The following is a 144,179-nucleotide window of genomic DNA, read 5'->3' on the forward strand; positions in this document are numbered from 1 at the left end:
AATTTGCGCATGCATTCACAGGCATGTGCACAGCCATGAGACATATGCCAAAGTATGCACATAAATGTGCACTGTAAGCCTGCTGTGAACAATTAATAACAACCAGCGCCCCATTTAAAGTACATTATCTCTTTTTATACATACAGCATACCAAGCCAGCTTTTAGTGCAGAGGGAAAGAAAAGGTAAACGGTTATATTTGCAGTGGTGACTGAGGCCTTTGCATGTATTAACCACTTAAGCTCCGGAAGATTTTACCCCCTTCCTGACCAGGGCCTATTTTGCGATTCGGCACTGCGTGACTTTAACGGACAATTGCGCGGTCGTGCGACGATTGCGGTTGTGCGTGCAATTTTTTTTTTTTTGCGGGACTGCGACATTGTGGCGGACAGATCGGACCCTTGACTGACATTTTTTACACTTTTGGGGGTACCAGTGACATTACTACAGTAATCAGTGCTATACATATGCACTGTTACTGTAAAAATGACACTGGCAGGGAAGGGGTTAACTTTATTAGAGATGCAGTGGCTATGTGTCCCTTGGGGCGTGCTTCTTACTGTTGTGGGATGTGGCTTTTCATGTAACAGCAGAGATATACGATCCTACATAGCAGGACCATATGATCTCTGCTGTTACACAAGGGAGAATGACAGGCGGCTTTGTTTACATTAGCCGCCTGCCTTTCTCCCTCTGTAACAGACGATCGCGAGTGAGCGGCGGACATCGGGTCCGCCGCTCACATGCGCGCGGGGGGGGAGTCTGTGAGCGAGCGGGAGCGCCCCCGCTCACTAGAGCCTCACAGGCTAGTGACGTACCCCTACGTCACTTCGCCTGTGAGGGGCTGACTGCCGCCATATATAGTCGTGCGGCAATCGGCAAGTGGTTAAAAGAGCCAAGTACAGTTTTCCTTTAGTGTCGGTTCACACTAGGGCAACACGACTTCGGGCGAGTTATGCCATCGCCCGTGCACCGCGACTTCGGCGCGGCTTGCAACGACTTTACATAATGGAAGTCAATGCAAGTCGCTCCGATGTCGCCCCGAAGTAGTGCAGGAACCTTTTTCTAAGTCAGAGCGACTTGAGTCGCTCCTATTAGAACGGTTCCAATTGCACAGCACGGTCCGCTACTTGTCAGGCGACTTGGTCGGAACAGTGTGAACCGGCACTTAAAGTGTTCTCCAGAGAATTATTTAAAGAATTAACAATATTTAAATTTCCCATCCCTGTTCAACATCAGCCCTTGAAACTTATTATTCATACCCCTCCTACCTGTGAAAGATTGCAAGTAAAGCCTCGTACACACGCAACGATTATCGGCCGACCGATCGGCCGTCTTTTGTCCAGTGTTGTTGTGTTGGTTGAAATGTGCTCTAGACTGCAGACAAATTTTCTCGGCCAACAACAACCAACTTCAGAAGTGATGTCATGTGATGGTTTACTTTCCGCGTGTTTTTTCTTCTCTGAGCATGCCCAGTCTTGCTCATCTGATTTTTGTCTGCCGAAATCTGTACTGGCTGATGGAAAATCGGCCATTCTGTTGACGGCCAACAAAAATTTTATAGCCTGCACACCAGATTTTGTTAGGCCGAAAAGTCGCAGTCGGTTGTCGGAAGCATCATACTAACAAGCCGAAAATCGGCTGATCGGACGTTGGCCGAAAATTCACGGCCAACAATCGTTGCGTGTGCACGAGGCATAATACCTAATTATCCCCAAAACACATTCTGGAGAGTCTGTAGTGTTATAGTTTTCTAGGAGTACTGAAGTGGGTCTTTAACGAGTAGTTCCAGGTCTGTTGACAAGTGTTTGCTCTTTAAAGTGAAACCTCACTCTCCCAATGAACATTGATTATTTTTTTTATCCTTATACTGCTAGCATTAAAAAATAGGAAAGTATATAATATTTACTTGTTTTTAAACTTTTTTTTCAGTTGCTTCCTGATTTCTTGCCTAGGCAAATGAAGTCCTACATCTCAGTGACTGGAGCTAAGGGCAGATGGATTTCAGGAAGTAAATGCTACATGAATCATTTGCCTTAACTCAGGATGGCCATGACCAGAAATGCTAAGAGGGTGCTTTTTGAAAGTGATTTCCTAGCAATAATAAACATGGAGACATGGATAGATGGGGGAATTTGCTTTGAATATTAAAAATGAATTTGTGATTTTGGTTTGTGGTGCTTAAATGCAGTGAAGATCTGCTTTAACGATACTAGAAATTCTGGTATCCAATCAGGAATTTTTTAGACGAGTTGCTAGGTGCAGCACAGTTACATGGAACTTTTTGGAGTTCTGGGTCTCCCAAATGAGGACATGACTTGCCATTATTCTGTGTAAAATCCTGAATCCATCAGACTGGTACTCCGTTTCTGATGGCAAGTACCTAATAAAGTGTTCAATTGATCTTTGAAGTATGTTGCTGGCTGTTATTCAGATGTGTCTAGAGCACAATAAATACTGCTGTATGCCGCTTTGTGATGGCTCCTGTGTGGATAGAGGTTGAGTAAAACATGATTTTGTTTGATTGTGAGTTTGCAGGACATTATATTGATTCAGGTTATGAAACGAGCTGTAACTTTTCATTGCGGCACATTTATTCAGCTGGACCCAGACTAGCGGGCATGTTTCCATAGCAGAGGGGAACTCTGACTAACCCATCAACAATTGAGATCAAATTTTAAATCTTTAGCACTCCCACGTGTCTCCCTAGAGCCACATGCAGTAAATCATGTATGAAGAAACCATATCCAATTCCAAAAACTCTTCAACTATATCTGAGATCTAGCTAACTTAAAAAATGAATTTTTTGCCCCCTCTTAGGATATGTTATCCCCGATGCTTAAATTAATGGTCATATGTTTACTTTTTCTAGCTCAAAAACGAATAGTTCTGAAATGGATGTCTTCTATTCCACCAACATTTCTTCAAAGGCAAAATATGGTCCAAAAATTCTTAAAAGAGAAAAATTAGCAAACCACCATAGGTGTACAAAAAATCTATAAATTCTAGTCACTCTGGCTTGCTGTTTATCTATTGCTCTTTTAACTAATTTTATAATATTATATTTGTGTTAATATTAATATTGATGTGCTTGTATAGTTCTTTATTCTTTTTTACTGCTCTATTTTTTTTTTGTGTGTGTAAACTGGCATTTGGAAGTGAACTGAACTATACTTGCTAATTATCATCTTACGTGCATTGGTGAGATACTATTGTTTGTTTGTTTTTTCTTTATTGTTGTTTTGTATATTAAACCCAAAAGACTCACTTTAAGGCCCCATGCACACGGGGCGTTACGTACGTCAAAGTTAGTTCTGACACCGGAAAAAGCAGCTGTAAAAACGTGCTTTCAGTAGCTTTTTCCATTGGCGTTATTGCACGTTTTGCCACGTTGCTTTTAGCAGCGTTTTTTTTTCTTCCATTCAAAATCAATGGTTCCCTATTGAAGCCTATTGATTTGAATGGAGGTCGCACCGCAACACCGCAAGTCGGATCCGACTTGCGGGGTGACTTGCGCTGTGAGAATCTTGAAGGGGAACTCCACGCCAAAATGGGAAAAAAACGGCGTGGGGGTCCCCCCCCCCCCCAAGGTTCCAAACCAGGCCCTTCGGGTCTGGTATGGAATTTGAGGGTAGCCCCATGCCGAAAAAACGGCGTGGGGTCCCCCCCAAAATCCATACCAGACCCTTGTCCGAGCATGCAGCCCGGTAGGCCAGGAAAGGGGAGGGGACGAGCGAGCGGCCCCACCCCCCCTGGACCACACCAGGCCACATGCCCTCAACATGGGGGGGGGTGTTGGTGCTTTGGGGCAGGGGGAGCTCTGCACCCCCCACCTCAAAGCACCTTGCCCCCATGTTGATGAGGACAAGGGCCTCATCCCCACAACCCTGGCCAGTGGTTGTGGGGGTCTGCGGGCAGGGGGCTCATCGGAATCTGGAAGCCCCCTTTAACAAGGGGCCTCCCAGATCCCGGACCCCCTCCCTATGTGAATGGGTATGGGGTACACTGTATCCCTACTCATTCACCACATAAAAGGCAGTGTATGGAAATAACGACAGGAGACGTTTTGGAAAGTTTATTAAAAATCTTCATCCGACTCTTCTTGTCTTCTCCTCTCCAGGGTCTTCTGCTCTTTTGCTGTCCGCCCTTCTTGTCTTCTCCTCTCCGGGGTCTTCTGCTCTTTTGCTGTCCCCTCTTCTTGTGTTCTTCTCTCCGGGGTCTTCTGCTCTTTTGCTGTCCCCTCTTCTTGTGTTCTTCTCTCCGGGGTCTTCTGCTCTTTTGCTGTCCCCTCTTCTGCCGTCCTCTCTTCTTTTCTTCTCTCCGGTCTTCTGCTCTTTTGCTGTCGGCTCTTCTTCCTCCGGTCCTCCGACGACGACGTCTCCGGTGATTATGCCTATCTCCGGTCTCTGCAGCTTATTATATAGCCATTAGGGGCGTAGCCCCGATGACGTCATCGGGAGGCCCCGCCCCCTCATGTCACAGATGATGTCATCTGTGACATGAGGGGGAGGGGCCTCCCGATGACTTCATCGGGGCCACGCCCCTAATGGCTATATAATAAGCTGCAGAGACCGGAGATGGGCATAATCACCGGAGACGTCGTCGGAGGAGGACCGGAGGAAGAAGAGCCGACAGCCGACAGCAAAAGAGCAGAAGACCGGAGAGGAGAAGAAAAGAAGAGAGGACAGCAGAAGAGGGGACAGCAAAAGAGCAGAAGACCCCGGAGAGAAGAACACAAGAAGAGGGGACAGCAAAAGAGGAGAAGACCCCGGAGAGGAGAAGACAAGAAGAGTCGGATGAAGATTTTTAATAAACTTTCCAAAACGTCTCCTGTCGTTATTTCCATACACTGCCTTTTATGTGGTGAATGAGTAGGGGTACAGTGTACCCCATACCCATTCACATAGGGAGGGGGTCCGGGATCTGGGGGGCCCCTTGTTAAAGGGGGCTTCCAGATTCGGATGAGCCCCCTGCCCGCAGACCCCCACAACCACCGGCCAGGGTTGTGGGGATGAGGCCCTTGTCCTCATCAACATGGGGGCAAGGTGCTTTGAGGTGGGGGGTGCAGAGTTCCCCCTGCCCCAAAGCACCAACACCCCCCCATGTTGAGGGCATGTGGCCTGGTGTGGTCCAGGGGGGGTGGGGCCGCTCGCTCGTCCCCTCCCCTTTCCTGGCCTGCCGGGCTGCATGCTCGGATAAGGGTCTGGTATGGATTTTGGGGGGGACCCCACGCCGTTTTTTCGGCATGGGGCTACCCTCAAATTCCATACCAGACCCGAAGGGCCTGGTTTGGAACCTTGGGGGGGACCCCCACGCCGTTTTTTTCCCATTTTTGGCGTGGAGTTCCCCCTCAAGATTCCCACAGCGCGAGTCGGATCCGACTTGCGGTGTTGCAGTGCGACCTCCATTCAAATCAATAGGCTCCCATAGGGAACCATTGATTTTGAATGGAAGAAAAAAAAAACGTATAACGTGGCTTAACGCACGTTAAGCAACGTTATAGCAACGTTATTCAGCTTTTAGCAGCGTCAGGCGTTTTTAACGCTCTAACGCTGGTCCTCAGAACGCACAGGTCGTGGGTTCTTGTTGCAGCTTAAAAACGCCTAGGCCACTTACAGCTCAAAAACGTCTTGAGTGTGCATAAGGCCATAGAATAACATGGAGGGGCGCAAAAAGGCTGCAAAAAGAAAACGCCTGACGCTGCTTACAGCGGCGTTAAAAACGCCCCGTGTGCATGGGGCCAAAAACTGACTGATTTAAAAAACAGTTCAAATGTAAATAAAGGCCTGGGACATATGAATGTACCGAATATTATTAGAACAGGCATTAACCACGTACCCTTTCCATATTTAAATATTGTTCATTATGGTCAAAATATAATATAACCAATTTTGGACTTTGGTTGGATCACACGACCAAAAAAAAACTTCATCTAAATACTTTGGGTGTGTGTAGTACAAACTGCTCCTGCACTTTCTCTACAGCTCTTGCGCCCCTTTTTTTAGGATTTGTTTTTGCTTCTGTGTAAATTGACACTTGCAGTGACTGCAGTGCCAACGAAAGTTACAATGTGGCAATGTTATTTTTGCTACATTGTAACTACTCCTAGTTTAAGAATAGCCAATCAAAAGGATGGCCTTTAGTCCTGATTCACATTTGTGCGATGTGGGAACGCTGCGAATATACAGCGTGTTCCCGCATCACATCCACACCCCTGGCAGCTCACACTGCCATATGCGATACGCTGGGGGTGTCAATTAAAAGTTAACGACACCCCCAGATCAGATCGCATATCGCAGTGCGATCTGAAAGTTCGCACAGAATCGGATCGCACTAGTGTGAACCACCATGCGATCCGATTCTGCTGCGGACAAAAAAAAGGGTCCTGTGCGTGATTGGGTGCGATTGCGGTGCGAATTCAGCCATACAAACTGTATGGCTGAATTTACACCACACAGAAATCGCATGTAATTTTAGGAGCAGCGCGCTCCGAATTACATGCAATCTCTGTGATCGCACAAATGTGAACCGGCACTGAAAGGAGTTGCAAAGTCAGAAGGTTTTTTATTTGAATGCATTCAATGCATTAAGATAAAAAAGCTTCTGGGTGTAGCAGCCTCCCCAGCACCCCCTAATATTTACCTCTGCCCCATCTCTGTCCAGCCATGTCCACGAGTCCCTTGGGCATTGTGGGACTCTCTCTCCTGATTGGCTGAGACACAGTCACGGTGACTTTGGCTTCTGTAGCTGTCAATCAAAGTCAGTTAGCCAATCAGGAGAGAGAGGGGCAGGGCCGAAGGACAGCTCTGTGTTGCTCGGCTCGGGTGCCCCCATAGCAAGCTAGTTGCTGTGGGGGCACTTGACAGGAGAAAGGGGCCAGGAGCAGCAAAGGGGGACCGAGAAGAGGAGGATCCAGGCTGCCCTCTGCAAAACCAACTGCACAGAGGAGGTAAGTGTAAGATGCTTTTATAACAACTTTACAATCACTTTAGTACAATCACTTTAATCTGCATGTGATGAACGTTGGCAAGCTAAAAATTAACCGGTTGCCGACCGCCGCACGACTATATACTGCGGCGGTCAGCCCCGGCCAGGCAGAGTGACGTATCGGTACGTCACTCGCCTGTCACTGACTTGCGAGCCTATAGCGAGCGGGCGCGCGCCCGCCGAGGCGCGCGCCCGCCGCGGCTCGTTCACAGGCAAGTCAGTGCGTGTGACCGGCGGACTCGATGTCCGCCGGCCACACTACGATCGCTCCTGTGAAGGGAGAAAGACAGAGCAGCTTGTGTAAACAAGCTGCCTGTCAGTTCTCCCTGTGTAAAAGTGAAGATCTGTCCGTTCTACTATGTAGAACGGTTGATCTTTGCTTTTACACCAATAGCAATGTCCCTACACAGTAGAAAGCACGCCCCTAGGACACACTTAACCCCTCCCTTCCCAATAAAGTTAACCCCTTCCCTGCCAGTGTCATTTTTGCAGTAACAGTGCATATGTATAGCACTGATTACTGCAGTAATGTCACTGGTAACCCCAAAAGTGTCAAAAATGTCAGTCAAGGGTCCGATCTGTCCGCCGCAATGTCGCAGTACCGAAAAAAAAATCGCAGATCGCCGCCATTACGCGTTAAAAAAAAAAACACCAAAAATGACAAAAATCTTTCTCTTTGTTAGTAAACGCGATAACTTTTGCGCAAACCAATCAAAATACGCTTTTTGCGATTTTTTTTTTACCAAACATAGGTAGCATAAAACAAATTGGCCGAAAAATGTTAAAAAATTTTGATTTTTACTTTTTTTTTTGGGGAATTTCATATAAAAAAATGTGAAAAATATTGTTATTTTTGCAAAATTTACGCTCTTTTTTTGTTTATAGCGCGTGATCAAAAAATCGCACAGGTGATCAAATACCACCAAAAGAAAGCTCTGTTTGTGGGAAAAAAAGGACGTCAAATTCGTTTAGGTACAGCGTCGCACGACCGCGCAATTGTCCGTTAAAGTCACGCAGTAAAAAATCGCAAAAAAAACCCTGGTCCTTTAGCAGCCAAATCCTCCGGGGCTTAAGTGGTTAAATAAACAATCAATGTACCCATTTACCTCCTTTATAGCTCTTTGTTAACCCTGATCAACCATTAAAAACTCCCTTTCCTCTTTCTTCCCTTAAAGTGTATAATTAAAGGCAAAACTTTTTTTTTTTTTGGCTAGAGGGGAGAGGGATTAGGAGGCTTGTCAGTTTGTATTGCGGTCTGTGCCCCCATTAAGGAGATTCACCCTCTCTGGTTATCCTGTTTACCGTTCTCATTGAAAGTAAAAGTAAAAGAAAATCCCAAATTTTGGTTTGTCCCCAAAAAAGTAATAGAGGAGAAATCTTCCAATGAGGTATTTCCTTAATTTTCAGGGATTTCCTCTCCTTTCCTGTTTGGCTATGGGACAGGAAGTGGAGGGAAATCTCTGCAATTGGACACAGGTCGTGAACAAAAATCTGACAGGGGTTATAACCCCCCTCCCTATTGTTCTACTTTAACTATTCATTTTCTGCTGATTTTTTGTTTCCTTGTTAACCATTTATATTTGAAGGTTTTCAAAAAGAGCAAACTTGGAAACAAATGCCCTTATGTTTTTTTAAATGACTTTGCCATGCTTTATAATTTACATTTTTTTTATAATGGACATAATTTTAGTGTTGTCATAAATTGGACAAATATATTAAAATTCCCACTATTATCTACAGAAACACTTAAAAATAACACTAGCCAAACAAAAAAAAAAAAAAAAAGTTTTTTTCTTTTTTGTTTTGTTGCATCTATTGTCTAAATGACATTTAGGACTCATGTCAAGGACTTTTTGTCCTATGTTTGCGCTGCATGTTGAACACATGTCAGCAATTCCCATTGACTTTATTGGAGCAGTACACATGACAGTTCAGAAGCTGTGTTAAACTGTTGGGCATGTGTTCTGCTGAGCTACTTTTGAACTACAGGCAAAGCAGGTTAGCTTTGTTTTCCATCGTTTGACAAAAACATTGACGTGACCCTTTAGTTTGCTAAAGCATTGGTATCATGAACAACTGACTTTTTAAAATAAAACACTTGTGTTTACCTTTTTTACATTGCAGTGCAGCTGTCTCCTGCAGACTCTTCCTGTCTACATGCAAACACCCTGAGATGGCTGCATGGCGTTTCTCAAGCTAGGATTCCTGACTGTGACATCAGTGGTCCAGCCTGCATAATGTATGTTGACGTAGCCACTTGCAGTCTTGTTTGGAATCCCCTATGACAGGGTGACAACGCAGGAGCACAACTGGGAGACAGATTGTTGTCACCCAGTAACCTAAAGTACCTGAAAAAGGACCCAAATAGCAGGGTCACCAGATATTTTTTAAAAGCGGAGCTCTAATCCAGTTCAGTCTAGTTAGGTTTAAACTGTCCTGGATCATGGTAAATGAATGCCTTTTGGTGGTCTTAAATGATAAAATTGCCTTTTTTGATAAAATCTGGGACCCATGGATTAAATATCTCTCGGATGCCGAATAGGACATTTACATTACCAGGGGCAGACTGGCAACTTTCAGCCCAGGGGGCAAGTACAAACCAGAGGCCCATGGTGCAGCGACTCGGTCACTCTCCCAATCCTCCTCCTGACCCCTAGTCCAAGCTGAAGCCCTGCTCCAGATGCTCTCTACTTACTGGCTGAATCTGGGTTTCCAACATGGCCAGCAGGGGGAGGTTGGGGGGAGCTGGGACAGCTTGGTTGGGGCTAGCTGGGGCAGAAGAGTCTCCAGTGGGGCATTGAACCGGCCTCTGCTCAGACATAGTTTACACCATCCATGCTGGGGGGAGGCCTGCGCTTTGTCCTTGTCTTCAACCCACACTCAGTAGGTCAGCGGCAGGGACTTTTTACTTCTCTTCACCAGGGATCCTTTAGGCATGTCTGTGGCAGAAGCGGTGCAGCCTTTTTTCAGGGCATCAGAGCGGCTCAGGGGGCAATTGCCCCCTGGCCCAGTCCTCCCCTTTACATTACAGATGTCTCGACAGGCTAGAGTACACACCTGTCTGTTTTGTTTACCTACTTTTCCCCCTTTTCTTTTTTTTTCCTTTCTAATTTCCTTCCCTTCTTCCATGCTTTCTAAGGCCATTTGGCCATGTGAAGTATTATAAAGTACACTATGTGCCCATTTCTGTACACTGGGGTTATGTTGTGGGATGAGGATGACAGGGACGCTGTTCGTCCCCATTTGTAGGGCCCTAGTAGAGGGGCTGAATATTTGTCATTACACCACAGCTTTATCCAAATCTCTTCCCCCTGCGATAAGCTGTTGAGGGATTAAATATGATTGGGCAGGTAAGGGTATATTTTTGTTGTGTACCAGGCCAAACCTTAATGAGTTCTGTGCATAGCATAATTCATATTGACTATATGATGTTGTTGTGTGTTTGTTTTTTTTTTTTTTGTTTTTTTTTGTATTGTGATGCACAACTAATGTACCTTCTTTGTAGTCTATGTATCTGTTGAGATTTACTTTTTCTACCAAAAATTCTACCAAAAATTCTCAATAAAAACCACATTTGGCATTTTTCTTTGGGGGGGGGGGGGCTGGTACCTGGTTTTGACAGGTACCAGCTCCCACTTCCAGCTCAGACCACCACAGCAAACTGAGCCCGATTTGGCCCCTCCTCCTTCCCTCGCAGTCTTCTGAGACACATCATAGGTCCCAGAAAACTACGGGACCATTCACAAGGCGCAGCATGCGCAGTAGGAAACAGGTAAACTTCCTTTTTCCATTACTAGAGATACTGAAGTCTGCACCTGAATCTGATTAAAGACATCGGGTGCTCCTTTTTAAATCGATACACTGCAGTAACATGCTTTGGGGTGCCATTCATTTTCAATAGTGCACTTTCACAACAAACCTGCCTTACCATGAGTTCTGGCACATTGCGTCTGGAAGAAAGGTGCAGGTAGGTTTTTTCATGTGCTCTGGTGAAATTAAATAAAGGGTCTGCCTAAGGCAATGCAGGTAAACAAGCAACATAACACGTTAATGCAGCACACCGGTGTACATGTGTGAAGCCTGTCCTATTCTTTAGATAAGACTATGGGGATAGGGCAAGACCATTAAAGTCTATTTTCTTCCCCCCAACAGGTAGACAAGGACTGTTAATTCCAGTTTTAGGCAGTTGTGGAGGAATCGAGAAAAAGGGGATCACTGGTAAGAGTAGAATTACATTTTTGTTTATTCCTTAAAGCTGAACTCCAGGCATGAAAAACATTTTCCCTTGCAAAGGGATTCCCCCGCCCCCCTTTCCCAACTTCAAGGGCTAACTGCTCTTTTTGCCTAGGGGATGATGATTAAGCTGATATACTTACCAAATTCTTCACTTCCCTGGAAGCCATCACTCTCCTCAGCTGTCCGATGCCCCAGTGGGCGGCCCTCATCATCCTCTGTACAGTGTATACAGTGCAGGACTACTGGTCCTGCATTGTACGGGATGACATTGAATCACTGACTAGTCAGGCACTGAGGGGAAGAAGGTTCAGGAGACTGGTTGCACAGAGAGGCCTGCAGGAGAGAGGAATAAGGTAAGTGTATCACCTTAATAATCATCTTCTGGGAGAGGGGCCCACTGCAAAGTTTAAGAGCCCATTCACACTAGCGCGACTTGTGTAGCCCCAGGTCGCTTGACATAACAAAAGCAATGTTAATCAATCAGTGCCGTCTTAATTGGCACTACTGAAATCGCTCCGACTTCAGAAAAGGGTCCTGTACTACTTTGAGGAGACCTGTGATCCGACTTGTCCCATATACTTCAATGGGAGTCGCCTCCTTAATTGAAGCGACTTGTTATCAGACTTTCTAGGAAGAAGGAAGAGATTAGCCAGGCATTCCCCACATTGCAGCCATGCCTATATGGTATATATATAATATGTGATGGTATATATATTCCATTATCTCTGCTTGGTCTGTGTGAGTGGCACTGGTGGACACAGATAAGTGGCACTGGTGGGCACTGATTCGTGGCACTGATACGTGGCACTGGTGGGCACTGATACGTGGCACTGATACGTGGCACTGGTGGACACTGATACGTGGCACTGGTGGGCACTGATACGTGGCACTGATACGTGGCACTGGTGGGCACTGATACGTGGCACTGATACGTGGCACTGGTGGACACTGATTTGTGGCACTGATATGTGGCACTGGTGGACACTGATACGTGGCACTGGTGGACACTGATACGTGGCACTGATACGTGGCACTGGTAGACACTGATACGTGGCACTGATACGTGGCACTGGTGGACACTGATACGTGGCACTGATACGTGGCACTGGTGGACACTGATTCGTGGCACTGATATGTGGCACTGGTGGACACTGATACATGGCACTGATACGTGGCGCTGGTGGACACTGATACGTGGCACTGGTGGACACTGATTCGTTGCACTGATACGTGGCACTTATACGTGGCACTGGTGGACAGTGATACGTGGCACTGGTGGGCAGTGGCACTGGTGTACACATACGTGGCACTGGTGGGCAGTGGCACTGGTGGACACTGATACGTGGCCCTGGTGGGCAATGAGGAAATTAGTAAAAAAAAAACAGAAAAGGGGAATTGGGTCACAACACATCATATTCTGATTGGCCAAACACAAAGTCGTCTGTCATATAAGTCTCACAAAATAATTCACAAGTCGCGGTAAAATCGCTGTAAAAAGTCGCTCCGACATGGGGAGACTTATGGTCGCGGCAGTGTGAACCGGCTCTAAATGCTTTTCATCCCAGAGTTCAGCTTTAAATATACGTATTTGTAAGATTGTTCATACTAATGTATTGCATTTTGTCTTCTAGATGTAACATCACATGACTTCATCACTTTCAGTACTGTATCTGTAAATCAAGGGCAGTACCACAATGCAGAGGAGACAACGAGGAGCAAATGCGGGGCTTCTGTTGTTGCTTGCCCAATTATATCAGTTTGGGTTTAATAACATCTCTCCTGTGACTTTAGCCCTGCTGGGACTTAATGTTTATCTTTTTTTAAACCCCATGAAACCCCTGCTTTATGTTTGTATCAGCGTACATGAAGGCTACTATCACAGAGACTGGCAACGTTTGCTTTTCTCACCTTTCCACCATGCTGATGACTGGCATCTGTATTTTAATATGGTATCACTCTTATGGAAGGGAACAAAGCTGGAGCAGAGGCTGGGGAGTGTGTCATTTGCTGTAATAATTGCAGCCTTCTCACAACTGATTGGTGTGGTTTATGTTCTGGTTCAGTTACTCCTGGCTGAAAGTCTGGATGACCCATCCTATAAGATGCAGTGTGCTGTTGGATTCTCTGGTATGTTTTCTATCTATATAATTAAAACTAACGACTGTTTAAAAAAAAAAAATCTTCCTTGAGCATAGCATATGATTTTGTATATTTATATGCAACAGAAGACAGAGCTCTTTTTCAAATGATTTTGGGGTTGTCCTTATCACAGTAGATGGTAGCTTGTTTTTTTTTTGTTTTTTTTTCAGGTGCTCAATAGCTCAAGCTTCCATTAATACATATAAGTGAATTTGTCAAAGCAGTAACGTCACCCCTTTGTGTTTTGTTTTTCTTTGTACCCTCTGTGACAGAATAACTAAAAGGAAATGGGGGAAATGTTCAAATTTTAACCTTAAATTTCATGACCAACAATGTTACAACTTTTATCTAGAGAATAGTGATACAAATTACATGGAGTTACTATTAGGTAGTCTGCATGTACAACACATTCTTTCACTGCTTGTCATTGATAGACATTCAGTAATGCAAGCATGAACAAACGAATAAGAGACTGTGACACACACTGGTGACAATTGTTTCCTCCTTTAGCAGCTGTAATTTTTCTGATTTCCGCATGTACCTGTGTGCTGGAAGTAATTATCCCTTTTTTATGTTTTATATCTAGGGGTACTTTTTGCTTTAAAAGTTCTGAATAATCATTATCACCCTGGAGGCTCAACCAGTGTATTTGGATTGCAAGTTCCTAACAAGTATGCTTGCTGGGCTGAGTTAGTAGTAATTCATATACTTTCTCCAGGGTAAGTAACTTAATGTTATATCATCTTTGTGTGTGTTGCAATATAATTTTACTAAATGTATGTTTTGGATCTTACCTATAGAGTCACATTTTATTGATTACCCACTTCAGCTCCAGAAAATTTTACCCCCTTCACGACCAGGCCATTTTTTCTTATTTGACACTTCGCTATTTTAATGGGCAATTGCGTGGTCATGCAAAGCTGTATCCAAAAGAAATTTTATATAATTTTTTCACACAAATAGAGCTTCCTTTTGGGGGCATATGATCACCACTGGGTTTATTATTTTTTGCGATCTAAATGAAAAAAAATCTGAAAATTGAGAAAAAAAAAAACAAATTTTCACTGTCGTTCATTTGACAGATGCAGTTCCTTATCTTCATGACTCATAGGGTTATGCTCCTCCTTCTAGGAATAGGCACTAGGCAGGAAAAAAAAAAAACGTAACCACCCCTATGGGGGTTAACCCTGCAGGCATAACCCCTCAGACTCTATCATCAAACAGTTTGTTCTGCCTAGTGTTAGGAATAGGACCTAGCTCCCTGATGGGACTTCAATCTTAGCTGTAACAGGGAAAGTTTTGTGATTTTTTTTATTTTATAACTAGTTAGTTCCCAAGGACCAAGGACCAAGATCCAGAGGAACTACAAGCAACAGCTGGCTGCGGTTTTGCACTGGATAATCTAGATCCTTAAGGTCTCCCAGCCTGGCCAGCGAGCGTGAGCAGGTTATAGTCCAAAACTAGGCCTCACCATGACAAGTACCCCGATGGATGGGGACGAGCCTGCTAGTGGACAGTCTCACTGGGGCGATCGACCTGGAACGCCCTGAGTTGCAACTATAAAAACTATAAATAAACTACAAGTAAAATTGTCCACCCAAACACCCTTGGCAGTCCGGGCCCCTCCCTGGAATCGTCGGACCTTAGGGGCTCCCTCGGTTCCTTGGCACCCGGAGGACTAATCTGGTGTAACCCTTGGCATTCCCCTACCCCTAGCAGATTTTACCTTGGGCGGGGTGGTAATAATGCAGCCGTTATGGTGCTTATTTGAGGGGGGTGGATTTTCCTGGGTGGGTCCCTGGCTAGGGAATTTTAGCTGCCTATTGTTCTGGGACCCCATTGGGGGGTCCTGGAGACCGCATGGCACCCACGGCGCACCATGCGGTCTCCAGGACCCCCCCCTGTTACGGGGGGAGATCTATATGGGGGACAGGACCTCACCTCACCCTGGTCTACTGTAAGGGGTGGATCTATATGGGGGGACCTCACCTCACCCTGGCCTGCTGTAAGGGGGGAGATCTATATGGGGGACGGAACCTCACCTCACCCTGGCCTGCTGTAAGGGGGATCTTAATGGGGGACCTCACCCTGGCCTGCTGTAAGGGGGGGATCTATATGGGGCCTCACCTCACCCTGGCCTGCTGTAAGGGGGGATCTATATGGGGGTACTCACCCTGGCCTGCTGTAAGAAGGGATCTATATGGGGGACCAGGTCCCTTGCAGTCAGCAGGCCAGGCATTGGGCAAGGGCAGGTTCCCCATAAGATAGATCCCCTTTCCTTTACAGACTTCTCACTACTCAGTCAGTCACTAGTACAGTCAGACAGTACTACAGTAGTAGTCTCTTACCTACCTTTTGTAGTGACCAGCATGCCCCCCATCAATGTAGTGACCACTGACCAGCGTACCCCCCATCAATGTAGTGATCAGCGTACCCCCCCATGAATGTAGTGATCAGCGTACCCCCCCATCAATGTAGTGACCAGCATGCCCCCCATCAATGTAGTGACCAGCATGGCCCCATCAATGTAGTGACCAGCGTACCCCCCCCCCATCAATGTAGTGACCAGCATGCCCCCCATCATAGTAGTGACCAGCATGCCCCTCCATCAAGGTAGTGACCAGCGTACCCCCCCCCCCCCCCATCAATGTAGTGACCAGCATGCCGTGTCCCCTTCAATGCAGAGAGACTTACCTAAGGTAGAAGAACACAGCCTGACATCCATCCTACATGTTCAGTCTGCCCCGCAGCTAGTTCTCTTGACCGAGCGGTGAGCGCGGCACAGCGAACCAATCACGTCGTGAGTAGCGGCACATCGAACCAATCAGGTGAGCAGGCACACGTGATTGGTTAGCTGTGCAGCTACGGCGCCGCTGCTCACCGCTCAGTCAGGAGAACTAGCTGCAGGCAGACGGAACATGTTGGGCTCTTTTCTGTTACCTTCTACAACCACTGAGTATCGTATGTTCGGCGATGTGACTATCGCCCACGTTCTATCGTTCAGCCCTATCTATTTTAGCGGGGTGGCAACAGGGGTGGCAAGGACTTTGTCTGGGGTGGCAATTGCCACCCCAGATAGCCCTCTGGCTCCACCACTGCCCTGGAAGCGATTGTGGGACCCTCCGATTCACAGTTGCAGCCAGAAATTGCATTTTTTTTGCAAAGCCTGATGTCAAAAGTGCTTTTTGTCATTTCTGGTGCTGCCAGCCGCAAACGCCCTCCGCCCTCACCTCCATCGGCAGGGTCTTCGGATTCTGAGACAGATCTGGTCGCAGTGGGCGCAGACCACCTTGAGGGGTTGGTGTCTTCACATTCTGACGGTGAAGAGGTGAAGAGGACCTGTCTTCATCAGCCGCCGCGCAGGAATGCACATTTCTGGAAGCCCTGGTAGTTTCTGTGCGGGAAACCCTAAAATTGGCTGATGAACCTACAGCGTCAGATATGCAGGTGTCTTTTGGCTCCGGCAAATCCTGTAAATCGGGTAAGGTTTTCCCTTGTCCAGAATTGTTTCATACTATTGTGGTTGAACAATGAACAGTGGATGAACATTAAGCTTATGTTGGTGGTGCCTAAGCATTTTGCACGCCATTATCTTTTTGTGGAGGCGGTGTCCAATAGCTGGACTGTACCACCGAAATTGGATTCTCCGGAGGCCAGGTTTAATAAAGCGACTCTGGTACCGGTGGAAGAGTCTCCAACCTTTCCGGATCCCGTGGATAGATGGGTGGAATCCTTGTCCCGCCATTTAACATGTGACCTGCGACCACATGTAAAGGCTACCTTTGTGAATGTTTTAGTAGCGTAAACTGCTACTGAATGGGTTACTGAAAAGTAACTTGGAAACGGCACGGCTTTCCCCTGCGGTACTGGAACTAATAGACCAGTTGACCCAAGCCCTGGTGTTCAAATGTAATACGTCCCTGGACTCAGCTTTGTTGGTGGCCAGAACGTCAGCAGTGGGGATTGCTATTAGGCGCATGGTATGGCTGAAATGCTGGTCGGCTGACCAGGCTTCTAAAAAGGCCTTTAGGCTGTTTGGATCGTCCCTGGATGAGTTGATCAAAGGTATCACAGGGGGGGTAAGAGCACTAATCTTCCCCAATCCCCTAAGGGCAAGGCACAATGTACAAGGCGGGGGCCCTCCTTTTACTGCTCACAAACGTATTTTTCGTGCCTCCCAGGCGCAAGAAAAAAATAAACCGTTTAGGTCTTCTGGGGGTTCCAAGAAGCCATGGTCAGGAAAATCTGTCTGGCCAATCTGGACCTGCGGACAAGTCCTCGGCTGCATGAAGGGGCGCCCTCACCCAAGTCTGGGGTGGGGGGACGTCTTTCATTCTTTCAGGAACCCTGGACCTCCTTGATTCAGGACAAATGGGTTCACAAACTGATCCGATTAGGATACAAGATCGAATTCCGGTCTCCTCCTCGGAAAAGGAGTGGTTGTGCCTGTTCCGGCTCAGGAACGTTTTCAGGGGTTTTATTCAAACTTATTCACTGTGCCCAGAAAAGAAGGCAAGGTGCATTCCATCCTGGATCTCAAGGCCCTGAACCACTTTGTGCTGGTACAGAGGTTTCGGATGGAGTCCATCCGTACAGTAGTAGCGTCTCTGCATCAGGGAGATTTCTTAGCCTCCGTAGATATCAAGAACGCATATCTACACATCCCTATCTATGCTGGACAACACCGGTTTCTTCGCTTTGCGGTAGCAGAGGAGCATTATCAATTTGTAGCATTACCCTTTTTGGTCTCGCTTCCACTCCTAGAGTGTTTACCAAGGTACTAGCACCAGTATTAGCACTGCTGTGCCGGCGGGGGATTGTGGTATTGGGGTACCTGGATGATCTCCTGTTGAGAGCGGACTCTCATTCAATCTTGTTGGGGGATCTGACGATCATGGTCAGAACTCTGCAAGAGTTCGGTTGGATCATCAATTTCAAGAAATCCTCGCTGACTACGGTTCTGAGACTGGATTATCTGGGCTTGACTCTGGATTCAGCCTTAGCCAAGGTGTTTCTTCCCCCGGATAAGTTGCTTCAGTTGCTGTTGGACAACAACCTGTGGTCTGATGGTATCGACCTTCAAGGCGGTTCCATTTGCTCTGTTCCATACAAGGCCTTTGCAAAGGGAGATTCTTGTAAAATTGAACAAGGATCCAAAGTCCTTGGATTATGTGCTTCGGTTGAGCCACAAATCTATATCCCTCCGAGGCAGGACAACATTGAAAGGTTCCTGTGTATAACTTGCCACATAACACAGAATGATACATATCCAGGGCTTCGCATCATTCTGTAGGTTTACACAGTTTTAAAGTGTTACTAAACCCAGGATCCTGCATTCACTATATCTGGTCTCCCACAGTACACAGAACATAGAAATGCAATTATTTTAGTAAATTGAAACCGCTAAATACCTTTTATCTACTTATTTATTTATATATATATATATTTATTGTCTGGCCGAGAACTGTGTAAAGCTTGTAGGTGGAGTTTTCATTCTCCTTTGAATGTCCTATGAGGCTGCATGACCCCTGTCTTTCTGTCTGGACAGTGCTGATCACATGTACCCTCCCCCCCCCCCCCCAAAAAAAAACTTTCAATACACACCAAACTAAGCATGTGCAGAGTACCTCCAAGGCTCTGTTCTATCAGCAGATTGACACAGTGCAGATGATTAACCCCTTAGGTTCCACAATGAGTATAACCAGCATGCTTTACTGCATATACAGACTGATGTTAAAGTTTAGTAGTGAAGTGATGCGCTGTTCTGTTTAAACTAACATAATAAATACAGTATATAATTACAAAACACACAACATAGACTTTTACCTGAATTATTTTATTTCTAATTTTTACTCACACATTGATTTTGTAGGTTGTATTTTATATTGTTTTTAGCATTTTTTTAATTCTTTATTAATTGAATACTGAAATATGAATGTTGTATATTAATCCTATTCATAGGGACTTGTTTAATTTAGTATTAATCTGTATCACTGTTGTTGTATATGGGGTTTGAATATCCGATATTAACCTACTGTAAATGTCCCTTTAGCGATGTGATAATATTTTGCTAGTGAGTCCCTTGTAATGATTGTACATGTAAGGCTCGTTATGTGATCACAGAATGATGTTACCATAGTTACTATGCTAAACCGCTTGAGATCATTTATTTCCGGCACCTGTCACTGTGCTCCTACCCTGAGGAAGTCACGTGACCAGTGACGCATGCGTCGGGAGGAGCCTGTGATGTCAGATCCTGTGTCACCCCGACCCAGTTTGAGCTGGAGCCGCTCTTGTCTTTTTAAGTATACTGGATACTGCACAATGAAATATTTTCTTTGTTTAAACATATTTGTGGAGCAAAATCACTACTACTAGAGGAGGACTCGATGGAAGACAAAGGATTCACTTGGAGCGTTTGCTCACATTGAGAGTTTAAACTTTTTTCAGGTGAGCGTGCATTGCACCTAGAGGTGAATAGAAGGTGGTTGATCCCCATAGCATAATCACCTTAGATCACTGAAGATTTTCCCTTTATTTCTCTATTTCTCTATTTCTCTTTTGTTCATCAACGGACACAGCGCTCCATAAATCTTAACTACTGGGTCATATTGCCCCCTCCAGGAGTAGGACTAGGCAGAACAAAAAACACTTGGCTACGCCCAAGGGCCGTCCTCAGTTGGTATATAACCCCCCTCTCTGCTCTAGGTAATAAGCTTTAATCTGTCTAATCAGGACTAAAGACCTTGGCTCCTGGCTGGGATCTCTGGTCCTAGCAATTTTTTCTCCTTCCTTGCATCTTTTTTGTTTTTTCTCTTGGGAGATCTACAATCAACTGATGGGCTGAATAATCTAGATCCAGTGGTCCCCCCAGCCCAGCCATTGAGAGTGTGCAGACCGCAGCTACGCACTAGGTCAGCCATGACATAACCTCATGGACAGAGACTTGCCCACCAGTTAAACGTTTTGCAGTGTCGCATACAACCAGGCGCTGGTCCGAGTGACAGTTCTCGAGGAACCTCCATTTAAGAATATTCAGGAGATTCCCTTGCCTAGGTTATCCCAGAAGGTGGCATTCTTGGCTCTTACGTTGGCCCGTAGGGTATCAGAATCTGCAGCATTATCCTGTCACAGTCCCTATTTAGTGGTCCATAGGGATAAAGTGATTCTTCGTCCCTGTCCTTCATTCCTGCCCAAAGTTGTCTCTGACTTCCATTTGAATGAGGACATTTTGTTGCCTTCCTTGTGTCCCAAGCCGGCTTATCCCAAGGAATTTGCTTTGCATACCTTGGATGTAGTTTGTATTATTTGGGTGTATCTGGCAGCTACGGAGTCATTTCGGAGGTCACTCACTCTTTGTGGTTACGGATGGACCAAGGAAAAGGACTGGCTGCTTCTTAGGCTACCATCTCCAGATGGATCAGACAGATGGTAGCTCAGCCTATTCTATTCAAGGTCCGGTTCCTCCTTTGCCTGTCACTGCGCATTCTACTCAAGTACTACTTGGGCCTTCAGTCATCAAGCATCAATATCTCAAGTTTGCAAGACAGCCACTTGGTTGTCAGTGCATACCTTCACAAAATTCTAAAACGTAGATACTTTGGCATCTGCGGATGGTTCTTTTGGGCCACAAAGTTTTGCAGGCTGCTGTTTAAGGGGGGCTGTTCCCTTTTTGAGGAGTGTTTTTTCTTTACGTATTTATTTTTCAGATGGGGCTCCTGTGTCCTGGATAGGGCTCTTATGTTTAGCTTTGGGTTATTTTCCCCACCCCTCATTTTTCTATTGGCACTGCTTTTGGACGTCCCAGTAGTTATGATTTATTGAACGCTGTATCCGTCGATGAACAAAGAGAAAATGGGATTTTAGTACTTAAATCCATTTCTCTGAGTTGACGACACAGCACCCACCCCTCTAATGAGTTCTGATACTTCTAATACTGCCTGATACTAAACTGATTACCTAGAGCAGAGAGGGGGGTTATATACTAACTGAGGATGGCCCATGGGTGTAGCCAAGTGTTTTTTGTTCTGCCTACTCCTACTCCTGGAGGAGGCAATATAACCCAGTAGTTATGATTTATGGAGCGCTTTGTCCGTCGATGAACTCGGAGAAATTGATTTCAGAGAAATGGATTTTTACAGGAAGTACAAAAATCCAATTTTTTATGTACTGTGGAGCACTTGGACGGTGGACTTTTTTTTTTTTTTTTTTTTTTTTTACCAAGTTCACTTGGGAGAAGTTTTTCTTATTTTTCACTGTTCTCTAAGGTTTATACAACTTATACGACTTTTTATTGACATATTGGTAGGAACGTTTTTTTTTTTTTCTGGACATTTTTCACACTGATATTGTGTATACATGTTTTGTCACTGAATTTTATGTATGTTATTGCTCTGAGCAACTTTGATTCACACTAATTGTATATTTATTATGTTAGTTTAAACAGAACAGCTCACCACTTCAGTAGTAAGCTATTTACAATTATTTAAGTGATTGAGTATTTGATTTGGTGGTAGCAGCAGTTCAGCCCACGTTTATTTAATTTTATTAGGCCACCGTAGCAGCGCACCAGTGCCCCCTACATTCTATTCTACTGCAGACTGATGTTACTGTTGTGGGTTTAGTAACACTTTAACACTTAGGGTAGTCCTGCTTGGCAGGGAAGGGTACCAGATTCTCTGCTGCATTTTCACTTTCAGGTCTGCTTCCCACCCCAACTCTGTGACTGGTCAGTAGAAGGAGAAATGCACTGAAGAGCTCCTATCACTGTCACTCTGCTTTCTCCACCTATCAGCATGCTCTTTGAACTGTAGTTTAACTGGTTCCTTGTGCTATTCCTCCCTCCCTTCCTTTGAGCTCAGCTGTACAGTAGGCTGCAAGGGGCTGATACCAAGTCAAATTAGCTACTAACTTGTATTTAAATTAGGAATAGACCGATATGTTTTTTTTTTCAGCGCCGGTACCAATATTTCGGTCACAACGTATCGGTATCGGCCAATATTTTGTACATTTAAAGTTTTGAAAAATAAAGACAATTTTTGACACAAATCTGGTAATGAACATGTTAATTTTTGTTTAATGCTTAATGGCTGACTATCTGGCACCCTGTAGTGGGTGGCTGGCACCCTGTGGTGGGTGGCTGGCTGGCTGGCACTCTGTGGTTGGTGGCTGGCTGGCACTCTGTGGTTGGTGACTGGCTGGCACCCTGTGGTGGGTGGCTGGCTGGCACCCTGTGGTGGGTGGCTGGCTGGCACCCTGTGGTGGGTGGGTGGCTGGCACAGGGGCTGTGGGTGGCTGGTTGGTACAGGGCCTGTGGGTGGCTGGCTGGTACAGTGCCTGTGGCTGGCTGGTACAGGGCCTGTGGGTGGCTGGCTGGCTCACTGGTACAGTGCCTGTGGCTGGCTGGTACAGGGCCTGTGGATGTGGGTGGCTGGCTGGCACAGGGCTGCTATGGGTGGGTGTATGGCTGTGATACACTCCCGCGAGACTAGTCCCGACTCCAGACGAGGCTGTCTGAGGCGGCCTAAGAAGGCAGAATGACGTCACAAAAATATTGGCAATATCGGCCACTTAAGGGGCCAATGCCGATGATATCGGGGAAAGTGCATATCGGCCCTGCTGATAATCGTCTATCCCTAATTTAAATACATAAAGTAAATGATGTACTAATGATTAAAGATCTGCATGATTTTGTGCTATTTATATCAGCCTCGTTTTCAGCGTTAAAAGCAAAAAAAATTGGGGATGATCTAGTGTAGCTCTAAAATGTAGCTGTCCTGTACTCCTTGTACTTGATCTTATAACAAAAGCATATGAACCTGTAGGGTAAAGAGGGCGGTTCTTGCTTTTTCACAAATATCTCCTGTTGAAAAAAGCAAGGGAATTCTTTTTGCAGCTTGTGTTACGGTAGTAGCGTCTTCTGTAAGATTCTCTAGACCATGTTGTTTGTAATTGCACAGACTGTTAGGTGTGGGAAATGTGTTACTTTATCTTACCTAAGGCTATTCATTTGTGAGCGCCCCGCTGATGAAAGAAACTTGACATCTACACAAAACAAATTGGAGATAGTAAGATAAATGTTTTGAACGTGCATATTAAACCGAACTCCAGGCAAACTGCTAAATATACAGTTGAATTACATATATGTGAAGTGTTTTACCTGACATGACATTTGTAATTATATTCAGCCAATAAGCACAGCCAATAAGCACAGCCAGGAAGATCACAGCACTATATTCTGTTACAGCTTTGAAACTTCCTACGTCATTGAACAGTGTTTAAAGACAAATTATTCAATTGGCCTATAAGTGCACATCCCTTATTTATTTCAGACATACAACCAGTAGATATGGTGGGACTTTAAAAGAAAAAAACAAAATATTGATTAAAATGTACAAAGTTTTTTGCGAAATGCATTCTTTTAAAATAATAGACATTTTACAATTACTAAAATAGTCTCATAGGACATGCATGGACCTCATTGTTGAGAGTTGTCCCAAATGGGGTATATGTGCTTATAATCAAACATTATGTCTGGACAGTATAAATCACTTTCTATCACACCACAATTGGGACATCTCTGAACAGTAGGGTCCATGCATATTGTATAAGACTTTTTAGTAATTGCAAAATGTTAGAATGAATTTTATTATAAACTTTCAATATTTTGGTTTGTGCCTTTAAAGAGGAAGTAAACCCTCCTCTCCTCTACAACTTGTACCTATAGGTAAGCTTATATTAAGGCTTACCCATAGGTACTGTAAATATCTCCTAAACATGTACCGTTTAGGAGATATTTACTTTGCATGCAGCCAGTGACGTCACTGGCGCATGTGCTCGGAAGGAACGGCCGCTGGTGCTGTTCCTTCACAGCCCCCTGCCGTTACCGTCGGCTCCCGCGTGCATGCGCGGGAATGACATCATTGCGGATCCAGCCAATCAGATGGCCAGATGCCGCAAACCCGGAAGAAGGGCGACAGAACATGTCGCCCATGGACAGGTAAGCGGTCAGCACTGCGGGGGCTTCGTTCTTAGGTAAGTATTTCATAATGAGCTAGTGTGCGATGCATACTACCTCATTATGTGTTTTTTCTTTCAGGTGTTCGTTTAAAAAAAAAAAACAAATCTGAGGTTTACAACCTCTTTAAAGTCTCACCATATATAGTAGTTGGACAGTGTTTAAGCGGAACTCAACCACTTTCTAAAATGTGCCAGATAACCTATGGGTTAAATCCAATGAGGTTCATGCTGTCTTTTGAACTTATCATTTTAATATACAATTTACATTTTTACTGAGTGCAGACACTACAAATATCACTATACTTCCGGCGCTCCAACGCTGGACCTTCTGGCCTCCACTACAGCAGTTGCAGAGTTGCAAAACCTTCTGTCAATGGACAGCAGAGGGAAAAGGTAGGTAGAGAAGCTGCTGTGTGAGAAAGCAGAGTCTGTCCTGTCAGAACGCTGGGAGTATAGGCATAGCTGTACTCCCAGCGCTCAGTAAAACTGTCAGTTATGTATAAAAGAAATAAGGCCACGTGACGAGATGCATCTCGTTGAACTTATAAGAACTAGCAATCAAGGCTTATTTCAAAAGTGATATACCCATATATCGCCTACGCCTGTATGGTGTTGTGAGCATAGCCTAGCAAACCTACAACAAAAAAAAATCCCTGTATAAGGACAGGGAGGAAAGAGGCTATTTTGGTGACAAAGAATGGCAAATGGTATACAAAATAAAATACTATGTTACTTTATCTCAATGGATACATTTATCAATAACATATTCCCCGACTAAGGAAATACAAGAACTGCATCTACTGTGAACTTAGCCTTGGGTCACATCTGTGCATGTGTGGGTATGCATGTAGGGCAGTCCATTCATTTCAATGGGTTGCCCTACCTGCGATAAAAAGCGGGAAAGATGTCCCTGACCTTTTTGTAAAATTGCACCACACTGAACAGTGTGCCAGTGCTTGGCTGTGCTGTTATTATTGCCATTCCTGTGCATCTGCTAAACAGCAACACATTTCTGTATATGTCAGGAAAGTAGTAGCAGTAGTTTCCTGACATCCATAAATGTGAACCAAGCCCTATCTCCTACTAAACCAGCACATTTTAGGAAGTGGCTGAATTTCTGGAGTTCAGCTTTATGGATGCTCTATCACAGTCCAGTAAGCAGGCAGAAGATGCAGTAAACTTTAGAAATGAAATAGGGACATTGGAAGACTGCTAGATAAGAACAAATGCTGTTGATGTTTTGGTAAGAGCAGGTGAATCATGCAAGGAGGAAATAGAAGATCTGTATCTGTCAAGATTAGGTACTAGTACGCTAACTTGACTTTAGGCTCTCTCTTCCCACCCCTTGCTAGAATGTCTACCTTGTTTTTCTAATGCCGCAGAGCAACCTGGTGATTCATGTTACATGTGTGAATAAACTATAACCATCAATCTCACTTAATGTAAAAGGCTGAAGAACAAACATTGCCACAGGCGGCAGCATTGAAAATGTGCATTTTTTTCCACAGAAATGTCCTCATTTGTCTGCACAAAAGATGAGAGGAAAATATCTGTCGGCTTGCCATAACCTATATTGTTACATAAAATATGAACATACCTCTACCTGGGATATTAAATTTGATAGGTGTACACCGCCTACCATTCAAGAGCTAGCATATGCTCTCTTTTCTCCAAGCTATGCGTGTATTGCTTATTCCCTTTTATGATGAAATAGGGAGGTAAAAGGGAATGGGGATGATGCTATTTGTTCGTAACAGGACTTTACATAAGCGTTACAGATGTCCAGGCTAGGTAATCATGCAATAAAATTATGGTTCAGAGTCCATTTTAGGTGATTTGGTTTGAGCTCTGAGATACTGTATATATTTAGAAATGTTGGTTTTGCAGAGTGCTGGAAAGTTTTAGAAATATTCACAAAATAAAAGGCATTCTGAGAATAGACAACTGTAGAGGAGGGGCAGATAAACAATACGATCTTTTCCCAGTATGATAACCACAGTGCCAGAATTACATAGCTGCTAATAGTATCCGAACTAAGAATGTACAGTGATTTTGTACGTTTGCTCACTGACAAAGAAATAAGTCTATAACTTTAAAGGTAGATTTATTTTGACAGTGATGGACAGAAGAACTCAACAAAAATATCCAGAAAAATGAATTTTAAAAAAGTTATAAATTGATTTGCATTTTAATGAGTGAAATAAGTATTTGACCCCTTCTCAAAACATGACTTAGTACTTGGTGGAGAAACCCTTGTTGGCAATCGCAGAGGTCAGACGTTTCTTGTAGTTGGCCACCAGGTTTACACACACCTCAGGAGGGATTTTGTCCCACTCCAAGTCATTTGGGTTTCAAGGCTGACATTTGGTAACGCAAACCTTCAGATCCCTCCACATATTTCCTAGGGGTTTAAGGTCTGAAGACTGGCTAGGCCACTCCAGGTCCCTAATGTGCTGCTTCTTGAGCCACTCCTTTGTTGCCTTAGCTGTGTGTTTTGGGTCATTGTCATGCTGAAATACCCATCTACGACCCATTTTCAATGCCCTGGCTGAGGGAAGGAGGTTGTCACCCAAGATTTGGCCGTACATGGCCTCATCCATTGTCCCTTTTGATGCGGTGAAGTTGTCCTGTCCCCATGCCAGAAAAACTCCCCCAAAGCATAATGTTTCCACATCCATGTTTGATGGTGGGGATGGTGTTCTTTGGGTCACAGGCAGAATTCCTCCTCCTCCAAACACGGTGAGTTGATGCCAAAGAGCTTGATTTTGGTCTCATCTGCTCACAACACTTTCACCCAGTTCTCCTCTGAATCATTCAGATTTTCATTAGCAAACTTCAAACGGCCTGTACATGTGCTTTCTTGAGCAGGGGGACCTTGCGGGCACTGCAGGATTTCAGTCCTTCACGGTGTGTTACCAATTGTTTTCTTGGTGACTATGGTCCCAACTGCCTTAAGATCATTGACAAGATTCTCCAGTGTAGTTATGGGCTGATTCCTCGCCATTCTCATGATCATCTAAACGCCACGAGGTGAGATCTTGCATGGGGCCCCAGACCGAGGGAGATGACAGTTATTTTTGTGTTTCTTCCATTTGCAAATAATCACACCAACTGTTGTCATCTTCTCCCCAAGCTGCTTTGCGATGGTCTTGTAGCCCATTCTAGCCTTGTGTAGGTCTACAAACTTGTCCCCGACATTCTTGGATGGCTCTTTGGTCTTGGCCATGGTGGAGAGATTGGAATCTAAAAGCTGCTGTGGACAGGTGTCTTTCATACAGGTAACAAGCTGAGATTGGGAGCACTTAGGAGTCCTGCTTTAAAATACAAAAAGACAGTCAACAAAGAAGAGCAAAGCACTTAGAAGAGCTGGCATTGGTGTGCCACTTGTATTGTATTGGTGTGTTAACATTGATTGGTTAATCAACTGTATGGATAGCAGAAAATGATTTACATGTTATGTGCACTGCTTATACTGTCTAGGAAAGATTGAGCTTCGGTAACCAACCTGACAGCACGCGCTACCGAGAGCACCCGGGACACCTATCCCACAGCCACATCTGTTGCGGGGTGCCCGGGATCCCACACTTTGGAAACTCCCCCTCTGTGGCAGCCGCCACAGTGCACACATCAAGCTGATCTCACTGGAGCTGCCGCTGCCTCCTCGGCTACGATGTTATCATGCACACAGACAGGAGGAGGAGGAGCCAGGGGGGAAGACAGTTCCTGCTTCATGTGATTTTTAAAAAGTAGCATTTAATGTGATCCTGTCACAAGGCAGAATTGCATCGCATTTGGGGTGCCATTAGAGGATAATGGTACCCAAATACATGTCACACGTTGTGCAACCATTGCCACACAGTTTGAAGTCATGGACGGAGTCGCTTTGATTCTGCCCACGATTCCAAATTGTGAGATGTGAATAGAACCTAATACACCCCTGCAAGGCAAGTTGGTGGAGCCAAGCGCCAGGACTTGTTTCGGCATGGGACACCAGGATTTGTTCAAATTTTAGGAAGGTCCCGCCAAAACCAGTACAGTTAGGAGATATTAATTTGTACTGGGAGGGGATTTTGGGTGGGATAGAACTACAGAGAACTACAGAGAGGATTTGTGCGGGTGTGGTGGATTTGGGGGAAGAAGGATTTGTGCCAGAATTGACTGGTTTTGTGCTGGGAGCCAGTGTTTGGGAGGTTAAGAGAATTTGTGCTTAAGAGGATTTGGGGGGAATCTTTCCTTGATGGAGGGGAGGTTGTGCTGGAAAGGGGAGTTTGGGAGAGAGAATTAGTGCTGGGAGGGGGATTTGGGAGAGGGAAGATTTGTGCTGGAGGGATTCGGAAATGGAGTTGGGGAGGACTTGTACTGGAGTGGGGTGGGGGGGGGGGTTGTGCTGGGAGGGAGGATATGGGGGGGGGGAGATTTGTGCTTGGAGGGGAAGAGGGTTTGTGTTGGGTGGGGAAATTGAGGGGGTAGAGATAATTGCTGCAATGGGGGAAGAAGTGGGGATTGTCCTAGGAGAGGTGATTTGGGGAGTGTTGAGAAAGGGGAAAGACGTTTTGTGATGGGGGGGGGGGGAATTGGGGTTTTAGGGGAGGATTTGTTCTGGGTGGCAGACAGGATTTGTGCTGGGGGATTGAGCATGCAGATTAGGACTGTATTTGTTTTTTGGATGAGAGGTAGTGGGGATTTTTGCTGAAAGGATAAAATGAGGGAGAGAACTGCTTGCAGGGGGAATTTTGCACTCTCCTTACCCCCACACTGTGTGTTACTTACTCCTGTACATCTTTGGTTTGTACTCCTGACTCCTACTAATGCATTATACACTCCTGTCACCTGCATTCTGTGCATTATGTCTTCCTGGACATACCAGCGCAGCTGTAGACAGAGAGGGGGTGTGGGGAGTGAATAAACCAGCCCCCTTATTACACACGCAGAGTATATGGTGGTTGCATTGCAGATGGCGGGGGAGCCCAAAATGTACCTTTGCCTGTGTAGACAAAAATCCCTGCACCAGGTCTAAATGCAATGGTACTAAAATCAGAAAATCTGCTCCATTTACCATTTTTAAACATACAGTGGGGGAAATAAATATTTGATCCCCTGCAGATTTTGTAAGTTTTCCCACTTACAAAGAAGTGAAGGGTCTATAATTTTTTATCATAGGTGTATTTTAAATGATAGAGACAGAATAAATAAACAAAAATCGAGACAAAAACACAAAAAACGAATTCTATAAATTTAAGTTGCAGTTCAGTGACTGAAAAAGGTATTTAAACCCCAAGCAAAACATGACTTAGTACTTGGTGGAGAAACTCTTGTTGGCAAGCACAGAGGTAAGACCTTTCTTGTAGTTGGTGACCAGGTTTGTACACATCTCAGGAGGGATTTTGGTCCAATCTTCTATAAATCCTTAAGGTTTCTTGGCTGTCGCTTGGCAACTCAACTTTTCAGCTCCCTCCATAAATTTTCAATAGGATTAAGGTCTGGAGACAGGCTAGGCCACTCCATGACCTTATTTTGCTTCTTCTTGAGCCACTCCTTTTTTTGCGTTGGCAGTATGTTTTGGGGGATTGTCTTGCTGGAAGACCTATCCATGACCTATCTTTAGTGTTCTGGCTGAGGTAAGAAGGTTCTCATCCAATATTTTACAATACATGGCCCCATTCATTGGCCCCTCAATGTGGCAGTGAGTTTGTCTGTACCTTTAGCAGAGAAACCGCCCCAAAGCATAATGTTTCCAACTCCATGCTTGACTGAGTCGAGTTAATACCAAAGACCTCAATTTTGGTCTCCTCTGACCACAGCACTTTCTCCCAATCCTTCTCTGAATCATTTTGATGTTCATTGGCATGACTGTACATGTGCCTTCTTGAGGAGGGGGACTCGTTGTGTTTGAAAGAAGAAAAATGCTGACTATGACCCTAAGAACACCATCCCTACAGTCAAGCACGGAGGTGGAAATATTATGCTTTGGGACTGTTTCTCTGCTAAAGGTACAGACCGACTCAGCCACATCTTCAGCACACTGAAGATGGGTCATGGATGGGTCTTGCAGCATAACAATGACCCAAAACATACCGCCAAGGCAACAAAGGAGTGGCTCAAGAAGAACCACATTAAGGTAATGGAGTGGCCTAGCCTGTCTCCAGACCTTAATCCTATTGGAAAAAAAAAAATGATAGACCCGCCATTTCTTTGTAAGTGAGCAAACTTACAAAATCTGCAGGGGATCAAATACTTATTTTCCCCACTGTAGTTTTTCAAAATGTAGTATGAATATTTTCAGCAAGCCTTTTTTAATATTCTTCAGTAGGACTGTAATGTACTTTCATATGATTGTATTCTGTACAGCCTCATGTTCTGAGACATGCAAAAGATTGTGGTCAGAACACAAAAACACTTTGCCTGAATTTTCGTAAGCTTAGATTCTGGGTCATTTTATAAAGTAAGGTAACTGCATCCAAGCAACTACATCCAAGTATACAGGAAGAATATCAGGGCTAAGATTAGATCCTCTGCAGGTAGGTCTAGATAATGTGAAATTTTCTTGTTCACCTGCTCAGTGCATCATTTTTGACCAGCTTAAAGTAAATGCCTAAGGGCTCATGCACATTGCATCTGAAAGAAGCTGCGCCTACAGACTTTTGAGTTTTTTTGAGCGCTCATTTTTTTCTGTCTAGAAACTTCCCTCCATGTTAGCCAATGTGTCCATGAACTCTTGGGCTTTTTAAGGAGTTTACAGGTATAAGAGCTTACAGACAGAAACCCCCCCGTTAAACTCACATGTTTGAGAGGAGCTTTCGAGCAGAAAAGATGCCCAAGCACACAAAAATGTGTGAAAAAGCATGTACAAGTGCAAAAAATGCACCAAATAAATTGAAAAGAATTGGCTGAGGGGGAGACACGTATGCTCACAGAAGCTTTAAAAAGATCAAAAACGTGAAAAAAACAAAAAAAACGTGCCGAAGAGCACAAAAAAAGCACAAGCTTTTAGGTAGAGAAATTAAAGCTCAAAGGCCTGTAAAAGCTTTTTTTTTTTTTTTTTTTGAGCTGCAGTGTGCATGAACCCTAAAATCCATCCTTTCAATGAACAGGATTGCAGCCTGATAAATGCTCAGCTGTAAACTACTTGCAGGCTGTTTTTCCCATTTATTTATTGGTAGTAATTTTTTGGCCTTTAAGCAAATTTTTTAGAACATAGATACTGAAACTCCGCTTTCAGAACATTTATATATATTGTTTTTGTTACCACACACTAGAATTGTTCCCACATTAGCAATTATCTTTAGTATATTTATTTGAGGGTACTCTTCCCATGGAAGCAGATCACTTGCTGGGGCAACATACTAGTAAATGTAGAAATAATAATTCTCTGCTGACAAAATATACATGTACCATGCATAAAGATACATTACACAGGAAACTGGCACTGAAAAAATATGTAGACTGCCATTGCTGCCCTTACTTGAAAATGCTGGGTTCTAGGCTATTACGCTTATCCAATATTGTGAATACTTTCAATGGCCTATAATAAATATGAAAGAGTTCTGACTTTGTCTTTGCTGGTTGCATACTTGCTCTGGGTCACTAACTTAGAATGTATACAGTGGGGACTAGGCAGAGAGGTTAGCAGAAGGAGAAGGTTAACAGTGGCCACCTATCAGGGAAGTCAATGTACGGAGTGTCGCGTAAGACTTTTCTTAAAATTGGGCGCACTGGTTAACCAAAAGTTATTAATAGCAGCTGAGGCTAGACAGTGGTGTTGGCCATGGATGACGCAAAGAGAGCCTTTGATAGGCCTAGTACCTGTTGGCAGCAGTGAGAGAATCCAGCATGCCTACATGTACAGTACAGTGAAGGTAGGAGCCCTTACAAGAGCCAAGGTGATTAGTCTAAGGAGCCACCTTGTTTTCATCAGAGCCCCTGACTATGGGTTTGGGTTTTTGCAATTGATTCCCAGGGTGTGGCCCTCTGACTGGTGGAAACAGCTACTGTGAACTAAGTGCTGATATGCAATTAGGGGTCTCTTGCATCTCTGAGATGCTGTGATCACATGTCACTAGCTAGTACAACCAAAACTGGCAGGAGTGCGTGGAAATACAGAGGCACTGGGAGCAGGCAGGAGTTCAAGGAGTCACATGGGATCACTGCAACAGGCTGAAGTGCTTGGGGACCTAAAGCAAGAAGCAGACTAGGAATGCAGACAAATACTAAAGCAAGCTGCAGACCAGAAATGCACAGGTGCTGGTTATGGGTGGCAGACAGGAGCACACAAGGAATAATGGCAGTGCAGGAAGGCTTGAAGCTGGCTGAGGCACACAACTAATACGAGTTACGGGTACACTCAAGTGGTCAGAGGATATGACAGCTGCTGGGACCCAGATTGCAGGCAGGAACATACAGAGAGTAAATGGTGATATGCTGGGTGACACTGGGAACACTGAAGGCATGAAGACCACACTAAAGTCGCTGGAAACACAGGGGGTCTGGACCAATATGATACTAAATCAATTAGCGCAACCACAGTGATAAATTAGTGACCTGTGTTCAAAATATTCAGAATATTATAAGTAATGTCAGCTAACACCAATTAAGCAAATTCACAACACTCAATAATGACATAAATTAATAAAAAAGCAGTGTAGCTCCACCAAAATCTACCATGTACTAAAAAACGATACTACAAAATGGGGAAAAACTCAAATTATACAGTGTACAGCCAAAATTACGTTTACATTCCAAAATTGTGTAAAATCAAACTGATCAATAAATAGTGCCATCACCACTGTGCCACTGCTATCCAAATAAAAGTGCTCCATATCTACACCACCGTATAGGTTGTCTGCTCACTTCATGAACATGACACCTGCATTACCAGAAAGGTCAAAGCAAGCTGTGTTCCCCTCAGGGATAATGGTTCTGCACACACAAGAGCTAATGCTCTCCGTTTAAAAGTTTTAATATATAAAAGATAAGTATTACGCTTACAGAGTGAAGTACTGCCGCCAGTGCTAACTTAAATGCACATGTTCAACACATATCCCGGCATTCGGCTCTGTAGCAAGATGGCCGTGAATGATGTCATGCCCAAGGCTCTGCCCCCCTATACGCAATACGCGTTAGTCCAAAATGGGAACTTTTTCAGTAGGATCTGTCTGCTAGCATATTGCTTGAACACCAAGCAACTTGTGCGCTGAACCTTAGGGCTCTTTCACACGGGCGTTCCGTATGTCCGTTTTTCATCCCATCCGTTTGCGGATGAAAAACGGACATAATGTATCTCTATGTAAATACGGATGTCATCGGATGATCATCCTCTGACATCCGTTTTTTGTCAGTTCAGTTCAGTTTTTTTGAACGGAGGAGAACCCTATTTTTTCTTCCTTTCAAAAAACGTAACTGAAGCAAAAACGGATGTCAGTGGTGTCATCCGCAGACATCCGTATTTACATAGACATGCATTATGTCAGTTTTTCATCCGCAAACGGATGGGATGAAAAACGGACATACGGACCGGATGACACAAGTCGGGCAAAAAAAAAGGAACGCCCGTGTGAAAGAGCCCTTAAAGTGGTTGTAAACCCTCACATATACCCAATAAAATGACTAGCCTCAGGTGATACACAGAGATTAACCACTTGCCAAGTGCCAACAGTAATATTACTGTGGCAGTGCAGCTCCCCTACGTCCAGTCACATAGTACTACGTGACTGAAGTGCATGTGATTCCGGCGCCGCCGAAGCCACGTTTCCGCTGTGTTTAGACATGCCGGGCCACGGGGGGGGGGGGGGGGGGGGGGAGAGATGACGATTGCCGCCTTCCTCCCCCGATCATCCGGGAAATGGAGAGAAGACCCGCCTGCTTATGTAAACAAAGCAGGTGGACCTTCTCTCAGACAGGCAGGGACAGATCATCAGTTTCAGCCAAGCTGAAATTGCGATCTGTCTGTGCCTGTCACAGAACCCCCTCCCCACACAGTTAGTAAGCATATAGGCATACATTAACCCCTTTGATCACCCACAGGGTTAACCCCTTCCCTGCCAATGGCATTATTATAGTAACAGTTCATATTTTTAGCACTGATTACTGTACTAGTGTCATAAATGTCAGTTAGGGGTCTGATATGTCCGCCGCAATGTCGCAGTCCCACAAAAAATTGCAGATCGCCGCCATTACTAGTAAAAAAAAAAAAAAACAATAAAAATGACCTAAATCTTTCCGCTTATTGCTATTTTTTTTTTTTTTTTTACCAATATTATGTATGTAGCAGGTTTTCCAGGCATTGAGCCTGATATGGGTCTGCCATTGTTACCGGTTACCTCTCCAGCCCTTGTGAGCTGCGACCCTGGGTGTGAGAACTGAGACGTTAACAACATCGGCATCTTTGTTTTGTTGTTTTTATTGTATTTAAGGGGATGGGAGAAGGGAATGAGTGGGATACTCCTTTAGGCTCAACGAAGTACAACTTGGGACTTTCTCATAAAATGTCTGTTAACGCTGTCTTGACGCCAGCCGACGCTAGCCAAAGCTCGCTGACGCTTGGAACACACTAACTTGAAGGAAGTGCTGAATCCTCGACTTTGAGTCCAGAAGATCCAGGACTATAGAATAATGAGCTTCTAACGCTGCTGCACTGCAAAGTCACTGACTTCTTCCTCCAGCCTTGCACTGGCTTGAGGTAGATTGTTATGAATTCCTGTATGGCTGCAACTCTCAACCAATACACTGTCAATAAACTGCAGTTGCCCCCTTTAACTCTTCAGGTACCCCCTCTGTCACTTCAGGGTCCTCAACCCAGGTACCCCCTTTACAGGCAGCTAGCTGATATCTGGATCCTAGAACCTTCTCCGAAGTGATCCCCTATAACACTTCAGGCAGACCCCCAGGGGCAATCTTCTGTACTCACGACCTGTGTAGGCTTTCCTGGGACTGGACCCCTCTCGCTCTCCGCTGGTTCTCGGCACACCAGATCCCCCTCAGCTCAACTCAGCACTCTCTGGATTCTCAGGCGGCCCCCCGAGACATCCGCTTCCTCAGACAGGAGGAGAGACAGTCGTTCTCTCCCTCCTGGGACTCTGCTCCCGCCAAAGACACAGAGTCACGTACTTCCCTCAAACTTATACCCACTACCAGAATCCCTTGTGGCATAATCTGCCTTCTGGGGTAGTTACAAGCCTGAATGTGTCTGCTGATTGGGTTTCCTCCACTGCCCTATGAGAAGCCTCTCACAGGAATCAGTGGGGAGACTCCCCTCTCAGCAGACACACCTATAAGCCATGACACCCTGGCAAAAATAAATCATGGTCCTGCTGTTAGGCAGACAAGGCACACTATACATTTGCCTAGCACCTACCTGTAGGGTGCTACATGTAGCAGAAAACATATTGGCCTAAAATGTTACAAAATTTTGATATTTACATTTTTTTTTCTTTGGAAACTGTGTTCTAATAAATTCTGCAAATTATGTAATTCTTATTTAAAAGTCTTTATAGACAAAAGAAAAGTTGTCCTGATAAAAATATAGTGTTGTCACACGATTCACGAACCTGTTCTAAACTCCAGCCCCAGGTTTTTTTTCCCCCTGTGAGAGGTTGTTGGTGTGCAGCCGATCTTTGACCAGGGTTTGTCTTCAAAGCGGTTGTAAACCTCAGACATGTATTACCAAAGCATATTCCTCTGTTTATAGTGCGTACTTATCTCAATCCAGAGCACGAAGTATCATTTCTATCTTCTGCTTCGTTCATCTGCTATCAGCATGAGTCACTTCTGACAAGTTTTCCTAACACCAAAAGAAAAATGGTGATGGGGAGGGATCTCCAGCTGATTGACAGCCTCAGCTCTGTTCCTGTGTGCTTTGTGAAGAGGGGTGTGTCCCTTCCCTCCAATCAGCTCTCAGAGCTTTCCTCACTGTTGTAACTTCAGCTCTCCGCCCACTGCTTTTCAGAGCAGAGAGATCTTGTTTAAATTCTGCACTTTGAATGGCTGTAGGGGGAAATATGGCTGTAGAAAATCAGGTACAACTTGTGTAGGAGGATTTGTTTAACTGCTTCAGCCCCGGAAGGTTCTACCCCCTTACTGACCAGGCCCTATTTTGCAATTCAGCACTGCGTTAATTTAACAGACAATTGCACGGTCGTGCAACACAGTACCCAAACGAAATTTACGCCCTTTTTTCCCCACGAATAGAGCTTGCTTTTGGGGGTATTTGATCACCTGTGCAATTTAAATTTTTTGCGCTATAAACAAAAAAAGAATGACAATTGTGAAAAAAAAAATACAATATTTTTCACATTCTGCTATAGGACATTCCCCAAAAAAACTTTTAATTTTATTTCCAAGCACCCTTTCACACTGGTGCGCATAAAAATGTTGTTAACATGTTTTCAAAGTGTTTTTGGTGCATTTTCTGGATTCCTGTCTTTCAGCATAAACCTGTGAAACTTGCCTTGACAAATGACTAAAAACACACCAAGAATGCACTGCGTTTTTAAAAGTCCTGCATGCTGCATTTTTGGTGAATGTTTAACAGGTGCACCAAAAACACAAAATCTCCCAATTGAAATGAATAGAAAACATATAAAAAAAAAAAAAACATATCAAAAACCCACCACACCCACAGTGCATAGTGTGACGTGTTCCATAGGATTTTAATGCATTTTTGTTCCACTCTTTAAACACCAAAAGCCCATCAGCTGATCAATGTGAAGGGGCCCTTGGTGTTTTCTATATGCACATGAGGCTATGTCAATTTTTAGGCTTTATTGCAATCCCTGCAGCTCCACTGAAATAAAGTGGACCAGCTTTTTGTCAGCAATAGGGCAGCTGAAGCCCTGAAAGTGTTATTAAACACTGAATTCACTATATTGGTCTCCCATGCAATTCTTTTAGTAAATATAAACTGTTAAATACCTTTTTTTTTATCAGCAGTTAGAACAGTCTTGTGACTTCTGTCAGTGTCTGGTTAAAGCTTGTAGGAGGAGTTTTCATTCTCCCATAATTGTCCTATCAGGATGCAGGACCCCTGACCCTCTGTCTGGACAGTGCTGATTGGTCCTGTGCCGATCATATCCACTCAACCAAGAGAAGAAAAACTCTCTTGCAATACACACCAAACAGAGCATCTGCAGAGTGACTTCCAAGGCTCTTTAAATATCAGGATTTTTATTGGAGTGGAAGGGCCCTTTCACACAGGCGCTCCGTATGTCCGCAAATCATCCTATTGTTTGCGGATGATTTACGGACATAATGTATGTCAATGGCATTGCGGATGTCAGCAGATGACCATCCACTGACATCCGATTTTCTTCCTTTCAGTTCTGTTCCGTTTTTTGGAACGTAACAGAACACTATTTTTCCTCCGTTAAAAAAACGAAAAGGAAGCAAAATCGGATGTCAGCGGTGTCATCCGCTGACATTCGCAATGCCCATAGACTTACATTATGTCTGTACAGTGCCTTGCGAAAGTATTCGGCCCCCTTGAACTTTGCGACCTTTTGTCACATTTCAGGCTTTAAACATAAAGATATAAAACTGTAATTTTTTGTGAAGAATCAACAACAAGTGGGACACAATCATGAAGTGGAAAGAAATTTATTGGATATTTCAAACTTTTTTAACAAATAAAAAACTGAAAAATTGGGCGTGCAAAATTATTCAGCCCCCTTAAGTTAATACTTTGTAGCGCCACCTTTTTCTGCGATTACAGCTGTAAGTCGCTTGGGGTATGTCTCTATCAGTTTTGCACATCGAGAGACTGAAATTTTTGCCCATTCCTCCTTGCAAAACAGCTCGAGCTCAGTGAGGTTGAATGGAGAGCGTTTGTGAACAGCAGTTTTCAGTTCTTTACACAGATTCTCGACTGGATTCAGGTCTGGACTTTGACTTGGCCATTCTAACACCTGGATATGTTTATTTGTGGACCATTCCATTGTAGATTTTGCTTTATGTTTTGGATCATTGTTTTGTTGGAAGACAAATCTCCGTCCCAGTCTCAGCTCTTTTGCAGACTCCATCAGGTTTTCTTCCAGAATGGTCCTGTATTTGGCTCCATCCATCTTCCCATCAATTTTAACCATCTTCCCTGTCCCTGCTGAAGGAAAGCAGGCCCAAACCATGATGCTGCCACCACCATGTTTGACAGTGGGGATGGTGTTGTTCAGGGTGATTAGCTGTGTTGCTTTTACGCCAAACAACGTTTTGCATTGTTGCCAAAAAGTTCGATTTTTTTGTTTCATCTGACCAGAGCACCTTCTTCCACATGTTTGGTGTGTCTCCCAGGTGGCTTGTGGCAAACTTTAAACGACACTTTTTATGGATATCTTTAAGAAATGGCTTTCTTCCTGCCACTCTTCCAGATTTGTGAAGTATACGACTGTTTGTTGTCCTATGGACAGAGTCTCCCACCTCAGCTGTAGATCTCTGCAGTTCATCCAGAGTGATCATGGGCCTCTTGGCTGCATCTCTGATCAGTCTTCTCCTTGTATGAGCTGAAAGTTTAGAGGAACGGCCAGGTCTTCGTAGATTTGCAGTGGTCTGATACTCCTTCCATTTCAATATTATCGCTTGCACAGTGCTCCTTGGGATGTTTAAAGCTTGGGAAATCTTTTTGTATCCAAATCCGGCTTTAAACTTCTCCACAACAGTATCTCGAACCTGCCTGGTGTGTTCCTTGTTCTTCGTGATGCTCTCTGCGCTTTAAACGGACCTCTGAGACTATCACCGTGCAGGTGCATTTATACGGAGACTTGATTACACACAGGTGGATTCTATTTATCATCATTAGTCATTTAGGTCAACATTGGATCATTCAGAGATCCTCACTGAACTTCTGGAGAGAGTTTGCTGCACTGAAAGTAAAGGGGCTAAATAATTTTGCACGCCCAATTTTTCAGTTTTTTATTTTTTAAAAAAGTTTGAACTATCCAATAAATTTCCTTCCACTTCATGATTGTGTCCCGCTCGTTGTTGATTCTTCACAAAGTATTAGTTTTATATCTTTATGTTTGAAGCCTGAAATGTGGGAAAAGGTCTCAAAGTTCAAGGGGGCCGAATACTTTTGCAAGGCACTGTATATCATCCGCAAACAGATGGGATGATATGCGGACATACGGAGCGGATGACACAAGTGTCATCCGCTCCGTGAAAAAAAAAAAAAAAAAGGAGCGGAGCCAAAATACTGTACGGCCGTGTGAAAGAGCCCTAAGAAAGAGTTGATCAGAGGAGTATATAACAAGCATGCTTTATTGCATATACAGAGTTATTTTACTGTTGTGGGTTTAGTAACACTTTAAATGTGTTCTATTTTCTGGAGATGCATCTTAAGCTCTTGCTTTCAAGCGGTTTCTGAAGAAAGATGTTTCCACCAAGAAAAGCCAAGCTGCTTTGAGACCTTAGCCAAGTATCAGAGGTCTTAAGACTTGGCCAACATATACTGTAAGTACAAGAGGAGATTTTTCCATTTTCTTTTTAAAAGTAGAAAACCTTTTTTTATAGGGCAATTCAGAAATGAATAAGATTCTGTGAAGTAGAGTCAGACATGAAAAATAAATAGGTGTTACCTTACCTAAAGTACAACTGAAGGCAAAACATTTTTCTTAGTTTTAGAGTAGATAGGGATTAGACAACTTGCAAGGATTTTATCGCTGTCTGTACCCCTATTAGGGATATTCACCCCCTATATATGTCATGTTTACTGTGATCACTGAGAGTCAGTGGCGGTTCTACATTAAATTGCTCCCCGGGCGAGACTCCCTCCTGGCGCCCCCCCCCCCCCCCCCAAAAAAAAAAAATAACATGACAAAACTTCACATCTTGTACACACCGCACATTTTATTGTAGTAATACTATGTCATTCCATAGCAGTCCAATTTTTCACGTCACAGTGCCCCTTTAAAAATTACAGTATCCCTCATCACATCACAGCACCCCATTACATTGCAACCATTTTCACGTCATAGTGCCCCTTTACACATCGCAATACCCCTTATAACATCCCAACACCCCATTACATTGCAGCCATTTTCACATCAATGTATATACTAGTGCGGTGTTACTTAAACCTGCAGGAGGACCAGTTTTTTTATTTGTAAGTGACTTTACTACTGCTTTAGGCCTGATTTACATGTATGTGGGTTGGCGGCCCACATTTTAGAAGGGCACAGCATCCTATTCATTTGAATGGGCTGCTATGCCTGCGTTTCCCGTAGAAAAAAGGTGCATGCAGCATTTTAAAATTTCAGGGGCCTTGAAATCCATCCTGCTTTTGCACCATGCGACTTACTTGCAGTTCCTGCACTGGCAAGCTTTCTGCGTTTTTAGGTATGTGGGCCATGCATTTAAAAACACAGTGCGTTTGCATGACACAGTTAACGCAAATGCACTGTGTTTTTAAATGCATGGCCCACATACCTAAAAATACAGCAAACTTGCCAGTGAAGGAACTGCAGGTAAGTCGCATGGTGCATGATGCCACTGAAATTTTGAAATGCTGCATGCACCTTTTTTTCTGCGGGAAAGCAGCTCATTCAAATGAATAGGATGCTGTGCCTTTGAAAATGTGGGCCCCCAATCTGCATACATGTGAATCAGGCCTAAAGTAGGCCCATCAAGCAGTGTCTGGTCTGGTGGTGGCCCAGAGCCATGCAGCGTGCTATCTAATAAATAAATCCTTCTGGACACAGCCTGGTAGTGGCGGCTGGTGCTCAAAATTTTTGGGGTGGCGCAAACAGAAAAATGTAATAGGCATTGCTTTGCGGCAAAAAACTCTGTAAACAAATTGTGTGACTTTGAGGCCACAAAAGTGTGAAAGGGGCCTTCAGTAATTAAGGTATACAGTGACCAGCGTACCCCCTTTCAATGCACAGTGACCAGCGTACCCCCTTTCAAAGCACAGTGACCAGCGTGCCCCCTTCAATGCAGAGACCAGCGTGCCCTTTTCAATGCAGAGACCAGGGTACCCCTTTTCAATGCAGTGACCAGCGTACCCCCTTTCAATGCAAAGACCAGCGTGCCCCTTTTCAATGCAGAGACCAGCGTGCCCCTTTTTAATGCAGAGACCAGCGTGCCCCTTTTCAATGCAGAGACCAGCATGCCCCTTTTCAATGCAAAGACCAGCGTACCCCCTTTCAATGCAGAGACCAGTGTACCCCCTTTTCAATGCAGAGACCAGCGTACCCCCTTTCAATGCAGAGACCAGCGTGCCCCTTTTCAATGCAGAGACCAGCGTACCCCTTTTCAATGCAGTGACCAGTGTACCCCCTTTCAATGCAAAGACCAGCGTACCCCCTTTCAATGCAAAGACCAGCGTACCCCTTTTCAATGCAGAGACCAGGGTACCCCTTTTCAATGCAGAGACCAGCGTACCTCTTTCAATGCAAAGACCAGCGTACTCCTTTTCAATGCAGAGACCAGCGTACCCCCTTTTCAATGCAGAGACCAGCGTACCCCCTTTCAATGCAGAGACCAGCGTACCCCCTTTTCAATGCAGAGACCAGGGTACCCCTTTTCAATGCAGAGACCAGCGTACCTTTTTCAATGCAAAGACCAGCGTGCTCCTTTTCAATGCAGAGACCAGCGTACCCCCTTTTCAATGCAGTGACCAGCGTACCCCCTTTTCAAAGCAGAGACCAGCGTACCCCCTTTCAATGCAGAGACCAGCGTACCCCCTTTCAATGCAGAGACCAGCGTACCCCCTTTCAATGCAGAGACCAGCGTACCCCCTTTCAAAGCAGAGACCAGCATACCCCCTTTCAATGCAGAGACCAGCGTACCCCCTTTCAATGCAGAGACCAGCGTACCCCCTTTCAAAGCAGAGACCAGCGTGCCCCTTCCAGGCTGCTGTCATGTGCCCCCCCCCATTCCCAGGTGCGAACATAGAGGAGATCGAGAGCAACTTACCTGCAAGTGACTACAGTAGTGTACACTACCCTCCTTGGCTCCTCCTCCTCGCCTCCCCCGCTGCTAGTTCTGAGCGCGGCCGCCTGTGTGTAGTGTACTCTCCTCTTCGGCTCCTCCTCCTCGCCTTCCGCGCCGCCGCCGCTGCTGTGTGTGTAGTACTAGCAGTACACACATGTACAGTACTCCTTGGCTCCACCTCCTCGCCTTCCCCCGCTAGTTCTGAGCGCGCTGCCGCCGCTGCTGTGTCACTGTGTGTGTAGTGTGTACACTCTCCTCGGCTCCAGGCTCCTCCTCGCCCCCCCCCTGCTAGTTCTGAGCGAGGCTGCATTATGCACAATCCCCGCTCCAGGCAAACTCCAGCCGCCGGCTCCTTCAGCAGCAGGGGCGCCCCAGCCGCCCGCAGCAAAGATCATTTTATTTTTCTCCCCCACCACCAGGTTCGTGCCACTGCCGAGTGCCGCCCCCCCACGTGATGCCGCCCCGGGCGGCTGCCCTGTTCGCCCGTGCCCAAAACCGCCACTGCTGAGAGTGAAAGCACAAGATAATCCCAAATATGTCTTTTCACCAGAGCAGGAATAGTAGGGAAATCTGTGACCCTCGTGACAACCAGGGATTTCCCCACTATTTTGGGATTTCCTCTCACTTCTTGTTTTGGCTCTGGTACAGGAAGGAAAATCTCTCTAATGGGAGACTGATGGCAAAAAAACCTCCTTTACTCTATCTGAAATGAAAAAAAAAAAAATGTTTTGTCTTTAGTTTCGCTTTAATTTTAAGATTTTACTTTTACTGCTACAGGGCGTGTGTATATGTGTGTGTATATATATATATATATATATATATATATATATATATATATATATATATATATGATCTGGCACTTTCGTGTAGGGGGCACGAATGCGTGCCACTGGCGGCTCGCTATCGCTGTGATTACACACAGTGGAAGCCGATCAGTGGGTACAGGGCCGTCTTTAACACAGGGCAAAACGGGGCAGCTGCCCAGTGCCCATTCATTGTTGTAAGGCCCAAACAACTGTCCCTTGAACCCACGCTGGTAAGTCAAGTAGATTAGTTTTCTCCTTGTTTCCATCCAGCTCATCACAGGTTAAGTCACGTCCCTGCAGTGTCTCCTCTACTAGCCCCTCCCCCTTAGCTCAGTCTGAGTGGACTCTGAGTCTCTTCCCCAGCAATGTGCTGCTTTCCGACCCTCCCATCCCTCCTCTGCGGGCGGCTGCTGGATGACTTCGTTCTGCACAGTAAGTAGACTGTCTCCCCCAGAGAGAATGTGTCCTGCACTGAGCCAGGCTCCCTCTCCCACTACCTCTGATAACTTCCCAGGGACTCTCAGCTGCTGCAAAACTTATTGGAGGGGGGAGAGCAGGGCTGCTGGGTGTTGTAGTGCAGGCAGTAATTTGCTGCTGCTGTAGAACTTCTTTGAGGGGGATGGGCAGGGCTGCTGGGTGTTGTAGTGCAGGACAGTGATTGGCTGCTGCTGCAGAACTTCTTGGAGTTTTTGGCACCCTCAGCAATAACCCCCCTCTCTGCCTCTCCATCACCAACAACAACCCCTCTCCCTCCTTAACAATAACTCCCTCCCTGCTTTTCAACCCCCAACAATAACCCCGCCCTAACAATAACCCCCTCCCTGCCCCTCTCCACCCCCAACAATAACCCCTTGCCCTGCCTCTCCACCCCCAACAATAACCCCTCTCCCTGCCCCCCTCCCTGCTTCTCCACCCCCAACAATAACCCCTCTCCCTGCCTTCCCCCCCCCTAACGAAAACCCCCTCCCTGCCCCTCCACCCCCAACAATAACCCCTCTCCTTGCCTCTCCCCCTTTAACAATAACCCCCTCCCTGCCTCTCCACCCCAGCAATAACCCTTCTCCTTGCCCCCCCTAACATTAACCCCCTCCCTGCCTCTCAACCCTCAACAATAACCCCTTTCCCTGCCTCTCCACCCCCAACAATAGCCCCTCTCCGTGCTTCTCCCCCTTAACAATAACCCCCTCCCTACCTCTCCACCCCTAACAATAACCCCTCTTCCTGCCTCTCCCCGGCTAACAATAACCGCCTCCCCCCAACAATAACCCTCTCCCTGTCTCTCCACCCCCCAACAATAACTCCCCTTCCTGCTTCTCCACCCTCAGCAATAACCCCCCCCCCCAACTTCTCTACCCTCTACAATTACCTTCCATCCACCCTCAACAATAACCCCCCCTCCCTACTTCTCCACCCTCAACAATTACCTCCCATCCACCCTCAGCAATAACCCCCCTCCCTACTTCTCCACCCTCAACAATTACCTCCCATCCACCTCTCCGCCCTCAGCAATAACCCCCCCCTCCTCCCTACTTCTCCACCCTCAACAATTACCTCCCATCTACCTCTCCAACCTCAGCAATACCCCCCCCGCCCCCACACACACACACTTCTCTACCCTCTACAATTACCTTCCATCCACCTCTCCACCCTCAGCAATAACCCCCTCCCTACTTCTCCACCCTCAACAATTACCTTCCATCCACCTCTCCACCCTCCGCAATAACCCCCCTCCCTACTTCTCCACCCTCAACAATTACCTTCCATCCACCTCTCCACCCTCAGCAATAACCCCCCTCCCTACTTCTCCACCCTCAAAAATTACCTCCCATCTACCTCTCCACCCTCAGCAATAACCCCCCTCCCTACTTCTCCACCCTCAACAATTACCACCCATCCGCCTCTTTACCCTCAGCAATAACCCCCCTCCCTACTTCTCCACCCTCAACAATTACCTCCCATCCACCTCTTTACCCTCAGCAATAACCCCCCTCCCTACTTCTCCACCCTCAACAATTACCTCCCATCTACCTCTCCAACCTCAGCAATACCCTCCCCCCACTTCTCCACCCTCTACAATTACCTTCCATCCACCTCTCCCCCCTCAGCAATAACCCCCCTCCCTACTTCTCCACCCTCAACAATTACCTCCCATCCACCTCTCCACCCTCAGCAATAACCCCCTCCTTACTTCGCCACCCTCAACAATTACCTCCCATCTACCTCTCCAACCTCAGCAATAAACCCCCCCCCCACACTTATCCACCCTCTACAATTACCTTCCATCTACCTCTCCACCCTCCGCAATAACCCCCCTCCCTGCTTCTCCACACTTTTCTGCAGAAACAGCAGCGGGCTGATGGTTCATGAGTGGCAACGTAGTAAGGAAAGGGGGGGGGGCTGTGTAATGATGGGGGTAGTATGCGGGAGGGGTCCTGTGTAATAATGGGGGGGTAGTATGCGGGAGGGGGTCCTGTGTAGTGATGGGGGTAGTATAGGGGGCATGTGTAGTGATGAGGGTAGTAAAGGGGGAGGGGGTTCTGTGTAATTATGGGGGATAGTATGAGGAATGGGGGTCCCGTGTAATGATGGGGTTAGTATGGAGGAGGGAGTTCTGTGTAATGATGGGGGGACGAAATTGTAAGGGGGGGCCCAAGAAAATGTTTGCCCAGGGTCCAATTAATATTAAAGACGGCCCTGAGTGGGTACCACGGGCTTGAGATCTGCTGGAACCCGCCTATCATCAGGCAGGGACACAGAACTGCAATCTACCTACGGGGGGAAGGGATGGAATTTGTGTTCCTGCAAGCAGGGAACAAATTCCACCTCTTCCCCTAGAAAAAGCACCTAACACAGTATAGGAAAACACTGGTTAGGCACACGGTTAACTTTTTGATCGGGTGTCATTAGTATAGTGATCGTGCATACTTTTAGCACTGATCACTGTATTAGTGTCAGTGTCAGAATGCCCGCCGCAATATCACAGTCCCCCTAAAAAATGCTGATCACCGCCATTACTAGTATAAAAAAAAAAAAAAATAGTCATAGTCCTAAATGGTCATAAAAAAAATAGCCAAACGTCATACTTTGTAGACGCTATAACTTTTGTACAAACCAATCAATATACGCTTATTGGGTTTTCTTTTTACCAAAAATATGTAGCAGAATACATTTTGGTCTAAATTTAAAATTTTAAATAAAAAAAAAAAAATTAAAGTGTGTTTTATAGCATAAAGGTAAAAATAAATATATATATATATATATATATATATATATATATATTAGTGTGTGTGTGTGTGTGTGTGCGTTTTTTTTTTTTTTTTTTCAAATTGTCAGACTTTTTTTGTTTATAGCGCAAAAAATAAAAGACGCAGTGATGATTAAATGTTAAAGTAACGCAGTGCCGTACTGGTAAATCTTCCGGAGGTCAAGTAATTAAAACATAGAATGTGTCGGCAGATAAGAACCATTTGGCCCATCTAGTCTGCCCAATATATCTGAATCCTATGAATAGTCCTTGGCCCTATCTTATATGAAGGATAGCCTTATGCCTATCCCATGCATGCTTAAACTCCTTCACTGTATTTGCAGCTACCACTTCTGCAGGAAGGTTATTCCATGCATCCACTACTCTCTCAGTAAAGTAATACTTCCTCATATTACTTTTAAACCTTTGTCCCTCTAATTTAAAACTGTGTCCTCTTGTGGTAGTTTTTCTTCTTTTAAATATGCTCTCCTCCTTTACCGAGTTGATTCCCTTTATGTATTTAAAAGTTTCTATCATATCCCCTCTGTCTCTTCGTTCTTCCAAGCTATACATGTTAAGGTCCTTTAACCTTTCCTGGTAAGTTTTTTCCTGCAATCCATGTACTAGTTTAGTAGCTCTTCTCTGAACTCTCTCTAGAGTATCTATATCCTTCTGGAGATATGGCCTCCAGTACTGCGCACAATACTCCAAGTGAGGTCTCACCAGTGTTCTGTACAGCGGCATAAGCACTTCTCTCTTTCTACTGCTTATACCTCTCCCTATACATCCAAGCATTCTGCTGGCATTTCGTGCTGCTCTATTACATTGTCTTCCCACCTTTAAGTCTTCTGAAATAATTACTCCTAAATCCCTTTCCTCAGATACTGAGGTCAGGACTGTGTCAAATATTCTATATTCTGCCCTTGGGTTTTTACGTCCCAGGTGCATTATCTTGCACTTATCCACATTAAATTTCAGTTGCCAGAGTTCTGACCATTCTTCTAGTTTTCCTAAATCCTTTTCCATTTGGCGTTTCCCTCCAGGAACATCAACCCTGTTACATATCTTTGTGTCATCAGCAAAAAGACAAACCTTACCATCGAGGCCTTTTGCAATATCACTTATGAAGATATTAAACAAAATTGGTCCCAGTACAGATCCCTGAGGTACCCCACTGGTAACATGACCTTGTTCTGAATGTTCTCCATTGACTACAACCCTCTGTTGTCTGTCACTCAGCCACTGCCTAATCCACTCAACAATATGGGAGTCCATGCTCAATGACTGCAGTTTATTGATAAGTCTTCTATGTGGGACAGTGTCAAAAGCCTTACTAAAATCTAGATATGCAATGTCTACTGCACCTCCACCGTCTATTATTTTAGTCACCCAGTCAAAAAAATCTATAAGATTTGTTTGACATGATCTCCCTGAAGTAAACCCATGTTGTTTTTCATCTTGCAATCCATGGGATTTAAGATGTTCCACAATCCTATCCTTTAATAGGGTTTCCATTAATTTGCCTACTATTGATGTCAGACTCACTGGTCTATAGTTGCTCGATTCCTCCCTACTACCTTTCTTGTGAATGGGCACGACATTTGCCAATTTCCAATCTTCCGGGACGACTCCTGTTACTAATGATTGGTTAAATAAATCTGTTAATGGTTTTGCCAGCTCACCACTAAGCTCTTTTAATAATTTTGGGTGTATCTCATCAGGACCCTGTGACTTATTTGTCTTCACTTTAGACAGCAATCTTAGAACGTCTTCCTCTGTAAAGACACATGCATCAAACGATTCATTAGTCATCCTTTCAAGTGGAGGTCCTTCTCCTTTTTCTTCTGTAAAAACTGAACAGAAGTATTCATTAAGGCAGTCGGCTAGCCCTTTATTCTCTTCTACATACCTTCCGTCCTTTGTTTTTAATTTAGTTATTCCTTGTTTTAATTTCCTTTTTTCATTTATATATCTGAAGAATGAAAGATATATAACACTGAAAAGTATTTTTCGAACTGGTTGTATCAATGGTTTTTGAAGCCCCTAGTGCCTTTCTTTAAAATACTGTATGTAAAGGTGCCTGTTTTTAATTTCTTGCATCACATTCTTAAATTAAATCTGGACACGTGTTTAAAAAAAAAGCCAAAACAAAAATGTAATATATTTCAGCTTGTCCTTGGATGTGGCAGCTGCATTATTTTTCTTTTCTCAGGCTTTTTTTCATTTAATCTCACCTGGTAATTCTGTACATAACCCACTTCCCATCTCTTCATGGCACTCATGTTTTCACTGTATCTCTGGGGCAGCTATGGTTGTCACACATGCGTGTCTGCCTTTGTTCAATCCAAGTACAGTGTATTGATGGCACTAAAAGTTTACACAATAAAAATAAGGAGGCTTGTTCTTAGTTCACAGGAAGAGACGAGGACACTGCATTTCTTGCAAGATCAGCAGGTATTTTCTGTACTTGCTGAAAATGTTCTTAGCCTGAAAAAATGAAAACTAATGCTGCCACTCGATCGAAGGGCTAACAAGCAGCAATATGTTTCATCTTTTGTTTTGGAGTTAAGATATGCTTCAAAGCTGCCCGTAAAAAAAAAAAAAGTTTATTTGGCACAGTGGTGTAGTGGTTAGCACTTTCACCTAGCAGCAAGAGGGTCGCTGGTTCGAATCCCAACCACGACACTACCTGCCTGGAGTTTGCATGTTCTCCCTGTGCCTGTGTGGGTTTCCTCCGGGCACTCCGGTTTCCTCCCACACTCCAAAGACATGCTGTTAGGTTAATTGGATCCTGTATAAAATTGGCCCTACTGTGTATGTATGAATGTGAGTTAGGGACCTTAGATTGTACGCTCCTTGAGGGCAGGGACTGATGTGAATGTGTAATGTATATGTAAAGCGCTGCGTAAATTGACAGCGCTATATAAGTACCTGAAATAAATAAAAATATATTTTGATGTACGTGTGAGCTCGGCTACTGATTTCTCAACCAGTTTGTTGAGCTGGGTTGTATCTGCAGAGCCATCTACAGCTCAAATTTCGGCTGATTCACAGGAACCACGCTGTGTATGGCCAGCTTAAAGTAGAAGTCCACCTTAAAGCGGAGTTCCACCCTAAAATTTTACTTTGGTCCATCTTCTTGCCCCGGGTCACCTGTAAAACAAATGGATACTCGCAATTTTTTTTTTCACTTACCTTGTTTTAGAAGAACATATTCTCACCTTACTTCCTCTTCCTTCCTCTGTGGCCACGGCCCGTCGTCACTTCCTGGCTTGCAATGATTCCTGGGAGCTGAACATCATCGCTCCCAGGAATCAATGCGCCTGCACCGGCCCCGACGTCCGTTCCGGTGCAGGCGCCATCATACCTTGCTAAACAGCTTCTGGGCATGCCCAGAAGCTGTGCAGGATGACGCTTCAGTCCCGGAAGTGACGGCGGGGCCGGCGCAGTGCATCGTGGGACCGAAGAGGATGGAAGAGGACGCAGAAGAGGATCGCGCTGGCTTCAAGCTGCCCACACCTGAGATGGCAGCGCTGGAGAAGACCTTTTCAAGGTAAGTATTTCTTCTTGCAGGTAAGTGCAACCCGGGACAGTTCAGAGGCTATCCATTGTGGAATGCACTAGCCCTGACTGTCCCGGGGGTATTTTTACGTAATTCTTTTTTTTTTAGGTGAACTCCGCTTTAACACTAAAATCCCTGCATCTACCGACATCCACGATCTAACACTAACCTATCTAGCCCTGTATAGAAGAAATCAGTACACATACCTTTTTGAAGCCAATCCAACCTGATCCCAAGCTGAGCTGTCACCTGCGGCTTCACTTTGGAGGCGGGTGCAGAAGACACAGCCTACAACGGAAGCCCCATAGTAAGTCTATGGGTGACGTCACATCCCATTTATTTCACATGTATTGTCGGCTGTGTCCTCTGCAGGGCTTCTGCCGCTGGGCACCAGACTGGATCGGCTCCAAAAAGGTATGTTTACTGATTTCTTCTTTTCATGGTTAGATAGGATAGTGTTAGATTGTAGTTTTAGGGTGGACTTCCACTTTGAGGCCCCTTTCACACGATCGGACCAGTCTGTTTTTCAGGCGGACCTGATCGGGCCAGCCATTCTCCTCTATGGAGAGGCGGATGTCAGTGGAGATGTGTCTGCTGACACCTGTCTGTCATCGGATCCAACAAGATCTGCTGAAAACAGACGGATGGTGATACGTTTGCCATCCGTCCAACGGGTGGGATCGGATGAAAATGGACACGCTGTCCATTTTTATCCAATCTCCCCATAGAGGAGAGTGGGACTTTGACAGGTCTGTCTCTGCACAGTGAGCTGAGATGGACCGGTCATCCACCTGCTCAGGGGGGATCAACGGCGTGATCCCCGCTGAGCTAGCAGAGTCCGCCAAGCGGATCCGCCCCATGAGAAAGGGGCCTTAGGCAGGGCAAAGTGCATTATGGCATAACATTCCATTGTCTCACAACAATGGGATTCCATCTTTCATCAGTTTAGAGCAGGGGTCTCCAAACATTATAAACAAAGGGCCAGTTTACAGTCCTTCAGACTTTAGGATCGCTGGACTGTGGCCAGCGGGAATAGAAGCATTTTCTGGCATCATTGAGAATAAACCATGCCCCATCTTTTCTACTAGGGGGATGAATAGTGCCCCATTTTTGGTGTCAATGGGGGAAATAGTGCACCATTGTTGATGTCAGTGGCAAGAATTATGCCCCATTTTTGGTGTCAGAGGGCAGAATAGTGCCTCATATCAGCGGGGATGAATAGTGCCCAAAGAGCCCCAGATAAAGGCAACCAAAGGGCCGCATTTTGGTGGGTGACTTCTGGTTTAGAGCACTGAGAAAAATGAAAGGGGATTGTTGATGGCTTGCATTGGGTTACAGCACTCCTCACATTGTGCTTGGCCTATATGAATACAGTGGGGAAAATAATTTTTTGATCCCCTGCAGATTTTGTCAGTTTGCCCACTTACAAAGAAATGAAGGGTCTATCATTTTTACCATAGGTGTATTGTAAATGATAGAGACAGAATATAAACCAAAAATCCAGAAAAATAAAAATAAAACAATGCTATAAATTTCAGTTCAGTGAGTAAAATGTATTTGATCCCCAAAAAAAACATGACTTAGTACTTGGTGGAAAAACCCTTGTTGGCAAGCACAGAGGTAAGATGTTTCTTTTTTTTTTTTGCAAATAAGTTTTTTATTTGAGTTTAAACATAACAAAGAAATAAAGAACAGTTCTCAACAACAATTGCGGCATCATCACAAATATTCAATGCAATACATTACAGCTAGCTTGGCATTGTCATTGATGCCCAGAAATCCCAAAGGGTATTGAACGATGTCAACTGCATATGATTAATAGCAATGGCCTTCTCAAATTGGTAATTAGATTTGAGTAACAGCACTGCTTCTAGTAGATTTGGTGCTGCTAGACTTCGCCATTTACGCAGTATAACTGTCCTAGCAGCAAGGAGAACATGAGTAACCCAGGGTCTGAAATGAGGTGCAATATTGTGTATCCCTATGTGTAGTAGGGCTAGGGCTGGGGAAGGCAACAGTATGCAACCTGTGTGCGAGGATATATACGAGAAGACTTGGTTCCAGTAGCTCAACAAGGACGGACATGACCACAACACATGAACCAAGGTTCCTACTTGTGAACAATCCCACCAGCATAATTGGGAGTGGGAGGGTGAGAATCCTGCTAACCGGTAAGGTGTATAGTACCACCTGTTCGTTATCTTTTGGGTCATCTCCCAGTGATTTGCACAGTGGGTGAATTTGTAGATCGCCTGAATGGCCTTTTTCCAGTGTAGGATGGGAAAGGTTTTGCCGAGATCTCTATCCCATTTGAACATATGGGCGGTTTTATGGAAAGCGGTGTTATCTAGTAACGCATCATAATAGTGTGAAAGTTTAGGATGTTTAGTAGTTGGCGATGTGAGAATATCCCACAGCTGCCCGTCAATGGGAAGTGTACGGAGAGGGTGTTTTGACAAGAAATGCGTAATGCGGACTAGGTGAAAATATAGGTGGCTTGGGAGAGTATTCTGTTTGATCAAGTCCGGGACAGAAATGAGAGACCCATCTTTGTAGAAGGAGTGTATAGAAGTAATATTCCCTTGCATTAACAAGTGTATGGGTAAGTCGGGTATGAAGGAGCTCAGAAGTGTAACTGGTAAGTTCGTAGTGCTAAGCACATCCCGCTCGCTTGATGGGCGTGGAGAGCGACGCCAAACCCGCAAGGAAGCTTGAATGGTGGGAGAGGAGCCAGAAATGTCCCACTCCCTCCATTTGTCGCTTAAGAGAAATAGTTTAAGATCCGCAACAGGAGCTGTGTCCCTCTCCATGTCCACCCATATAGGCGGTTCTGACGTCACTAGCCTATGACGCAGCTGGGCCAAAATTGTGGCCCTATAATAAGTGGGGACATCAGGGAGGGAAGCACCTCCAAATTGTTTTTTTCCTAATCAGAATTGATGCAGCACAGCGGGGCTGCTTGCCTTTCCATATGTAAGCTGTCATTTGTTTGGAGAATTTGTCAAGATATGTTGCGGGGAAATGAATGGGGAGCGCTCTAAATAAGTATAACAGTTGAGGCAAGATAAACATTTTATAAGAGGCCACTCTACCACTCCATGACAATAGTGGTTTACCCATGTGAGATATATCGTTAGCGATCTTCGTGATGAGCCTATGAACGTTAATTTGAAGCAATTTGGATGGGTTGGCTGGTAAGTCGATACCTAGATAGTGAATACTGTCAGTAGACCAAGGTATTGGGACAGAGGATTGGAGGACAGATTGGACATGAACAGAGACTCCAATGTTTAGGACAGTAGATTTGGATGCATTTAGTTTATAAAGGGAGACCCTGCTAAAAGATTGAAGTGTGGAGTATGCCGCCGGAAGCGATTTATCTGGGTGTGTAAGCATCAATATGACGTCATCAGCAAATAGATTAATCTTGTGATGGTAAGATGGCAGTTGGAACCCTTGAATAAGAGGATTGGATCGGATGGTCTCCGCCAGAGGTTCGATGATCAGGTTAAAGATCGTAGGGGATAGGGGACAGCCTTGCCTGGTACCGTTCGTGATAGGAAAGCTATTGGAGAGGAGACCTGAAGTATACACCTGTGCTGTCGGGGAGGAATACAAGGCTAGGATGGCTGATAGTATGGGCCCCTCAAAGCCAAATTTTTGCAAAACCGCTCTCATGTAGCCCCAATGTACCCGATCAAAAGCCTTCTCGGCGTCGAGGGTGAGAAATACAGAAGGGGTTTTGGTGATCTGGGCCAGGTGAGAGATACCCAAGAGTCTTCTTGTGGCGTCCGAGGTCTGTCTACCCGGTGTAAAACCCATTTGATCCCTATGGACCAGGGAAGGCAAAATGGCCTGGATGCGTTTGGACAGAATACGAGCGTACAGTTTGGCATCAGTGTTTAGGAGGGAAATGGGACGGAAGTTAGCCGGAGTGATGGGGTCTTTACCAGGCTTGGGCAATGATACTATATGTGCACTCAGTATATCAGTCGGTAGAGAAGAGGTCGTCATAGCTTTGTTATAGACCGCAGTCATGGCGGGACTCAGGTGTTGGATGAAAATTTGGTAAAATTTGTTGGAGAATCCATCCGGGCCGGGAGATTTGCCTTTCGGCAGGGAAGAAACACTGGAGTGGATCTCATCCGCCGTAATCGGCATATTTAGGAGGTGTAGCTGTTGTGGTGATAGGGACGGGAGAGATGCAGCCGCGAGGAAACAGTTTATGTCCTCCGGCAGTGGTTGGTGTTCAGAGGGGTTATCACGGAGGTTGTATAGAGCTCCGTAGAATTTAGCGAACTCGTTCGCTATAGTTTGTGGGTGGCTAATTTTTGCTCCCGTGGACGAATCAAGTAGATAAGGAATTCTAGATTTCGCTTGTCTGCGCTTAACTTGCTGGGCCAGGAGTTTACCAGCTTTGTTAGCTTGGCTATAATATTTTTGTTTTAGGCAGCGGAGATATCCGTCTGATTGTTCCAGAAGTAATAGCCTAAGCTCCTGTCGTAGCTTAATAAGTGCTGTGGATTTATCAGTAGTGGGGTTTTGTTTGTTGTCCGTGTCCAAGTTGTGTATGTCGCGTGTGAGGGAAGATACCTTATGGGTCCTCTGTCTCCGAAGCCGCGCCTGCTGCTGGATGCACACCCCTCTAATGAAGGCTTTTTGTGCACCCCACAGCACCCACGGGTCGGACACAGAGGGTGTATTAATATTAAAGAATTCCTGCAATTGTTTAGATATTTGGGCCTGACAATGTTTATCTTGTAGCATGCGCAAATCGCACCTCCAAATATAGGAGCCAGGGCTCCGGGCGGCCTCCTCCACGGTCAAGGTCACCGCAGCATGATCGGACCAAGTTATGTCTTCAATCGCGGAGGAGGAGGATCTATGCAACAAAGACATATCAACAAGGAATAGGTCAATGCGGGAATATGAATGGTGTCTAGCAGAGAAGAAAGAGTAGTCCCTTTCAGTGGCATGATGGCACCGCCACACATCATATATTTGTTCAGTGTGTAAAAAACTCCCCAACGAATGTGGACGGCCCTGGGGGGACGCCGAGGTATCCAACCCAGGGTCGACAACAGCGTCGAAATCTCCACAAAGAAGCAAATGACCCTTCTTAAGCTTTGATACTTGCTTGAACAACCTCCTCAAGAAGCGGGTTTGATGTGAGTTTGGTGCGTATACATTGACTAAAGGGACTAATAGGTTATTAAGTTTGCAGATCGCAATGATATACCTGCCGTCTGGGTCCAAGACAGTCTCAAGTATGCGAACTGCTAGGTTGTTCTTGAATGCTAACATGACGCCCCTCTTCTTCTCGGTGCTAGAAGCAAAAAGAGTCTGCGAGAAGTCACGGTGCTTGCAATTAGGCTGGTTACCCATTTGAAAACGCGTTTCTTGAACTGCGAGAACATCCGCTTTATGATTTACAGCTTCTTTCCAGAGCGATCTCCGTTTGGCGGGATGATTCAGTCCATTAGCGTTTATCGACAGTAGCTTAATGGTCATAGGAGACAATAGTCATTACTTGACCGTAATCGTAGATACAAAGGAAACCATCTTGTAGCCAAAGAGTGTGGAATGCCGAGTGGGTAGTAAAGCACACTGTTGTTGAGAAAAGCACGGTAGATGAGAACTGGGAACAATAAGGAAAAAGCAAAAAGGAAGAAGGGTAAAAAAAGGATCGTCTCAGCAGTCCGGGAGCAAGAGATCTCGCTAACATGCTGAGAGAGGGCCAAAGGAAGAACATCCTTCCGAGGCCGGAAAAACATGGTCTGCTGGTATCAGAAGCGGTTGGGGCTAGCTTGCTTTGATGAAGGCCTGGAGGACCTCTTTCGGGAGGCCACCTGCCATTCTGCTTCTACTTGGCGCATAGGAGAGAGGTCAGAGGTAGACGGTTGATCTGCAGGTAGGATATTCCACCGCCGTAGCATAGCAATGCCCTCCTCCAGAGACCGTATGGGCGTCGTGGAGTTGCCATATGTCACCAGGAGAGTCGCAGGATATCTCCACTTGTGCTGAATTTGATGGTTCCGCAATGCTTTGGTAATGGTGGAGAGGTTCCGCCTAGCTTGTAATGTATGTTTGGACAGGTCAGGCAAGAGTATCGCGGCACTGTAAGGTTTGTAAGATCTTATCCTTGGCGTGAAAAAAATGGACCCTCAGTAGTACGTCTCTTGGCACTTCTCCTGCCAGGAAAGAAGGTTTGGGCATCCGGTGAATCCTGTCAATGAGAAGTTCTTGAGCAGAGAGAGAAGGGACCAATAGCTTGAAAAGAGAGGAGAAATGTTGTAAAAGTTGATCAGGGAGGACCGATTCAGGGATTCCTCTCAGCTTAATGTTGTTACGTCTGGAGCGGTCCTCCAGATCTGCCACTTTGCTTTTAAGCCAGGAAATCTCCTCCGTTTGGGTATTTAGGCGGTCAATTACAGAGTTGATGGAGTCAGCGTGAGTGTTAACCGATTGAACTAGATCAATTCTAGAGCCCAGGGATGCGATCTCCGCGGTTATCTGTTGTGTCTGCAGGTGCATGTCAGCCTGCATGGATGCTCTCAATGTGAAAAGCAGTTCCTTCATGCTGGATTCCGTGATGGGATTCCCCCCTGTGGAACAGGAGCTTATGATGTCAGTAGAAGGAGCCTGCATAGGAGGAGAAGCCATGTTTGGGGCTGTAGTGTCCATACCTGTGCTGGCCTGTAGGAATGGCGGAGAGTCCCTTCGCTGTTTATTCTTCACAGGGCTCCGAGAGGAAGGTGATGGTGGAGAAGGGGAACCGGACGATTGACCGCTGTCCGGGTTTCCTATCATGCGGCGGTGCGGTGATATCGGGAGAGGAGGCAGTTTCTCCAGCAGTCCGGTCCCTGATTTGCCACCTTGCAAGCCGTTCGGTCCTCCGCCGCCATGTTGGCGAAGACCAGGACTCTGGGAGACGAAGAAGCCGGACAGCTTGTTAAGTTGCCCGGTCTTCTTCTTCGGTTTGGTCATCCCTGCTGGTACAGCGGAGAATTACCGATGCGGGAAGCTGGCGTCCGATGCGGTAGCTGCCTAGTAGCGGCGGTTTTTCCGGGTGGCCTCACGGAGCTGGCTCAGAACACAGCCATCTTCCGTGCGGTAGCCACGCCCTCTAGGTAAGATGTTTCCTGTATTTGGTTACCAGGTTTGCACACCTCCTCAGGAGGCATTTTGGTCCACTCTTCTTTACAGATCTTCTCTAAATCCTTAAGGTTTCCGTGTGTGTGTGTGTGTGTGTGTGTGTGTCTGTGTGTGTGTGTGTGTGTGTGTATATACAGTGCCTTGCGAAAGTATTCGGCCCCCTTGAACTTCGCGACCTTTTGCCATATTTCAGGCTTCAAACATAAAGATATAACACTGTGTAATTTTTTGTGAAGAATCAACAAGTGGGACACAATCATTAAGTGGAACGAAATTTATTGGATATTTCAAACTTTTTTAACAAATAAAAAAACTGAAAAATTGGGCGTGCAAAATTATTCAGCCCCCTTAAGTTAATACTTAACGTAGCGCCACCTTTTGCTGCGATTACAGCTGTAAGTCGCTTGGGGTATGTCTCTATCAGTTTTGCACATTGAGAGACTGAAATTTTTGCCCATTCCTCCTTGCAAAACAGCTCGAGCTCAGTGACGTTGGATGGAGAGCGTTTGTGAACAGCAGTTTTTAGGTCTTTCCACAGATTCTCGTTTGGATTTAGGTCTGGACTTTGACTTGGCCATTCTAACACCTGGATATGTTTATTTGTGAACCATTCCATTGTAGATTTTGCTTTATGTTTTGGATCATTGTCTTGTTGGAAGACAAATCTCCGTCCCAGTCTCAGGTCTTTTGCAGACTCCATCAGGTTTTCTTCCAGAATGGTCCTGTATTTGGCTCCATCCATCTTCCCATCAATTTGAACCATCTTCCCTGTCCCTGCTGAAGAAAAGCAGGCCCAAACCATGATGCTTCCACCACCATGTTTGACAGTGGGGATGGTGTGTTCAGGGTGATGAGCTGTGTTGCTTTTACGCCAAACAACGTTTTGCATTGTTGCCAAAAAGTTTGATTTTGGTTTCATCTGACCAGAGCACCTTCTTCCACATGTTTGTGTCTCCCAGGTGGCTTGTGGCAAATTTTAAACGACACTTTTTATGGATGAAAATTAAGAAATGGCTTTCTTCTTGCCACTCTTCCATAAAGGTCAGATTTGTGCAGTATACGACTGATTGTTGTCCTATGGACAGAGTCTCCCACCTCAGCTGTAGATCTCTGCAGTTCATCCAGAGTGATCATGGGCCTATTGGCTGCATCTCTGATCAGTCTTCTCCTTGTATGAGCTGAAAGTTTAGAGGGACGGACAGGTCTTCGTAGATTTGCAGTGGTCTGATACTCCTTCCATTTCAATATTATCGCTTGCACAGTGCTCCTTGGGATGTTTAAAGCTTGGGAAATCTTTTTGTATCCAAATCCGGCTTTAAACTTCTCCACAACAGTATCTCGGACCTGTCTGGTGTGTTCCTTGTTCTTCATGATGCTCTCTGTGCTTTAACCACTTCAGTACAGGGCACTTTCACCCCCTTCCTGCCCAGGCCAATTTTAAGCTTTTAGCGCTGTTGCATTTTGAATGACAATTGCGCGGTCATTCAACACTATACCTAAACCACATATATGTCATTTTCCCCCCACAAATAGAGCTTTCTTTTGGTGGTATTTGATCACCGCAAGGTTTTTTCTTTTTTGCTAAACAAATAAAAAAAAGACCGAAAAGTTTGAAAAAAAAAAGTTTTTTTGTTTGCTATACAATTTTGTAAATTAAATAAGTTTTTTCCTGCACTGATGAGCACTGAGGCTGCACTGGTGAGGAGGCACTGGTGAGGAGGCACTGATGGGGTGGCACTGATATGCGGCACTGATAGGCGGCACTGATAGGCGACACTGATAGGCGGAACTGATGGGCACTGATATGTGGCACTGATAGGTAGCAAGCACTGATATGCAGCATTGGTGGTCACTGATAGGCGGCACTGCTGGGCACTGATAGGCGGCACTAATGGGCACTGATAGGCGGCACTGGTGGGCACTGATAGGCGGCACTGGTTGGCACTGATGGGCACTAATGAGCACTGATAGGCGGCACTGGTGGGCAATTATGGGCACTGGTGGGCGGTACTGATAGATGGCAATGATGGGCACTGGTGGGCAGCACTGATGGGGAGGGCACTGGCGGGCAGCACTGATGGGGAGGGCACTGGGGGGCTCCCTGGTGGCCATAGTGGGCATCCCTGGGGTCATGGGTGGGCATCCCTGGGGTCATGGGTGGGCATCCCTGGTGGTTCTAGTGGCATCCCCCCCCCCCCGAGGGTCTGCGCTGGTAATCAATGATCTGATTACCAGTGCAGACCCCCCTGTCAGGGGAGCCGCAGATCGGCGCTCCTTTACTCGTGCCTGTCAGGCACGTACTGAGGAAAGCCGATCAACGACTCTTCCTGTGTACTATGTGACCAGCCGTGATTGGACATGGCTGGTCACATGGTAAAGAGCCTACGTCACCGATCGCCGCTCTGCGCGCCCCCCCCCCTCCCCCCCCCCCCCGGTGGCGCGCAGAGCGCATTATCCTGCCGCCGTCATATGACGTCCGGTCAGGATAATGCAACCACATTCCCGCCGTCAATCGCCTATAGGGTGGGAATGTGGTTAAATGGACCTCTGGGACTATCACAGTGCAGGTGCATTTATACGGAGACTTGATTACACACAGGTGGATTCTATTTATCATCATTAGTCATTTAGGTCAACATTGGATCATTCAGAGATCCTCACTGAACTTCTGGAGAGAGTTGCTTCACTGAAAGTAATGGGGCTGAATAATTTTACACGCCCAATTTTTCAGTTTTTTATTTGTTAACAAAGTTTGAAATATCCAATAAATTTCGTTCCACTTCATGATTGGGTCCCACTTGTTGATTCTTCACAAAAAATTAGTTTTATATCTTTGTTTGAAGCCTGAAATGTGGCAAAAGGTCGCAAAGTTCAAGGGGGCCGAATACTTTCGCAAGGCACTGTATATGTGTTTAAGTTTTGGGGTGCACGACCCAATACAATAGGCTGTGCACACCTATGCCTATCTATTTTTCAGAGAGCCAACAATCTCTATACAAAATGTGTATATTTTACGTCATACATAAATTGATTTAGAAAACATGCAATTTTATTTTTGGAAAACAGAAACCCAACTGCACTGTTCTACAATTGTAATCAAGATTAAAATGAATGTTATAGAAACCACAACTTAAAAATAAACCATTATCCTTGCCAGCTGGCTGCTTGCCACTTAAAACATAGATAACTATAATTTTATTTTTTTAACACAGTAAAGACGATCCCCAGATATTTTTTATTGCATGTTCTTGTCTATATAAATTAATCATTTTTTTTATTATATATATTCATTTTGAATTAGCAGTAGGTGTCCTGAGGCAAGTTTCTTGGTGGGCCTATCAACACTAATCTAAATATTGGTCTGGTCTGTTAGATGTGACATGCTATATGTTTACCATAGCATAAAGCAGATAGGATGCACTGAAAGCCTGGGGGATTTTTATTCCTTCAAGAAAGCAGAACAGAGTATGAGGATTTAAAATAAAAGTGGAAGTACACTGCTCAAAAAAATTTAAGGAACACTTTTTAACCAGAGTATAGCATCGTCAGTTAAACTCCTCGAATATTGATCTGGTCAGTTAAGTAGCAGAGGGAGTTGTTAATCAGTTTCAGCTGCTTTCATGTTAATGAAATTATCAACCAGTGCACTAGATGGGCAACAATGAGACGACCTCCAAAACAGGAATGGTTTTACAGGTGGAAGCCACTGACATTTTTTTTCCCTACTCTGTCTGTTTTTCACTAGTTTTGCATTTGGCTAGCCTCAGTGTCACTACTGGTAGCATTAGGCAAAACCTGGACCCTATAGAGGTTGCACAGGCAGTCCAATACCTCCAGGATGGCACAGCAATACGTGCCATTTCCAGAAGGTTTGCTGTGTGTCCCAGCACAGTCTCAAGAGCATGGAGGAGCTTCGAGGAGACAGGCAGTTACTCTAAGAGAGCTGAACAGGGTCATAGAAGGTCCTTACCCATCAGCAGGACTGGTATCTGCTCCTTTGTGCAAGGAGGAACAGGATGAGCACTGCTAGAGCCCTACAAAATGACCTCCAGCAGGCCACTGTGTGAATGTCTCTGACCAAACAATCAGAAAAAGACTTCATGAGGGTGGCCTGAGGGCCCAACGTCATCTATTGGGCCCTCTGCTCACTGCCTGCCATTTGTCATTGAGCACCAGAATTGGCAGGTCCGCCACTGGCACCCTGTGCTTTTCACAGATGAGAGCAGGTTCACCCTAAGCGCATGTGACAGACGTCAAAGGGTCTGGAGAAACCATGGATTAAGTTATGCTTCCTGTAACATCATTCAGCATGACCAGTTTGGTGGTGGGTCAGTGATGGTCTAGGGAGGCATATCCATGGAGGCCCCCTCAGACCCCTACAGGCTAGACAATGGCACCCTGAATGCCATTAGGTATTGGGATGAAATCCTCGGACCCATTGTCACACCCTACGCTGGTGCAGTGGGTCCTGGGTTCCTCCTGGTGCACGACAATGCCCAGCCTTGTGTGGTGAGAGTATACAGCTAGTTCCTCGAGGATGAAGAAATTGATAACATTGAATGGCCCCCTTGCTCGCCTGACCTAAATCCAATAGAACACCTCTAGGACATATCCCAGTACACCATCCTTCGTCTCATTAGGAGCATACCCTGATTGGGTCAGGCATGCATACAAGCATGTGGGGGCCATACAAACTAGAGATAGACCGATTATAGGCAAGGCCGATATACACTTTCCCTGATATATCGATATTGGCTCCGGGACTGGCCGATATTGCTGATATTTTTGTGACGTCATTCTCCCTTCTTAGGCCGCCTCCCTCGCCTTGGACAGCCTCGTCTGGAGTCGGGACTAGTCTCGTGGGAGTGTTTCACAGCCATACACCCACCCACAGCAGCCCGGTGCCAGCCAGCCACCCACATCCACAGGCCCTGTACCAGCCAGCCACAGGCACTGTAGCAGTGAGCCAGCCAGCCACCCACAGGCCCTGTACCTGCTAGCCACAGGCACTGTACCAGCCAGCCAGCCACCCACAGGCCCTGTACCAGCCAGCCACCCACAGCCCATGTGCCAGCCAGCCACCCACCCACCACAGGCTGCCAGCCAGCCACCCACCACAGGGTGCCGAGCAGCCAGCCACCCACCACAGGGTGCCAGACAGCCAGCTACCCACAGACAGGGTGCCAGACAGCCAGCCACCCACAGGCCCTCTACCAGCCAGCCACAGGCACTGTACCAGCCAGCTGCCCACAGGCCCTGTACCAGCCAGCCACCCACAATCCCTGTGCCAGCCACCCACCTACCACAGGGTGCCAGCCACCCACCACAGGGTGCCAGCCAGCCAGCCATCCACCACAGGGTGCCAGCCAGCCAGCCATCCACCACAGGGTGCCAGCCAGCCAGCCATCCACCACAGGGTGCCAGCCAGCCATCCACCACAGGGTGTCACACAGCCAGCCACCAACCACAGGGTGCCAGACAGCCAGCCATTAAGTATTAAACAAAAATTAACATGTTCAGTACCAGATTTGTGTCAAAAATTGTCTTTATTTTTCAAAACTTTGTGACCAAAATATCGGTATTGGTGTCGGCCCTGAAAAAAATATATCGGTCTATCCCTAATACAAACTACTGAGTACCATTTTGAGTTGCTGCAATGAAATTTCATCAACCTGGACTAGCCTGCTCCATCATTTTTTAACTTTGATTTTCGGGGGGGGGGGGGGGGGGCTTTGAATTCAGACCTCTGTAGGTTGATCATTTTCATTTCCTATAAACGATATGGCATCCTTTCAATCCTAACACATTACCCAGTCCATATCAGTATAGATATCCAGCATGATATTTTTCCCCATTGAGATCTCATGTGATTTAAGTGTTCCTTTAAAGAAATTGTAAAGTCTCGTCTTTTTTTTAAAATAACAAACATGTTATACTTACCTGCTCTGTGCAGTTGGTTTTGCATAGGGCGCCCTGGATCCTCCTCTTCTCAAGTCCCTAATTCCTTCTCCTGGCCCCTCCCTCCTATCGAGTGCTCCCACAGCAAGCAGCTTGCTATGAAGGCACCCGATCCAAGCTGCAGCTCTGTGTGTCCGTTCAGACACAGAGCTGTTGTTCAGTCCTACCCCCTCTCTCTCTTAAATGGCTCACTGACTTTGACAGCCGTGGGAGCCAATGGCGCCGAGCCAATCAGGAGGGAGAGTCCCAGGACAGCTGAGGAACTCGTGGTTATTGCTGGACAAAGAGGGGGCTCAGCTAAGTATTAGGGGGGCTGAGCGTGGCTGCCACACACAGAAGGCTTTTTATCTTAATGCATTAAGATAAAAAAAACCTTCCTGACTTTACAACTCCTTTTTAATTTTTTGAGCAGTGAATATATAATGTATACAATGTATAATCGTTTTGTATTTAGTTATGTATTTCTTTAGTATCTCTGTAGCCTAAGATAGGTGTCACCTGTAGTATAAAATATACATGCACACAGTATGTCTGATGCTGGTCTAGCTATAGTTGATAAACTTAAAACATTTTGTGGATGGAAGTGCATACATGAAGGATTCTTATTACTAGACTCCCAGCTTAAACTAGTATTAAACCTAAAATCAATTATTTATTATATTGCAGCTTAGCAATTCTTATTATTATATGTGATGGCTGCATTCGTTTTCTTTTTCTAGGCTTTCTTTCTTTTATTTTTATCAGGTGATCTGACCAGTAATGCCCTGTACACACGTACCGATTGTCGGCCGTAAATATTCGGCCGACGACCGATCGGCCGATTGTAGGCTTGTTAGTATAATGCTTCCGACAGCCGACAGCGCATTTTCGGCCGAACAGAATCTGTCGTGCAAGCATTAAAATTTTTGTTGGCCAACACCAGAACGGCCGATTGTTCGCCAGTCAGTACAGATTTCGGCCGACAGACAGCAGATTTGCAAGACTGGGCATGCTCCGAAAAGAAAAAACACACGGAAAGTTAACCATCACATGACATCACTTCTGCAGTCGGCTGTTGTTGGCCGTCAAAATTCGTGTGCAGTCTTTTGCAGTTTTCAACAGACACGATAGCCCTGGACAAAAGACGGCCGATCATTTGGCCGACGATCGGTACGTGTGTACGGGGCTTTAGTCTGTTGCTTTTCAACAGAACAAGCTCTCCTGCAAATTTAGCAGTTAGATTGTTGAGACAAAGACAAACCATTTACCACTGGCAGGGGTACTCATAATGATCAGAATGTATTTATTCTTGTAAATCCTTTATCCTAAAAGAAAAAAAAACTGTTAATGTAACTGCAGTGTGAGCTGGAGCTTGGCTTTAATTTGTTAGTGTATCTAAATCTGCTTGTCCATCGAACACAACACCCCCCCCCAGACTGACAATGCTGCTGTCAACAAAATATGCATTAATTCAAACTGGTTGGCACAATCATGACTGCTACAGTTGTTTATACATTTTCTGTACCTTTGTCAAATAGAGCACCTTGTGTTAAAGAGGTTGTAAACACCAAAAAATAAATGTTTTCTTTTTGCAACCTGAAAGAGAAACTCATAATGAGCTAGTATGCACCGCATACTAGCTCATTATGAAATACTTGCCTTAGAACGAGCCCCCGCCGTGCCGTCCGCTTACCTGTATGACGGGCGACATATCCAGTCGCCCGTCTTCCGGGATCGCGGCATCCGGCCATCTGATTGGCCGGAGCCGCGGTGACGTCACTCCCGCGCGCGGGAGCCGACGGTCACGGACTAAGATTGGGATGCCATTAAAGTTCATATGTGTGTTTGTGTAAAGGCAGGTGTCCCAATACTTTTGATAATATACAGCCATCAGCCATAACTTATGACCACAGACAGGTAAAGTGAATTACATTGATTATCATGGTACAATGGCATCTGTAAAGCCTAGTACACACACAGGCTGAATTTAGGGTGGCATCGGACAGTTCAATAGAAACCGGCCTACCTTCAACCCGCGTGTGCCGCAGCCAGTCTCCAGAAGCCGACCAGCCGATCAGCTGGCTTCTGTCAACGGGGCATGACCGAAAAAGGTCTGCCGATCGGCTCTAGATCAGTGCTCTCCTACAATGGCTGAGAATGCTAATCGGAGTGTTCTGACAGGGGGCTGCCTCCAGCAGGGGAGATTGCTGTATAAACGTCAGATAGTTGAACGGAAAAATAGATAATTGGAACGAAAAAAAATTAGTGTGTACAAGGCTTACATCAGTGGGATATATTAAGATGCAAGTAAACATGCCCCTGAAGTTGAGGTGTTGAAAGCAGAAAAAATGGGCATTGCAATTTGTTGTGTATGGGCTGTGCAGTCGCAGACTGGTCAAGTTGCGTTTCCTGACCCGTGTCCACAGTCAAAATGCCTACAATGGGCAGGTGAACATGAACACTAGACTACAGTGCAATGGAATAAGATGGCCTGATCTGATAAATTACACTTTCTTTTACATAATGTGGGTGGCCGGGTGCATGTCTGTTGGTTGCTGGGAAAGAGATGGCACCAAGATGCAGTATGGGAAGAAGGTAAGCTATTGGAGGCAGTGTGATGCTTTGGGCAATGTTCTGCTGGGAAACCTTGGGTCCTGCCATTCATGTGGATGTTACTTGTCACATACCACCTCCCTAAACAATTTTGCTCACCAAGTACACCCCTTCATGGAAACGGTATTCCCTGATGGCAGCGTCCACACTGCAAAATGGTTAAAGATACAGTTTGAGGAAAGCGATGAGTTTGAAGTGTTGACTTGGCTTCCAAATTCTCCAGATCTCAATCCAATTAGGTGTGTCTATGGGATGTGCTGGAAAAGCAAGTCCGATCCATTGAGGCCCCACCTCCCAACTTACAGGACTTAAAGGATCTGCTACTGGCAGCTTGGTACCAGATACCACAGCTTACCATCAGAGGTCTAGTGGTGGCAAATGGGGCTGTTATGGTGGCAAAAGGAGACCTATTTAATATTAGGTGGGTGGTCATTAAAGTGTTTGTTACCCCAACACTTCATATTCCTGATATGCATCTGCTGGACCATGTACTTGTATGAGAAAGTATCATGTTCCCTTTGTATTGCTTCCTTGTGTGAAATCCCTGGTGTTCCTCCCAGTCCCTCAGCTTTTCTATTAAAACTGACCACCCTAAGCAGGACAGCACACTGTGGTCAGTTCTCTAGATATGCTGGGAACTTAGGCTGCTCTCCTCCAATGGTCAGACTTGCCCTGACACATCCCTCCCCCCTTCACAGCTATTCACTGGGAAGCTCAGTGTTCTGCTGCCTCTCCTCCCCCAGCTCTTATGCAGCTGAGAACAGAGGGAATGTGATCATTTATAAAAGAGGGGAAAATGGTATTTAAAATGTATTGTATTTTTATATCTATACAAACATGTTTGCCTTTCATTTCTATTTTAAACTAAATGGGTTGTTTTACAAGGTGATCGTTTACACTTTAACCACTTGCCGACCGCTCACTCGAGCTCTACTGCGGAAAAGTGGGTAGTTATCGTCCAGCGACGTAGACCTACGTCGCTGGACTCCTCCTCTTGTAGGCGGCGCATGCGCGCCGCCGGAGGCTCGCTCCCGCTGTATTCAGTCACAGCGAGAGTCGGGCCAGGGGAGGAGCGGCGGCGATCGCCGCTGCTCTTCCCCGATCGTCGGGGGAATCGAGTTTGGAGATCCGCCCGCTTGTGTAAACAAAGCGGGCAGATCTCCTAAGTGACAGATAGCTGAACCTGTGATCTGTCCTTGTGTCACTCAGTCACCTCCCCCCACACATGTTAGTAAGCACCAGGCATACATTAACCCCTCCCTCTCCAATAAAATTAACCCCTTCCCTGCCAGTGTCATTTTTACAGTAACAGTGCAAATTTATAGCACTGATTACTGTAGTAATGTCACTGGTACCCCCAAAAGTGTCACAAATGTCAGTCAAGGGTCCGATCTGTCCGCCGCAATGTCGCAGTCCCGCAAAAAAAATCGCAGATCGCCGCCATTACTCGTTAAAAAAAAAAACACCAAAAATGACAGAAATCTTTCCCTTAGTTAGTAAACGCAATAACTTTTGCGCAAACCAATCAAAATATGCTTATTGTGATTTTTTTTTTTTTTACCAAACATAGGTAGCAGAAAACAAATTGGCCAAAAATTTAAAAAAATTTTGATTTTTACATTTTTTTGGGGGGGAATTTCATATAAAAAAATGTGAAAAATATTGTTATTTTTTCAAAATTTACTCTCTTTTTTTGTTTATAGCACAAAAAGTAAAAATCGCACAGGTGATCACATACCACCAAAAGAAAGCTCTGTTTGTGGGAAAAAAAAGGACGTATATTTAGTTTGGGTACGGCGTCGCACGACCGCGCAATTGTCAGTTAAAGTCGCACAGTGCCGAATCGCAAAAAGTGGCCTGGACGTACAGTAAGACAGCAAAATCCTCCGATGGTAAAGTGGTTAAGTTATGGCTGATCTGTGTATGTATAAAATATTTTCTTCTGAATGAGATTGTTATTCATTAAACATCCAAATACAGGCAGTAGGTTCATAGTAGATAAACTGTTAATTCAACCCAGGCAGGAGAATAAAATTAAAATATGTTGTAAACCTGATATGAGAAATGAACAAAGCATATCCTTCTATAGCAGCATTTCTCAAACTTTTCAACACAGAGGAACCCTTGAAAAAAAATTTTTGGTTTGGTCTCGGGGAACCCCTGCTAAAAATTAAAAATCTACAACTCATGACACAGTGTGACAGTCAGTGGGAAGAATGCTCCTTACTCTTGTCTTGTCATCATTGGAAAGAATTACCCCCTTACAGATAGGTAAAAGGAACAATGGTGTCTTTGGAAAATTGCCTATTGCTCAAGGAACCCCTAGCAACCTCAGGAGGAACCCTGGTTGAGAAACCCTGCTCTATAGTGTGTACTTGGCTCAATCCAAAGCACTGAGTTTGATTTCTCTCTGCAGCCTGTCTGCTCTGCTATCTGTTTGAGTCAAGGGATGGAGGGGAATAGGGGAGTGAGCTTTAGCACAAGTCTGCGATTGACCACCTTAGCTGTGCATGTTTCCCTATGAGTTTGTGTGGATGGGGGAGTGTTCATACCCTCCATTCAGGTCTCTGGTTACAGTCAGGTCCCTCCTATATGCTCTGCAGTGAGTGACATCAGATCCCCACCCCAAGGCTGCAAGAGTGCAGAGATGCTGTGTAAAATGTGTGCTTTAGCCACTTAAGCCCCGGAAGATTTTACCCCCTTCCTGACCAGGCCCTATTTTGCGATTCGGCACTGCGTGACTTTAACGGACAATTGCGTGGTCGTGCGACGCTGTACCTAAACAAATTTGACGTCCTTTTTTTCCCACAAACAGAGCTTTCTTTTGGTGGTACTTGATCACCTGTGCGATTTTTTGATCATGCGCTATAAACAAAAAAAGAGCGTAAATTTTGAAAAAATAACAATATTTTTCACATTTTTTTTATATGAAATTCCCCCCCCCCCCCCCAAAAAAAAATGTAAAAATCTAAATTTTTTAACATTTTTGGCCAATTTTTCTGCTACATATGTTTGGTAACAAAAAAAAATCGCAATAAGCATATTTTGATTGGTTTGCGCAAAAGTTATTGCGTTTACTAACTACGGCAAAGATTTTTGTCATTTTCTTTTTTTTTTTTTAACGAGTAATGGTGGCGATCTGCGTATGCTATACATATGCACTGTTACTGTAAAAATGACACTGGCAGGGAAGGGGTTAACTTTATTGGAGAAGGAGGGGTTAAGTGTGTCCCTAGGGGCGTGTTTCTAACTGTGCAGGGATGTGGCTTTACATATAACAGCAGAGATCAACGGTCCTACATAGCAGGACCATTTGATCTCTGCTGTTACACAGGGGAGAATGACAGGCGACTGTGTTTACATTAGCCGCCTGCCTTTCTCCCTCTGTAACTGACGATCGCGAGTGACCGGCGGACATCGGTCTCCAGTTCACCCGAATTCTATTCTCTGGAGCGTTGATGCTCCACTCAGTACAGAGCAACTGTTGGGACCTATGCTGCTTTTGCATAACCTATGGCATTGCGCCAGGGCAGCATATCCCCTTACCTCCATGGCCTCACCGGCAACCTCATTCCTGTTCACGTTCAATGTCCCAGACAGCTGGACCTCGCGATTGTCTCGCCCTTGGAAGGAAATGGCCATATTCCATTTTGGACAGTTGGTGGATTTCAGAACTAGAATATTATGATCCTTTCAGGACTTGCAGGAGGCCTATGACCTACCTAGACAGGTCTTTTTTAGCTACTTACGAATTCGACATTTTGCACAATCCATTACGACTCACCTTCAATTTTCCCCTTTAACTGAGTTCGAAAAAATTTGTCTGGAGGGCCCAGCCTCCAAGGGTATGATCTCTCGTATTTACTAACTCTTGATTACACATATTGTATGTCGCCCACTGGGCCTCGGCACGGCTATATGCGAAAATGGGTGCAGGTCTTGGGTGAGGAGCTCCATTTGAGGACATGGCAACTTATTTGGTCACAGGCACTGAAGAGCTCGATCTGCACCCTGTATAAGGAGAATCAATAGAAGATCCTCCTTCATTGGTACCATACCCCGGATGTGCTCCATTCCATATATCCCTCTGCCGATCGCCGCTGCTGGTGCTGTAGTAGAGATTTAGATACATTGCATCATATCTATTGGTCTTGCCCAATAATCATCTTTCACCGGTGAATGGTTAATTCCCTCCTCCACTCCATCTTCGGGTCCTGGGTGCCTTTTCATCCCAAAACCTTCCTCCTAGATCTCTCGCCCACCTCCTTTTCCAAATTGGCTAAAAAACTCCTTGCACACGTGCTGACTGCTGCACGATGCTTAGTGGATCTAAAATGGAAAAAGCAGGACACTCCCTCGCTGTTTGAGTTGCACTCCAGGATCCGGGATGTACAGAGGATGGAATACCTGACCGCTTCATTAAATAACTCTCTTGAAGCCCATAACCATGTGTGGGAATTATGGGACATACTGGAGACGCCTCTAACCTCTGTTACCTCGACTTAATGGCACTGTGACTAGATGGTTGTCGTGGACTTCGGTGGGCTTTTGTTTTTGACATAGGTGGCTATTCGCTACTGCCCTCTCTCCCTCATCCCCCTCTATTCTTCTCTTACCTCAAACGTTTCCCTTTCTTCTCTTTTCCCTTTTCTCCCTTACCTTTATTTATTTACTTATTTAAATTTTTCTCTTTTTGTGCCTCACATTGGTTTAATTTCTAATGGGTTACACAAGGCAGTGTAGCCGATACCTGCTTGACATACAATGGTCTGGAATATTTCATATTGAGTTTGATGTTGTCGCATGATATGAATTTTATCCTCTGCTTGTATTCTCTTTACTTGTACCTCACTACAGTATGTTGTATTAGTTGATGACATTCATGTCTTTTTTTTTTTTTTTTTTTCTTCCCTTCTTTTTTATGTCGGTTTGTGCTTACTTTTGAAAATCAATAAAAATTGTTCGTTTTAAAAAAAAATCTGTCCTTTTTTCAGGCAGGTTGGCTTGGCAAGTGTAAGAAAGAACCCCTTGACAGCCTAGTGCAGCAACAGCAGCCACTTATCCAGGCAGAGCCTCCTCCTCGTCCAATGGCACGGTGTTTGCCTTTCGGCCAATCAGGAAGCGGGAGGACCCGCTCCCTGATTGGCCAGGAGGAGGATCCGTGTGACAATAGCGAATTCTCATTCGCTATTGTCACAGAATGGGCAGGTCGGGGCGCACTGCTCCGCTCCTTGGCCGCCACATCTGCGGCTGCGCGGTCCGAGCGCGGGACATTCAATTGTACTGCGCTCGGATGCGCAGAGGGATTCAGCCGGTTCTGCGAACTCGCAGAACGTTAGTAACCGGTTCTATGAGTCCCACCACTGGTTATAGTGTATCTCTAGCTAAAACCCAGTTTTAGACCTGTAGAGACAAGGAGTGAGTGAAATTCTGTCCAAAGTCATCCAAACAGTTCCCACTGAAGGAATTCCTCTTACCTACTATTCTAGTGACAACCATAAAATGTGTTTTTCACAGTACTTTCTGTCACTGTGATAATAGTGACAGAAACAAACTAAGAGAGGGCCAATCTACCCAACAGGTACACGGGCAGAAATGAAAACCTGACGCAGGTTCTGACCTTTCCTCTAACTGCCCAAAATGTTTTGTCTATAGATACACATTACTATATATAGAAGGGACACAGATAGCAATTAAAATTTACCCTTTCCAGATTCTATCCGAATAAAAAAAAAAAAAAGTCTGGGTTAGAGATTCTCTTTAAACTGTAAGTTGAAATGAAGGATTACAGTCTTTTGAACACAATCATGTAGGGCTGTAGTGTAAATAGGAATAACTTTGTCTCCATTGCACATCAAGGTTAACATTTGAGAAATGAGGAGCTGCAAGTAAGCTTTTTAGGCCCCATTCACAACTTAAGGCTGCTAAGAGTTTCAACCGTACAAAATAATATAGTAAAGGGATATAAAAGCAAGAGAAATGTTTATTCTGTACATGAAGCTATCCAAACACGAGGTTGGTGGTAATTAAAAGGTAGTATCACTTTGCTTTGGGCCTCATGACCTCACGGGTTCTGTCCCAGTTGCACACAGTGTACCCCCTGCAGTAATCCCCTAACTGTACCCTAAGCGTGTTACATTTCATTACAGTGTTCATGCATTTGTGACACAATTAATTTGATTATGGTACAAGTTGTCTCTGTGTTCATTGCTAGTTTCTTTAAGTGCTCATTTACTGTAAGGTTAAAACCTGGAGCACATTTATTTTAATTAATAGCAAAACAAATTACATGGCATATACTGAATTTCCCATGAGAAACAGCATATTATTAAACTTTTCAAAGGCTGATTAATGATTGAAAACAAATGGCTCCTGCAACTGGATAACAGAGGGTAAATTTGTAATTAGACATAGTTGATAGGCCTATGTACTAGGTGTTTAGCCCTCTAATAAATTAATTAACATCTGGAGTATAAGGGTATGTAATGCCATTTTCAAGAAGCCGTGGCTCTGGGGAACCTATTGAAAGAGTGGTGAAAAAAGGGTTGGTTTAAAAATAATGTAATTAGTAGTTATTTATCATATAACAATCTACAAAGTGCATAAACAGGAAAAAAATAAAACAATCTATTCAGTATTTGGCATGTCCACTCTTTGTCTTTAAAACAGCATTAAAGGAGAAATATGGCCAAAGCTCTTTTGGCTATACTTCTCATGTGGGTCACAGGAGTGCACTTAGTTCTGCACTTCTGTGACCCAGATTCAGCTGACAGTGGACTAAAGTCAGCTGTCTGTTGATGTTACTGAGACAGTCCAGGCTCTGCAGGGATCCCGACAATGACAATGTTGAGATCCACCCACATGCCTGACTGGCAGTTGGATCAGCCTCTCAGAGCCTAAACCAGCTGCTCCCACTCCTTCCACAGTCTGGTAATCCAGTAAGCGCTGGAGGGGCAAAGCACAGAGTGGTGACTGATAGTTGCCACTTTGTGCTCAGAACGGACCCCAGAACTGAGCAATCAGCAGGCTTTGATTGCTCAGTTGTTGGTGTAGAGCCAGCAGGAGACAGATGCAGCATCGGATTGATGTTGCATCCACCTAGGTTAGCACTCCAGTAAGGCTGGAGGGGCAGAGCACAGTGGTGACTGACAGTCACCGCATTGTGCTCAGAACGGACCCCAGAACAGACCCCAGAACTGAGTGATTAGCAGGCTTTAATCGCTCAGTTGTTGGGAGTAGAGTCAGCGGGAGACAAATGCAGCATCAGATTGATGCTGCATCCACCTAAGTTAGTATGTACAGTATCTCACAAAAGTGAGTACACCCCTCACATTTTTTGTAAATATTAGACCTTTTCATGTGACAACACTGAAGAAATTACACTTTGCTACAATGTAAGGTAGTCAGTGTAAAGCTTGTATAACAGTGTAAATTTGCTGACCCCTCAAAATAACTCAACACACAGCCAATAATGTCTAAACCGCTGTCAACAAAAGTGAGTACACCCCCAAGGGACAATGTCCCAATTGGGCCCAATTAGCCATTTTCCCTCCCCGGGGTCATGTGACTTGTTAGTGTTACAAGGTCTCAGATGTGAATGGGGAGCAGATGTGTTAACTTTGGTGTTAGCGCTCTCTCTCTCTCATACTGGTCACTGGAAGTTTAACATGGCACTTCATGGTAAAGAACTCTCTGAGGATCTGAAAAAAAGAATTGTTGCTGTACATAAAGATGGCCTACACCAGTGATGGCGAACCCATGGCACGCATGCCACTGCTGGCACACAGAGCCCTCTCCGTGGGCACACGAGCTATAGTTTTCTGAGTTGCTCCGGGCACACAAAAGCTCCACAGACTTTACTAGGAGGATATACCGCCCAGAGTTCACGCACTGTCCCGGCACTGCCTGCCTCCTCCAGATCACCCACAGCACTTTGACTCAGAGCACAACTCTTTTAGAGAAAACGCTGTGGGACCTACTCAGACCGGCAGTAAGGGCGGCCAATCACCTCCCTCGGCTGCGGGATGAACAGCTTATCTACTGGGCGGCCAATCGCCTCCCTCAGTCGGGGAATGAACAGCGTGGAGGGAGAACTGGGCGTTTGTTTGCCCGGGGGTTGCCGAATGCAGCCGCTTCCTTCCATTGGTGAGAAAGCCCAGAGATGGGTTCAGAGCTGCTGTTAATGAGCTGTGCCATGTGACCGTGTTCTGTGCTATGGTGATAGGAGAGGTGTGTGTGGGCAGAGGGAGCATGATGGGCTACATGAGTGTCACCGCACCACTGCCATACAACAGCAGGGGGGGTGGTGAGCTGCAGAGGGGGGAGAAGATGTGTGATGGAGAGGAAAGTGTGCCATGAGCTGTATGGATGGGGTGGGATGCATGGTTAGGAGGTGTGCTATGAGTTATATGACAATGTGTAATGTGTAGTTCACTGATGTGATGTGGCCTGGACAACAGAGAGTTATGAGCTGAAGGGCGATACATAATATGTGCTAGAAGTTTAGAGTATGATGGAGATGTGCGATGTGCTGCATGGTGATGGATGTTGGCACTTTGAAATAAATAGGTTGATTTTGTGTCGCAATTTGGGCACTCGGGCTCAAAAAGGTTCACCATCACTGGCCTAGACTCTAAGAAGATTGACAAGACCCTAAAACTGAGCTGCAGAACAGTGGCAAAGACCATACAGCAGTTTACTAGGACAGGTTCCACTCAGAACAGGCCTCACCGTGATCAGCGAAAGATGTTGAGTGCACGTGCTAAGCGCCATATGCAGAGATTGTCTTTGGGAAATAGACGTATGAGTACTGCCAGCATTGCTGCAGAGGTTGAAGGGGTGGGGTGTCAGCCTGTCAGTGCTCAGACCATACACCGCACAGTGCATCAAATTGGTCTGCATAGCTGTTGTCCCAAAAGGAAGCCTCCTCTAAAGATGATGCACACAAAAGCCGGCAAACAGTTTGCTGAAGACAAGCAGACTAAGGACATAGATTGGAGCCATGTTCTGTGGTCTGATGAGACCAAGATAAACTTATTTGGTTCAGATGGTGTGAAGCGTGTGTGGCTGCAACCAGGTGAGGAGTACAAAGACAAGTGTGTCTTGCATACAGTCAAGCATGGTGGTTGGAGTGTCATGGTCTGGGGCTGCATGAGTGCTGACGGCACTGGGGAGCTACAGTTCATTGAGGGAACCATGAATAGCAACATGTACTGTGACATACTGAAGCAGAGCATGATCCACTCCTTTCGGAGACTGGCCCGCAGGGCTTTATTCCAACATAACTACCCCAAACATATCTCCAAGACGACCACCGCCTTGCTAAAGAAGCTGAGGGTAAAGGTGATGGACTGGCCAAGCATGTCTCCAGACCTAAACCCTATTGAGCATCTATGGGGTGTCCTCAAACGGAAGGTGGAGGAGTGCAAGGTCTCTAACATCCACCAGCTCTGTGATGTCATCATGGAGAAGTGGAAGAGAACTCCTGTGGCAACCTGCGAAGCTCTGGTGATGATCTCCATGATCAGGAGGGTTAAGGCAGTGCTGGAAAATAATGGTGGCCACACAAAATATTGACACATTGGGCCTAATTTGGACAATGTCACTTAGGGGTGTACTCAATTTTGTTGCCAGCAGTTTAGACATTAAAGGCTGTGTGTCGAGTTATTTTGAGGGGACACTACTTGACATTGTAGCTACGTGTCATTTCTTCAGTGTTGTCACATAAAAAGACATAATAAAATATTTACAAAAATGTGAGGGTTGTACTCCCTTTTATGATATACTGTTTAGGCTGTAGGTTGGTTAAAACATCTACAATAAATAACTAGAGTTTTTCTGTGGATAGGCTTTCTCAGTTGCTTGTGTCTCTTCAGCCCCATGTGTGAACATGAGCGATTAGGAAGCACAGGCAGAATCGGCCCAATTCTGTCCATGATTTTATATCATGGCAAGATGTGCATTTGGGTGCCATTCATCCTGACCCTTTACCTCAACCACCATGCAATTTGGCCTTGATTTTTTGCATGACTAATGCACATGTAAAATCACGTCTGGCTCAGGGACAAAATTTGGTCCCGGAGATTCTTTGCCATGACAAATATGTATAGGGCAGCCCATTCACTTGAATAGGCTGCCCTATGCATAAAACGCTGAGTCACCATTAAATTGCCCATACAAAGTCACGCATGAGAACATGAGTTCCTGCTACATGCAGTGTGAACAGGGCCTTTATTTAGTCACAGGCAGACTTAATGATGTTCAGATCAGGGCTTTGTGGGACCAAACCATTGATTCTAGAACTCCTTGTTCTTTTTGCTGAAGACAGTTTATTAAGATTTTAGCTATATGTTTGGAATCCTTGTCCTTTTGCAGAGTGAATTTGGGACTGATCATAAGCCTCCTCGATGGCTTTGCATGATGGATAAGTATCTACCTGTACTTTTCAACATTGAGGAACCAATAAAAGTCCTGGATGGCCGCACTCTAGACCTTTATTGTGTATAAAAAAAACTCATTCAGCAATGTGGAGAACAAGTACAGCAGCAATGACATCATAGCTGATGATTAAGCACCAGATTTTGGTGTGAAACACATCAGCTGTCATTGCTGCTGTACTTGATCTCCACTTTGCTGTATGAGTTTTTTATACACAATAAAGGTGTTGCATCTGGAGTGCGGCCATCCTGGACTTTTTTTACTTTACTGTCTACACAAGGCAGAGCCAGCACCCAGACTTGCAGGGTGGAGGGGTATATTGGAGAGAGGACACCTGGAGCAGTATTTATTCAATTGAGGAACCCAATAATGTTGACCACTTCCCCAACTCTATATGCAGCTTCAAACCTTTAAGGAACCGCTGCTATATCCTGTAGATACTAATCAATGTACCTCATCCAGGCTTTCCGCAAACTGCCTTACAGCCAACTGTAACTGCCTTACAGTCAATTATGTCAAATTTAGACTTATCAGCCTAGAGCACCTGCTGCCATTTTTCTAGACATCAGTCCTAGTATTTTGTGCTGGGCCTTATTTTAATGTTGGTGGTATAGTTTTTCAAAAGTCTTCTATGAAGACTACTATTTCCCTGACTTCTCTGGCTTGTAGACTTTTTTTTTTTTTGTTGATGATGCTCCTGGACATCTGCCGTGTGCAAAGGGAAGTCAGCATGATTTGTCTTATGTGGGCGATCTCTGCATTTTCAGCTCAATGTTGCTTCTGTGTGTTTTTGCAGAAGAACTTGGGCAGCACATCTGGAAACATCCATCTCTTCTGCCTGTCAAGAGTACTTGTTGATTCTGTAAGACCACCCTGTGTCAGTCTTGTCACTACATATGATTTTTTTGAACTGTCGTCAGCAACCCCAACCTGAGCACGTGGTTTTTTTCATCCATTTCATTCCTTTAGCACAGCTCGTTTTATTTGATTTAATGTAATTGTTTTTTTATCTCTTTTGAAGTTTTTCAATTGAGAAATTACTATTTATTTATGAAACCGTCTCCTCTTTACAGCACAAGTTTCTTGACATATTGGCAAAGTACTGTAGCTTTTTATAAAGGTCGGGGCTACTGTATTTTTTTTTTTAACCTATGAATATCAAATATTGCATTAAACATGTAACAACATTGCATGTAAACATGTAAGTATGAATTGGATTACAGTTCTACAAAGTAAGCCTTAAGGCATGCAGCTTCTCATGTGCTGTCTCTCAAGGTAGCCTATAGTGCTCTAGGAATCCTTTGTCACAATTCTTTGTAAAACAAAGCTTGTATACATATAGTAATGTAGCCTAATTTTAAACTCCTTCTAAAAACCTCCAAAGGTACTTTTAATATGCAAAAGAGAGCCCAGTGCAGTTAGATCCCAGCTCTGAAATCACAGCGCTTATATAAACCGATTGTTAGAACTATACAGGTACCTAAGACAGCACAACCCCTATGAGCATCATTGTTAAACTACCACTATCAACAAGTTTATCTCCACACCACTAATTGCAAGGCAGGTAAAATAGTTATAAAGTCAGTGCTCGCAACTACTGCCAGCCCCTCCGTTTTAACACGTTATATCACACAGTGTCAGTGTTTTGGTTTTTTTTTTTATTCTCCTGCTAAATACTTTTTTTTTTACACTGCCGATGTGCAGTCACATGACCGCCCGCTGCTCTCCTTCCCCGATCTAAGGACTACAGAGAGAGGAGCTGAGAATTACCCTCTGACGTCAACCGGGTGGTCACGTGACCACACATTGGCGATGTGAAATAAAGTATTTAGCTGCAGAATTTATGAAAAAACGCATGCACTGTGTAGTATATTTTGTTATAACAGAGGGGCTGGCAGTAATTGTGAGCACTAACTTTACTGCCACATGGAATAGCGGCAGGAGGGGAGGGACGGGGCGGGTTTGGAGATCGGCTCACACACAGGAGCTGACAGGCAGCGAGTGAGGGGGAGAGAGGGAGAGACTGTGGGCTGACAGAGGCAGGTAAACTGACCACAGTATCATGGATTAGCAGCCATGATTATTTTGGTCAGCACACCTAGGGGACACAGGAACAGTGTCAGGGAATCCCTGTGAGCCTGGCACATAGATTTGCGCCTGCACAGGGTACTTCCCAAGAATCGGCTAGCAGGCACGCTCATGTGCGTGAGAATTTGTGAATGCGCATGCGTACACGCACAATTGCTCTTGGCGCCAACAGGGCTATTTAAAGGGATCTCACTCCCATTTCCTTTGCTGACTGATCTTCAGCTGTGTCCTGTGTCCTGGTAGTTTCCGACATGTTCTCCTGTTGCTGACTTGGCGTGTTCTTGACCTGACTCTGGATTCCACTTCTGCCTTGCTGATTACCTTCGACCCGGCTCCTTTCCTGAATTTGGCTCTGCTCATGACTTGGTACCTCGCTGCCAGCCTGTTGACAACCCCGGCTATTCCTAAGACTGTTCCTGCAGCTGTTTTGTGCACTCTGCTTTTGCTGCCCAGCACAATCTTCCTCTTTGTATCAAGAAACAAGTTTTTTTTTGTTCACTTGGCTGATTGCTCCGGTATCAAGTCTGGCCCAGTGACTCAAGAGACTGCTCCAATCCTCTGCCACTCTTCATTCGGGCATCAAGAATACCTATGTCTTGACGCCATAACGTCACTTATATTCCCTATGATTCTCGGTATGCCCTAGCATTAATTGGCTTAGGGGGGAGATTTTATTTTCTTCTCCATACTGCCAAGCACATTTTGTTCCGAAGGAATCTTCCACAGCTACTCCTCTCCTTGGTGTCCATCCTGATCCTGAAGTGTTGAAACTGGTCCCCACAGTTTACCATGAGTATCTGGATGTCTTTAATAAAAAGAGCGCTGATACTCTTCCTCCCCATCGGACTTATGATTGCCCCATAGAACTGTTGCCGGGGGCTGAGATACCTTTTGTCCAAATCTACCCTCTCTCTGAACTCGAATTAGAAACTCTCCGTAGTTATAGTAATGAATGTTTGGAAAAAGGATTTATCTGACCCTCCACTTCACCCGCAGGTATTTTCTTTGTGGAAAAGAAGGATCATTCCCATCATTCCATTCTTGTATTTTCCAGTTCACTAGACCTACATAGAAGCCATGTGAAAAAGGTTCTGGAAAGACTTCGCCAACACCATCTCTATGCAAAGGCTGAAAAATGCGAATTCGAAAAAACAGACTATTCAATTCCTAGGAGTTTTCATCTCTGCAGATGGCATTGCTATGGACCCGCAAAAGGTATCTGCTGTATTGGAATGGCCTGCTCTAGAGGACAAAAAAGCAATACAGCGCTTTATGGCTTTGCCAACTTCTGTAGGAAGTTTTATAAGGATCTTTTCCGGGATCATAGCTCCAGTTACTCAGTTGAACAAGCAGTATACCCCATTTAATTGGCCGGAGGCCCAAGCCACTTTTGAACAGTTAAAGACTTTGTTCACTTCTGCTCCTATTTTGAAGCACCTTGATCCCGCTTTAGCCTATGTACTTGAAGTGGACGCTTCTGAAAATGCAGTCAGGGCTATATTATCTCAGCAAGGAGCCAAATCTTTACGTCATCCTATTGCCTTTTTCTCCAGATAATTAAGTTCCTCTGAAAGAAACTATGATGTGGGGGATCGAGAACTGTTGGCCGTAAAGGCTGCCCTTGAGGAATGGCGCTACCTACTGGAGGGAGCTGCATTTCCTATTCTTATTTTTACTGACCATAACAATCTGGAGTATTTAGGAAACTGCAAAATGATTCAGACCTCGACAGGCCAGATGGGCACTTCTCTTTTCACCTTTTGTGTTCCATATTACTTTTTGCCCAGGTTCCAAGAATTGCAAACCATGTGCACTTTCACACATGTTTGCTGAACCTGTTCCACCTTCTGAACCCGACACTATTTATGCCAGCAAAGAATTTTCTGCTCCTGCAAGCAGACTTGATATCACAAGTCAAGGAGGCAGTTGCCAATGACCCACCTCCTCTGGATTTGCATCCTCTTCAGAGGGATAAACTGTATTTTCATAAGGAACAAATTTTCATTCCTGAACAACTTAGGGTCATCATTCTGAAGAGGTGTCATGACTACCCTCTGGCCTGAAGCTTTGGTATCCACAAGACCTCTGACTTAGTCTCCCATTCTTTTTGGTGGCCAGATATGTTAAGACTGCAAAGACTATGTCAGATCCTGCTCTGTGTGCCTCAGAAATAAATCTGATTGGGCTAAGACATGGAGCCTGTTGGAATCTCTCCCAGTACCTGAAAAACCGATGGATTTCATTGTGGAACTTCCCCCGTCTGAAGGGTTCACCACCATCTTTGTTATAGTTGACCGTCTATCAAAGATGGCACGCTTCGTACCTTTGAAAGGAACCTTCTCTGCCACCGAAACTGCTTCCGCATTCATCAAAGAAGTTGTGAGACTTCATGGCATCGCAGCCAATATTGTTTCAGATCCTGGGGTTCAGTTCACCCCCAAACTCTGGAAGGCCCTGTATGAAGCACTGAACATTGAACTTCGTTTTTCTTCTGCCTACCACCCGTAAACGAATGGACAGAGCGAAAGGATAAATCAAACCCTCGAACAATAGCTGAGGTGCTTCTAGTCCTTCTCGCAAGATGACTGGGTGCTCCTCCTACCTTTAGCAGAATTTGCATAGAACAACTCGGTCCATTCTGCCACCAAACAGTCCCCCTTCTATGAGAATTATGGATACCACCCTTCCTTCCTACCTGAGGTACCTATGGAATCTGTTGTACCAGCTGTACAAGACTGAACGTTCTCAATACTAAAGGTCAGCTCTTGCGAGAGGCCATCTTGAATGTGCAGGCTGGTAATAAAAAATGTTTGATAAAAGGAAAGGGAATTTGAATTTAAAACCTGGAGATGAGGTCTGGTTATCTACGGCAAACCTAAAATTGAGGTGTCCCTCCAAAGAAGCTTGGGCCGAGGTACCTGGGCCTACTTGCAATTAAGAAAAGGATCAATTCTGTGGCGTTCAAATTTACCTTGCCAAGTAATCTGAAGATTCACCCCGGGTTTCATGTTTCGCTACTGAAACCAACTGTCCATAACCCCTTTCCTAATCGAGGTTCTGAAGCTCCGGCTCCAGTTTTGATTGAAGGCAATGAGGAATATGAGGTAGAGGCCATTCTGGACTGTAGACGGAGGGGAGGTCAGACACAGTTCCTTGTTAAGTGGAAAGGCTATGGTCCAGAGGATAATTCCTGCGAACCTGCCTCTAATGTCCATGCCCCTCGGTTGTTTACAAGCCTACCTGCAACTGCACCCTGAAAAGCGGCCCCTAGTGGGAATCCGGAGGCTGCCCCTAAGGGGGGGGGGCAATGCGCAATTGCTCTTGGCGCCAAGCGGGCTATTTAAAGGGATCCCATTTCCTTTGCCGACTGATCTTCAGCTGTGTCCTGGTAGTTTCCTGCCTGTTCTCCTGTTGCTGACTTAACGTGTTCTTCAACTGATTCTGTATTCCACTTCTGCCTTGCTGTTTATCGTCTACCCGGCTTCATTCCTGACTTTGACTCTGCTCATGACTTGGTACCTCGCTGCCCACCTTTTGACGACCCCGGCTATTCCTAAGACTCTGTTCCTGCCTCTTATCCTGGTCCACGGTCCTACTCTAGTGCTTGCCTGGCCGCCTGCTGCATCAGCCCTGCATACCGCTGTTTGCTCCTGCCTCTGGAATCTTGACAAGCGGCCTATCCAGAACTATCAGTCTAAGCGGAGTGCCCCTTTAACTTGGACCAGTCTTCCAAACCTTACTACTGTTCCTGCTTCTTTGGTTCCACGGTCTCCTTGGAGTCGCATTCCCCGCTGCGGGTTCTGCAATCAACACTCACAGGCACTCGTGTCCCTCGGCACCCTCTGTCTCATCCTCAGTGGGGCCAGGTTGGGGGATATGAGAGAGGCCGACCTCGTCAATTTAGTCTCCTATCAGGTACGTGACAAACAGGTAGGATCAACCAGGTTTTTTGCAGCATGGAAGGGGACAAATGACACCGCACAAGCCCTATGTGGTTAAATATAAGTCAACTTTTATATACAAACTCTTCAAGAGAGTTTAAAGTCAACTTTTCTTGTTCTTAGAATAGAAATTGTATGAGTTTACATTCTATTTTGTAATTTTGGAGTGTTTGTATGAACAGTTTTTAATGGTACATGATTCATAATTCTGTTCAGGAGTTATTTTTAGGCTTACTTTTTTTTTTTTCATCTAAAATACCATACATGAATAACTGCTTATGAAAAGGGTAATTCACAAATCATTTTAATATCATTATGTATTTCTCGTAATATGTTGTAGTCACCAGGATTGCATTGGAATCTAACTAGGCTCTGTCAATTGATATGGGCACCACAAGATAAGCATTACTCGAATGAGGAATTCCCATCCCAAGTTAAATTTAAACATGTAACCTGGATGTGAAACCGAGTTAAATTTAACCTCTGAAGGTACAGGGAACAGTTACCTTTTTATGCATTTTAACATGGTTGAATGGCTTATTGTTCACACTTTGTAAACAGATGCTTGTCGAGGTCAAGTTTAAGAGCAGTTTTACACATTGGTAAAATACAAACTATTATGTAGTCTGTGAGTTGTGACCACATCTAACAAGCTGCTAGACAGAAACAGAGAAAGAACTTTAGAAACTTACTCTTAATAAAAGGTGTGTTTTATTTTTTTTTGGGGGGGGGGGGGGAGAATCTACAATGGTATCATCCCTAAGATTGTCTTTTGGTATGAAGACTGTTGGTATGTTACTTTTTTAGTACTTGCAGTCAAAATATGGTATATATGGTGAAAAATATGGTATATATGGTGAAAAATATGGTATATATGGTGAAAAGAAAGTGACGACTGCAACTTTCTATGCTGAGTGTGGTAATGAATGCCAGCTGCACCAAGATTGTTCCAGACGTGTGTTCGGTTTGCTTTCTAGACCACATGTATGAGTATGGGGTCATTGTTAAAAGGCTGCAACCTTAAAAATAATCACTAACAACATTTGGAAAAATGTAGTGTGTACATGCTCTTACCTCATGTACAGATGTGCATCAAGGTAAAATGGCATTTTGCTAGGCATGCTGCATTCTTCCTAAATGCCACTGCAAAAACCTAACAACTGATTTAATTTAGTCGGGGGCCAGCAGACCTTGCAAAAACACTTCTCCTAGCAATCAAACCACAACCTATAGAAATATTCTGACCAATGAAATCACATATAACCGCAGTAGTCGTCTTGTATTGTGTCAGCATTAATGGAATATTAAAAAGCAGTGTTTCGAGGGATGAGATGTGACAGAATGGAATATTGTGTTTTCTCCATGCTTGATGCCTATTTCATTTGTTTTACTCTTCTCTTTTTGGTTTTTGTTATTTCATAATTACAGCATAGATGATATACCAGATTTATTGAAAAAATTGTACTTTTTCTGTGATGCATAAGAGTTGTACCCTGGTTTATAAATAACCAGCAACTGTTATTTGATACAACGGCAAATGTTGGATGTGTATAACTTAAACGTTTTCTGAATAAAAATGATTGGAAACAAAAAAGCAGTGTTAATATTGAATTTAAATGCCATTTTAGATTTAGTAAACTAAAATCTCTGGTACATTTTAGTCAACTAAAATCTAATGGGCTTAGTTAAATTGTAATGCATTATTTAAACATTTCTCTAGATTTATATACTCCTGGAGTAAACATCTAATAACCTGTTATTATTTATGGTTTTAAGGTTTGAACATGCACTACAGACACAGATTTAGACCGGGTTCACACTGCTCCGACACGGAAGTCGCACGACTTCCGATTTGACTTTGCCATGTGACTTCATATCCAAGTTCAATGAACGGGATCTAACTTTGATCTGACTTTGAGAAGATTGCAACTAGTTCTTTGACCAATCAAAACAATTTCTTTGCTTCTGGTATAAAGAAAACCTCACTCCAAATATAAAAAAAAAAAGGCATGCCCCCCCCCCCCCCCCCAGATACATACTAGGTCCTTTGAGTCTGGTATGGATCTTGAAGAGGAACCCCATGCCAAAATTAAAATAAAAAATGCCGGAAAATTAGTAATAAAACCACGTGGGATCTCCCAAAATCCACATGAGACCCTTATCCGAGCATGCAGCCCAGCAGGTCAGGAAAGGGGAGGGGGTGCTACGACTATACCAGGCCACATGCCCTCAACATGGGGGTGGGTGCTTTAGAGCCGGGAGGCTCTGCACTTCCCACCCCCAAAGCACCTTTTCTCTGTTCATCGGAACAATGGCCTTGTCCCGACAACCCTGGGCGGTGGTTGTGAGGGACTGCGAGCAGGGAGCTTATCGGAATCTAGAAGCCCCTAGATCCCAGTTCCTCCAATTTGAATGAGAATGGGGGACATTGTACCCCTACCCATTCACCAAAAAAAAGTGTTACAAAAAATAAGAGGCGGTTTTTGACCACTCCTTTTTTAAAAATGAAGAATGTCCTCCGTCGTAGCTCCAACGTGTCTTCTTTGTCCAGTCCCACCACCTCTGTCTTGCTTTCTTCTCCCTCCGCTGATTTCTTCTCCCTTCTCTGATGTCTTCTTTCTCTGGTCTTCTCCCTCCTGTGATGTCTTCTCCCTCCAGTAATGTCCTTTGCCACCGCCGCCGACCCACAAAAAAAAAATATATCCTCCGAAGCTGGCTCCTGCCGTTGTGTCATATAGCTATGGGGTGTGGCCATCTTCTGACATCATACGGCAACCCCGCCCCTTGTGACATCACTGGTCCGACAGAAGTCAGTAGCCGACTAGCTCCTGATCAGCCCTCTCAGCCAATGGCCATCACCCTGTCAGAACACAATAGCTCAGTGTAGGAGATTACTGTATTGACATTGGATTGTTAGTACAGCGGCTCTGACCGCAGCTGTCAGTTGTTTTTATTCAACCTGCTGACTTAAGCGAAAAAAAAACTAGTGGTGTGTACCAGGCTTAAGCCATCTGATCCTGGTGATTTATTCACTTTTCGTTTTTCCAGTCTTGTTCGAACACTGGATTTAGTTAGCCATAAAGGAACATTCTGTGTTGTGTTCGTAACAAACCCAATTTATCTATTATACACCTCCTTTTCCTTAGTAAAAACTGAGAAGAAAAATGTATTTAACACATGTGCCTTCTTCTTGTCACTTATAATCAAAATACCCTGGCTATCCTTTATGGTGCCGATATGTTACTATTAATATGAAGTGGGTGGTCAGTAAGTTGGGGGTTTGTATAATGGGGGTAACCTAGAGAGGTTACTAGAAACACCTGGTGATATACACACCACTTCAAGAGGAAGATCAGGAATTCTATGGGCACTTCTACATACAATTTTTCTATTATATGACTTTGTTGTTTGTGTGATATATAACGGAAGATAAATATTTTCCTTTTTTTTTTTTATTCTGGATTTATAAATTTTTGTTACTTGTTTATAATAACTCTTTTTTAATGTTATACACTGCAGCTGGATAAATGGGATTTAAATATTTTTTCCTGAGGTTTGAGTGTTGATTATCTTAAGCAGCCCATCAATTTTATTCTTTTTTTTTGGTCAACTAGTGGGTTGAATGAAAACAAAATGAGCTGATTCCCCCATCCACAAATTTCAGGTGGATGGGGGAATACTCCCCACTGAATCATCGTATTCTGACATCAGGGAGACTTCCTCGCCATCAGAATACACTGATTGAGTGGACACATACAGATTGACTTCTGTACAAACAGCCTGCTCATACATGGATTGAAATTTCGGCCAGTCCCTGCTGAACCAGCTGAATTTCGATCCATGTATGGCTGGCTTTTGTTTGCACATAGTCTCAGTTAGCTGCCGGAAAACAGCCACATAGATTTGCTAAGTGAGAGGTAGCCAAATTTGCATCTAATTGTGTTGGTAATCTCCTTAATAAACTTCCCTCAATTCTGAAAAAAATGTCCAGTATCTCAGCATATCATCGCAGAGGTTATTTATAAAGGGTTTGTGGCGCTACCTGTGTTGTACCATTTTCAACTATGTGACTCTACTAATTAATTTACATCTGCACGTTAGAAAATAAGAGAGCGAGAAAGGACTTGCTGCTCTGGGCAAGAGAGGTAGTCCTTTTTGGTATCCAAGGCTGATCTGAATGCATTGTATAATGTTTTTATCTAGCCAAAGTTAGTTGCTTGTCTCCACACAGTAATACGTGTTTTCTTTGTTTTCTAGCACATCCTTTGTTGGCCACCTCTCTGGTATATTGGTTGGCTTACTATACACACATGGACCCCTGGAGTGGATCCTTAATGGTGCAGGTAATAACCTCATATGCTATCTGTAGAGAGATGCTGTACTCTTCCTGCAAGATTCACAATTGAAAAGCAATAATCTGTTCTATTAAAAGCCATACCTGTGGGTTTAACAACATACTTAGGAGAGTTTAATGATGTATTTCTCATTCATTACAAGCCCTCACTAAGTAATATTAATGTTTTACTCCTCAAATAGTGAATATATAGCTTATTTTTATGGCATACTCAGTGATTGGCATGATACCGTAATAATAAAAAGGACAATAAAACTGAACAGGGCTTAGAGAGCATAATGATTTTAAGTGGAGATAAATCACTGTGTCTGCAGGCAAAGTAAGCGGCACCGAAAATTTCCTTCATTCGGAAGGTGATGAGAGACATATGGCTTACAATGCTTTATCATTCTCTGTCTGCAATATTAAACAAGCGGTACATGTATAGAGAATTCAATACAACTGTGATCACTGTGCAGCGTAGTGCAGTAATATGGTGCTGAAGAAGATGAAAGCATTTGGTTGTCCTTAATTCCCCTTTCCTTATAATGCAATGCTAAACTTTATCTTTAATATATACAGTATTCCTTGTGTTGCTATTTTCAATTGCAATCATAAATTTGTAGGCCTCGTGAATACTGGGTATTTAACCCCTGTGCATGAGATGGCGGCATTTGAGTGCAGATAGAAAACGCATATGCACTGTCAGCAGTCTGTACAATTGTAAATGGGCTGTAAGCTATTGTGGCTGGACAGGGCTTAGTGGTGCACTAGTAATGTTTAAGCAGCATGAGCCCAGAGACAAATGCTCGGAGCACAGACTGCTTGTGCCTACTTCCTGAGCATGCATTCCCGGGCATATACTGCCCTAAACTTTAGTAGCACTCGGTGCACTGACCAGCCCTGTCCAGCAGCAGCATTCAGCCTCTCCTAAGTTTTACAGGCTGGTAGAAGCACAACTGGATAGTATGCCTCTGCCTTCCACATGCACCTAAACTCAGGAGTGTAGTGCACCCAAGCTAAATGCCCAGTGTGCATGAGGCTCTAGGAGAATCGGTCACATTTGGGTTTAAAAAGGAACTTTTAAATGTGCGAACAGGAAGGATTTTTATTGCATACTCTTGGTGATTTACTAAAGGCAAATAGACTGTTTGCTTTGCGTTGGAAGTTGCACTTTGCAAGTTAATTTTTCCCAGAGCTTAGTGTATGAGCTGAGGCTCTGCTGAATTCCATCATCCAATCACCTGCAAGAAACGATGCTGTTTTTTTTTTTTCCTTGCATGTGATTGGGTATTCTTTGCAAAGTAAATTTTCACCACATTCACAAAGTTTTGAGGAAAACTCCCTTTTGAGTTGAACTTGAACTTGCAAAGTGAACAGCCTGTTGTGCCTTTAGTAAATTAACCCATAGGTCTCTTCCACAATAAAGAACTTCTTCCCGTACTGCTGCCAGAGAGGCCGGACAACGGGCAACAGCTGCAGCACTGAGAACATGTTACAAGTTCCACCCTAAAATCGGGTGGAACATGTAACATGTTCCCAAAGGTGAGCTTATCCTTTTAGATGACCGAAGATTGCTGAACCTGGAAGAAGCCTGGGCAACGCTGTCAGCACTGGTGAGGGAGCTTGCGGACATCGCATTGCTGGAGGGGAGATGAGTATAGTTTTGTTAAAAGGAAGATTCTGAATATGAAGTCTAAAATTATTAAAATTTGCACATGCGTATTCGAAAAAAATGTATTTTCCTTTATCTTACTTTTCTTACTTTGTTGGGCCTCACATTTTACCACGAGGGTAATGGATTAGTAATGATCACTTAAATCTAAGGCTGGATTATAGCATTGATTGCAGTAATGCAGGAACGTATGTTATGCGCATTGGTACTGTTCCTTGCCATGCATTTTGAATGACATTCCGTACACCTACACACAAATCTTTAGAAAAAACAAAGGTGCAGGAATATTTTTCTGTCCACTTTGGTTCATTGCCAGCCCATTCAAACTCAATAGACTTAATGCAACACACGTTAACAGGCAACATAACTAACAGTTGTGAATAAGCCTTTACAGTTCCTCTCCTGTCCACTACCTCACCTCACACACTGAGTGTGCACAGCAGTAAAAATTACAGGACCATAAAGGAACGACTTGTTTGATATCTCCCATTGCTTCTGAATGAAGAATAAGTTCTTTTTTTTTTCTTGCATCTGTGGTGAAGTTGATGAAACAAGGAAGAAGGAAATGTTGTACCTTACTGCTTCCTATCTGGTATTCTTTTTTCTCTTGCGTCCTCTGACAGTCGCCGCCGATCCATATAAGCCTTCACTCTGATGTTCTCAAAGGGAGGTAGTTTGAACACAGACAACACCACCCACATGGAAGAAAAATATATTTTAAAAAAACATTCTTAATTTTTTTTACCCAAATATATTGGAAATATATTTGAAATGCTACAATTTTGGCCATATTCAATATATTTCTAAAAAATTTTCCCTAAATATATTGGAAATATATTTTTCTTCCATATGGGCAAACTCAGGCCCTGGAAAGGCAAGGGAGCCTTCCTCGGAGGAGCCAGATGCCGCACCCTTATGAGGAAAGTGCGAAGCAAAGAATACGATGCCAAGGGACGTGGAAAAATACGGCCAAAGCCGACTCAGAAAAAACAGAAAGAAAAACCGAGACACTAGGTCCCGGCTAGAAAAGCTAGCCTATTCCTAAGCTAGACAGCATAAAACTGTGGACTAGTTGTGACTGGATCAGGAATAATGGCTGGGGACAGCCCCCTAGAGGTGTGTCTAAGTATAGAAACGTTTTGTATTAACATTTCTATCTGCCTAGCTTACTCCTGCATAGGGCGCCATTACCCAATAGTGAAGGCTTATATGGATCGGCGAAGAAAATAATTTTAAGGTAAGTTCTTACAAAAATTCTATTTTTTTCACATGGCTGTCCAGACTTTCCTGACCATATAAACAGGAGACATGACCCATCTGATCCACCAGTGGGCAGCTTGGTGACATTTTATACAAGTTGGCTATGAATGCAGCACACTACTGTACATTTAAAAAACTCTATAGCTTACTATTTATGCTAAGTAGGTCCCACTTAAGACTGCTGCTATAAACCCTATTAATGTTAACATAGAACAGCTTTATAAAGTCAGATCTTTGGAGTATGACATTTATTGTGTTTTAAATCTTTCACTGCCACAGTCTTAAGTATTTCAGCAGCAGTAGTAACTGGCTATAAACAAGCTCACAGTTGCAATAGCAGCCCTGAGTTTGTTTACATTTTCACTGTGAATGTGATTGTCCCTTTTACATGTTTGCCAGTGTGCTTCTCGGTGAACATTTCTACCGGAATTTTTAGTGGCTGCCCCCTCACAGTTCCTGTGCTCACCTGCTTTTTCTGGATTGTCAGGATGGACAGTGCAGGGAAATCTCCTTTTGAGTAACGAGCTTAGAATCACTCAGTTCCCAAGCAGGGAAAGGTAAACTGCATTTCTGTCCCTGATGTTCTTGGCCTTGGTGCAGGGAAGGTATTATGGGCTCAATAAAGAGAACCAGTTACCTCCATAACGCTATCATACTTGTCCGCTTCCTTGTGAAAGTAAAAGTGAAAATAAGTTAAAATGTGTTTAAAAGAATAAAATATAATATTATAAATTAAAAAAAAATACAAAAACATTTTTAAAAGTCCCCTTTTACCCATGAATATGTGAACACATTTGCACAGGGCATGCACATGTAGGTAAAGGTTAAAGGTTAACTGCGCTACAGGTATTGAGCATCCCCACACATGGTGGAACAGGAATGTACACAACATTTTGAGGCTTAACATATTTGGTATCTATTTACTTAAAACAGTCTTATCTTTTGTATTTTACAGAAAAATTGGAGATTAAATTGTGTTTGTATCACTAAAAATAATTTAAGGAAATTATTGTTTTGGGGCTTTTAAGTAAGTTTTATGTCCAAAATGTACATTTTTTTAATGTGTGTAAAAAGGGTTAATGCATATATATATATTTACCTTTATTTAGGATCCCTTTTCACTGAAGGCCATCAGCCAAGACCGCAAAGATTCAACAATGCTGGTAGGCTGTTTCTGTATACTTTATACACACTAATAATAAAATATCTTTCAACCCGACTAACCCAAATGGCCTAATAAACAGCTGAATACATATATGGTAACCATTTTACCTGCTAAAAGAGTTATTTATTGCATCTTGTGATCTACCAATTTCTGCCAAACAGCACAGCCAGGTCTTTGGCCCCACTGCATCACAGATAGATCAAGAACACCACCAAACCCCCCCCCCCCCCCCAACCCTTAGCCTGGACTGGACAGTAAAGGAAAGATTTCTCTGCTTGCTTACTCTATCTTCCCTGGTTGTCTATGTTTGCTATGCCTCCGTCTCTCAGGGTTGTACCAGGAGCCTGATATTAAGGCAAATTCAAGTACCTACAATAGTTGCATTCGAAAATACAGTACATTTAGTATTTTTCATAGTTACATAATTGCATTACTTTGGTTTTTTTTTTGGCTTTAAAAAGTTTGCACAAGTGTAAGGTGTCAGGTACTTTTCAAAACCACCTTATGACTATCCTCAAAAGTGCTCCTGCAGCCCACCTGCCCCTTCAAATCTGACTCTTGCAGCCGTTCTTCCAGATACTCAAAATTAGCCATTCCCCACCCTGCATTCCACAATGCAGTGCTCTGTGCTTTTACTCCCTATCTAGTGGCCAGAGAACTGCCACAAAGATGGTGGAGGGTGCTCATTTTCCAGCCATTTGTATTTATATGATGAATTTAGAGGGCAATAAAACGGATTACTGGTACCTTTATAGTGCCTACTTGCATTCATTTATCATTATTCAGTACTTAGGGGGACTATATCCACAAAAGAATGTTGCATATTTGTGTATACCATCAAACAAATTCCCACCAAATAATAGGATCACAGAATATTGGTTGTTTGTGCTCTGTTGTTGATCTGCTCTGCTAAAAATGTGGTTTTGTCTGTATCTTGACAGGAGGTAATGAGAAATCTTCTTTATAGGGATATGGGTGTCAGTAAAAACATGACAGGAGGACTAATTCTCTCAACTAATCCGAAACAAAGTAAGAGGTTTTGGTAGAGTTGGATTTTAGGCTGAAAACAGTTTTAATGCAGGAGGGCTTTGTACAACAAGTCCATTGCATAAAAAAAAAAAAAAAACAGCTGCTCTTTCAAAACAGTAACTAAACAGTTCCTATCTAACGGGGTGACCGCTAATAGGTTCCTTAACACAATCAGGCAGCACCTGTACCTTTTTCAGTGTTCCATCTGCACTCAGAATTTTCACCTAGCAGCAGGTTCCCACAGCAGAGGGTTCCCACAATAGAGAGAGAGAGAGCCCTTGCCATTAATCAGCTCATGTACATAATAATGAGCTTTGCCTACCAGATAAGATGTAGGCCTAGGGATGAAGGCTTATTCCCACCAAAAACTCTACAAAATCTCTGAGCTCCAGGACTCAGATAAGACTTGTTAAGATTCTGAGAATTAATATTTGTTTTCACCACATCAGTCACAAACCCTGGAACCCCTTACCATGTGTAGTTAGAAACTTGTGACAACACCTTCTCAGGGGAAACAAGCAGTAACTAAGTTCATGCAAATCTAGCAGGATTACCTGGCTTCACCCAAATTCCAGGCAACAGGAGACTACCTATATGTTCAGATATAGATAATACTTAACTTTTATTAAAGTAAAAATAACCTTGTTCTTTCTTTGCTGCTGTGAATCAGACTTCCTGGTAGAGGGTGACTATGTTTGTTCTTTGTAGAAACATAGTCACCCTCGCTTGCTCACTCCCAAGATATACTAGGGACTATAGAGTATGGAATTTGTAGTGTGCATAGAGCAGTGGACATGACCAAACTAATGAGCGCCGCTCACTCGAAACACCGGAAGTGAGAAGAGGCAGAAAAAAACAATTTCATGAAAAATACATTACAGGTATATTAAGTAGTGGATGTGCATGGATTATCTTCATAAGGAATTTGTTTTATCGTTTTGTGTCACTTTAATGTTACAAAGGAAAATGTAGTGTAATTTGGGTGCAATACCAGTTTTAAGTTTTTGTTACCTAAAGGAAAATATATTGACCCTTTTAAATTGTTACTTGACTACCATTTTATATTTTGATTGACTTGAATTTCCCCCATATATTTGTAAATGCTCTTCTATCTCAAGAAATGTGATTCACAGTGCTGCTTAATGGACATTGAGATAAGCTGTTCACCTTGTAGAGTTCCTGCCTGTTGTTTATCACAGTCATACCTGACCATAAACACTTAAAGCACACATCACACCAGGGTAGTGAGACATTTAAAGCCCAACTCGTTTTGGAGAACAGTGTGCATTGACAGAAGTTATATCCTGCATCTGGCCATGCTATCTGTGGATTGCTCATAAAGGTCCTTTGGTTTTCTGTTGCCTGGATCCTGGTTTGAGCCAATTATGCCTAGTTAATGAATTTTTATTTAGGTGAAAAGTAATTAAGCATTAAAACTCAACTGTGTACATTGCTCATATAGGTTATGCTAGATATCCACAGTATGAGTACCAAAGAAGACGCTCAGGGGAACCCTATGATACGTACACAGGAGGGCTCAGTGAAGATGAACAACTGCAACAAGCCTTGCGGGAGAGTCTTAATGGAACCGGTAAGAATGCAACAACTGCTAATTTTAAATCAGTTGTGAAAATAATGTGTTTAACAGTGACTGTCTGAAAATTGCAAGGAAGGAACTTGTTACTGAATATAGATGTAAAATATGCAGATGGATTGAGGGGTTTTACCTGATTAATAACCCTTTCCTCCATCACAATGTTGTAATAGATAATAGGAATGTTTTCTAAAAACTGAAATTCTAAATTAAATAAAAAGAAAATAGAGGCATTTGCAAAAAAATAGGATATTTAGCATCCAGATTTCTTGGTTCTAGACTAGAATATAATCACTTTCTATACATTTCCGTGTTTAAGAAATGTATAACTCTAGTAGCCTTTGCCACAAAAATATATACTTTTACCATGATAACTCAAGAATTATTATTATTATTATTATTATACAGGATTTATATAGCACCAACAGTTTGCGCAGTGATTTATAATATAAAGGGAGACCGTATGATTACAATACAGTTCAATATAGAAGGATTATGTGGGCCCTGCTCATGGAGGTTACAATCTAAAGGATGAAAGAACACAGCCCAGTGAAGATATTATAGGGGTTCCAGAAAGCGCAACTGCTTCTTGGGGCTCAAAATGTGATTTAGAGTTCAGCCTCTAAGAGGCGGTCTGAAGGTGTATGTGTACTGTGTATGTATAGAGGATTTCAGTGACTGCTGAGCTGGACTTATATTTTGCCTACCCCTGGCTCCTCCCCTCCCCCCCCTCCCTAGCATTCCCAAACCCCCCCCCCCCCCCCCTCTTCGTCCTCCTTCTCTACACTTTCCCCCTGATTACCTCATTTTGGGCCTCTGCCCATCTACTCTATCTCTCTTTCATTATGATTGTTTATATACGTATATGCACTTATAAGAATCTATATACTGACATATTGAAATATTGAAACTTGCAGTACCTTTCTCTTATCAAAAGCATTAAAACTAAAATGTAACTCACAACCAAAGTTTTCAAGGAGAGTCTGTTGGTCAATAACCATCAATGTCCACTCTTCCCCAAGTGAACAGATACAATGTTCTCATGGACTTGTATTACTTACCAAAAATTGACTTTTAGAGTTAGGGGAAAATATCCATTAAAATTCACTTATGTTTCTGAGACAACTGTTTAGAATAAGGAACATCTCCTTTGTATGCCTTACTTGTTTTTCCAGGACAAGAGACTGGTATTTCTGATTTCTCTATTGTGCACCAAGAGGTGAAATCAGGTATTTGGGCCCACCCATTCAAACATAGTGAGCACCATTATATCTGTTTATCAGACTTGGTGCATCATGTAAGCAGTGGAACAAGGGGCACTCTGTTATCTACAAGAGGGGTGCAGGGAGAAGCAGCACTCCCTCTTAGTACATGCAGTGGTCCAAAACAAAGGTCTAATTTTTACAGAATTTGGAAAGCTCCTTAAAGGTCATCTATATTCAGAAATATTTATGAGCTGCAATCACAATAGTACCTCTGAAAATGCTAGGTGCCTAGCTCTATCTGGCATTAATATTTTCACTGACCCAGAACTAGCATCCAGAAAATGAGGTCAGAGTGAAGCCAAACCTTTGGATCTGCCTTCTTGTTTCAGGCCTTTCATTCAAAGAGTATATTCTTAAACACATCAGCAATGCCAGTACCTCATTTTTCTGCATTTGACATCCCTTTAAAGTATTTCCAAACCCAAAATTAAAAATGTAATTTCTCTATCGTTCATTGACAGACGAAGCTCCATATAACTCTTGACCATTGGGTTATGCTGCCCCCTACAGGAGTAGAACACTAGGCAGGAAAAAGCTTTACCATGCCTATGGGGCTGTCCCTGCAGGTATACACCCACACACTCTGCTATAGACTTCAGTTTGTTTCTGTCTAGTTTAGCAGTAGGACCTAGTTCCCTGCTGGGACTTCGGTCTTATCTGGGTTTTTTTGGGAACCTTTTTGTAAGACTTTACTTTTTAGTTACTTTTGTTCCTGAGAGAAGTACAAGCAGCGGCTGACTGGGTTTCAAACTGGATATGCTAGATCCTTAAGGTCTCCCAGCCCACCCAGTGAGCGTGCGCAGGTTATAGCCCAGCACTAGACCTCGCCACGACAGAGCCCCGATGGACGGGGGATGGATGGGGGCTGGCCTGCGAGTGAAATACCTCGCCGAGACGCATACGACCTGGGTCGCCCTGAGCCGCAGCATACCCCCTGGCTGTCAGCACCCCCACCCTGGGTGGAGTGGTAGTCTGTTCGGAGTGGTGCCCAGCTGATACTGTTGGTATGGTGAGTAACTGTCCCCCCATTTCTCTGGTGGTCTCGGGGTGGACGTGGGCCCCTCCCTGGGAAAGTCAGACCCTCGGGTATCCCTCAGTTCCCCTGGCCTTTCTGTGATACCAGGCCACCCCTTACGCTTCTTCCCCCCCCCCCCCCCACAAGCAGGTTCCTACCTTAGGGAGGGCAGATGTATTGCGGCTGCTGCGGCAGTTCTGCAGGGGGGAGGTTTATGCTGGTGGGGGCCCCTCCTAGGGACCCCCTGATGCCACTGTCTAATGACCCCCTGGGGGGTCCTGGAGACCGCATGGTGTGCCGTGGGGGCTGCCATTTTGCTGTAGTTTCGCCCTGCATCAATGTACAAATTTTCCCATTGAACTGCATAGGCGGCCATGTTTTGGTAGTTCCCCCCATAGAAATGCATAAGGCGGCCATTTTCTTGGTGTCTTTCTTGGTGTCCCTGTAGGTACTTCTCATTCACCCTGCTGCAAGCTGTGCTAGGGCTGAGACTTTTGGTGCCGCTGGTGCAGTGGTGCGGATCGCGTTTTATGCAGTTTTTTCTTAAGGTGACACTGTTTTTTTGCATTAGGAAAATATGGAGTCCCAGGACCAAATCTCACCCACAGACCCCCTCAATGCGGTTGTAGGACCATCTGGGTCGCAGCCCCTGTCTGTATTTACAGCAGTTTTGGAAAGCCTGGTGTCAAAAGTGGATTTTGTTTTAAAAAAATGCCATTAGTAGAAAGCGCCCTATGCCTTCCCCTGCCTCTTTAGTGTCCTCAGATTCTGAGGTGAATTTTGCTGCCGCGGACACATGCCATCCTGGTGGATCTGCGTCTTTGCATTCAGATGGTGAGGAGGATGTATCCTCGTCACCAGCCGCGCGGGAAAGGCCGATGGTGGAGGCACTTATAGTGTCAGTGCGGGAAACCTTAAAAATGGCGGATGATTCTACAGACGCGGTATCCACTAGATGGACCGTACCACCAAAGGTGGATCATCCGGTTTCCAGATTATACAAGTCTACTGTGGTCCCGGTGGAGGAGTCCCCAGTATTTACAGACCCCAAGGATAGACGGATTGAGTCTCTGTCCTGCCATTTGCATGTGATAGCGGGCTCAATACTGAAACCCGTCTTGTTATCACTCTGGTGTCACAGACCATAACGGAATGGGCGAAGTTGCTGAAAGATGACTTGGAAACATAGCAGCTCTCACCGGGCCTAATAGAGCTAACGGACCAAGTGTTCCAAGCCCTTCCGTATATATGTGATTCGTCGCTAGATGCGGCTCCACTTGTAGCCAGAGTGTCTGCGGTGGGGGTTGCTATTAGACGCATGGTGTGGCTAAAAAGCTGGTCTGCGGACCAGGTTTCCAAAAAGGCTCTTTCTAACCTTCCCTTTACGGGAGACAGGTTGTTTGGATCCTCCCTGGATGAGTTGACCAAAGGCCTTACGGGTGGGAAGAGTAGTCTTCTTCCCCAATCCACCAAGAGCAAGGCACTGCGTAATAGACAGGGGTCTTCATTTACTGCTCATAGGCGGCCCTTTCATACCCCTGGTTCGCAGGAGAAAGGAGCTAAGCCATTCAGGTCTTCGGAGGGTTCCAAGAAGACATGGTCGGGTAAGCAGAGAAGGCCAATCCAGATCTGCAGACAAATCCTTGTCTGCATGAAGGGATGCCCTCACCCGTTTCTGTGGTGGTGGGACGTCTTTGCTTCTTTCCGGAACCATGGACTTCCTTGATTCAGGACAAATGGGATCACAAACTGATCCGATCTGTTTACAAGATTGAATTTAGGACCCGACCATCAGACAGCTTCTTCCCGTCCAACCTCCACCTATCTCCAGATCGAATTTACAGACCTACAAGTGGCGGTGCAAGATCCGCTGTCACTGGGAGTGATTGTGCCGGTTCCATCTCAGGAAAGTTTTCAGGAGTTTTGTTCAAACCTGTTCACTGTGCCCAGGAAGGGTGGCAAAGTGGATCTCAAAACTCTGAACCGCTTCGTGTGGGTACAGAAGTTTCGAATGGTGTCTATTCGCACGGTGGTGGCGTCCCTACATCAGGGAAACCTGTTGGCTTCTATCGATATCAAGGACGCATATCTACACATCCCTATCTGTGCTGGACACCAGCGTTTTCTTTGCTTCGCTGTGGGAGAGGAGCACTTTCAATTTGTGGCATTACTCTTTGGTCTTACCTCTGCTTCCAGTGTCTTCACAAAAGTGTTGGCTCCGATATTGCCACCTCTACGTCAAAGGGGGATTGTGGTCCTGGGGTAGCTGGACGATCTCCTGTTAAGAGCAGATTCTCATTCAGCTCTGTTGGGGGATTTGGCCATCTACTGTAAGGACTCTGCAAGAGTCCGGCTGGACCATCAATTTTCTTCCCCCGGACAAGCTGCAGAAGTTGCAGGGGGCGATTCGTTTGTTGTTCAACAATCTGTCCGCTCTGCGCACTTGCTTGAGAGTCCTAGGCCTTGGAGGCGGTCCCATTTGCTCAGTTCCACACCAGGTCATTACAGAGGGAAATTCTGGTCAAATAGAACAAAGATCCAAAGTCGTTGGATTCCATGATTCGGTTGAGTGACAACACAAAGACTGCTCTTCTGTGGTGGCTTCACTCGTTGGCATTGTGCCAGGGCAAGTTTTTCCTTCCATTGTATTGGACCGTGGTCACCACGGACACCAGCCTGTCCGGCTGGGGAGGAGTGCTGGGGAAGCTGTGTGGAATAGTCCAGACTACTGGACTATTCCACAAAAATACCAGAAAACTGGATTTTTGTCTTACCGTAAAATCCTTTTCTCTGAAGTTCATTGATAGACGCAGCACCCACCCCTCTATCTTGAGTGGGTTGGAGTTTTTCCTCTAAACACTGCTTGCAATAAAACTGAAGCCTATAGCAGAGTGTTTGGGTATATGCCTGCAGGGGCCGTCCCATAGGGGTGGTAAAACTTTTTCCTGCCTAGTGTTCTACTCCTGTAGAGGGCAGCATAACCCAATGGTCAAGAATTATATGGAGCTGCGTCTGTCAATGAACTTTAGAGAATTTTACGCTAAGACAAAAATCCAGTAATTTTTAGGTTTACCCTTTCTTATATGTGCTGGCAGCATTGGTTTTCTTTCTTTGCGATTAAAGACTAGTTAATTTAGTTCTTGGTCTTAAGTAAATGGAGAGCCAGTTACTGTCAGTCACCTGCTCTCTGCTCTGCCCCTCCAGTGCTCACTGGAGCACTGGGCTGTGAAGGGGAATGGGAGCCACTGACTCACTGAGAGGCTGAGCCAGCTACTGGTCCAGGCACCTGGGTGGATCCCAACATTAACCACTTGACCTGCGGACTATTTTACCCCCTTTATGACCAGGGCATTTTTTGCGTTTCAGCACTGCGCTGCTTTAACTGGCAATTGCATGGCCATGCAACACTGTACCCAAATGAAATGTATTTCTTTTTTTTTTATAAAAATAGAGCTTTCTTTTGCTGGCATTGGATCACGAATATTTTTTTTTATTTTTTATTATATAAACAAAAAAAACAAAGTTTTTGAAAAAAAAAAACATTTTCTGCTTTTTGTTATAAAACATATCCAATAAAAAAAATCAAATCAAATTTCTTCATAAACTTAGGCCAAGAGTTATTCTGCTATATGTCTTTGATAAGAAAAAATCCTAATAAGTGTATGTTAATTTGTTTGTGCAAAAGCTAAAGCTTTTACAAAATATGGTATGTAATGGAATTTACGCAGCTATAGACACCATACTATAATGGCATTGATCAGTGACTTACAGTGTGTGTGATAGGGTGGTGGGCAATCTGGCATGAACAGACAAAATCTGGGAGGGTCATTAATTGATACCAACGTCGCTAGTGACCCTAATCCAGTGATCGGTAAAAATACTGTACACTGACAATCTACCAATGCACTGGCTGGGAAGGGGTTAACTATGTGCCCTAAGAATTTGTAATGTGTGCTGCTTTTACTCTATCACCTGGCTATTTTTTCTTCCTGCTTTGCATGGAGAAGAAACAGCTAGATCGCTGTTCACCGTACACAGATTTCTGGGTTTTTGTAAACGCAGAACTCTGTGTGTGATTGGCCGCAGCCAATCAGCTGACTTCAGCCAAAACCATTGGCTGAAATCAGATGCCAAACCTCGTGCTGTTTCCAATCACAACACAGAGCAGCAGGGGGCATGCGCATGTGCTTCCCAAACCTGGAAGCAAGCCAGCAACTTACAGGTACCTTGTCCGGCCTTCCTGTGCCACGCACCCACAGTAGATTTAAACAGCAAGTAACTAAAGTCTAGATCTCTCTAGAGTCTGGAGCCGCTGAGTGGTGTCATCCAACAGCGCCCTTTAGCCCACTGTCAGCTGAATACAGATCACAGGAATGCAGAAAGATTTGCACTCCTGTGGCCCACAGGAGAAGTGGCACCAAAACTTGGCCCTACTTCTCCTTTAATTGCATGATTACCAGGTGAACATAAAGGGAAACCAAGCCTAAGATATTAAACCATCGCAGCCACTACATCTAAGGACCAATAAGTTGCATGTTTTATTTTGGGTTTAGATACTCTCTAAAGACATCAAAAATATACTTCACCTAAAATACACACAATAAATGCATTCAGTATAGTCACCTCAAATCAATAAATTTAGTGAAATAAATGTAGGTGTTCCGGAAATCCTCTTGAAGTGGGAATTTTATTTAGTTTAGGTAAATGCCTTGCAATTAACAATAGATTTATTTCTTCACATGGGAGGCTAGACAAGTCTTGCCCTAATGATGACCCTTGTGTAGAATACTGTGAGGTCTGACTCCGCTTACACAAATAGCCCTCCAGCGGTATATGCATTGGTAATTATCACATAATTTTTTCACAGCAATTGAAATAACGTAAGCTCTTACTTAATCACATTAAGACAATATCAGAATCACACTGTGCTTGAGCAGTGCTTTTATTGGCTGCAGTTCCATCATGATTTAATGCTCTCCAATATGATAGAACGCATTTTCACAGCCTCTGACCATGCCACACTGGCTCATACTCGCATCGACTTCTGGCAACTCTCGTAACTTAAGAAAATAAAGCCTATTTCTATGAAAGCATGTTTTGTCTTAATTCCAATAACAACATTTTTCCACATCCAAGTCGTGAAATGTTTGGAGGCAATATTAAATGAATCTCTTTCTACCTTCATTAACACCCAGGAGAAATATTTTAATTCCTGGAAATATCAAACATGCCATTTATTTGCTTGGTGTTTACATAAGTATGTTGCTGTCCTTACCTTATTTTCATTGAGGTCCAGTCTGCCACTTAACGGATTTTGTTGTATTAAATATGAATCTGCTTTTTATTGGGAGCATAAGTGAAGCTGTTGCAGTGGTTGTTGAGGCCATTTCAGTGAATAGAGGGTTGATTCTTAACAAAATGTTTGATTTCACACTGATACAGACCTCTCACTCTGAAATAAAACTGTACATTATGGAATACCTCCCTTAAAGAAGGCCTCCAGTCTAAACAAAAAGTTTTGTATAGCTTCTTGTAGCAAAAATGTCTAGTTTTCTTAATAAAACTAAGTAACTATTTATTTTCTCTTCTGAAGCAGCAGACCCGCTGGCATTCCAAACCATACACCAGAGCCAGTTTCAGACAAAATAGGTTACTAGCAGAAAAAAAAGAGGGAACCCATATGTTGGACTGCTGTACTGGCACAGTTTTCACTGGTAATTCATTTTAAAGGGCAGGTCCACTTTTGTTAAAGCGGAACTAAAGTCATGAATCTTAGCTCCTCCCCAACTGTCTGGGTCTCTCGCGGGCACCAGCATCTTCTCCCCGAATGTCGGTCTTCTGGCATATTGATTGTCCCAGAGCATAGGAATGTGGACAACGCAGTATGTGGAGCTGCACATGCATAGCTCAGTTTACATGCTGTACATGACTGCGAGCAGGTAGGTAGGTGTTTTTTATTGCAAAAGAGATATTGAATGCTACCTGCCTGCTCGCAGTCTATTAATAGAAGACTTCAGTTCAACTTTAATAAAAATATATGCCTATTTGCTACAGAAGCCCTTTTCTCATTTGATGGTACAACAACTACCTTCTAGTTGCTTAAAATACATAAGGGCCAGTCCATACTTTTACATTGCGTTTAATGAGGTCTTTACATGCATTAGCGCATTACAGGTTCATTTATAATGGCACACCAGCTCACTTAGAGATGGCACATGTACTGCAGTTCTGAACCATTTGGTGCATTGGCATTGAATGGGTTGCTTTAACACAACACATTAACACACATGCATTAATGCAACGCATCTGGTCATCAAGGTGTGAGTGGGCCCTTGGTGTGTCATGAAAAGACAACTTTTTTTTTTTTTGCTTATGTGTTAAAAAATTAGAGTACAGTAATGAAGAGTTGACGTGGGGCCAGAGATCATTAGGCTATGCTGAGTGCAGAAAAAAAATAAATCTATAAAAAAAAAGATATATATATATATATATACTGTGTATATGTGTATATATATATATATATATATATATATATATATATATATATATATATATATATATATATATATTCATTTTTAAATACTGTATTTGTTTACATTTTATAGCTTTTTATACTCATGTGGGGTCTAGAGCCCCGTACACACGAACGATCGGCCGTCTTTTGTCCAGGGCTGTCGGTGTCTGTTGAAAACTGCAAAAGACTGCACACAAATTTTGTCGGCCAACAACAGCCGACTGCAGAAGTGATGTCATGTGATGGTTAACTTTCCTTGTCTTTTTTCTTTTCTGAGCATGCCCAGTCTTGCTAATCTGCTGTCTGTCGGCCGAAATCTGTACTGACTGGCGAACAATCGGCCGTTCTGGTGTTGGCCAACAAAAATTTTAATGCCTGCACACCCGATTCTGTTCGGCCGAAAATGCGCTGTCGGCTGTCGGAAGCATCATACTAACAAGCCTACAATCGGCCGATCGGTCAGCGGCCGAATTTTTACGGCCGACGATCGGTATGAGTGTACGGGCTTAGATCTGGTAAGTGGTGACATGCAGACTGCACAGCTGCATGACTTATAATAATCTACCACTGACTGCAATCAGCCAGCAATACATAACTAGAAGAGTGTTCTGCTGCTGCAGGAAAAGGCAGGTATGGGCTATTTTAGCCTTGGCTGAGAATACTGTCTAGAGGTGCTCTGACATCACACATGATGTAACTTCACTTCAAATGTAAGCATAAAGCGGAAGTATCTTATCAGAGACCAAAACCATCTGGGGGTATGTCAAACCCTGAAATTGGGCTTTATTAAAATTCAATTGAGCTTCTAATTCTTGACCTCAACAAATGTTACTATTACTACCCTGACACATTTGTAAACATGCTTTCACTACCTATAGAATCTCCCAATCTCCCCCTACTTCCCATCCTGGGAAACTCCAAGATCTCTCCTAACATGCAAGACAATCAAGAGGCATTGGTCTTTGTACGTATATTGCCAACATCCCTAATACTACTACAAACCGTTCAAATTTCCTCCATGGGACTTTTATGGCAAAAACAAAAAGTGTTGTATAAAAGAATACATATTTGATTTTTACAAAAACATTTTTTAACCGCTTGCCGCCCGCCCGCCGTCATATTACGGCGGAGCGGTGCGACCATTGTTCTGTGCCGCCGTCATATGATTGCGTCACTTTCAGCAGGGCAGGCGCGCGATCGTGTGCGCGCCGCCCTGCACTGCCGGTTTCGGCGTGTTCCCGGGACATAGCCCGTCACCGGCAGGGGGGAAACAGCCAATGGGCATGGCTGTTTCCCACGTGATCGGCTGTGTTCCAATGACACAGCCGATCATAATAGAGGAGCCCACAAGATGACTGCGCGATCAGGAGCGCGCATGCGCGGTCATGTCGGTGGCTCTGTGTTCCCTAGGAACACAGCTAGTCACCGGCAGTAGTAAACAGTCACTGACAGTGACTGTTTACTATGTGATCGGCTGTGAATCCATTCACAGCCGATCACAAAATGTAAACACAGAGCAGTAACTCACTGTTACTATCTCTTCTCCCCTCACACAGTTTCCAGTGTGAGGAGAGCAGAGCCAGAAACAGTGAGTTACTGCTCTGTGTACCTGTCACAAAGTAAAATCACAAAAATAAAGGTCCCCACACAGTCCTTAGCCCCCCCCCCCCAATTGCACCTGTCACCCAAAGGTCACCTCATCAGTGCCCAGAAATTGACACCCATAAGGCTACGTTCACATGTGAGCGTAGCGATTGCAGGCAGAATCACAGCGATTCTGCCCGCGATCCGGAAATCATTGCAAATCGCGGGACGCCTGTGCGTTGCCCGTGATTTGCAATAGCACCCCAAACGCTGTGCGATGTTGCTGTGATTTCCGCCTGCCGAATCGCAGTAACATCGTGCAAACATCGCATGACGCCCAAAAAAGGTACAAGAGCTTCTTTGGGCATCATGCGTTGTTTGGCCCATGTTACCGCGATTCAGCAGGCGGAAATCGCGGCAACATCGCACAGCGTTTGGGGTGCTATTGCAAATCACGGGCAACGCACAGGCGCCCCGCGATTTGCAATGATTTCTGGATCGCGGGCAGAATCGCGGTGATTCTGCCCATGATCGCTACGCTCACATGTGAACATAGCCTAAAGTTCACCGGTCACCAGAGACTGCCATCAGTACCGCCGTGCACCATCGCCCGTCACCTGTCACCCCATCAATCACCTGTCACCCCATCAGCCATCGTCACCTGTCACGCCATCAGTGATCATCACTTGTCACCCCATCAGTCATCGTCACCTGTCACCCCATCAATCATCGCCACTTGTCACCCCATCAGTGATCGTCATCTGTCACCCCATCAATCATCGTCACTTGTCACCCCATCAGTGATTGTCATCTGTCACCCCATCAGTTATCGTCATCTGTCACCCCATCAGTCATCGTCACCTGTCACCCCATCAGTCATCGTCACCTGTCAACCCATCAGTCATCGTCATCTGTCAACCCATCAGTGACCGTCACCTGCCACCCATCAGCGATCATCCGCAGTCAACCGTCACCCGTCGCACAGCCCATCACAGCCAGCATGTCAAAAAGGATGTACAGCAGCGAGGAGGCCCTTCAGGTCCTCTCCATGACTGATGAGAGCACTGGGGAGCTCTCATCAGTATCTGAATCCAATTCCGAATCCGATTCGGAATTAGAAATGGCTAATAGTAGCGGATCGGAGATGGACTCGGACTATTCCTGTACACTTTCCTTTATAGAATGTATTTTGGGGTTCAATTTTTGCTATATACATGCAACCACTTACCGACCGCCTAACGACTATATACGTCGGCCATTAAAAGCTAAATACTGGGCTTATGGCAGCAGATAGCTGCCATAACCCCAGGATTTTTTTAAATGGCAGGCGGTTGGCTGGTGGTCCCAGTGGCGGATTCGCCGCGGAATTACCCTTACGGTGCAGGGGAAGAGGTGCCCCCCCCTCCCGCCACGTCCCAGATGTTTTCCCAGCTTACTGGACCCGCCGGCAGGGGGGAAAACTATCCGGTCCCGGATCCTCAGAGACAGGAAGTCGAGTGAGGGCAAGATGGCCCTCACTCGACTCTATGGTCTTGGAGGACCAGAGCTACTTCAAAAGTCGTTGCCTAGCAACCGGTTTAAAGGGCCCCTTTTTTTTTTTTTTTTTTTTTTTTTTTAGTGTAGTTGTGAGGTGTGAGGTCTTTTTGACCCCAGATCTCACAATAAAGAGGACCTGTCATGCCTATTTCTATTACAAGGGATGTTTACATTCCTTGTAATAGGAATAAAAATGATCAAAACATCTTTTTTTTTTTTTTAAACTGTGTAAAATAAAAAAATAATAAATAAAATAAATAGGAAAAAAAAAATGAAAGCGCCCTGTCCCCGTTAGCTCGCGCGCAGAAGCGAATGCATACGCAAGTCCTGCCCACATATGTAAACGGTGTTCAAACCACACATGTGAGGTATCGCCGCGATCGTTAAACCTAAAATCTAAACTAGTAACCTGTAGAAATTTTTAAAATGTTGCCTATGGGGATTTTTAAGTACCAATGTTTGGCGCCATTCCGTGAGCGTGCGCAATTTTGAAGCATGACATGTTGGGTATCTAATTACTCGGCGTAACATTATCTTTCACATTATGGAAAAAAATTGGGCTAAATTTACTGTTTTCTTATATTTTAATTAAAAAAAGTGAATATTTTTCAAAAAAATTGCATTTGGAAGACTGCTGCGCAAATATGGTGTGATAAAAAATATTATAACAATCTCCATTTTATTCTCTAGGGTCTCTGCTAAAAAAAAAAATATAATGTTTAGGGGTTCTAAGTAGTTTTCTAGCAAAAAAAATGATTTTAGCTTGTAAACACCAAGTGTCAAAAATAGGCCCAGTCTTAAAGTGGATAAATGGACAACTTTGTGTAACGTGCTACTTGGATGTTAGGACTCTGTATGTGGCTAGGCTGTGTAAAAGTGTTACACATGTGGTATCGCCATACTCAGGAGGAATAGCAGAATGTATTTTGGGGTGCAATTTTTGCTATGTACATGCTATGTGTTGGAAATATTTCATAAATGGACAACTTTGTGTAAAAAAAAATGCATTTTCATTTTCTTTCCACATTTTCCAAAAACTTGTGGAAAAAAATGACACGTTCAAAAGACTCATTATGCCTCAAAAATTATACATTGGGGTGTTTGCTTTCCAAAATGGGGTCACTTTATGGGGGTTTCCATTGTCCTGGTGCTCCAGGGCCTTCAAAAGTGCGATAGGTTGTCAGGAAATTATATGTGTAATTTATGCTCCTAGAATGCCGGACGGTGCTACTTGGATATTAAAGTCTCACACATGTGGTATCGCCATACTCAGGAGGAGTAGTAGAATGTGTTTTGGGGTGTAGTTCCAAGTATACATATGCTGTGTGAGAGAAATAACCTATTAATACGTCAATTTGTAAAAAAAAAAAAATCTTCATTTTGCAAAGAGTTTTGGGAAAAAATTACAACTTCAAAAAACTCACCATGCCCCTTATTAAATACCTTGGAATGTCTACTTTCCAAAAAGGGGTCATTTGGGGGGTATTTGTACTTTCCTGACCTTTTAGTGTCTCAAGAAATGAGATAGGCCTTCAGTACATCAGGTGTGATCAAGTGAGATCAATTTTCAATGAATAGCACCATAGCTTGTGGACTCTATAACTTTCACAAAGACCAAATAATATACACTTATTTGGGTTATTTTTTACCAAAGATAAGTAGCAGTATAAATTTTGTGAAGAAAAATTACTAATTTGCAAAATTTTATGACAGAAACAAAGAAAAATGTGTTTTTTCACGATATTTTCAGTCTTTTTTTATTTATAGCACAAAAAATAAAAAAACCAGTAGTGATTAAATACCATCAAAAGAAAGCTCTATTTGTGTGAAGAAAAGGACACAAATTTTTTATGGGTACAGTGTTGCATGACTGAGTAATTGTCATTCAAAGTGTGAGAGCGCTGAAAGCTGAAAATCGGTCTGGGCAGGAAGGGGGTGAAAGTGCACTGTAGGCAAGTGGTTAAAAAAAGAACATATTTTTTCATAAAACACGACTGTTCTGACATCATGGTACATCATCCAAATAGATGACACTGAACCATTACAATACCCATATACCCACTGGCAGGGTAAACCATGTATACATATTCACGAATATAATTTCTAAGAGAAAGTTGCATAACTTATCATAAGAAACTTTCTTGCACAACCTAATACATATCTATTTATATACAAACATATACACTCACTTCTCCAATGTGTCACCATTTATACATAGGCCAGAACACTTAAAATAGATACCATCTCCTCAGACTCACAGGCCTAAAAGTCCACAGGGACAAGCAATGAGCACACAAGGGACCACATGATTATCCATAACCAGTCTAAGGGACAACCACCTAGGGTAATACCTTATGACCTAAACATGAAAATCCCCACTAAAGAGAGTAAATAGTCTGTATATACAGGAAATAGCAGCAATCAGACATCACCCCTAAGCTCATAAGATCACAAAGGCTCTAAACTTTACTCTCAATGGAAACATTTTTTGATATATAAATAGTTATGGGTGCAAATATAATGTTTAACTGTAACATTTTTTAATAAATACTAAAAATGGAAGCTTTAATCAAACTGTAAAGCAAAAAAATTAACTTCCAATTGGATAGCATATAAAAATAAAGAGGGAAGGAAGCATGGGGAATCCTAACAACTCTGCCCCAAGCAGATCACCAATCCTGTCTCAAAATATCACCCAAACTGTAATCTTTGCTCCCACCAAGACCACCTGCTCTCTAGCTCTTTGTCTCTTCCTCCTATGCTTACATCCATGACTTTTCCAGAGCATCTCCTATCTTCTGGAACTCTTTACCTGTCTGGCTATCTCCTACTCTGGCCACCTTTTAGGCGATCCCTAAAAACGAATTTCTTCAGGGAAGCCTATCCTGCCTTTACCTAACAACTGAACTTTTACTTCTTTCATCAGCTCATCTCTCACAATTATTACATTTTGTATCACTTGCCCCACCCTATTAGATTGTAAGCTCTTATGAGCAAAGCCCTCTTAACCCTCTTGTATTATAACCTCTTGATCGCCTAGATAAGCCGAGTGGAAGTTTTCCCCCTTTCTCTTTGCCTGCAGCCATCTGGGACATATCATAGGTCCCAGAAGGCTGCAAGACCATTCAGAGTGCAGCATGGCTCACATATGCACGGGGGGGAAACCGGCTACAAAGCTGCACCTGGGACCTAAAAACCAGTGTAGATCGGGTGAGGATGGCGCTAGATCCCTGGACAGGTAAGTGTCCTTTTATTAAATGTCAGCAGCTACAGTATTTGTAGCTGCTGATTGTTAATTTTTTCTTCCTAAGGTGAAGATCCTCTTTAGACTATGTTCACGCTGATCTGACACGAAAGTCGTACGACTTGCGATCCGCCTTTGCCCTGCGACTTCACGTCCAACTTCCATGCAACTTCAATGAATGGGATCTGACTATACCAGGCCCTTTAAGTCTGGTATGAATCTTAAGAGGGAAAAAAAACACAGCAAAAAAAAGTGTTTAGTCCCCCCAAAATACACACTAGACCCTTATCCGAGCATGCAGCCTGGCAGGTCAGGGAATAGGGAGGTGATGTCACCATGAGACTCTGCCCCTTGTGTCATCATGTGACACCACAATGGGCGGAGTCTCATGGGAATGTCACCCCCATGGCCACGCCCCAAAGCTATATAAGAACTGCCAGACATCGCAGATGACACAACCGCGGGAGCCGGCGGCGGAGAAGACCGGAGGTGGAACACATCACCGGATGGAGAAAACTGGAGAAAGAACACATCGGTGGCGGAACCAGAGAAAGAAGACCCGTTGGAGCTACGTTTTTATTTCTTGTTTTTATTTACACTACACTGCTTTTTTTTTAGGGGTGAATGGGTAGGGGTACATTGTACCCCATACTCATTCAAAATGGTGGGGCCCCCTTATTAAAGGGGGCTTTCAGATTCAGATAAGCCCCCTGTCCGCAGACCCCCACAACTACGGCCCAAGGGTTGTCTGGAAGAGGCCCTTGTCCACATCAACATGGAGACAAGGTGCTTTGGGGTGGGGGCGCAGAGCTTCTCCCCCATGTTGAAGTCATGTGGCCTGGTATGGTGTCCAGGAGGGGGGGTGCTTGATCTGGTATGGTCTTGGGGTGGACCCCACGCCTTTTTTTTTTTTTTTCAATTTTGTTGTTGGCTTCCTTCTCAAGATTCTCAAAACACAAGTTGCATGCCACAAGTCGGATCAGTTAAGATGATGATCCTGACTCCCATTTAAATCAATGAGCTGAAATCATGCCCAAATTTGACTAAAGTAGTTCAGGAAGCATTTTCAAAGTCCAATCGACACAAGTCAGGCCAGCTAAGATGGCTGTCATAGGAAACCATTGATTTTGACATGTCATGCGACTCGTGCCCTAGAAGTCGGAGCATGTTGGACCAGTGTGAACCGGCCCTCAAAGAGAATAACTTTTCTTGCACAATGATGTACCTGCGTTGAGATTTCCTTTAAAGTTTTTACACATTTATTTGTAATGTATACCCACCTCCTGTTTTTTAGATTTGTGATATATGATGATTAACTCACTCACTACTGTTTTGGCAGTTAAAGGAAACCTGTCATGAAAAAACTGCACAGGCTGTCATTACTGATCATCTTTAAAAAATGCAGGTTGCCTGGCTGTTTCTGATTTCAGTAGAATTTTCTGATCCAATGACTTAGGACAAGTATGCAGCAAAGGATGTCAGACTAAAGCCAAAATTCCTAATCCCCATATTTATTCCAGGTCAGAGACTGTGAAAGTATTGAAGCCATTGGGTCAGCATGACAACCTGGCCTTTTCAGAATGGTCAGCAGCAGCAGTCCACATATTTCTTTCATGTCCGATTTCTTTTACTGGTTACATTTTATTGTAGCATTGTGTTGAAATTAGGATATGGAGCTCCTTTGTAGAGATATCATTCTTGGTGAAAATAGCTTGCTACCATTTCATTTTATAGATACAGTAAAATATTCATGATTTTAAAGACATACTTTGTTTTCCCTTTCCCACCTTTCTGCTTTGCAGCATTATGTCTCATTCCTAGTGGCTGGTTCTCTTCTATGGATTGGAAACCCATTGTGAATCCAGTCATGTACAGTTCATGTTTTCCAATCAAGCTTAGGCTTTCACTTAGACATTTCTGTGTGATAAGTAATGTACAGTAATCTGTCAGAGGAATTCTATTATGAACTTTTTGCATGCTTGTTTTTTGATGCAACCTTTTTTTATAATGTGAATCATTTTTTGCAGAATCAGTATAATGGAATCTAACATGTTGCTTGCAATGGTCTCAGTTTGGAGAATTTAAAATAGAAAAGACTCGCTGTTTGTGATTTGCCAGGATCCCAGCTGGATAGCTTCATCAAGTGTGCTAAGAGGCACTGCCTGTAATCTATGGACATAATTTATGTATTATGTGCCAAGACACAAACAAGACATTCTCTTATAAGTAGAATAGCCATATTATGTAGCAAGAGTTAGAGACTGCATGGTGAAAGCAAACAGAGAAAAAAACTCCACGTGCCTGCAGAATATTGACCTCTAACATCCTATCTGTAGAATCAGTGCAGTTTTCTGTCACATCAGCAGTCAGAGCACCAAGCACCCTCTGTTTGCCCTTTATAACAAACATGTATTATCTCATCATTTCAAAGGCAAGTACAGTGCGTTTTCAGTGGGCCCATTATCTGAGTTATTATTGCCGTTTTACCTTAAAGTATTTTCTTTAATATGACTCTTCCAGTTTTACCAGCTTGAATCGTTTTTATTTTTATTCTATTAAATAAGCCTTTTGCATCCTTTTTACCCCAGAGGAACTCACAGGCGATGCTAGCATATTTCACACCTGGGGCAAATTTAATTTTTACCAAACCCCTCCTCCATATGATAAACTGATTTTCAGTAATAATTCAGAAATAAAATGAAGAATAATATTATTGAGAATAGCCAGAAAAATAATGCAGACAGTCAGTGAAGTGCCTTTTTTTACTTTGCTGTTCAGTGTAGTGGTCCACCTAAATAGGTGTGCATATATGGCAGAAGCACCAGACCAAAAAATAAGAGTCCAAATTAATTTATTGAAAAACAAAAAGAAAAGCGCTCTGGGTGCAGACTGCTTTAATAAAAGTAATTAAAATAAAGATAAGCAGGAACTCACAAACATTAGGTCATGGACAAGTGTGTACAGGATCCACCGGGTGGTGCCATTCCTCTGTTTAAAGCACGGTATGCCTAAAACTAGTGGAGCCGTGGAGCGGGAGAAACGGTGGCCAACCTTAGTCCCGATGTGTCCCGGTCATCTGGCATAGGCGTAACGCTGCAGAGGAGGAAAGACGGGTCACGTCCGTGACGCTCGCTGGTGTCCCAGTGCCTGGAAAGCACGACGCGTTTCTGAGCATGTGCAAGGTCCGCAACGGACATGCGCGCTCTTTCTTCAGGTGCTCTAAATTAATTTATTTATGTTGTGTTAAGATAGCCAATGTGTTTCGGGGGTTATGGAATCTCCTCCTTCATTAGGGCTTCAGTTAAAAATGAGAACCTTGAGTGGGCTCAAAATAAGGCTTTCCTGTTTGAATCCGTGCAGGAAAGCTGATTGCTGGATTAGGATTTCTGGCCAGCAGTATCTGCATCAGTAGTCAAAATAAGTAGCTCCTTCCATATATGCACATATTTTCCTGGTAACCTACTGGAGTACCCAAAGTAGTGTAGCCTTGGCTGTTATGAGCAGCCTAACCTAAGCCATTGGGCTCTTCAAATGTTTCTTGCCCTCTCATTAACTTGTTTAAACTCATATCAAAGTCTCAGTGCCTCTTGGATGCCCTTTTTTTTCATTGGACTCTTAAATAGGTGGTCAGCGGTAAAGTACCCCCTTCCATAGACGGCCATTTGGTGGTCAGTGGAGAAGTGTTTGACTTGCACTATACTGTCAAAACTATTGGGACATCTGCTTTTACATGCACATTAATTTGAATGGCAACCAAGTCTTAGTCTGTAGGGTTCAATATTGAGTTGGCCCACCCTTTGCAGCTAGAACAGCTTCAACTCTTCTGGGAAGGCTGTCCACAAGGTTTAGGAGTGTGTCCATGGGAATGTTTGACCATTCTTCCAGGAGAACATTTGTGAGGTCAGGCACTGATGTTGGACAAGAAGGCCTGGCTCACAGTCCCCTCTCTTATTCATCCCAAATGTGTTCTATCTGGTTGAGGTCAGGACTCAAGTGAAGGCCAGTTAATTTCCTCCACCCCCAGACTCACTCATCCATGTCTTTATGGACCTTAATTTGTGCACTGGTGCACAGTCATGTTGGAACAGGAAAGGCCAACCCCTAAAATGTTCCCACAAAGTTGGGAGCATGAAATTGTCCAAAATGTCTTGGTATGTTGACGCCTTAAGAATTCCCTTCACTGGAACTAAGGGGCCAAGCCCAACCCTTTTCGGAGTCACTCATAAAGCTTGGTGTTAGTTTATTTTTTCCCTTCAAAGTACATCTCCAAATGTGCAGCATGGGCTCTAAATATGAACTAACTGTCCTGAAAACAGTAGGGTATCTATTTAATATAGGTATTTATATGGCGCAAACAATTTGCAAAAGAGATAGTTCCGCTTATCCTCCCTTCCTCTTCTACAACTATTGGAACTTTTTTTTTCTAGGAGCGGGTACCTTTTTTCTGACAGATACCACTTCCACTTTTCTTGTGTAGGCAGAACCCGCCCTCCCAGAGGCTTTCGCTATGTGAAGTAATTCATTTACATATCAAGGAAACCCCTTCATAATACCCTCCCAGAGCCCTTCAGCTGTAGTCTTGCAGTAAGTCATTATTATTTGGCGTGCTGCAAGACAGGAATGACACAGGAGGAGGTATGATACATTTATACCTTTCACCACCCATATGAAAGCCCAGAAACACCCACAGTAACCTTAGAACCCACCCACATTAACTCCCAGAATTGGTGCAAGTGACTCCCATACTCCGCCCAGAAACTACAGAGGCTCAAAGGATCATGGGACATGTAGTATCAGGACTGGTAGTAAGGACTGGTAAGGAAACTGAAAATCACAGAACTTTTGAGATTCAACCAGAAGGAGGAGAGACATCAGACACAGAAACCTTCTATATACAGCTAAAGGAGGTAACAAACTGACAGTGGGGTTGTGATTCATTTACATACACAATGCATCTGTTGTTTTCTGGGGGATAAAGCTGGAGTTCTTTAGGGGGCTTACAATCTAAGGTCCCTATCTCACATACATACATACATACATACATACATACATACATACATACAGTACATACATAAACATCCTAGGACCAATTGAGACAGAAGTCAATAACCCTACCAGCATGTCTTACAAGTGCAATAGGACACCTGAGTATGCAGAGGAAACCTATGCAATACAGGAAGAACATTAAATTTCACCTTTAAAAAAAATTATAAATGCATATTTTTTAACACGTAAAAAACTGTGCATTTAATTTTTTTTTTTTTTGTAGGAACCTGGAAAGCATTGCACCTGGGATCAGCAGATTGCTGGTGCCATGCATTATCCTGCAGACTGTTAGTGTAAGCTGTCTGCCCATACCTAGTATAGGCAGGCAGTTTTACAGTAACAGGGAGACTCAACGAACTATCATAGTTGTAGTTAATTGAAAACTACAGGCTGTCGGTACTTGTAGTTCATTCATTCACGGAACTCTGTGAATGAATGATGCAGCCGTGTGGGCAGAGCCCCACACAACCATGCTCTTTCAAGAAGTGGCCGCTAGTACAGGGAACTCCTCCCCATACTGCTCTCATAGGGAGAGAGGGGATCGGCGAGCAGCTGCAGCATTGGGAACACATTACATGTTCCACCCCAAAACTGAGTGGAACATGTAACGTTCCCAAAGATTAAATTATCCTTTAAGATCCGTGTGTGGTGTCTACGTTTGCACTATGTTTGCAGCCACTTATGTAGCTGTTTTTACCATAAAATAGGATGTGTCACTAGAAAGCTACAAAACTTACAGGTAAACAGTTTCTTGTAACAGGTGGAAGCCACAAAGTTCCATTGATACAGATTGTGTGACATTTTTCTTCCTTAGGGCTTATTTCCACCTGCGACACTTGCTGTCACTATGAAAAGCGATCCGTGGTGGACTGCATTTCAGAGGGTGTTTGACGGGCAGCAAACATTTGAATAGTTTGCTTTTAGTGGCTGTACTGCCTGCCGGATGTGACAAGGATATATTTTTGCAAGTGTAAACTAGGCCTTACTCATTCATTAGTAGCGGTTTCAGTGCCTAAAAATGTTTTATGTCAGAGAAGTTATATTTTATTGGGGGAGAGGGACGTTTCATTGAAGATGTAATGTGCTCTATCTTCCTTTCCAAGAAAAGCGACTGGCAGGCAGCTCTTAATTGAGCAGACACATTTAGACGAGCCTCAGTTGCTGTTAATTACATTAATCTGGCAGATGAGACCAGTATGAGGATATTACTGCTTTCCAAAGATAAGAATAGAAGCCTGCAGTAAGAAAATAAAATGAATACCAGAAAATGAAGCAGTGAGGTTGATAAATCTCTGCGTAAAACTATAACTATTCTAATATTTATATATATATATACAGTAGAACCTTGGATTGAGAGTAACTCGGTTTGAGAGCGATGTCTTGATATACAAGTAGCTTCACCTCCCAATGGAGTATAAAAGAGAAGAGAGGCACCTCTAAGTGTAGCAATATGGTTACATTAAATGAAGGTACAACATTTAGCAACTCACATGGTTGATGATGAAGTCCCAGTTCACATTGGTGCGATGCGGGAACCCTGCCAATCCACTGCAGGTTCCCGGATCGCACCCGACTCGCAGGCAGTTCACATATGCGAACTGCTGGGAGTGTCAATATAAAGTTAATGACACCCCCAGATCAGTTCGCATATCGCAGTGCGAACTGTCAGTTTGGACAGGAATCAGATTGCCTAGGTGTGAACACCCATGCGATCAGATTCTGGTGCGGACCAAAAAAAGGGTCCTGCGCGACTTTGGTTCAAATGCGATACAAGTTCAGCCATGCAATCTGTATGGCTGAATTCGCATTGCACAGACATCGCACGTGATTTGCAGGGCAGTGCGATGCAAATCACATATGATGTCTCATATTGCATATGTGTGAACTGGCACTAAAACGGGCACCTCGAAGTATGCAAGCATCCGGGGTAAATCTGTCCACAGTCATAGACCATCCTCCGCACCGCCGTCGACGTCATCCCTTTCACACTGCACTCCATGACCGCTTCAAGCATCGCTTTCAGATCGCTCTACTGCAGGGTAGTCTTCCCGGTCACAATTGCAGACTGACTGCGGTGCGGAGAATTGTCTATGTGGTCAGCTTCAACCCGGATGCCTGAAAACTTAGATGTGCCTCTTTTAATCAACAGCCATGTGAGTTGCTAAATGTTTTACCTTCATTAAATGTAACCATTTTGCTACACTTAGAGGCGCCTCTCTTTCTTTTATACATTGTACCTCTGCTGGATTTTGCTTCTAATCCCCTTGTGGAAGCTGCCATTTTGGATGGACATTTTATGGTTACACAACCTATCACATTGCTATAATCTTTTTATATGGACTATAAACTGAAGGACTTCTGAATAAATGTTTGTGGAACGGATCATCTGATTTTCCATTATTTTTTATGGGGAAATTCGCTTTGATATAAAAGTGCTTTGGATTACAAGCATACGTTTCCAGAACGTATTATGCTCGCAATCCAAGGTTATACTGTGTGTTTATGTGTGTGTGTGTAATATATATATTCTGGACCTTGATTTACAAGTTTCATATCATATCAGACTGTGAAATGATGTATGTTGTTAAGCTGGGATTAAAGTGCATCTCTGGCATATAAAGGATGCCAGTCCCCATAAGAAAGGTGTTAACCCCCTTTGACACAGGCCAGGTACATTTTTTCTCAGCAAGGGATCCTGCTGATCCCCTGCTGAGCTGAGCGGAGCGGGCGAATGACAGGTCCACTTATGCAGAGGGGATGTAGACATAGTCTGCTCTTTGGGCAGTTGGATGTAAACGGACTGGCTGTCCATTTACACCTGACTGCCCTCTGGCCAGATTGAGGGGAACGGATCCCCTTCCCTTTTTTATTTAATGGATCAGATTGGACCTGGAGGTAGCGGGGTGTACATCTGACTGCTCATAGAGGAGAATGGAGGGTCCAATTGGGTCTGGCTGAAGAACAGATAGCTGGACCTTATTTGACTTCTTGTGTGAAAGTTGTCTTGTTGCAGATTACACTATCTTCTCCCCAGATTGGCACAGCTGCTGTCAAAAGGTATCTCCATTGCTCCTCTATCCAGAGTAGAGACACCCTAGGGCCTAAGGCCTAGTTTACATCAGCGGTTGAGAGGTGGTAAAGCCACATGGCTGAGCCAGAGTTTCCCTGCCTCTCGCCATATTGGTCTATGCTATAACAGTAGTTGCTGGGGGTACGCACATGCTGCAGCAAATATTATCCCTGCCGTCGCGTATAGCAGGCAGTACTGCGCACTGATCATGACGCATTAAACTGAATGTGAGGAGAGATACGGATGCCTAAATATTTTTTTACCCTAAAGCAAGGAGTGTATTAGGGTAAAAAATGTTTAGGCTTTAGAACCACTTTAATACAGCTTTAAATTGGAACTGTTGGTGTTGCTCCTAAGTGAAGTTATATTTTAAACCACTGGAACTGATAGTTTGAGAAAGTCTGCCATATGTCAGCACATTTTCATTGTCTTAGAATGTGTATTATTTTTTATGGTGCTGTCGACATTGACAGTTTGAGGATAAAGGGGTTTCTTTTTTTTTTTTTTTTTTTTTAATCTCTTTGTAATAAGATTGTGACGTGTTGACTAAAATAATAAAATCATGAGTTGTCATAAGGCATGCACAGCGCAACGTAATTTGTTTTTCAGTCTGGATTACTAAAGAAAGGAAAAAAAATATCCTACATGGGGATCCCGAGGGCTTTCACTCACTGTGGTTGCAGTCTGATGTGACACAGAAACTGCTAGATGCTGCAGAGTAATCCCTGATTTTGAAACCAGCCAGACAATAAACAACCCCATAACATTCAGTAGAGCAGCTTCTGTAGTGCCCATCTGTTTCAAAATAAGCCTAATTCTGCTTACTATGTGGAAAGCTTTGCTGACTGGCATTTGTCCTAATTTGCTGGCAGCATCCTGTGTATGACTCTGCTGCCACCTGCTGGAAGATGAGCTATAGTGCAAACTAATTACAGTTTACTTAAAGCTGTTATGCTGCTTTAGCTTAAGTGGCTCATTAATAAAGTGCTTCCTCTGGCTGACCTGCATTAAGCCAAATCCAAATACTTAACTCTTGTTTCTAGATAAACAGCCTTAAAAGTGCTGACTCAGAAGCATTATCTTGTTGATGTCTGACCACCCGTTGGTCATTCAGCCAACAGCATACATAAATCAGAGGGTATTTGAGGTCCCCTGTATGGGCATCAAGAAAACTGAAATGCCATGTTATAACAGAAAACAGTTCAGTTAAAAAAAAAAAAAAATAAAGAATACAGTTTACTTAGGAAAGCATTTTTGGAAAGCTTATATATCTGGAAAAAGGCCTACCAGATTTCAGCTGCCATTTTGCAAGTACAGTTCTTAAAATGCGAAAATAGCATCTGATACATTATTCTTGACTATATCAATATTTATTTTGGCTCCAGATCATTGTCCCCAAGTCTCACCAACAGTTTGTTATTCACGGATTACTCTGTCTATGCATATGGGAGGTTACATTTGTACTCCTGGTGGTGCTAGGGTAAAGATTGTGCAAAAGCTACTCTAGATATCGTAAAAAGAGTTTCCACCTCAACCCTTGTGCGTATAAATTACCTAGGAATTATTTGTACCTAATCAGCCACATAACCTGTGTAATCCATATCTGTTCAATTTTAAAGGTATGGCATGGCATGGCCAGACTAATCATCAATAAGCTAGATTTCATTATCTGACAGATGAACAAATGGTCATTATTTGCAAGGGATTTAGATAATTTGATCACCCACTAGCTTGCTATTTTGCCATTCACTGTACCTTCTCGGCCTTTTGGCTAAGATCAAGTGTAGAATCTGTTCTTATCAGTCGGTATGGAACCTGATGGTTAGTATCGGTGGGGGCCGAAATGAACCGGGGCGCTCTGGGCGTAACTGGAGGACTGGGAAGTAGGCCACACCAGAGAAAGCCGGATGGGTCCATTGCCTTCTGATTTGAATGGGTCCGCCCCTATCAGTTTGAAGGGAGCGAGAAAGCCGGGCGACCACTATTAGTATTGCTCCTGGATGTAATTGGTAAGGAATTTGGATGGCGGCAGGGGGGGCTTTTTCCTCCTGGGTTGAACCTGGCCTTTGGATGGAGGGCCTCGTCCCCAGTTGAAGGCAAGCTCTCCCTAATGCTGTCCACGTTCCAAGCCTCCTGGTAGGCAAGGGCTACACTGGGTCTGGCCGGGGGCCGAGACCTGGAAAAGCCCGTGGTGTACGTGCCCCTGGGGTGGCAGCCCAGGGGTGCCTTAATTCTCACTGGTGAGGGGCAGCTCATCTGAGTTTTTCGGCACCTTGGTCACTGCACCATCACACTTTTTCAGCACCTGCCTCTTGGGGTGGGCCTTTTGGCCAGCACCAGAGGAATTTTTTATTCCTGGCCGGGGGGCCTGCCAAGGTCCAGCACTTTGGCACTACCCAGCACTTCTCCACTTCCCTTCTCCCCACTCTGTTTTTTCTTTGTTGTGTGTTCACGTTTGTCCCTTTTTGGTTGTACTGTCACTTTGCACGATTAGTACGGTTTAGGTCCTCGGGCCTGCCCTGAAAGTCTTGGGAGGGGGTGGACATGGCCTTCTGGCTTAGTTCGCCCTCTCTCATGGGGTCTCCCTTCGGGGGAGCCCCACCTAGTACTTGGGGTGGGCTGTTTCGGCAGTCCCCCTGGAGAACGGGGTCTGCCTGGCTTCGGCTGGGCGGACCTAAGTGAGTACCTCAGTCCCCGTCAGGAGCTTCCCCCCCCTCGGGGGATCAGGGTCTAGGCCCTGCCTCTTCGGAGGAGGGCCATATGTACGCCTTGTGCACTTTTTGTGTGTCTCACGTTTTGCGTGTGTGCACTTTTTTATGCACCGGGTGTTAAGTCTTTTGAGTGTGTTTCACACACCACGGGCTTTAAAAAAAAAAAAAAAAAAAAATTCACTGTACCTGTAACATACCTTGCTGATCAGTAGCACAACTTACCCAATTATGGATATTACATTTTTCCTAGACTTAATTTTGCAGAGGCAAGTGATATCAGTGCTTGTCATGAGGCCAAACAAAGTTGATCACAGATGCAGTTGAAGGTCGAGGCAGATCTTTCTGCAGAGCGATAAGACAACACAAATTCAGTCTAGACCCATTTCACTGCCATGTGCTTGCAGTAACACATGCCTCAATTCTTAATGTGCATTTTAAAATTGTGTTTTTTGTTCACAGGCTGTGCAAAGTAAAGTTCAGGTTAAAATAGATTTTGCATGGTGCAGATACACTAAAAATGTAATTTAAATTTGCATATTTTTTTTTTTTTTTTTTTGCAAATATGAATAGTTCCTTACAGATAGTGCTGAGAAATTGCCATTAAATCCACCTTTTTTCCTATCTTCGATTGCTTAGACACATCATACACATGATGAAAATGTTATTTGTTTTCACTTTTAGGACAATGGGGAACTTCTCATCAACCATCTTTGGACGAGCTCAGAAGACGAAGATTAAACAGGTTCTAAGAAATGACCAAATTGTGCCTTAAAGACTTTTTGAAGCAATGGTTTGTTGATATGCCCAGTATTGGGAACATCTGGAGTATTTACGATGTTCTATTGCCTTTCATATGACACTGAGATTGCATCACCAACAGAGCGCCGATTTCTTGAATATCGCCCATATTTCTGGAACATCCATCTATCAGGAAGCTGATCCTGTTGTCTACATTTACCCACCCTAATACAAGGTCTTTCCAAATTACACCAAGTGTCCTACAGTATGTGGCCCCGTGACTGGCAGAAGGCAATGCCGTAATTTCCAGCAATACTTGAGGGTCATGGAAAGTATATTTCTAATAGTCAGGCCTCATGCACACAGGGTTTAAAACCATGCCACTTTTATAGGTGTTTGACTTTTTTTTCAGCTTATAAAAGCACTTCTACCTTTGCCTATGTGTCCATGCAGACATCTGTGATCACAGGCTTATCCAAAGCGCGTTCAGGGGAAGTTCTGAAGAGGAGAAAAATTCTGAAAACGCCTAAAGATGTTAGACACATTAAGGTGGATTTGAGAGTTAATGCATTTAAGTAGCCAAAATAAATTAATATTTTGGCTAATGAAATCCATTAACACTCAAACACTTGACTCACCTAAATGCATGTGCAATATATGGCTTTAGGCGTGTTTTTTAATCAGCTTTTCTACTGCCAAGAGAAAAGGCAGATCAGATGGGCAAAACCAAGGGTGCTCAATCCATGGCCCACGGAGCCCTCTGATGTTGACCCCAACGTCAAACCAGGGAAGTGCATGCCCGGGGTCAGCAACTCATTGATCGTAATCTGGGATCGTTGACCTACCATCCCAGAACATCAGAGTGCATCAAGCCACTGCCAGCAGCAGAGGAGGCTGTGGAGGGGGCAGAAGCTGCATATGCTTTCTCTGTATCGCTGGCTCCTGTCCCAGGCGAACTGATATCAAGTGCATTTAGTCTGCGACCTTTCTAGCAGTCTGGAAAGGGAGAGCGATGCAGGCAGAAGCTGGAAAAGAAGGTCAGTGTATTAAATAATACATACACTGTGCTTTTGCAGTGGGCATATTAACACCTATAAAAAGGTTAACTATTAGGCTGCTTTCACACTGATAAGCGCAGTGCACCTGCAGCTTTCCTGTGAGTTAGCAGCTCTGAGCCATTGACTTCTGTTATATCCTGCGGGTGTGGTGCGCTTTCTGAAATACAGTTTTTAATGCGCTTTCAGAACATGCATCACACCGCAAGCAGTGGTGGGATTCAAAAATTTTTGTAACCAGTTCTGACTTTCAGTAAAGGTGTCCGATCTGTCTGACGAAATGTTGCAGTCCTGCTAAAAATCGCAGATCGCCGCCATTACTAGTAAAAAAAAAAAAAAATGACATAAATCTTTCCCCTAGTTTGTAGATGTGATAATTTTGCGCAAACCAATCAAAATACGCTTATTGGGATTTTTTTAACCAAAAAGATTTAGCAGAAAACAAATTGGCCTAAAATGATAAAAAAAATTGATTTGTGTGAGTTTCACCTCAGGGGTCTCATCATCCCCGTCGGGCAGCAGTAGGTCCCCCGGGACTCCCTGTAGGGAAAGAGCTCCTGGTGGGAGATAGCCACGGAGAAGCCTTAAGGTGAGAAGGGGTCTCTGTCTCCAAGGGAGAAGGAGTCCCTGTCCCCAGGGGAGAAGGGGTCCCTGTCTCCAAGGGAGAAGGAGTCCCTGTCCCCGGGGGGGAGAAGGGTCCCTGTTCCCGGGGGAGAAGGGGTCCCTGTCCCCGGGGGAGAAGGGGTCCCTGTCCCCGGGGGAGAAGGGGTCCCTGTCCCCGGGGGAGAAGAGGTCCCTGTCCCCGGGGGAGAAGGGTCCCTGTCCCCGGGGGAGAAGGGTCCCTGTCCCCGGGGGAGAAGGGGTCCCTGTCCCCGGGGGAGAAGGGGTCCCTGTCCCCGGGGGAGAAGGGGTCCCTGTCCCTGGGGGAGAAGGAGCTCTTGTCCCCGGGGGAGAAGGGTCCCTGTCGCCGGGGGAGAAGGGGTCCCTGTCCAATGTGCCCTATCACTCGGAGCGGAGGGCGACCTGTTTATGACAGGGGGAGGAGGGGGGCTGGCCTTGCAGACAACCCTGCTGTGTGACTTGCCCTCCGGCTCTCCTAGTGCACCTGGCTGTGTGCTTCAAGTTGACTTGCGCGGGAGCCGACTGGGGGGGAGGGAGAGGGGGAGTGAGGTCGGGACTCTGGCTGGGGAGGAGTCGGAGACTGTGGAGCAGGAAAGGGGGGGGACTCAAGACAAGGAGCAGCCAGTGCGGAGGTGAGCAGGAAGCTTTGCTGTCCACCCCCAGAGACGGCTCTCCATACACAGAGATTTTCCAACATTGAAAAACCTCTTATCAGCCGTCTGCCTTCCTCTGCTATTAAGGACCAAGAACAGATTTTTCACCTGTAAGATCTGTGGCAACTTCAGCAAAGTCAAGAAAAACAAGTGACAAGTCTTTCCGGCATATGGTGTCAGTGAGACAGATCTTTAAGAGGAGTCAGTGAAGCAGCTTGTTTTGGCTTTGGTTATCCTAACCTTTTACAAAAAGTAAATGTAGAGAATAAGGTTCTTGCTCCCTCAGTTCCCGTTATAGACGTTTTTTCAGATGGCCTCCAGCCCCTCCTTGACAATGTTTTACTCTATTGTAAGTTTTAATCCACATATTTTTCTACCCCTGACCCCTTTTTGGATGCTATACCAAACATGTTATATTTTCTAGAGATCGAAATCGCCTGCTCCTGAGGAAGTGAACTATGCTTCACGAAACGCGTAGAGCTTTAGAGGCCTTTTCAACTGATAGCTATTGTACAAGCAAGCATTTTAATTATGCCAAGCATCCAATTATGTTTTATTGTTTAACTGTCTGTATCTTTTTGTCAATCGATGTACCATTGATTATGATTGTATCATGTTATCCTTGTATATAATATGTATATTCCCCGTTTTATTTTTATTTTACAACATGAAACGTACAAATGTTTAAGTGCAATGAAATACTATAATAAACACGTGATGATTTAATATATGCTCCTTTTTGCTTACCAGCAGCTGCATATATACTACCAATATATCATCAAGTATGCACTGGCCACACCTCATTTAAAGTCCCACGCTTTTTGCTTTGAACACTAGCTGTTCTTTCATTTTTTATGTAGAGAATAAGGTGTCCGGTAATTTCATTTAGGGTCCATTCAAACTGTTGCAGTGCATTAATGTGGCCTATTATTTTGAATAGGATGCCTAATGCACCAAAATGTAGCACTTCTGGCAATGCTCAACAACACACATCGGGTTTGTTTCCATGTATTGTATTGTCTGTCTATTCACATTGAATGTCACTGCATCACACCAACACATGTAATGAGCATTGCTGCAGCACAATAGTGGGAGGCTGCATCAATTAATTCTTACGCCTGTGTTTCTGTATTGCTCCAGAAGTTATTCTTGACTTTTTCAGGAAATGTTATAGACTTTAGCTTTTGTAAAGGCACTGTTTTTGTACTGATACAGAAAAATAAAAGAAAGCTTTGTGCTCTCACTTTTGTCCTTATTAGTAAGAACAAAAATGAATCTGGTCTGAGCCTTTTCTAAGGAGAAACTTCAATATTAGTAAGGACATCATGCATTTTTTTTTATATCACGATAACATTTAAATGGCAATATTACTATCAAAATACAGGAGTATAGTTTACATATGTTGCTGTATCATACCCATTATTTTACAGTAGCACATTACCCATTTAATACAAACTCAATGTATTTATTACTTTTTAGGATCACTTTTGGCATATTAATTTAATTCTACTCTTTTACAAAGTAAGCATTTAGGGCTAGAAACGGATATTTAAATTGACATAACATGATATGTGAAATGAAAATCAATGTAAACAATGTTATAGTAACTAAACTGTCTAGTGCTAATATTAGGAGTAATTGTAATAGTAGAAAGAAGAAGAAAATACATCTGAAATAAAAGCAATCAGTGTCCAAAAAGATGCTTTTTTTGTGTCAACTTTTGTGCACTTGTGACTTCATAATGCATTTTTTTCACAGCCTAATATTTTGTAAGTACATTTTAAGGTTAATATTTTCCTGCACCTAAACTAAACCTGTTATGTAACTATGTGACTTAAAAACTTCCTGATCCAGTCACCGGGTATCAGGCCATAAGTAGAGTTGAGCGGACATCTGGATGTCCGTGTTCGGCGGGTTCGGTCCGGACTTTTTCCGAACTTTACCCGGACACGGAGCCCCATTGAAGTCAATGGGGACCCGAACTTTCAGGCACTAAAATGGCTCTAAAACACCAATGGAAAGGGCTAGAGTGCTGCAAATGGCAGCAAAATGTAGTTAAGAGCATGGCAAGTGCTCTGCAAACAAATGTGGATAGGGAAATAACTTAAAACAACAAAAAAAAAAAAAAAGAAAAATAAAACAATTTTCTTCATCTGTGAAGGACGAGGCCCATATGGAGTAGGAGGGAGGTTGAGGTGGTGGTGGATGTGGCGGTGTAGGTGGAAGCGGCGGTGGAGGGGGACGAGGTAGCCAACACTGCTTTTTTTCAGTCATTTTAAATTAGGGTACACCCCAAAAGAGTGAGAAAGATCACAAATATAACAATGGCTGGGTAAGGTCGGTATCCATCTCTATTCTGCACAAGGTACGGAAAAGTCCTGTGGGATCCATGCCTGGTTCATTTTAATGAACGTGAGCTTGTCCACATTGTCTCTGGACAGGCGGCTGCGCTTGTCTGTGATAACGCCCCCAGCCGTGCTAAATACACGTTCAGATAATACACTGGCTGCAGGGCACGCCAGCACCTCCAAGGCGTAAAGGGCAAGCTCAGGCCATGTGCCCAATTTGGAGACCCAGAAGTTGAAGTCTTCAGGGTAAAGTGACAGTTAAGTCCTAGGTCTTCAAGGCAAAGTGACAGTCAGGTCCTAGGTCTTCAAGGCAAAGTGACAGTCAGGTCCTAGGTCTTCAAGGAAAAGTGACATTCAGGTCCTAGGTCTTCAAGGAAAAGTGACAATTAACCACTTAAGCCCCGGAGGATTTGGCTGCTAAAGGACCAGGGTTTTTTTTGCGATTTTTTACTGCGTGACTTTAACGGACAATTGCGCGGTCGTGCGACGCTGTACCTAAACGAATTTGACGTCCTTTTTTTCCCACAAACAGAGCTTTCTTTTGGTGGTATTTGATCACCTGTGCGATTTTTTGATCACGCACTATAAACAAAAAAAGAGCGTAAATTTTGCAAAAATAATATTTTTCACATTTTTTTATATGAAATTCCCCAAAAAAAAAAGTAAAAATCAAAATTTTTTAACATTTTTCGGCCAATTTGTTTTATGCTACCTATGTTTGGTAAAAAAAAATCGCAAAAAGCGTATTTTGATTGGTTTGCGCAAAAGTTATCGCGTTTACTAACAAAGAGAAAGATTTTTGTCATTTTTGGTGTTTTTTTTTTTAACGCGTAATGGCGGCGATCTGCGATTTTTTTTTTTCGGTACTGCGACATTGCGGCGGACAGATCGGACCCTTGACTGACATTTTTGACACTTTTGGGGTTACCAGTGACATTACTGCAGTAATCAGTGCTATACATATGCACTGTTACTGCAAAAATGACACTGGCAGGGAAGGGGTTAACTTTATTGGACAGGGAGGGGTTAAGTGTGTCCTAGGGGCATGCTTTCTACTGTGTAGGGACATTGCTATTGGTGTAAAAGCAAAGATCAACCGTTCTACATAGTAGAACGGTCAGATCTTTACTTTTACACAGGGAGAACTGACAGGCAGCTTGTTTACACAAGCTGCTCTGTCTTTCTCCCTTCACAGGAGCGATCGCAGTGTGACTGGCGGACATCGAGTCCGCCGGTCACACGCACTGACTTGCCTGTGAACGAGCCGCGGCGGGCGCGCGCCTCGGCGGGCGCGCGCCCGCCCGCGATAGGCTCGCAAGTCAGTGACAGGCGAGTGACGTACCGATACGTCACTCTGCCTGGCCGGGGCTGACCGCCGCAGTATATAGTCGTGCGGCGGTCGGCAACCGGTTAAGTCCTAGGTCTTCAAGACAAAGTGAAATTCTGGTTATAGGTCTTCAAGGCAAAGTGACAGTCAAGTCCTAGGTTTTCAAGGCAAAGTGACAGTCAGGTCATAGGTCTTCGAGGCAAAGTGAACATTTCTTTGAAATAAACAAAAACCCCCACCTGCTGATATTCATCTTTGCTGTGCTCCTCCTCCTATCAATTATGGGAAAACATCGGACCACCTCCAAGGATTCAGTGCTCAATCCCTAGTGGTTAGTCATCAGGCTGAAACTCTGTCACATGAGCGAGGGGACGAAAAAATTAACCCTGTGTAAGCTCTGACACAGTTTACACAGGGTTTGGACTCTCAACTCCAAAAGGGGAATGGAGAAGCAAAGAAGCAAGGAAGGTAAGTATAAGTAAGTAACTTAACATTAGTAACAGGAGTCGTCCCGGAAGATTGGAAATTGGCAAATGTCGTGCCCATTCACAAGAAAGGTAGTAGGGAGGAATCGAGCAACTATAGACCAGTGAGTCTAACATCAATAGTAGGCAAATTAATGGAAACCCTATTAAAGGATAGGATTGTGGAACATCTTAAATCCCATGGATTGCAAGATGAAAAACAACATGGGTTTACTTCAGGGAGATCATGTCAAACAAATCTTATAGATTTTTTTGACTGGGTGACTAAAATAATAGACGGTGGAGGTGCAGTAGACATTGCATATCTAGATTTTAGTAAGGCTTTTGACACTGTCCCACATAGAAGACTTATCAATAAACTGCAGTCATTGAGCATGGACTCCCATATTGTTGAGTGGATTAGGCAGTGGCTGAGTGACAGACAACAGAGGGTTGTAGTCAATGGAGAACATTCAGAACAAGGTCATGTTACCAGTGGGGTACCTCAGGGATCTGTACTGGGACCAATTTTGTTTAATATCTTCATAAGTGATATTGCAAAAGGCCTCGATGGTAAGGTTTGTCTTTTTGCTGAGGACACAAAGATATGTAACAGGGTTGATGTTCCTGGAGGGAAACGCCAAATGGAAAAGGATTTAGGAAAACTAGAAGAATGGTCAGAACTCTGGCAACTGAAATTTAATGTGGATAAGTGCAAGATAATGCACCTGGGGCATAAAAACCCAAGTGCAGAATATAGAATATTTGACACAGTCCTGACCTCAGTATCTGAGGAAAGGGATTTAGGAGTAATTATTTCAGAAGACTTAAAGGTGGGAAGACAATGTAATAGAGCAGCACGAAATGCCAGCAGAATGCTTGGATGTATAGGGAGAGGTATAAGCAGTAGAAAGAGAGAAGTGCTTATGCCGCTGTACAGAACACTGGTGAGACCTCACTTGGAGTATTGTGCGCAGTACTGGAGGCCATATCTCCAGAAGGATATAGATACTCTAGAGAGAGTTCAGAGAAGAGCTACTAAACTAGTACATGGATTGCAGCAAAAAACTTACCAGGAAAGGTTAAAGGACTTTAACATGTATAGCTTGGAAGAAAGAAGAGACAGAGGGGATATTATAGAAACTTTTAAATACATAAAGGGAATCAACTCGGTAAAGGAGGAGAGCATATTTAAAAGAAGAAAAACTACCACAAGAGGACACAGTTTTAAATTAGAGGGGAAAAGGTTTAAAAGTAATATGAGGAAGTGTTACTTTACTGAGAGAGTAGTGGATGCATGGAATAACCTTCCTGCAGAAGTGGTAGCTGCAAATACAGTGAAGGAGTTTAAGCATGCATGGGATAGGCATAAGGCTATCCTTCATATAAGATAGGGCCAGGGACTATTCATAGGATTCAGATATATTGAGCAGACTAGATGGGCCAAATGGTTCTTATCTGCCGACACATTCTATGTTTCTATAAGTGCGTGGGGAAGTTTTAAGAGAACCTGTTACTTTGTCTTGACTAGGCAAACTGACAGAGTCTTAAATGAGTGGGTTGGGGGTTATTCTTTTGAAAAGGACCTGCCACGTTGCCCCCTCTAAAGTAGTATGCCTGGAGAAAGCTAGGCAACTATCATTTTCATAGGAAAGTCATCAATGACTGCACCCTTACTTCTCTCATGACATTTCTCCCTTCGGCGCATGCAAAACATGTAAGATGACAGTTCGAGAATTGTTACCTCAATGAGTTTAAGTGGAAAATATGACCAGAATATATATTTAATGGAAATTGTGTTTGACTGCTTTCTGTCTGCAGCAATGTTGTTTTCAAGTATAATGATCTGTTTATTTCAAGGCCAAAGAATCTCAGTTTTAGCCTTCATATGTGAATAAAAAGCCAACCAGGTATTCCCACATATTGTTTGATGGACTTAATGTTCTATTTAAATTGGTCTGCCTAGATAAATGTATTTTATATAAGTTAAACATTGTCCACTGTGTCATCTGAGGTAACCGTTCTTTATGGTCGATGATGTAGGTTGCATAGCGCAGATGGTGGCTTTGTAAGCCAGTGAATGAATGCAGGATGAGATAATGCAGTGGACCTGCAGACCCCACTCTGTATGTTCTTACAGTGTGAAGAAAGAGGCATGCATTTAATTACGTGCTTCAGGCCACAGACTATAGAAAATGGATACTGAAAGGACTGCCCTCACTTTGTTAATTGGTTCATGCTCCCCAGTATTTAGAGTCAATGCCAGTCATTTAAGGACACTTTCTTTCTCTCCCTGTCAAAATGTGTCCTTAAATCATTTGTGGTACCACCCCGGCACCTTTGGCAGCACTTGAAAAAGAAAACTTTTCATATGGTGCAGCAGTGTATTGACAGGTCCCATTGAGGCTTTCAGCACCTCCTCTGTATGCACCATGGATTAGACTCTCGTTCACAGCTGGACTGCTGAAAAAAATATAATGTATGGGTTGGAGAGGTCCTATGTAGTTTTTCAAAAGATGCCACCAAAATCCTGCTTTTGAACATTGTGCTTGCCAAGATACTTTCACTTACCAAAAGGAAGAAAAAAAAAATGAAATAGTTGATTTGCCAGCAGTGCCCAGACATGCTCGGCAGGAGAAGAATGATTTGGAGTGGCGTATATTATACTGAATACTTCAAAGACATGTTTGCTTGTAGATCAAACAGTGACCAACCAAAGGGTTGATTTTTTTTTTTTTTTTTTTTTAAATATCTGCGTTTTTCTATAAACTGTAATACGATGGATATATAATAAATATATATATATATATATATATATATATATATATATATATATATCACACTGCTGAAAAAAATTAAAGGAACATTTTAAAAACACATCAGATCTCAATGAGGAAAAATATCATGCTGGATATCTATACTGATATAGACTGGGTAATGTGTTAGGAACGATAGGATGCAAGCAGGGGGAGTGGCTTGGAGAGGAAGAGATGTGAGGACGTGTGAGTAGGAGCTCCCGCTAATCCCTCTCCCGGACTGCCCCTACACGGCATGCAAACAAGTAACCCGGTCAGGAATCGTCCAGTGACCCGCTCGGTTAGCGATCGCTCGGTAGTAGACCGGCGTCAACTACAGAGGAGATCAGGTGGTGGAATACAGCAATACTTCCAGCAGCAGCTGCCCGGAGTGCCGGAAACCAAGATGGCGGCGGCACGTGTGGGGACACAGCCCAAACAGAATGCGCAGGGAGTGCAGTGCACACAGCATGCGGAGAAAGGAGAGAAGCCGCCAGAGGGGAACATGACAAACCCAGGTTGGACAGCAGCGAGAGAACCCGAAGCCGACCCCGGGATTCAGCAGGAAAAGGTAAATCTAGATATCAAAGACTTATTGAAAGCACTGCCCACTAAAGCAGAGATAGAGGCATTAATAATGCGGATTGAGGAAACACACCAACGTGATATCCAGGAACTCCGCAAAGATATGGTCCAATTATCAGATAGAGTTACTTTAAAAGATACCGAGGTCACACAAGTAAAGGACCAAGTAGCGGATATAAAGAAGACCACAGAGACACTATCAGAGGCCACCATTAATATGCAACTTCATATGGAAGACTTAGAAGATAGGAGCCGCAGGGGGAACTTAAAACTGAGAGGAGTACCAGAGGTGGAAGGGGAAAATTTACAAGAAAAGGTGAGAGACATTTTTCTAAAAGTGCTAGCCCCCACCTCACATCCTGCGGCCCCTATGGAAATTGATAGGGTCCACAGACTGACAGGGTTCAGATATACAGACTCCAACAGACCCCGTGATATAGTATGTAAAATGCATTACTACACACAGAAAGAGGAGATCCTCCGGAAAGCCTGGGACATAGGCACAGTGGAAGTCGCAGGGGCTAAAATAAAAATACTCCCGGATCTGTCTAAAACCACGCTTTACCGCAGATCATTACTACGGCCAGTGCTGGAGAGAGCAAAGCAACAAGGTTTTAGGTACAGATGGGGATACCCGCTGGCAGTGACTTTTTTTAAAGAACGAGACATGTTTGTTCTTCGTACCCCAGCGGATTTACCCAACTTATTTGAGTTTTTGGGCACAGAACCTGTTCAGGTGGAGGACTGGCTTACAATTTCCCCCAGAACAATGGGGTACCCAAATTGGGGACCCCGTGAACGGAGGTTGAATGGACATGGTAATAAGAAAGGACAGGTCTGAGAGAACGAAGTGAAATTGAGGATCCAATTGGAATGAGAGAATGAAGAAATGACAGGAAGAAATACTGCTATTATAAAATTCTCTCTTCAATAACTTTTTTTTTTTTTTTTTCCCCCCCACCCCTTTGTCGGCTGTTCCCCCTTTTCTTTCTGAAGCAATCAGCTCCAACATGTTTTTTTCTTTTTTTGAGGGTATATGGATACATGGATATACCCCGCCCCCCCCCCCCCCCCCCCCTGGGAGGAGGATAAGAGATAAGGTCACAATTTTTTTTTTTTTTTTTTTTTTTTTCTTGCACAAAATCACTATTGATTTGAACTTTTTTTTTTTTTTTTTTGCACAATTTTAAAACACATGAGACACGAGTGTAGAGTGGTAGTGAAGGTGTTTTCCCTCTCTTTTTTTTTTTTTATGAGTATGGGAAAGTATGTTTTTTTTTTTCTTTTTCTGTTTTGGGCACACAACATTAGAAAAATTCTTTTTTTTTTTTTTTTTTTTTTTTTTTTTTTTGGTATAATATACACTTTGTAACCTATAAAACACTAATAAGGGTAATAATGGTAATAATCTGATTTATTAAATAGCACAGTTTTTGTTTAACTTCTATTTTTGAATATAAATACATTCCACAATACGACCAATTTCAGTGGTCTCTAAGAAGGTGACAGAGCACAGGGTGCCCTAGGGGAGGGGGGGAGGGGCGGAGGAAGCATCGGGTAATACCTGATCTACCGAGGAACTAGGAGAAGAGGGGGGGCAGATGGTAGATGGCAAATACATTATGAGATCTAGGGGTGGGGAATTTTTTTTTTTTTTTTTTTTTCTTTTTCTCCTTTGCCTCTAAATGAGATACAAGGAATGTGAGAAAATGAGGCCGGGAGAAGTAGATATACAAAAATAATGAATCTTATTTATATATATATATGCCGGAATACCCTGTGAATGATCAGTGTTGGGGGTTGGGAGAGGGAGGGGAGAGTTTTATTCTCTAACCTAACCCAAACATAACCCCATTTAGGAAATTGCTCAAAGAACCAATATAGATTGGATGAGCAACCCAGCGTGAAGCTATATAGTGACCCCTCTATAGTAGAGAGGTCAAGAAGGTACTTTCCTTCCTCCCCCCTTCCCCCCCTAAGTTTTTCCCCTCCCCCCTTTTTTTTTTTTTTTTTTTTTTTTTTTTTTTTTTTTTATAATGGAGAATATACGGATTTTATCCATTAATGCAAAAGGTCTCAACACTCCAGAGAAAAGGAGGATTTTGTTAGATGATCTGAAAAGATCAAGGATAGATATTGCGATGGTACAGGAGACACATTTTAGAGAGGATAAATGCCCTAAGTTAAACAATAATCTTTTTCCTATAGTATATCATTCGACTAATTGGGAGGCTAAGTCGAAGGGCGTATCCATCCTCCTATCAAGGAACTTACCCTGGAAAGGTACACAAGTTTTGAGCGACCCAAATGGCCGATATTTATTTGTAAAAGGGACGATACGAGAGACAGAAGTCACACTAGCTAATATGTATGTTCCAAACATAAAGCAGGATGGTTTCTTGAGGAGGGGCATGGACATGCTCAATGAGTTTAGGGGGGGACATTTAATAATAGGAGGAGATATGAACATTCCCCTGATCCCTTCAGAAGATACATCCCGGGGCCAATCCTCAATCCCGCCTATGGTGCGGAAACACTTTGCTAAAATATTACAGGAAGGACAATTAATAGATGCATGGCGCCTGATGCACCCCAGAGAAAGAGACTACTCATTCTATTCCTCTTTGCATCAACAATACTCCCGCATAGATTATTTCTTAATCCCACACAGTCAATTACACGCTATAAAAGACATAACGATAGGCTCAGTGACTTGGTCAGACCATGCCCCAATTACATTAGTTTATGAGTTACCAAACAAAAGAGAAAGGAGAGAAACAACCTGGAGACTGAATGAAAGTCTTTTACAAGATAAGGAGACTATGGCAGAGGTCGAGTCAGAGATAGTCTTTTTTTTTTTAACTAACACCACTGCAGACTCAGATCCAGGGATAATATGGGAAACACACAAAGCAGTTATACGAGGAATTCTTATAAAACATGGGGCCAGGATCAAAAAACAGCGAACTAAACAATTAGATCATCTATTTCAAGCTCTTTATAAAACAGAAGCAAAACATAAACATGCACCATCAGCGGAGGGAAAGGATGAGCTCTTGAAAATAAGGAGAGACATTAATGAACTCTTATCCTTTAGAGCTAAAGCAGCAATCCAGAAAACTAAAAGGATTTTCTATGAAGCAGGGGATAAATGTGGGAAGCTATTAGCAAAATCACTCAAAGATCAAAATCTGACAACATATGTTCCACATATAGTAACAGACGCAGGACAGAAACTTGTATACCCCAAACAGATAACTCAAGAATTTAAAAAATATTATGAAACATTATATAACTTAAAAACCCAAACAGCCTCACAAACGCAGATGGAGGAATATGTATATACCTCACAAATGCCTCAGTTGTCAGAAGAGGAGAGTAAAATACTCGAGTCCCCTATAACATCTGCGGAGATAATGGAAACTATAAAAAATATTAGAGTAGGGAAGGCACCTGGACCTGACGGGTTTACTATTCATTACTACAAGAAGTTAATGCCACACCTGAAGGAATTTATGAGGGATATGTTCAACGCCTGGGGGGCAGAGAATAGAATCCCTAAAGAAACCATACATGCACATATATCGGTAATCCCTAAGGAAGGGAAAGACCCTACCTCGTGCAAAAGTTACAGACCAATTTCCCTGTTGAACACTGACTTTAAAATTTTCACAAAGATTTTGGCAGTCAGACTACAGAAATACCTGACAAAGTTGATCCATTTGGACCAGGTCGGATTTGTCCCAACCCGAGAGGCAAGGGACAACACGACCAAGCTATTGAGCTTACTACATATAACACACCAAAATAAAATACCAACAGTCCTGCTTAATACTGACGCAGAGAAAGCGTTCGATAGGGTCAGGTGGGAGTATATGTTCACGGTCCTTCGCTATATAGGGATAGGGGAGAAAATGTTAAAATGGATAACACAGAGCTATTCAGTCCCTTCTGCAAAAGTGAGGGTAAACGGAATTTTATCTACAGAGTTTTTAATTACAAACGGAACGAGACAGGGGTGCCCCCTGTCCCCGCTCCTGTTTGTAGTATCACTGGAACCCTTCCTGTGCAGAATCCGAATTAACTCGGATATTTCGGGCATCAGCGTGGGAAAGGATCAGTATAAAATATCAGCGTATGCCGACGACGTCCTATTCTCGATCACGAATCCAATTATATCACTCCCCAACTTGTTATACGAGCTGGAGAGATACGGAACTCAATCTAATATGAAGATAAATTTCATTAAATCCGAAACAATGGGAATAGAACTTCCAGGGACACTCCAACAACAGTTAAGGGCAAATTTTAAATTGAACTGGACTAAGACAGCCCTTAAATACTTGGGGACATCGATCACACCAAATATATCGCAATTGTTTAATCTGAACTTTATTCCCTTACTAAAATCTATAAAACTACTACTGCTAAGGTGGAGAGGAGGAATGCATTCATGGATGGGAAGGTGCAATATAATCAAAATGAGTGTTATACCAAAATTCCTGTACATTTTTCAGGCACTTCCCATACACATCCCACCTCGATACTTGATGCAGATTGAAACTATGATAATGAATTTCATCTGGAATTCAAAACGTCCGAGAGTAGGGAAAAAATATCTATTTAAAGCGAAAACAGATGGGGGGCTGGCAGTCCCGAACATAAAGAAATACTACCAAGCCATTCAACTGGGAAGAGTGATTGACTGGTGTCGACACAGAGAATATAAGCTCTGGCCAAACTTAGAGCAGGCACAATGTGAGATCTCGTTGAAAAGAGCCCCATGGTGTTATAAGATCCTACCAGTATCAATAAAGAAACATCCTATTATAGGAAACACGATCAAAACTTGTGCAAAAATATTTAAACAGGATAAATTAATACGGGAGAACTCCGTACTGTATCCAATACTAGGAAACCCCCACTTTGAGACAGGATATCAAGACAGGAAATTTAAGACCTTAGCAGATAGAGGAATTACACAAATATCTGACTTCCTAACAGAGACAGGCTGGGTAACGATGGAGGAATTAACAGACGTCTCAGGCCATTTCGGCCTAGATCTATGGCGTGCCTTCCAACTACGCCATTTTTTGGGAACATTGCAAGTCCCCTCCCAGGATGATAAAGAGGTAACACCTTATGAAAAATTATGCACTCAAAATGGAATTATGGAACATGCTATATCTAAAATTTACTCCCTGCTAATGACATCAGTAGAACGGCGTAAACCTCCTTTTTTGAAGGAATGGGAGAGGGAAATGGGCATTGTCTTCTCACTAGAACGGGAAAATCAAATAATTAAGTCAGTATTCTCAACTTCAATTTGCGTTAGAATTCAAGAACTGAATTACAAAATTTTTTCCAGATGGTATTACACCCCGGTTAGGATGAATAAAATTTCTACATTAAATACAGATTTGTGCTGGAGATGTGGGACAGAGAGAGGGACAATGCTCCATATATTCTGGGAATGTCCTAAACTAGAAGAGTTTTGGGAGCAGATTCGGAGGTCAATACAGGAAATTATGAAATGTCATATTCCCAAAGAACCTGCCCTCTTTCTGCTCCATACCCCCAGCATACCGATACAAAATTACAAAAAATCCATTATACCACATCTGGTGAACGCTGCCAGGATATGTATCCCTCTTAAATGGAAAGAGACTGAACCACCTAACATAAACATGTGGTTAAGGAAAGTTGAGGAAATACATAACCTAGAAAAATTGGTCCTATCTGCTCATCAACAAACTGATAAATATGAGAAGAAATGGAAACAGTGGAAAGATTATGTTAATTCAGAAGAAAGGTAATTTCCAAGTACAGGACAAGAACCTGCGCGGAGAAGATAGATATATAATGATATAGGAGTGTAGAGACCTGTGCACCATTCTTTTCCCTTGTTTTTTTTTTTTTTTTTTGGGGGACAGGGGGGAAAAGGGGAAAGAAGGAAAAGGAACGAAATGGGAGTTTTTGGGTTCGGTAATAGATTGCCAAAGAAAGGCTAAGGTTCCTTAAAGGGAATAAATGGTTTGTAATTATAACCTTGAAAGCTAAAATGTAATGTATATACTGTATATGTAACTGAACTTAAAGAAATAAAGATATAATTTGAAAAAAAAAAAAAAAAGGAACGATAGGATGCCACATCATTTGATGGAAATGAAAATGATCAACCTACAGAGGGCTGAATTTAAAGATACCTCAAAAAACCAAAGCAAAAAAGTGATGCAGCAGGCTAGTCCATCTTGCTAAAATGTCATTGCAGCAGCTCAAAATGGTACTCAGTAGTTTGTATGGCCCCCACGTGCTTGTATGCACGCCTGAGAACGTCAGGGCATATTCCTAATGAGACGACAGTTAGCGTCCTGTGGGATTTCCTCCCAGATCTGAACCAGGACATCACTGAGCTCCTGAACAGACTGAGATGCAACCTGGCAGCCTCGGATAGTCCGAAAAATAATGTCCCAGAGGTGTTCTATTGGATTTAGGTCAGGGAAGCGTGGGGGCCATTCAATGGTATCAATTTCTTCATCCTCCAGGAACTGGCTGCATACTCTCCCCACATGAGGCCGGGCATTGTCATTCACCAGGAGGAACCCAGGACCCACTGCACCAGCGTGGGGTCTGACAATGAGTCCAAGGATTTCATCCCAATACCTAATGGCAGTCTGGGTGCCATTGTCTAGCCTGTAGAGGTCTGTGCGTCCCTCCATGGATATGGTTCCCCAGTCCATCACTGACCCACCACCAAACCGGTCATTCTGAACGATGATACAGGCAGCATAACATTCTCCACGGCTTCTCCAGACCCTTTCACATCCGTCACATGTGCTCAGGGTGAACCTGCTCTCATCTATGAAAAGCACAGGGCGCCAGAGGCGAACCTGCCAATTCTGATGTTCAATGGCAAATGCCAGTCAAGCTCCACGGTGCCGGGCAGTGAGCACAGGGCCCACTAGAGAACATTGCGCCCTCAGGCCACCCTCATGAAGTCTGTTTCTGATTGTTTGGTCAGAGACATTCACACCAGTGGCCTGCTGGAGGTCATTTTGTAGGATTCTGGCAATGCTCATCCTGTTCCTTCTTGCACAGAGGAGCAAACACTGGTTTTGCTGCTCGGTTAGAGACCTTCTATGGCCCTGTCCAGCTCTCTTAGAGTAACTGCCTGTCTCCTGGAATCTCCTCCATCCTCTTGAGACTGTGCTGGGAGACACAGCAAACTTTCTGGCAATGGCACATATTGATGTGCCATCCTGGAGGAGTTGGACTGCCTATGCAATCTCTATAGGGTCCAGGTATTGCCTCATGCTACCAGTAGTGATATTGACCCTAATGCAAATACTAGTGAAAAACAGTCAGAAAGTATGAGTAGGGAACAAAAATGTCTGTGGCCTCCACCTGTAAAACCATTCCTGTTTTGGAGGTTGTCTCATCGTTTCCCATCTAATTAAATTAACACCAAATCAGCTGAAACTGATTAACAACCCCCTCTGCTACTTACAGTTGTGTTCAAAATTATTCAACCCCCAATGCTGTAAAGGGATTTAGGGAATTTAGTGTACATTTGTAATTGTATTCAGAATGAAATCCTACAAGGACTTCTTAAAGAACCATATGCAACTAAAATGACATCAATTGGTTTTGTAATACAGTAGTAAATGTTTCTTTTGTGAATTCTTCATTGACACAATTATTCAACCCCTTAAAGACTACCACTCTGAAGAACAGAGGTTCATTGAAGTGTTTTCAATCAGGTATTGAAAAAACCTGTGGATGTCAGGGAGCAGCAATAAAGCCTAATAAGCACCAATTAGGCAGCTTTAAAATGACTGTGATACTCAGCTCCTTCTAGACATTTACTGGTGTGGTTACAAACATGGTGAAGTCAAGAGAATGGTCCAGGAAGACAAGAGAAGAGGTGATTATTCTTCACAGGAAGGGCAATGGCTATAAGAAGATTGCAAAGATGTTAAACATATCAAGAGACACCATAGGAAGCATCATTCGCAAATTCAAGGCAAGGGGCACTGTTGAAACGCTACCTGGTCGTGGCAGAAAGAAGATGCTGACTTCGACTGCTGTGCGCTACCTGAAGTGTAGAGTGGAGAAAAGTCCCCGTGTGACTGCTGAGGAACTGAGAAAAGATTTGTCAGATGTGGGTACTGAAGTTTCTGCTCAGACAATACGGCGCACACTGCGTAATGAAGGCCTCCATGCCAGAACTCCCAGGCGCACCCCCTTGCTGTCTCCAAAGAATAAGAAGTGTCGACTGCAGTATGCCAAAAGTCATGTGGACAAACCACAGAAGTTTCTCTATCGCTCATTGACAGACGTAGTCCTCGGTGATACAGCACCTTCGGGTTATGTTGCCTCCACAGGAGTAGGACTAGACAGGAAATAAAATGCTCTGGCCACACCCTAGGGGCAGTCCCAGAGGGTATATCCTCTCTCTCTCTGCCTCAGCAAATCAGTTTTTTTCTGTCTAGTCAGGAGTAAGGACCTAGATACCTTGCTGGGATCTTCGGTCCTGGCAGGATTTTTTTCTTAGAAAATAATTTTTTAAGACAGCTTTTTTTCTCCAGTGTTCCTGTGAGATCTTCAAGCAAGAAAGCTGAACTGGGCGACGGGCTGGATGTTGAGATCCAGTGGTCACCCCAGTTCAGCCTACGAGCACGTGCAGGCCATAGCTCCGCGCTGGGTCGGCCGCGACATAGTCCCACTGGACGGGGACTGACCCTGCGAGTTAAACGTCTCGCTAAAACGCCAAAGACCATGAGTCGTATTGGTCGTATTGGTCGACAGCCCTCCTACCTCGGTGGAGAGGGGTACTGTCAGGAGTTGGCGCCCGCCTGGTTCCGGTATGGTTAGTAGTATGTTCCCCCTTTCCCCCTGACGGGTCTTGTGGTGAACGCGGGCCCCTCTCTGTAATGGTAAGGATGGGTTCCCCTCTATCCTACAACATGTCACAGATCCCCCTAATTGAGTGTGATTTTTGTGTACAAGAAGCCAGGAGGCTTGGTTTGGGAGCTGACAATCTAATTGTAAAGATGTGTAAATGATTGTAGTCAGTGGCAGTACTAGAACTTTACTGTGATAGTATAAGGTATCCTACCTGTCAGTAGCCACAGGGCGATGTCTATACATGTATACTGCATTCCAGATCATTCCTCCAGCTAAGCAGCGGTCCGCATACGGCCCGCTAGGGTCCGGTACCTCCGACCACGCTGACCACCATGAGGGTGAAGGGTTGTGAGGCCGAGATCCTTCTGCAGACATGCCGCTATTCTGTGCAGGCCGCCGCCATTGTCTGGTAGATCGCACGAGGCCGCCATTTTGGTGTAGCCTCGTGTCTCCAGCATGGGGGCGGCCATGTTTGAGGTGACTCAAACACCTCATGGAGCCAGGGGGAGGAGCCGGCAGGCGTGTTAAGGGGCGGAGCCGCCTCTTTTACCCAGGAAATAGGGCCAAAGACTTCCTGTCTGTAACAAGACAAGCACTGAGCAAGCTGATGAAAACTTCTGTGCATCAGGGATGAGCCTTGGGGTCTGTCTCTCTCTCTGTGGGGTCCAAAAAGGCAGGTAACACTGAGGGGCGCTGTTGCGACTGGGGGACACAAAAACAAAAAAAAAAAGTTTTTTTTTACTTTGTCATTTTTTGTCGCTGGCAAGTGTCTTGTATAATCATTGACCCTGCCGCATAGGTATCCCCACCTGATCCCCTCAAGGTGGCCGCAGGACCCTCCAGTACCCCTCTTGTGTTTTAATGCATTATCGGCAATTTTGGAGTCTTTGGTATCCCGGGTGGAGGTGGCCTGTCAGGGACGGGGGTCAAGTAGCGACCCCCGCCTACCCCTATTGTTTATCCGATACTTCAGATACGGATTCGGAACTGGTCAATGCAGTTGCAGGTCCCTCTTAGGGGGCTGTTGTCTCAGGTAATATCTCCTCAGCAGTGAGGAGCACGTTTCTGCCTCCGCCATAGCACAAGAGTGGTGGATGCACTAGTTGTGTCCGTCCGGGAAACCTTTAGTCTTGAGGTTACACCGGCAGAGGTAGCTGAGACTGAGATTCCTTTTTGGTACTTGTTAGCCTACCAAAAGGGCGAAGGATTTTCCTTTACCCAAATGGGGTCGTTTTGAAACGAACCCCTGTTATTTCCAAACGCATGGCTAGGTGCTATCCGTTTGAGGAATTCCTCTTTATAGGATAGACGGTACCACCTGCTGTCTTGCCACAGACTGTTAGGATAAAAAGACCTCGTAACTAACGAGGACCTTCCTTTTCTGCTCATATAGAGTTGTTCGTTCCGCGAGGGCGGGCGATAAGGCGAAACCCTCCAAAGCCCCTTTAGAGGGGTTTCAAAGGGCGCTGGTCAGGTAAACAAAGAGTCCGGCTCAGCCAAGCCTGAAGAATATAGCCTGATGCGCCCCTACCCATCTCTGGGGTGGGGGGGGGATGTCTTCACCGGTTTCTGGAGGACACAGGATCGAGTTTCGATCACTTCCAGCGGTGCGATTCTGCCCTTCTAACATTGAACGGTTTCAGGGGTTCTATTCGAACCTATTCACAATGCCCAGGAAAGAGGGCAAGGTGCGTCCAAATCTGGACTTGGGAAGAAATAGAGTCCATCCGTACAGTGGTGGCCTCCCTGCATAAAAGATTTCCTGGCGTCCATAGACATATAGGATGCCTATCTTTATATCCCCATCATCGCAGGACATCAGCGTTTTTTCGCTTTCCCAAAGATCATCCCTGGTTCCCACCAGGAGACTGAACTATCTGGGCCTAAGGTTGGATACATCCTGGGCAAGAGAGTTTCTCCTTGCTGGGAAACTCCAGAAGGTTCAGTCAACGATTCGGATGTTGCTGTCCGTCAATTGGCTGGGACTGATGGTGGCCTTCTTAGAGGCAGTACCGTATACCCAGTCTCATACCCGAATTCTCCTGAAGGAGATTCTTTTTTAATGGAATCAGAATTTCCGATTCCCTGGACAATCGGATCCGGTTGAGCGAGCAGACCAGGAAGTCTCCGATGCTCAACCAGGGGAAGTAATTTCTTCCGATAGTATCCAGATTACCAATAAGGGTATCGGAATTGAGAGCGATAAGATTTTGTCTGATTTACTGGATCGAGCAGCTCTAGAGCAGCCCGATTCGGATCCAATCGCATATGGCCTCTTCATCCAGAGGTTTTTTCCCTAGCTGTCCCTTCATTGGGACATCCCGGATGTGGATCTATTGGCACCTTGGCCTAACAGGAGGGTGCGGAGGTTTGTAGCTCGCGCCACGATCCTCTAGCGGACGCAGCAGAAACGCTGATCGCCCCGTGGGGGCAGTATCAGCTACGGCATGCCTTCCATCCTCTCAAGTTGCTGCGGGAACTTCTTCGCAGGATAGAGGTGGAGGGAATTCCAGTTATTCTGGAAATTCTGGATTGACCTCGTCAAGCCTGGTACGCCGACTTGGCGAGGCTAGTCGCGGACGCTCCTTGGAGACTTCCTCTCAGGGAGGATTTGCGGTCTCAGGGACCGATCTTCCATCTTGCTTTACAGTCGCTGGCTTAATGGCCTGGCCATTGAGACCCAGGTACTGAAGGACAAGGGAGTGTCAGCTTCAGTTATTCCTACCTCCAGTTAAAGCAAGGAAAGCGACTTCCAGCACATGGAAGTCTTACATTGCATGGTGTGAATCTATTGGATTTTCCCCACATACCTATTCGGTGACCCGAATTTTGGTCTGTCTGCAACAAGGGGTTGAGCAGAAACTATCCTTGAGCACGATCAAGGGTCAGGTTTTCGGCGTTAGTAATCTTCTTTCAAGAAACCTTTGGCTAATCATTCCTTGGTGCGGAATTTCATCCAGGGGGTGCGACATCTGGCTCCGCCAGTGCGCGCACCCTTACCGCCTGGTATCTTAATTTAGTGTGGTCGGTTCTTCAGAAACTTCTCTTTGAAGATATTAGGGAGATTCCCTTGCTTACATTCCCAGAAGGTGGCCTTCTTGGTGGCCATTACTTCTCTACGCAGGGTGTCAGAACTGGCCGCATTATCCTGTCGTTCCCCAGATCTGGTGGTTCATAGGGATAAGGTGGTTCTTCTTCCGAATCCATCCTTCCTTCCTAAAGTGGTTTTCGTAAGACGGACTCACTTTTTGTAATCACGGATAGCCCTTGAAGGGGGTTGCCTGTGTCTGCCGCGACCATATCTACATGGATCAGTCAGACGGTGGTACAGGCTTATTCTATTAAGGGTCGGAATCCTCCGTTCCCTGTTAGGGCGCACTTCACTCGAGCACTCAGTACTTCCTGGGCCTTTCGCCATCAGGCGTCAGTGGTCCAGGTATGTAAAGCGGCCACCTGGTCGTCGGTACATACCTTTACAAAATTTTATAAAATTGATGTGATGGCATCGGCGGATGCCTCATTTGGCCGCAAGGTTTTACAAAAATCCATTTTTTCTGTGGACTGATGAAACAAAATTAGAACTGTTTTTGGGCCCATGGATCAACGCTATGTTTGGAGGAGGAAGAACAAGGCCTATGAAGAAAAGAACACCTTGCCTACTGTGAAGCATGGCGGGGGATCAATCATGCTTTGGGGCTGTTTTGCTTCTGCAGGTACAGGGAAGCTTCAGCATGTGCAAGGTACCATGAATTCTCTTCAGTACCAGGAGATATTGGATGACAATGTGATGCAGTCCGTCACAAACCTGAGGCTTGGCAGACGTTGGACCTTTCAACAGGACAATGATCCCAAGCATACCTCCAAGTCCACTAGAGCATGGTTGCAGATTAAAGGCTGGAACATTTTGGAGTGGCCATCACAGTCACCAGACTTGAATCCGATTGAGAACCTCTGGTGGGACTTAAAGAAAGCAGTTGCAGTGCACAAGCCTAAGAATGTGACTGAACTGGAGGCTTTTGCCCATGACGAATGGGCGAAGATACCCGTAGATCGCTGCAAGACACTAAGATTGAATGTCACTTGGGGGTTGAATAAAACTGATAATGATGTGAGCACAGAAAAGAAATTTGTGGTTATTTCATTATAAATGTTATGTTATATTTGTCTGACCTACACGTGCCTCTTTGATTTAATTGTAAGCAGGATGACTGAATGATCAAAATCAATGTCAAACTAGCCAAAACAATCCATTTCAGTAGGGGTTGAATAATTTTGAACACAACTGTAACTGACTAGATCAAAATCCCAGGAGTTTTGCTGACTTGATGCTATACTCTGATTAAAAAGTGTTTCTTTAATTTTTGTTGAGCAGTGTGTGTATGTATATATATATATATATATATATATATATATATATATATATATATATATAATTTTTTTTTTTAAGCACTGTTTGTATCTAAATTGACCACACATTCCTTACAGAGTTTCAGAGAATCAACATTTCCTATGACAAATCAGCACTTTGTTTGGCATATTTCTAATTGGTATACATACACACATTATCTCACAAAAGTGAGTACACCCCTCACATTTTTGTAAATATTTTTTTTATATCTTTTCATGTGACCATACTGAAGAAATGACACTTTGCTACAATGTAAAGTAGTGAGTGTACTGCGAGTATAAAAGTGTAAATTTGCTGTCCCCTCAAAATAACTCCACACACAGCCATTAATGTCTAAACTGCTGGCAACAAAAGCGAGTGCACCCATAAGTGAAAATGGCCAAATTGGGCCCAATTAGCCATTTTTCCTCCCCGATGTCATGTGACTCATTAGTGTTACAGGTTCTCAGGGTTGAATGGGAAGCAGGTGTTCAATTTGGTGTTATCGCTCTCACTCTCTCATACTGGTCACTGGAAGTTCAACATGCCACCACATGGTTAAGAACTCTCTGAGGATCTGAAAAAAAGAATGATTGCTCTACATAAAGATGGCCTAGCCTATAAGAAGATTGCCAAGACCCTGAAACTGAGCTGCAACACGATGGCCAAGACCATACAGCGGTTTATCAGGACGGGTTCCACTCAGAACAGGCCTCGCCATGGTCGACCAAAGAAGTTGAGTGCATATGCTCAGCGTCCTATACAGAGGTTGTCTTTGGGAAATAGACTTATGAGTGCTGCCAGCATTGCTGCAGAAGTTGAAGGGGTGGGAGGTCAGCCTGTCAGTGCTCAGACCATACACCGGACACTGCATCAAATTGGTCTGCATTGCTGTCATCCCAGATGGATGCCTCTTCTAAAGATGATGCACAAGAAAGCCCGCAAACAGTTTGCTGAAGACAAGTAGACTAAGGACACTGGATTACTGAAACCATGTTCTGTGGTCTGATGAGACCAAGATAAACCTATTTGGTTCAGATGGTGTCAAGCGTGTGTCGCGGCAACCAGGTGAGGATTATAAAGACAAGTGTGTTTGTCTACAATCAAGCATGATGGTGGGAGTGTCATGGTCTGGGGCTGCATGAGTGCTGTCGGCACTAGGGAGCTACAGTTCATTAAGGGAAC

At 44.1% G+C, this 144,179-nt stretch overlaps 1 protein-coding gene across 1 annotated transcript; it reads left to right on the forward strand.

The window, feature by feature from the left end:
- The first annotated feature begins 11,158 nt into the window (after nt 1–11,158).
- On the forward strand, nt 11,159–119,996 carry RHBDD1 (rhomboid domain containing 1). The gene is made up of 7 exons (XM_082252356.1): nt 11,159–11,204; nt 12,854–13,349; nt 13,948–14,080; nt 86,331–86,416; nt 90,451–90,504; nt 92,998–93,126; nt 119,796–119,996. The coding sequence occupies exons 2-7, from the start codon at nt 12,917–12,919 to the stop codon at nt 119,861–119,863; spliced, it is 903 nt and encodes a 300-aa protein (XP_082108482.1). The 5' UTR covers nt 11,159–11,204; nt 12,854–12,916; the 3' UTR covers nt 119,864–119,996.
- Nucleotides 119,997–144,179: the final 24,183 nt, after the last annotated feature.

Source organism: Pelophylax lessonae, assembly GCF_965119305.1.
Source record: "Pelophylax lessonae genome assembly, chromosome: 3".
Taxonomy (NCBI): Eukaryota; Metazoa; Chordata; class Amphibia; order Anura; family Ranidae; genus Pelophylax; species Pelophylax lessonae.

What these genes read in the sequence shown, in the direction of transcription:
- RHBDD1 (XM_082252356.1), top strand. Translation starts at nt 12,917, where the DNA reads ATGCAGAGGAGACAACGAGGAGCAAATGCGGGGCTTCTGTTGTTGCTT. An exon ending in ATTCATATACTTTCTCCAGG is followed by an intron (nt 14,081 to 86,330) that starts GTAAGTAACTTA and finishes TTTGTTTTCTAG; the next exon opens with CACATCCTTTGTTGGCCACC. An exon ending in GCAAAGATTCAACAATGCTG is followed by an intron (nt 90,505 to 92,997) that starts GTAGGCTGTTTC and finishes TTGCTCATATAG; the next exon opens with GTTATGCTAGATATCCACAG.